Below are 115,270 nucleotides of genomic sequence, written 5' to 3'. Positions count from 1 at the left end.
CTCTTGGCAAAACTATATTAGCCTTTGCCCTGCTCCATTCCATGCTCCAAGGCCAAATTTGCCTGTTACTCCAGGTGTTTCTTGACATCCTACTTTTGCATTCCAGTCCCCTATAATGAAAAGGACATCTTTTTTGGGTGTTAGTTCTAAAAGGTCTTGTAGGTCTTCATAGAACCGTTCAACTTCAGCTTCTTCAGCATTACTGGTTGGGGCATAGACTTGGATTACTCTAATATTGAATGGTTTGCCTTGGAAACGAACAGAAATCATTCTGTCGTTTTTAAGATTGGATCCAAGTACTGCATTTTGGACTCTTCTGTTGACCATGATGGCAACTCCATCTCTTCTAAGGGATTCCTGCCCACAGTAGTAGATATAATGGTCATCTGAGTTAAATTCACCCATTCCAGTCCATTTTAGTTCACTGATTCCTAGAATGTCTATGTTCACTCTTGTCATCTCCTGTTTGACCACTTCCAATTTGCCTTGATTCATGAACCTAACATTCCAGGTTCCCATGCAATATTGTTCTTTACAGCATCGGACCTTGCTTCTATCACCAGTCACATCCACAACTGGGTATTTGTTTTGCTTTGGCTCCATCCCTTCGTTCTTTCTGGAGTTATTTCTCCACTGATCTCCAGTAGTGTACTGGGCACCTACCGACCTGGGGAATTCCTCATTCAGTATCCTATCATTTTGCCTTTTGATACTGTTCATGGGGTTCTCAAGGCAAGTATACTGAAGTGGTTTGCCATTCCCTTCTCCAGTGGACCACATTCTGTCAGACCTCTCCACCATGACCTGTCCATCTTGGGTGGCCCCACACGGCATGGCTTAGTTTCATTGAGTTAGACAGGGCTGTGGTCCATATGATCAGATCAGAAATCAGACTGATTATATTCTTTGCAGCCAAAGATGGAGAAGCTCTATAAAGTTAGCAAAAACAAGACCAGGAGCCGACTGTGGCTCAGATCATGAACTCCTTATTGCCAAATTCAGACTTAAATTGAAGAAAGTAGGGCAAACCACTAGACCATTCAAATATGACCTAAATCAAATCCCTTATGATTATACAGTGGAAGTGAGAAATAGATTTAAGGGACTAGATCTGATTGATAGAGTGCCTGATGAACTCTGAACAGAAGTTCGTGACATTTTACAGGAGACAGGGACCAAGACCATCCCCATGGAAAATAAATGCAAAAAAGCAAAATGGCTATCTGAGGAGGCCTTACAAATAGCTGTGAAAAGAAGAGAAGCGAAAAGCAAACGAGAAAAGGAAAGATATAAGCATCTGAATGCAGAGTTCCAAAGAATAGCAAGGAGAGATAAGAAAGCCTTCCTCAGTGATCAATGCAAAGAAATAGAGGAAAACAACAGAATAGAGATGCGGGAGACGCCCGGCTCCGGCGGCGCAGGCACGGGAGACGCCCGGCTCCGGCGGCGCAGACGCGGGAGACGCCCGGCGCCGGCGCAACCGACCACGTGCAGAATCGTGGCTGAGATGAGCTACCCCGCGCCCAGGGTTAGGGCAGTGGCTGAGAGGAGCTGTACCACGTTCAGGAGGCGGTGGCTGCTTGGGCACCGGAGGGCCGAGAGGAGCTGATCTACATTCAAAGCAGGAGGCGCGGCCTTGAGGAGATACCCCTCGTCCAAGGTAAGGTACAGCGGCTGCACCTTGCTGGAGCAGCTGGGAAGAGATACTCCACGACCAAGTGGAATATAAGAATCCAGTGTTCTGGGGAGGAAGAAACAAGATGGCGGAGGGATAAGATGGCAAGACCACTTTCTCCCCAACAAATTCATCAAAAGAACATTTGAATGCGGAGTAAAGTCCACAAAACAACTTCTGAATACTGGCAGAGGACATCAGGCTCCCAGAAAAGCAGCCCATTGTCTTCTAAAGGAGAGAGAAGAAATCCAGCTCCACCCACCAGAACACCGACACATGCTTCCCTAACCAGGGAACCCGGACAAGTCACCCGTCCAACCCCACACACAGCGAAGAAACTACGTAATAAAGAGAACTCCACAAACTGCAAGAAGAGGGAAAGGCCACCCCAAGCAAAGCAATATAAGCAAGATGAAGAGGCAGAGAAATACCCAGCAAGTAAAGGAACAAGATAATTGCCCACCAACACAAACAAAAGAAGAAGATATAGGGAATTTACCTGATAAAGAATTTCAAATTTTAATGGTGAAAATGATTCAAAATCTTGAAAGCAAAATGGAGTTACAGATAAATAACCTGGAGAAAAGGATTGAGAAGATGGAAGAAAGATTTAATAAGGACTTAGAAGAAATAAAAAAGAGTCAATATACAATGAATAATGCAATAGATGAGATCAGAAACACTCTGGAGGGAACAAACAGTAGAATAACAGAGGCAGAAGACAGGATAAGCGAACTAGAAGATAGAATTGTAGAAATAAATGAAACAGAGAGGAAAAAAGAAAAACGAATTAAAAGAAATGAGGACAATATTAGAGACCTCTGGGACAATGTTAAATGCTCCAACATTCGAATCATAGGAGTCCCAGAAGAAGAAGACAAAAAGAAAGACCATGAGAGAATACTTGAGGAGATAATAGTTGAAAACTTCCCTAAAATGGGGAAAGAAATAATCACCCAAGTCCAAGAAACCCAGAGAGTCCCCAACAGGATAAACCCAAGGTGAAATACTCCAAGACACATATTAATCAAATTAACAAAGATCAAACAAAAAGAACAAATATTAAAAGCAGCAAGGGAAAAGCAGCAAATAACACATAAGGGGATTCCCATAAGGATAACAGCTGATCTTTCAACAGAAACTCTTCAGGCCAGAAGGGAGTGGCAAGACATACTTAAAGTGATGAAAGAAAATACCCTACAGCCCAGATTACTATACCCAGCAAGGATCTCATTCAAATATGAAGGAGAAATCAAAAGCTTTACAGACAAGCAAAAGCTGAGGGAATTCAGCATCACCAAACCAGCTCTCCAACAAATGCTAAAGGATCTTCTATAGACAGGAAACACAGAAAGAGTGTATAAACTTGAACCCAAAGCAATAAAGAAAATGGCTACGGGATCATACTTATCAATAATTACCTTAAACGTAAATGGGTTGAAATTTTCAAAAAGGCTAGGAAACAATTCTCATAGCCATCAATAAATAGTTCAGTGTTGAGTTCATGAATAGTTTTTAAAGTTTGGGACAAACTGTAGTATTTGCTATTTGAAGTACTATTTGTAATTGGCATATTACGATGTAACATTGGTCTTCATTTCCATCTTAAAACGCCTAAAAATGCCTAACAGGTTTTTAGATTTGTGAATTTTAGTTGAAATGTATTTTACGATGTTACTAAACCTGCAGAAATATTTCAGAGAACTTATTCACTGTACATTTAATTTATTTTATTTATAAAAGTTATGAATTGTAGAAAGTTTTACTTGTTGGGTCAAATGCTTGTTGCTTCAAATGCTTGTTGCATTTGAAGTGCTAGTTACAAGAAAATCAAATACCTTCAATGTATAAATGCTATTAAGTTTTTAAAGGACTCTGGAGTATAAGTAAGTTTGTTTAAAGAAATTTAGTCTGTTCAACTTGAAAAAAATAAATAAATAAAATTGGAAAAAAAATAATAAAAAAATAAATAAATAAAATAAAATAAAATTCATCCAAAAATAAAAAATAAAAAAAAAATAAAACAAGCTGCAAATGCTTGGTTATTTCTTACAATAATGAAAACTGGCCTGCATAAATGAATAGATGCATAGTTAAAAGTATAGGGTTGTATGAGAGCACAGAAAAAATATGGATAATATGTAATTCACTGTTAATGACAATTCATTGAGAGCCTGCTGAGGAAGTATGAAAAGGATGCGGAGAATCCAACTGAAACAACGTAAGAAAGACAAACTGATATAAAAACAAAAAAAAATATTCACCTTAATATGCTTACATAAAAGTGTGGGTTAATTTATTAAGAGAAATAAGATTAAACGGTTTAAACATATTATAGTATTGAAAGTGAGATGTGAACTGCAAAAAATAGAATATCAAACTCTATGTGAATCTGATTCTACTGGGGAAAATGTTTAGAATAAAATAACTGCAAATTAAAAAAAAAAAAAAGCAGAATAGGAAAGACAAGAGATCTCTTCAAGAAAATTAGAGATATCAAGGGAACATTTCATGCAAAGATGGGCTCGATAAAGGACAGAAATGGTATGGACCTAACAGAAGCAGAAGATATTAAAAAGAGGTGGCAAGAATACACAGAAGAACTGTACAAAAAAGATCTTCACGACGAAGATAATCACGATGGCTTGATCACTCACCTGGAACCAGACATCTTGGAATGTGAAGTCAAGTGGGCCTTAGAGAGCATCATTACGAACAAAACGAGTGGAGGTGATGGAATTCCAATTGAGCTATTTCAAATCCTGAAAGATGAGGCTGTGAAAGTGCTGCACTGAATATGCCAGCAAATTTGGAAAACTCAGCAATGGCCACAGGACTGGAAAAGGTCAGTCTTCATTCCAATCCCAAAGAAAGGCAATGCCAAAGAATGCTCAAACTACCGCACAATTGCACTCATCTCACACGCTAGTAAAGTCATGCTCAAAATTCTCCAAGCCAGGCTTCAGCAATATGTGAACCGTGAACTCCCAGATGTTCAAGCAGGTTTTAGAAAAGGCAGAGGCACCAGAGATCAAATTGCCAACATCCGCTGGATCATGGAGAAAGCAAGAGAGTTCCAGAAAAACATCTATTTCTGCTTCATTGACTATGCCAAAAAGCCTTTGACTGTGTGGATCACAATAAACTGTGGAACATTCTGAAAGAGATGGGAATCCCAGACCACCTGACCTGCCTCTTGAGAAACCTGTATGCAGGTCAGGAAGCAACAGTTTGAACTGGACATGGAACAACAGACTGGTTCCAAATAGGAAAAAGAGTACGTCAAGGCTGTATATTGTCACCCTGCTTATTTAACTTATATGCAGAGTACATCATGAGGAACGCTGGGCTGGAAGAAGCACAAGCTGGAATCAAGATTGCCGGGAGAAATATCAATAACCTCAGATATGCAGATGACACCACTCTTATGGCAGACAGTGAGGAGGAACTCAAAAGCTTCTTGATGAAAGTGAAAGAGGAGAGTGAAAAGGCTGGCTTGAAGCTCAACATTCAGAAAACAAAGATCATGGCATCTGGTCCCATCACTTCATGGGAAATAGATGGAAAAACAGTGGAAACAGTGTCAGACTTTATTTTTTTGGGCTCCCAAATCACTGCAGATGCTGATTGTAGCCAGGAAATTAAAAGACGCTTACTCCTTGGAAGGAAAGTTATGACCAACCTAGATAGCATATTAAAAAGCAGAGACGTTACTTTGCCAACCAAGGTCCGTCTAGTCAAGGCTATGGTTTTTCCCGTGGTCATGTATGGATAAGAGTTGGACTGTGAAGAAAGCTGAGCACCGAAGAATTGATGCTTTTGAACTATGGTGCTGGAGAAGACTCTTGAGAGTCCCTTGGACTGCAAGGAGATCCAACCAGTCCATTCTGAAGGAGATCAGTCCTGGGTTTTCATTGGAAGGGCTGATGCTAAAGCTGAAACTCCAATACTTTGGCCACCTCATGCGACGAGTTGACTCACTGGAAAAGACTCTGATGTTGGGAGGGGTTGGGGGCAGGAAGAGATGGGGACAACAGAGAATGAGATGGCTGGATGGCATCACCAACTCTGTGGACATGAGTCTGAGTGAACTCCGGGAACTGGTGACAGACAGGGAGGCCTGGCGTGCTGTGATTCATGGGGTCGCAAAGAGTCGGACACGACTGAGCGACTGAACTGAACTGAACTGAAATTAGACATGGCTCCACACCAGAAAAAAAGACATGTACACACATAGGCAAATAACCATGATGCCTGGAAAATGGTGACAAGAAACGCAAACAAGGTGCTTTGCGAGTTTAGGAAAGAAGATTTCCGGATGGGAATTCAGCAAAGACTTCCTGAGGGAGATAGCATTATTTAAGCTGAAACTTGAAGTGAGAGTAAAATTTGGACAAGAAATATTGTTGACTTCGAGAGAGATGGAGTAGTAAAGATAATAAAGGCTTTTCAAGTTGCAATGTCTATGACTGGGTTAAATCACATGAAATTGCTATTTTACTGCTTTACTTACAATAACATTGATTTCAGATGGCTCAACATAATACTTCCCATGTGAGTAGAGACAGGAAAACACAGGTTGTAGAAAGGAAACAAGGCAGCAGTTCAGCATCTGTCAGTAGCTGGTAAACATGCACTTAGTTTCACCTTTTGTCAATGTGTTGATAGAAATATCCTTGGGATGGCATTTTTTTTTTTACTTTCTCCAAAGGACACTGATACTTCGAGCTTTGTCTATTGTCCAAAGACTTGAACTTTAGAATCAGACTGAACTAATGAGTTGCTGGAAAGCAGTGTTGTATCCCCAAGTCTGAAAGATTTGAGTTTAAATCCTGGCTCTACAACTTGTGAGCTACGCTGCCAGTTTCATAACTTTCTGACTCATACTTTTCTCACCTGAAAAATGGTGATAATAATAATATAGTAGTAACAGTATAGTATTATAGTAAAAGTAATAGCATTTCCCATAACATCTTAAAGGAAAATCCAAATGAAATTTTTGCCAACCCAATACTTCCCTTCTAGGACTTCCCAGGTTATCCAGTGGCTGAGACTCCTCAATCCCAATGCTGGCAGCCCAGGTTTGATCCCTGGTCAGGGAACTAGATCCCACATGCCACAACTAAGGCCTGCTGCTGCTGCTGCTGCTGCTAAGTCGCTTCAGTCGTGTCCGACTCTGTGCGACCCCATAGACGGCAGCCCACCAGGCTCCCCCGTCCCTGGGATTCTCCAGGCAAGAACACTGGAGTGGGTTGCCATTTCCTTCTCCAATACATGAAAGTGAAAAGTGAAAGTGAAGTTGCTCAGTCGTGTCCGACTCTTCGAGACCCCATGGACTGCAGCCTACGAGGCTCCTAGTCCATGGGATTCTCCAGGCAAGAGTACTGGAGTGGGGTGCCATCACCTTCTCTGACAATTAAGACCTAGTACAGCCAAATAAATAAATTGAAAAAAAAAAAAGACTTCCCTTCCTCATAAGATCATGGAGTTGAATACACGAGTTGGTGCCTGCATGGCTTAGCATAATAGCTAGCCCTCAGAAAGTGCCCAGCAGCTGTTTGACTGTAACCTATGTCAAGAGGCACCGAGAAGGACACTGTGTCCACAAGTCATAAAGGGAATTCCATCCTCAGTCCTTTGGCTTGCTTCAGTGGAGACGGCGACCTATTTTGGTGCCCACTTTAGTCACAGGAGAAGAGGGAAGGAAGACACGAGGAAACATACAATACTTGGGTTTCTCAGGCCAAAATAACAAGGGCTTGACGCGATACTATAAAGCCATTCAGTCGCTTTCAGCCCTCAAGCAAACCTGCTAAGGAATTTCATGTTCCCAGGTCTCCCCTGGCAGGCACCCCTGGCACAGAGATGGGTTCTTTTGAGCAACAGGGTTTCTGCAAGCTACCAAGTCAACCCCCCGGGAGCAGTTCCCAGGAGAGAGCAGTGATGTCAGAACAGCAGGCTGGCTTGGGCACCAGAGGTGCAGGAAAAACAGATGCTGGGCTTTCCAGGGAAATAATTCTTGGCCACTCAGGGAAATATAAAACCAGAGAGGTGAGGCGGTGAAGGACACATCCTAACCAGAAAGCGCAGGGTCGGGACAGGCCCCTAGGTAGGACTTCTGGCCCAGCAGGGTGTGGGGTGACTTACGCGGGTTGGTTCCCAGCCTTTCACTGCATTCTAAGCCGTCTCCTGCTGGGCATGGGGACAAAGTCCCATCACCACCAGAAGACTGGCTTGTGTATTTTATAATAATCATCAATAAGAATTTCAAAATGAAATTTGAGGTTCTAAAGTAAAGAGTGTTTGTGATGGGGCACTGCTTTGAGAGTAAGAAACTGGAGTGTCAGGGAACAGTCTCTGCCAGCCCACCTGACCCTCCTGCCTGCCCTTCGCCCACATCACTGCTGTCCTCGGTGAACCAGCCTCATCCTGGGGCCAGCAGCCCGGTTTCCTGTTTCTGCAGGTTCCTCAGGCCGGGCTCAGCAGGCATCTTCCTGCTTTTCTGTTGGTCTTTTACCACCCTTTCCCCCAGAACAGAATTGATGGAGCTGGGGGCAGGAGTGGCTTGTGAACACCCTGAGACAAGGGTCATCTTCGGAGACTAGAGACCCCTGTAAAAGCCCTGAGGGCAGCACTTCTCTCTGCAGCCCTAAACAGTTTCCTCGCGGTTTAAAATTTTCATTCAAGTCACTATTTCCAGTCCTGCTGACAAGTCTTTGGGGTCAGAAAGTGGCTCCGGCTGGGAGCAGCAGCTGGGGGAGCAGGCGGCCAGGCCTGGCCTGGGCGTCGACAGCTGGGAGCCTTCCCAGAGGCCAGGCGACCATTTCATGCTGAGAGATTGGTTCCTCCCGCCCCCACTGAGAGGGACCACAGGCCAGCGCCCTCCTGCCACGCAGAAGGAAGCTCCAGGCCTCCGTGCTCAGGAAGGCGGCTTCTCGATCATTCTCTGCACCATCAGCAGCCCCTGCTCGAGCTGCCCTTCACCTCACCCCCTCCAGGGAGCTCCGGAGAATTTCCCCTCTAATTTCAAAGACAGCATCTCCTTCCACTCAGTCCCACCGTGACTCAGCAGCTGCAGAGAGGAGTCTTTTCCCCAGGAAGTGACGCTAGACTTGAATCTTGATAAATGAAGTCAAGCCAGAGTAAGGGGGCAGCATTCGAAGAAAGCCAGGGACAGGAATAGTGGTCCCATTCAGCACTTCCGGTGTGTGAGTTGAGCCTGGAGAGAGACCCGGAGCCAGACCGGAAGCGGCCATCTGAGTAAATGTTTAAAAACAGCTGGGGGAAGAGCTGGACAAATTGCTGATGTGTAATGTCTGTGCCAATTTCTGTGGTGTAAATACTTCCCTCCATGGCAGATTTCAATCTACCAGTGGTGTGACAACCAACTCACAAGAATTCCTGAAATTTTAACAATCAGTTTGCCAGCTGATAAAGGCTAGCTCCAACACCCTAGTTTATCACAAGTTGCTTATAAACGCTACTGTCCCAAACACGCTGGCTGCCACAAAATCCCTACGAAGTCCTCAGGTAGAGGGGCAGCATTAGGTAACTCAGCCTCCCTCACCTTCCTGCTGATGGTTGTTCCTTCTCCCTACCCAATGGACACAGGCATTGAGCACAGTCACTTTTCCTGGCGTTCCACAAAAAAAAAAAAAAATGCTCACGCACATAATATAGCCAATTTGTGGAAATGGAGAAGGTCTACACAGAGATGCTAATTACATCCAAAGAAATATTAAACTGTCCATTCTTAAACTTTTCCTTAGCCAATTCCAACATCCCCGGTTTGGTCTCCTTCTGTAATTCTTTGTCCCTCTGTCTCCAGCCTTGACTGACTCTGTCTGCCCTTAACACCACACCACCCACCTCCCCCATCAAATCCTATCACAGAGAGCAATTTGGTCCTTTTAGGCCACCCCTCACCCAGGCCTGCAATGTTCAGTACATATTCAGTCTATCAGTGGCTATTTCAACTCCGAAGGGCCTCTGGGAGGAACACTGACTACTCTTTACACCCAACTTAATGCCTATTGATTAATCTTATGAAAGTGTAACCATCATCATTCCTCAAACTATCAGAAGTCCTTTGAATATTCACACACTACTAACACCGGTAATAAATTATAAATTCATTGCAAACAATAAGATACCACTGCACATCAATCTGAATGGCCAAAATCCAGCATGATGACAGCCCTGAATGCTTGAAGGGTGTGGACCAACGGGGTCTCTCATTCATTGCTGTGGAAGTGTAAAACGGTTCAGCCACTTCAGAAAACGGTTTGACACTTTCTTACAAAACTAAACATAGTTTTACCACATGATCGAGCAACTGTACTCCTTGGTATTTACCCAAATGAGTTGAAGCTAAACAAAACCTTAACAAAAACCTGCACATGAAAATTTATAGCAGTTTTATTCATAATTGCCAAAACTTGGAAGCAACCAGGATGTCCTTTGTAGGTAAATGGATAAATAAGTTGTGGTGCACTCAGATGATGGAATATTCAGTTCAGTTCAGTTCAGTTCAGTCGCTCAGTCGTGTCCGACTCTGCGACCCCATAAATCACAGCACGCCAGGCCTCCCTGTCCATCACCAACTCCCGGAGTTCACTCAAACTCATGTCCATAGAGTCGGTGATGCCATCCAGCCATCTCATTCTCGGTCGTCCCCTTCTCCTCCCGCCCCTAATTCCTCCCAGCATCAGAGTCTTTTCCAGTGAGTCAACTCATCGCATGAGGTGGCCAAAGTATTGGAGTTTCAGCTTTAGCATCAGTCCTTCCAATGAACACCCAGGGTTGATCTCCTTTAGAATGGACTGGTTGGATCTCCTTGCAGTATAAGGGACTCTCAAGAGTCTTCTCCAACACCACAGTTCAAAAGCATCAATTCTTTGGCAATCAGCTTTCTTCACAGTCCAACTCTCACATCCATACATGACCACGGGAAGAACCGTAGCCTTGACTAGACGGACCTTGGTTGGCAAAGTTATGTCTCTGCTTTTTAATATGCTATCTAGGTTGGTCATAACTTTCCTTCCAAGGAGTAAGCATCTTTTAATTTCATGGCTGCAATCAGCATCCGCAGTGATTTTGGAGCCCCAAAAAATAAAGTCTGACACTGTTTCCACTGTTTCCCCATCTATTTCCCATGAAGTGATGGGGCCAGATGCCATGATCTTTGTTTTCTGAATGTTGAGCTTCAAGCCAGCCTTTTCACTCTCCTCTTTCACTTTCATCAAGAAGCTTTTGAGTTCCTCCTCACTTTCTGCCATAAGGGTGGTGTCATCTGCATATCTGAGGTTACTGATATTTCTCCCAGCAATCTTGATTCCAGCTTGTGCTTATTCCAGCCCAGCGTTCCTCATGATGTACTCTACATATTAGTTAAATAAGCAGGGTGACAATATACAGCCTTGACGTACTCTTTTTCCTATTTGGAACCAGTCTGTTGTTCCATGTACAGTTCTGACTCTTGCTTCCTGACCTGCATACAGGTTTCTCAAGAGGCAGGTCAGGTGGTCTGGGATTCCCATCTCTTTCAGAATGTTCCACAGTTTATTGTGATCCACACAGTCAAAGGCTTTGGCATAGTCAGTGAAGCAGAAATAGATGTTTTTCTGGAACTTTCTTGCTTTCTCCATGATCCAGCGGATGTTGGCAATTTGATCTCTGGTGCCTCTGCCTTTTCTAAAACCTGCTTGAACATCTGGGATATTATTCAGCACTAAAAGAAAAATAATGAGCTATCAAGGTATGAAAAGACACGGTGGTGGTTTACTCTCTAAGTTGTGTCCGACTCTTATGACCCCATGGACAGTAGCCTGCCAGGCTTCTCTGTCCATGGGATTCTCCAGGCAAGAATGCTGGAGTGGGTTGCCATTTCCTTCTCCAGGAGATCTTCCCAACTCAGGAATCAAACCCGGGCCTCCTGCATTGTAGGCAGATTCTTACCAACTGAGCTACAAGGCTTAAATGCATGTTACTAAGTGAGAGAAGCCCAGCTGTAAAGGCTACATACTGTATGATTTCAACTATATGACATTCAGGAAAAGGCAAAATTATAGAGGCAGTGAAAGGGTCAGTGGTTGCCAAGGGCCGGCACGGCGGGGAGAGATGAATAGACAGAGCACAGAGGTATTTTAGGGCATCAAAGCTATTCTGTGTGGTGACACAATGGTGATACATATATTTATACATTCGTCCAAACCCATAGAGCACAATCCACCAAGAGTGAACCCTGATGTAAACAATGGGCTGTGGGTGATGACGCTGTGTCAGTGTGGTTACCGTACCTCTACCTACTGCTCTGGTGGGGGACGTGGACTGTGTGGGAGTCTGCATCTGCTTGGGGTACAGGGGCAAATGGGAATTCTCTGCTTCCTACAGTTTTGCTGTGGACCTGAAACTGTTATGAAATTAAATTCTTTTTTAAAAAAGTTAATTTAGGACTTCCTTGGAGGTCCATTGGTTAGGAATCCGCCTGCCAATGCAGGGGACATAGGTTCTATTCCTCGTCGGGGAGAATTGCACGTCCCTCAGGGCAACCAAGTCCATGCACCACAACTACTGAAGCCCATGTGCCCTAGAACCCACGCCCTGCAACAAGGGGAGCCACCACAATGAGAAGCCCAAGCACTGCCACTGGAGAGCAGCCCCCGCTTGCCTAAACTAGAGAAAGCCCGCACAGCAATGAAGACCCAGGGAAGCCAAAAGTAAAATAAATAAATAAAAATTTCACTAATTTAGCACATTGGATTTTCACAAACATTTAACACTGATTGCAAACTTAAAGTAATACCTCCAAACATTTAATTAAATTCACAAATTTAACATAGCAAATCCTCTTTAAAGCTCTCAATGTATTAAATACGTAAAATATTACAATTTCAAAGCTGTTTAATACCCTTACATCAAAACCTGTTATAAAAGTACTAATATTGTGGATTTCACTTTGTTTCTTCTCCTGAATTCTGCACCTTCCTGGGGTGCCAGTTTTGACACTTTCCTAGGATTTCAGTGATTTTTACCAAGTACTATTTTTAGCTTTCTAAGGACTTTAACAATTTTACCAGACCACAAGAAAAAGAAAAAGCACCACCTCAAACTGCTGGAGTTGCAAAATCTGGGTGGTTGAACAATTCATTCTAAGTCAGGATGTCAGGCTAGGGGTTGCAAAGGAGACGAAATCAGGTCAGGAAACTTCCTTTTCATAACTGTTCTTTGTTTCTTCAATAAGACTTTTTAAGTCCACACCTTTTGGGAAGGTTTCCTGTTTGACGGCATTGAATTTTCCCCCTCAAATGAGATGAATTCTCATCTTGCTTGGCCAGCATTGACCTAACCCGTTTTCCTGTCATCATGATGAATTGACCTGATCTGTTAGCATTGTTACAAATGCACATCTTCTTGCTGGTGCTGTGTTACAATTTATAGAGACCATCTCCAGGGTTCATTCCCTAAGGGAGCAGGCACTGGGGCTGTAGTTTCAGCTCCTCTCTAGGACCCCATGGAACATGGGGTGGCCACCTTTACTCAGCTGTCCTGTATCACCCCAACGCGGAGAAACTGCAGCCTGAACAGTGCCTACTTTTTCTTATACAAGTTGGCTAACTTAGTGTTCCCTGCATTTATTCTTTCCTGCTTTCACAGATAGAAACAAAAACATATCTATCCTTGGTAAACAGATACATAATTAATAGAAGAAAGAAAAGACCTGTTTACATGAAATGCCCCACTTACTAAAGTCAATACAAAGCAACATATGCCATTACAGCCACTGCCCTTTTGTTTTCCAACCACTACTCCATATGCTTAGAGAGTCTTGAGAATTATCTTGAACACATTCTTTCTTTGGCTTGACTTGTTTTAATTAATGCCCTAATGATTGTGCTGTGATTCATGGGGTCGCGGAGAGTCGGACACGACTGAGCGACTGAACTGAACTGAACTGAGTGATCAAAGCTTGGCCACAAAGCCCCTCTGTTTGGCTCCTTTGTCCTTGCAGCACTGCCCTTGACATTCTTGAATGCATTCTTGATTCCTGGCAACAACAAGATGTTCCAGACCCATCCTAATTTTTTTCCAGCCTCGATACCTGGAATCAGCTGCATCCGTGGAATCCTCATTCCTGTGAGTGATATCAGAGATCACAACCTGGGAGCTTGAGGTGCATGTGAGACCTGGGGGGATTGAGGGACGGGGACAAGAGTGCCACCCTCGTGGTAACAAACAGAAAAATATTTATTTTTAAGGTGATGTGTTTATATTACTTTTTCTGACTTAACACAACGCACCTTGTAGCTTCTACCTACTTTTCTTACAGCAGGAGTCATCAGTGACCACTGAGCCTTTTTCTGCAGCTCTCAGCTACTCTCCCCATCCCTTCCTGCAAGAGAAAGGGAGGTGGACAGAGATTTACTTCCCCACTGATAAAACCGATGCCCCTGCCTCCCTCACCCTTAGGAGGATGCTGCCCTGCAATGATTTGGTTTTCAACTATTTTCTCCATTGTGCATTCCAAGGGAGTGGGGTGGGGCACAAGACTGACTTTGTGTTTTGGATGAATTCCCCTTGTTTTGAGAGTGGACAGGATAGAGGTAGGAAGGTCATTGAAGAGTCAGTTGTGGCAGATCAGAAAGAGAGCCTTGAACCAAGGGAGCAGCAGGAGAAGTAGGGAGGAGGACAGGGAGTTGGGGGTTATTTGGTGTCTGGATAACAGAAGAGAATTCAACCCGTGCGTCTGGTTCTAGCCTCTGAGAGGATGGTGGTTCCGGTCACTGAGAGAGAGAGATTGAACACCAGGGGTCTGGGGAGAGTTTGACTTTAACCCGTTGAGTCCGAGATGTTTCCATTAAGATGGAAACCTCCAACAGTCAGTTTCAGCTGGACATGTGGGTCAGAATTTCTAACATGAACCACAAGCAGAGAAAGCCTCCCAAGCTAAAAGCAGGTGGTTTGGGGCTGTCTGTTGCCAAAGAGTGTTCTCCAGGGGCCATCCACAGCTTGGGCTGTTTTCTTGGGAAGACTTGGAGACTTGTCTGTTTTTCTAATTTTCGTTTTGTCTGAGTCCTTGCCAGGAATCCCTGATGTTTTTACTTAACACCAGAGTTCCAAAACCAAAATAAGCAAACAGCCCAAGAGGCTGGGACCCAGTAGAAGGGGCCAGCCACCTCTCCCCATTGCTAACCCTAGAGAAAAGGTAAGGGTGATGGAGACCTGGAACCAAGGCGACAGAGGCTTCTGGAGCAAACCCTGGCCATTCCAGAAGTTGATCTTCCTATGTTTGTCTAGTAGGTTCTGGAGTCTCTGGAGGAACCACAGAAGTGAGGAATAGAGGGGGATTTGCAGAGAAAGACCTTCTCCCATCGTCTGAGCACCCACTGTGGTGGTGCTTGGAGCATATGTGACCTGAGCATCATCTGCCCCCAAGAGTCCGCCTTGGCTGAGACAAGATACTACAGCTTCTTTCCTGACTCTCTGCAGGACTGTGCTCATCTGAGAGTGTTGTTTGAGTTGAGACAGGCATTAGGCAGCCTGTTCTCACTCAGGCTCTGGACACGCAACTTGACTCTCAGCTGTTTGCCTAATCGAGTGTTAGGTTATATTTTCCCCTCTCCTGATTATAAGAAATTGCCATATGTAATCAACACTCTCATCCTCATCACTGTTCTCTACTCTGAGCCAGAGAAAGTCAGACCTGGAGAAGGATCACTCCCCAGGCCAACAGCTAGTACAGGGGCCCCGTCTCCAGCCTCATTTCTCACCTTTCCCCAACACAAACCCAAGAGTGAGTTCTGTCTCCTCACTGGCCCCCCACTCACTCCACACACATTGCCTTCTCATGCCCATCTTCCTGCCTGAGTTTCTACCATCTCCTTGAGCAAGTTAACTTTCCCCTTTCTTTATACCAGCTGGGGTCTCACCCACCCTTTGGAGCTGAACTTGGCCTCCACTGCATCCAGCCTACTGTGATGGGGACCTCATCACTTCTTCAGACCAAAGTAGAGTACAGTCCTTCCTACAGCTTCTTGCACAGTTGGAGGTACAACATCAACTTTAAAAATGACAACCATGGGAATTCCCTGGTAGCCAAGTGGTTAGGATTCAGGCCTTTACTGCCGGGGAACCAGGTTCAATTCCTCATTAGAGAACTAAGATCCCATAAGCCATGCAGTGCAGCCAAAAGAAATAAATAAAATAAAAATAAAATGACTACTACAGTTGGGAGGAGTAAGAAATTTCTCTCAGGTGTTTAGAGGAAAACCCCAAGTACACTTAGCCCTTTGTCTTCTTTTTTTTAAGAAAGCTTTTTAAAAAATATTATTTTTTTAAATGTATTTGTCTGTGCCAGATCTTAGTTGCAGCCTGCAGGATCTTTCGTTGCAGCATGTGGTGTCTAGCTTCCCAACCTTTTTACAAACATAGGCAAGGAAGAGGGCCGAGTTTTCAGAGCCAGAGACACTGCAGAAATCTCGAGATGCCTGTGACCTAGGGAAGATGGCTTCCCTGGTGGCTCACTTGGTAAAGAATTCACCTGCATTGCTGGAGACTAGGGTTTGATCCCCGGGTTGGGAAGATCTCCTAGAGAAGGAAATGGAAACCCACTCCAGTATTATTGCCTGGGAAATCCCATGGACAGAGGAGCCTTGTGGGCTATAGTCTATGGGGCCACAAAGAGTCAGACACGATTTAGTGACAAAACCACCACCACTGTGATCTAATTGCCTATATGATGGTGACTGGGAAGCCAGCTTTGTGAGCTGGGCTGGTGCAGACAAAACTGAGGCAAAAGTTGACCTTCCCCATTCCACCCACCCCTTCATATCCCGCTGCCACACAACAGTGCTGGCCTCTCCGCCCTTCCGAAAGAAATGTATGGACAAAGATGTCCATCATACGATTATTCATAAAAATGAACGTTAATCTTCAACTACTGGGGAACAAATTGAAGACTACAGATGTTAGAATGGATCAGCATGAAGATGAGAGTATGGAAAGATGTCTGTAGGCTACTTCTAAGCAAAATAAGCAGAACACAAAATTGTAAACTCTGTGATTAGAACTAAGTAAAAAAAAATGTGTATTTCTCTAGCTGAAGGTTAAAAGAGCCATAGACGAACGGCGTAAGAGGAGTAGGTAGGATTATGCCTTGGACTGTTGTCTCTTTAAATTCCTTCAATGTTACTCTAGTGTTGTGTTAATAATAAAAATGTCATATAAAGTGCCAGTCCACTGTCCCATTCCAAGCAAGTTCATGACAAGCTGATCATGGCCTGTGTTTACCTTCCCCTAGTTATGAATTTGGATTAGAAAGAAGCCTCTTGGGAAGGAGGGGAGTCTCCTGACTTGAAGACGAGACACTGGGAAGTGAGGTTTTGGATGGGGCAGAGTGCAGCAAGGTCTCTGCTGCCCTAGCACCTGGTATGTCTCCTCACAGGGCTGGAGAATTCTGGGGCTCTGCTGGTCATAGAAACCCCTGCACTTTTCTGGGCTCCTCCCATGGGCAGGGCACCCTGGGGTCAAGAGCCTCTATAGCCGCCATGGAGGCTACAGACAGACCAGGCTCAATCCAGGCTATGGTACAGGCTACAAAGGCAGGAAGAGGGTCCCTGCAGTCCCAGAAGCTGAGGAGGATTTTGACAGATGAAGAAGAGCTCAGATTTGGCTGCACTGAAATAGATGAGGTCCGTGCTGGGAGGCAGGTTCTCCAAGAAAGCTGGCATGGACTCTGCAGACTGAGTTTAAATCCCAGCGCCATCGTTTGCTACTCAGATGATCTGGAGCAAGCTATTAACCTCCCCAAGCCTTAGTTTTCTTATCTGTAAAATGGGCATTAATGATCCATACAGGATTAATTCTCCTGAGTACTGAGAGAGGCCAAAGAACATGAAAGTACAGTGCCTGCTCATGGGAGGCACTCAATAATATTGGTTTCCCATATACACTACCACATGTAAAATAGATAGCCAATGGGAATTTGCTGCATGACTCAGGGAACTCAAACCTGGTGCTCTGTGACAGCCTAGAGGGGTGGGATAGGGTAGGAGGGAGATTCAAAAGGGAGGGGAATATGTATACCTATGACTGATTCATGTTGATGTTTGGCAGAAACTAACACAACATTGTAAAGCAATTATCCTTCAATTAAAAATAAATAATTTTTTAAAAATAATATTGGTCTCCAACTTCTATTATTGTTACAGCTGGAGGGGAACCCAGGGCAGTCTGTCTCCAAACCCATGATGCTCCCACAGAACCACTTGATGGGAAGGACAGAAAGAGTGTGAATCAGGGCAAAAGGCATAGAAATGCCAGGCGGTTTCCAGAAGAGTGCAAGGTGATAGCAGCCCTGATAATCCCTCTGGGTAGGGTTCTTTCTTCTAGATGTTTACCCCACACACTTGTTTGTGTTTTATCACCACCATCTGTGTCAGTCTGAGCATCACAAAATCTGTTTCCACTGAGTTGGGTGCTCTTTCCAAAGCATTTTGCCCTCAGGTCTGACAAAGTTCAGGGAGAGGAGTGGTGGTCCCACACAAGCTCTCTGATCAAAGTCAAGAATGACCTTGCAATGTCTTGACCAGCTGTGCCAACCCAGTGCCTAAACTGTGAAATGAATACCAGAGGAAGTCTTCATGAGTGCCAACTGCCCTGTGTAATAGGAAGGGCGTTGGATTAGGATTCAGGACCCTGTAGCAGCGTTCATAGCCTGATCCCACCCCCACCGTTTATTACATGTCCTCAGGCAAGTACCTTGCCCTTTCCGATTCTGATGAGCTAAATGAGGGCTTTGGGCATCATCAGAGGTTCTCAGTCCCCTGCACATTACTACCACCTGGAGACCTATCAAACCCAACCCAGGCCAGGGACTTCCCTGATGGTCCAGTGGTTAAGACTTCCCACTTCCACCGTGCTTCCCTGGCTCAGACGGTAAAGAATCCTCCTGCCAAAGCAGGAGGCCCAGTTTTGATCCCTGGGTCAGGAAGAGCCTCTGGAGGAGGAAATGGCAACCCACTCCAGTATTCTTGCCTGGAAAATCCCATGGACAGAGGAGCCTGGTGGACTACAGTCCACAGGGTCGCAAAGAGTTGGACACAGCTGAGCAAGTAATATACACACTTCCACCACCGGGGCACAGGTTCGGTCCCTGGTTGGGGGACTAGGAGCCCACAGGCAGCACAGCCCGGCTGAAATAAAATAAATAAAAATTCTTATTCTTCAAAAATTTAAGACATTTAAAACAAAAACAAACCAACACCCAACCAAGTCCTAGGACTCCCAGGCCCCCGGAGAGAGTCTATTTCATTGGTCTGGGGCGGTCTGGGGCATGGAGATGTTTTTTAAAGTTCCCTAGCCTTTTTTTCAAACTTGGCCACACCTGAGAGTCCGCTGGGGCATTATTTGTTTGTTTGTTCTTTATTGACATAGAGTTGATTTACAATATTGAGAAAGTTTCAGGTATGCAGCATAGTGATTCTGTGTTTTAGCTGATTAGATTCCATTATAGATTATTATGATGAGTATAATTAATTCCCTGTGCTATACCTTATATCCTTGTTGCTTATCTATTTTAAATATGGTTTCTTTAAATAGGGTTTCTGCAAACTATTATATAGCTTATATCTGTTAATCCCATCCCTCTGCACTTCCCTCTCCTTTTCGGTAACCACAAGTTTTGTTTCCTATGTCTCTGAGTCTGTTTCTGTTTGGTATATACATATGTTTTATTTTTTAAAATTCCACATACCACTGATATTATCATATAGTATTTGTCTTTCTCTTTTTCTTTGACTAATTTCACTAAACATGATGCTCTCTTGGTCCATCCACATTTCTGGGGCATTCTAAGTACTGACTCTTGGGTCCCACCTCCAGCAATTCTTCTATGGGATGAAGCCAGGCATTGCAGTTTCCGAGGCTCCCCCAAGTGATTTGAATGTGCAGCAAAACACATCTCACCTGGTGACCTCTCCACAGGAGGCTGGCATCACACCGGCTGGTGATACTTTCTGGGCTTTGTCAGATTTTCATTCCTCGTGAGTCCAGGAGGAAACAGAACCAGGAGTGACCAGCGAGACCCAGTCCAGTGGCAGAGCTGAGATCTCTGTGACTGGCAGAGGGGCCCTGGCTGAGAGAAGGTACCGGTTGCCTTCTGCCTGCCTGCCCCAGGCAAGGTGAGTGCTGGCTGGACACAGGTATCATGGGGCCATGTGTCTGTGGCCACCATCCCTCCAGCAGCAATTGCAGAAACCCAGGAGAAGGGCATGAGTACCACATGCAGCTGATGCTGGAGACTTGGGTCTCCGAATGGGTCATGGTTTGAATATCGGGGGATCCCAGGTGAGTCCCCTACTCTTTCCACTCATTCATTTTCTCATGCACGTTTTTGGCCATTTACCAAGCACTCTGCTGGGCCCAGCGAAAACAGGTGAATTGGTGTAAGTGATCGCCAGGCTGGAAAGGCAGGGAAGGAGAAAGTTCAGGCACAGGTGCAGACCAGGCAGAGGCCAGGGACTGTAAGTGGTGAGATAAGGATGGTTCGAGGGAGGAAAAGGCAGGGGCCCAATCAAGCCTCGGGCGCCATGCCAAGGAGCTCAGGCTTTATCCTGGTGAGTCCCACTTTCCAGGCACAGGAGCCTCACACCAAATAGTGTCAGGGTCACAGGACAAACCATGCTATCCTCTCTGCCTCCAGTTGCTCTCACGAGATGCCTGCTTCAAGGAACCTTAATGCTGGGAGTCCCTGAGTCTGTCTCCAGGCCTACCAAGACAGCACTGAGGTGTCTGTCCCACCCCAAGGGTGCCCCTCTCCCAGCCCTTGTGAAAACATCCTCTATCTAGCGCTCCCCAAAGCCCAAGAAGGGTTCCCTGGGCACCTGCGGGTGGCTGCCGAGGCTTCTCCAAGCAGGACCTCGCCACGTGGGCCTCAGCTGCGTGCAGGCTTCTCCTCCCAGGCTGAGAGAGCACTTGGGGAAATCACAGCATCCCTTGTGCCTGTTGACCTTCTTCCTGGGATTCTCCAGAAGTACTCAAAGCCCCACCTCCCCTGCAGACAGCCACCCCAAGCCCTGCCTCTACCCTCCCATCCCTCAGGATGAGCTCTCCCCTGAGGGGGATCCACAGCCTGTGCTAGCAGTGGGCTAGCAGACCCCCCAGCACTCTGAATCCTGGGACCCCCCCACCATGCACTGCTGGCCACTGGGAGCACTCAAGACAGGAAGGCAAGCCAGAGAGTGACTTGTGTTTTCCTTCGTAAAAAAAAAAAAAAAAAAATATATATATATATATATATATATGTATATGTATATATATGGGAAATTGAAGATGCTGTTACAATGTTATAAATTACAAGTTGCAATTTTTTTAAATGAAAAAGAGAAATAGACTTCAGCAAGTGAGATAAGGTATATCAGCACCACAGCATCCACCTTCAGCTGTTAGCCCTTTGCAGCTTGAAAGTGAGTCTGCTGGCCTTTTATCATGAGATTCACAACTAGCCTATGAGACAGGAGTCAAGATTTTCCCCATTTCACAAGTGAGTAAATGGAGGCTCAGAGAGGCTGGGTGATTTGCCCAGGGTTGCACAGCTAGGACAAAGAATGGGAATCTGAACATTTTGGCTCCAGCATACTGGCTATATCAAGCTGCTGACAGCCTTTTTAAAACTATGAAGTGTGACCCAAATGTCAGGCATTAATAATTATTATCACTTCCACCGTGTGGAGCTTGGCTGGAAGCCCCTGCGCAGCCCACACTTCAGCTCTGCCGCGCTGCAAATGCTGCTTCCACTCGCCTGTCCCCAGCTGGCCCTCGATGAAAACGCGCCATCAGGAGTGGGTAGAGCTATCTTGAGATTCTCCTGGCCAAGGCTCCAGGCTCCCAACAAAATGTGAATCCCCGTCTGGTTTTACATAAGTTGCTGTACTGTCTGGCTTTGTACTGTCCTGACTCCGAGTGTGTCCAGAAACACTGAGGTCTCGCAGGGTGCCTCCACTGTTCCAAAGGCAATACTCATGGAGTGTGACATGCAGAATGGATGGGGGCAGCCTGTGTGATGCGGCGGGAGGCTTGGAGGTGACGGACCCTGGAGGATGCTCCTGTAGGCATCTCGATGGCTCAGAGCCATTCCAGCTTCTCAGCACAGAGCCTTAATGCTTCCCCCATGGTTAGCTTTTGCTGGAACCTGAATTCCCTCTTCTAAAGTGTTGGGAGAGATGCATTAATGTAGAAGACAGGGAGAAGCAAGTGGGGGAAGGTTGTGGGGATTGGGGAAGTCAAATACTCCCTCAGAAACATTTCAGTGTATAAAGGCCGAGAAACATATGGATTGAATTTTCCCAAAGAATACACAAAGAATTTAAAAATTAAAGGGCTAGGGTGGAGGTTGGATTTTTTTTTTTTTTTAGATGATTGGCTGTTTTTCCCCCAGAACATATTTTGGGGAATTTTATTGGCAGCCAAACCACTTACAGCATCCTGAGATATTAACCAGACATGGAGTCATCCAAGTGACCTATCACCCAGCTCGGCAGTTTAGCAAGCTGTCTGTCCTCCCTGTTTCTGAGCCCACATTCCTGCTGGCTCCACACCCAGAGGCTGAAGAGATACAAGGAGATGATGACTCCAGGTATTCCCACTGCCAACTGGTACCCTTTGACTGTGGTCTGCAGGGGCCAGGGGTCACCCAATGTGAGCTCCAGAATATTGGCTAATAAAAGTCAGGCGGTGACGGTGAATCTGGTCTGAACCTCTCCATGATTCAGTTTCGTCATCTGACAAATGGGAATAATAAAAGCGCTTATCTCATATTTAATTACTAAGAATTAAATGGACATGTAAAATGCTTAGTTCTGTGCCTCGCAAACTTTGTTTGGCACTCAAAAAAAAACTGTAATAAAAATAATAGCAATTATTATTATTACTATATGATATGTACATATATATTAATACGCAGAGTGGAGTTCTTCAGGACATTATGAAAGCAACCAAAGGATTCATTGACTATTCATTAAATATTTATGGAAGGCCTAATGTATCCGTCAAGGTCAGCTAGGTTATTTTGCAATAACAAACATCCCCATCATCTCAGTGACTCACAACCACAAGGTGTCTTTCTTGCCAGCATTACTGTGTTCCTCAGGTTGCAGGGGCTCTGCTCCACCCAGTCCTAAGGGGTGTGGGCAGACACAGGAGGAAGGGGGCAAGTCGCACATTGACTCTGAAACGTCCCCTTTGGAGGCAGCACGTGTCACCTTTAATTCACAATTCAGGAGCCGAAACAGATCCAGGGGAGTGGGGAGAGTGTGGTTCTACTCTGAGCCAGAAGGAAGAGGCAGCAGAGACAACAAAGGAATCTTATCGACCAGCTGCTCCTCCTGGTGCTTGGGATATATCGGGGAACAAAACCCTGCCCTCAGAGAGAGTCCAGTGAAGGGAGAAAAAGAATAGACAGTAAACTGAGGGCGGCAGTTTGTTTCAGTTTCTTTATTTTTATTTACTGGAGCATAGTTGAGTCACAATGTTGAGTTAATTTCAGGTGTACAGTATAGTACACCCTTACAGATTCAGCTATGCATGCATGCTAAATTGCTTCAGTCATGTCCGACTCTTGCGACCCTATGGACTGTAGCCTGCCAGGCCTCTCTGTCCACGGGATTCTGCAGGCACAAATGCTGGAGTGGGTTGCCATTTCCTTCCCGAGGGGATCTTCCCGACCCAAGGACCAAACTTGGGTCTCCTGTGTCTCCTGCATTGCAGGTGGATTCTTTACCACTGAGTCACCAGGGAAGCCCTATATGTATACATATATTCATTCTTTTTCAGATACTTTTCCAATACAGGTTATTACAGAATATTGAGTAGAGCTTCCTGTGCTATATAGTAGGTCTTTGTTGGCTATTTATTTTCTACATAATGGTGTGTATGTTAATCCAGTTTCCTAATTATTCCTCCCCACTTCCTGCCCCATTTTTCCCCTTTTGTAACCATAAGTTTGTTTTCAAAAACTGTGAGTCTGCTTTTGTTTTGTAAATAAGTTCATTTATATCATTTTAAAATTAAATTCCACATCTGAATAATATCATGATATTTGTTTTTCTCTGTCTGACTTAGCATGATCTCTAGGTTCATTCATGCTGCCACAAATGGCATTATTTCATTATTTTTAATGGCTAAGTAATATAAAAATATCTCAAGCTAGGCTTCAGCAGTATGTGAACTGAGAACTTCCAGCTGTACAAGCTGGGTTTTGAAGAGGCAGAAGAACCAGAGATCAAATTCCCAACATTAGTTGGATCATGGAAAAAGCAAAGGCATTCCAGAAAAACATCTACATCTTCTTCATTGACTACGCATTAAGCACCAACTATGTACCAAGAAGCATGCTAGCTCACGTCAAGAACTTCTGCTGAATCAGCTACAAACCCATCTATATTAGTCAATCTGTTGTTCAGTCATTAAGTCACGTCTGACTCTTTGTGACCCCACGGATTGAAGCACACCAGGCTTCCTGTCCTTAGTCAACCTAGGCTGCCATAACAAAAGGCCATGGTCTGAGTGGCTGAAACAATGGAAATTTTATTTTCTTACAGTTTCTGTAGACTGGAAGTCCAAGATTGGAGTGCCATCAGAGTCAGATTCTGGTGAGGTTCCTCCTTCCGGCTTGCTGATGGCCACCTTCTCACTGTGTCCTCATGCAGTGAAGAGGAAGAGAAAGAGAGTGCTCTGGTGTCTCATCTTTTAAGGGCACTAATCCCATCAAGAGGGCCCCATCCTCATGACCTCACCTAAATCTAATCATCTCCCAAATTAGATAAATCTAATTATCTCTCTTCTGGCACATAGGCTCAGAAGTTGCATCTTGCAAGTTGCAGAGCAAGGGCTTGTTAGTTGTGGCACAGGGCTTCAGTTGCCCTGGAGCATGTGGGATCCTCCCAGACAAGGGATCAAACTGGTACGCCTTGTATTACAAGGTGGACTCTCAACCACTGGACCACCAGGAAAGCCTGGTTTTCTCTGTTGTAATGCCACATGTGGGGTGTGGAAATCATTGATGAGATGGGGCACCCTTGTACTTGTGCCCTAGCCTCTCCAAGGGTACCATAGAGTCAGTGAGCTACCATCACATTGGTGGTTACAACTTCAACCTATGAATTTGGCAGGGGGACACACACATTCAGTCCATAACACCATCTAGCCAGGTCATCATCTGCAAGATCATTTTTAATGAGAGTCCTTATTAAGGTCCATGCTTCAATTCAGAGTGTATTATTTCACAGATCCTCCAGTCTGGTGACCACACTTCTAAAGAACTGAGACCATTTCTTTGCTGAAGGCTTACAAATTGTGTATTTAATAATCTTCTCAAAAGGTTTTGCCAAGTTTCAGGTAGGTTGGCATTGGAATCTACCTCTTGTCCCAGTTTTTAAAAACTGGTTTAAAATCTACCCATCTCCTGGCATCTCTTGCCTTTTCCAAGACTCCTTGAAGAGGACCAATCAGAGTTTGGGGATATACTTTACAGATTCTGTCCACGCTCTGGGTGTATATGAACTAGGTTAAAGATGCCAGGAACTCCCTTCTTTGTGTAACTGGATACTTTCTTAATAATTTCTCCTTTAAATGTCCTGATCCCAAGATTGGTGAAGGTAGCTGCATCCTTATGTGTTCCTTTCTATGGGAGTTTTGTAAAGTGAGGTCAACAATAGAAGTACTTACTTGGCTGTCTAGTCCAGAATTGGTTTGAGAGATTATGATAAATACTTTTAATCACAATTGGAAGAGTTGGGGACAGAATTCCTTGAGGCACAAAAAAGAATCATCAATCAAGGTGCAAGGTAGCAGGACTGAGCAGTGAGAAGGAAGTGATAAGTCCTGGGTGGTTGGCTGCATGGTACCCTTGGAGAGGCTAGGTACAAATACAAGGTGCCCCATTTCATCAATGAATCCACACCCTACATGTAGCATTCAGTTCAGTTTAGTCGCTCAGTCGTGTCCGACTCTCCGCGACCCCACGAATCACAGCACGCCAGCCCTCCCTGTCCATCACCAACTCCCGGAGTTCACTCAAACTCATGTCCACAGAGTTGGTGATGCCATCCAGCCATCTCATTCTCCGTCGTCCCCTTCTCGTCCCGCCCCCAATCCCTCCCAGCATCAGAGTCTTTTCCAGTGAGTCAACTCTTCACATGAGGTGGCCAAAGTATTGCAGTTTCAGCTTTAGCATCAGTCCTTCCAATGAAAACCCAGGGTTGATCTCCTTTAGAATGGACTGGTTGGATCTCCTTGCAGTCCAAGGGACTCTCAAGAGTCTTCTCCAGCACCACAGTTCAAAAGCATCAATTCTTCTGCGATCAGCTTTCTTCACAGTCCAACTCTCACATCCATACATGACCACGGGAAAAACCATAGCCTTGACTAGATGGACCTTTGTTGGCAAAGTAATGTCTCTGCTTTTTAACATACTATCTAGGTTGGTCATAACTTTCCTTCCAAGGAGCAAACGTCCTTTAATTTCATGGCTGCAATCAGCATCTGCAGTGATTTTGGAGCCCCCCAAAATAAAGTCTGACACTGTTTTCACTGTTTTCCATCTATTTCCCATGAAGTGATGGGACCAGATGCCATGATCTTTGTTCATGTAGCATTACAATAGAGAAAACCAGGCTTCCCTGGTGGTCCAGTGGTTGAGAGTCCACCTTGCAGTGCAAGGGGCACAAACTTGATCCCTTGTCCAGGAGGATCCCAGATGTTCCAGGGCAGCAGAACCCCTGTACCACACTAACAAGCCTTCGCTCTACAACCTGCAATGTGCAGCTTCTGAGCCCATGTGCCACAACTACCAAAGCCCATGCATCCTAGAGCCTGTGCTCTGCAACTAGAAAGTAGTCCCACTTGCTGCAACTAGAAAAAAGCAATGAAGACCCAGCACAGCCAGAAATAAAGAAATAACTGTTAAAAGAAACAACAACAGAAAACCTTCAAGGGATCACTCTGAGTTCAGACAAGGAGGATATCAGCCATAACCATAATGGCCTAGAGTTGTGTGACTTTGAACAAGTTCCTACACCTCTCTAGGTCTCAGTTTCTTCATCTGTGAAATGGAGGTGTTAGTATTATTTGTCTCAGGTTTTGTTATGAGGATTAAATGAGTTCCTATGTGCAAATACTTAGAGCAGTGCCTGGTGTCTCCCCCAGACTGCCAGCCATGAGACTGAGCCCCAACCAAGCCCCATATGACTGCAGACCCAGTAGATATCACATGGAGAGAAAGTACCTCTCAGGCAGGCCCAGTGAGCCCACAGAATCATGAGATAATACAATGGGCTTTGGTGGTGGGTTTTTTTTTGTTTGAGGAGTGGAGGTTAGTATATTAACTTTTTTTCAGTTCAGTTCAGTCGCTCAGTCGTGTCCGACTCTCTGCAACCCCATGAATCACAGCACGCCAGGCCTCCCTGTCCATCACCACCTCCCGGAGTTCACTCAAACTCATGTCCATAGAGTCGGTGATGCCATCCAGTCAAAATATATACTGGGCTGCCCTGGCAGCTGGGTGGTAGAGAATCTGCCTACAAGTGCAGGAGATGAAGGTTCCATTCCTGGATCTGGAAGATCCCCTGGAGAAAGAATGGCAACCCCACTCCAGTATTCTTGCCTGGAGAATCCCATGGACAGAGGAACCTGGTGGGCCACAATCAATGGGGTCACAAAAGAGTCAGACATGACTTAGCGACTAAGCAACAACAAAACATACATTCACAACAGCAAAAATATACATTACATACAATTTATCATAACCTTTTTAAGTGTACGGGTCAGTGGCGTTAACTGCATTCACCTGCTACCATCACCACCATCCAGCCACAGAATTCTTCTCATCTTCCTAAACTAAAACTCTGTCCTCATTAAACAGCAACTCTCTGTTGCCCCAGCCCTTGGCACCCACCATTTGACTTTGTGTCTATGAATTCTACTACTCTAAGTACCTCATTCAAGTAGAATCATAGAGTATTTGTCCCTTCATGACTAGATTATTTCACCAAGCATAATGTCTTTAAGTATCATCCATGGTATAGCATGCGTCAGAATTTCCTTCCCTTTTAAAGCTAAATAATATTCTCTTGTATGTATGCATATACCACATTTCATTTATCCATTCATCCATTGATGGACACTTGGATTGTTTCCACCTGTAGGATATTGCTTTAGAATAATACTGCCAGGAACATGTGTGTACAAATATCTTTTCAAGTTTTCAGAGTTGCAGAGTAGAAACCCAGAAGCAGGATTGCTGAATCATATAGTATACTAATTCTATTTTTAACTTTTTGAGAAACTGCCATACTGTTTACCATAGCAGCAGTGCCATTTTACATTTCCACCAACTGTGTACAAGTGTTTCAATTTCTCCATGTCCTCACCAACATATACTGTTTTCTGGTTTTCAGGTTTTTGTTAATTTTGATAGTAGGCATCTCAGTGGCTGTGAGGTGTTGGGTTGGTTTGTTACGCAGCAATAGATAATCAAGACATTGCATTTGCAGTCCTGGTGATTCCCTAGCTGTCTAGTTACCGTGAGCTCTAACGTGGCACACTGAGCTCCCCACACAGTCTGCCATCTATTCTTTCCAATTTTTCTTGCTGCCTGAGAAGTCTAGAGTAGGTGGTCCCTGAAGAGACCATTGGAGAAGCATATTGAGAATTTCCCCCAACACTTTTTTCTGAAGAATTAGACACCCTGCCTCCCTGGACTTACTGTAACATTTGGGCATCGGCTTGCATAGGAAATTCTGAACTTCAAGGTAGAACTGGGTTTAAGGCCATGGCTGCTGCTGCTGCTGCTGCGTCACTTCAGTCGTGTCCGACTCTGTGTGACCCCATAGACGGAAGCCCACCAGGCTCCCCCTTCCCTGGGATTCTCCAGGCAAGAACACTGGAGTGGGTTGCCATTTCCTTCTCCAAGGCCATGGCTAGCCACCCTCTTTTACCACTGTAAACACAGATCTCATACCCCTGAAGTCTTGTATATTTCTTCACGTGTTCACATATAAATCTAACTTTTCACTGACTCCCACATTCACATGTTCAGATACAAGGTCAGACCCTTATGACACAAATACAGTGAAGTTCAGCCAAGGTCAATCTGTCTAACTGCCCTGGAGCCCTCAGCAGACCTGCAGGCTGGAAGAGATGCCAGCCCGGTGGAAATAGAAGGGAAGGTCCTGGGTGCTGGGATCTCTTGAACAGCTTTCATAAAGCTCTATGTTCAGGCCTCTTCCCTGCTGATTAAACCAGAATCTCTGAATGTGGGACCCAGGAATCCGTATTGACTGGTGACTCCTACATATACCAGCCAAGTTTGAAAACCAAAAACATCTTCATCCATCATCAAACATGGACCTTGAGCAGAGATTTTTTTTAAACTGGGGCAAAATTCACATGACATAAAATTAACCATTTTAAAGTGTACAGTACAGTGGCATTTACTACATTCACCATGTTGTGCAACTACCACATCTATCCAGCTCATTTTCATCACCTCAAAAGGAAAGCCTGTACACATCAAGCTAGCATTCCCTGCACATGTTTACCAGGTGATTTTGAAGATCAGTCAAAGTGCCCAGTCTTCAGAGTGGAATGAATCACTCCCTCATCTGATTTCCCATGAAACCTTGTGCACACATTCTGCTATTTGTCTTATTTATCGGGGCTTCTACGTGGGTTCGTCTTTTCACATTCACACTGGAAATTCCCTTACAGAAGAGTCAGATCTGCACCAGAAATAGTAATAATAACAGAGGCACCACTAAAAATATTTGCCAGCCATCACAGACTTAGAGAACGAACTTATGGTTGCCAGTGGGGAAGGATTGGGGGTGGGGAGAAGAGTTAGAAAGTTTGGGATTGACATGTACATACTGATATATTTAAAATAGATAATCAACAAGATCCTACTGTATAACAAAGGGGAAAAATTATTTACCAACCAAAAAAAAAAATCTATTTCTGTGGAAACTAATCTGGATATTTTCATATAAATGGAACCATTTGATGTGACCTTTTGTTTTCAATTTTTTTCACTTGGCATATGTTTATCATGTTGTAAAATGTATTAGAACTTCATTCCTTCTTATCAGTTCAGTTCAGTTCAGTCGCTCAGTCCTGTCCGACTCTCCACGACCCCATGAATCACAGCACGCCAGGCCTCCCTGTCCATCACCAACTCCCGGAGTTCACTCAAACTCATGTCCACAGAGTAGGTGATGCCATCCAGCCATCTCATTCTCCGTCGTCCCCTTCTCCTCCTGCCCCCAACCTTTCCCAGCATCAGAGTCTTTTCCAGTGAGTCAACTCGTCGCATGAGGTGGCCAAAGTATTGGAGTTTTAGCTTTAGCATCAGTCCCTCCAATGAACACCCAGGATTGATCTCCTGTAGAATGGACTGGTTGGATCTCCTTGCAGTATAAGGGACTCTCAAGAGTCTTCTCCAACACCACAGTTCAAAAGCATCGATTCTTCGGCAATCAGCTTTCTTCACAGTCCAACTCTCACATCCATACATGACCACGGGAAAAACCATTGCCTTGACTAGACGGACCTTGGTTGGCAAAGTAATGTCTCTGCTTTTCAATATATCATCAAGGTTGGTCATAACTTTCCTTCCAAGGAACAAGCGTCTTTTAATTTCATGGCTGCAATCAGCATCTGCAGTGATTTTGGAGCCCAAAAAAATAAAGTCTGACACTGTTTCCACTGTTTTTCCATCTATTTCCCATGAAGTGATGGGACCAGATGCCATGATCTTTGTTTTCTGAATGTTGAGCTTCAAGCCAACCTTTTCACTCTCCTCTTTATTCCTTCTTATAGCTGAATAATATTCCTTTGGGTAGATAGATGACATTTTGTTTATTCACTCATCAGTGGAAGGATATTTGGGTTGTTTCTACCTTTTAGCTACTAGGAATAATGTGTCTATGAACATTCATGCACAAGTTTTTGAGTATCTGTTTTTTATTACTTGGGGGTCTATATCTAAGAGTGGAATTCCTGGATCATATGGTAATTCTGTTTAACTTTTTGATGATCCGCTAAACCATCTTCCACAGCAGCTGCGCTATTTTATATTCCCACTAACAACCTATGAGGTTTCCAATTTCTTCACATCCTCGTCAACACTTGTTATTTTTCATTTTTCTTTTTTTTATTATTATTATAGCAACTCTAGTAGGTGTGGAGTGGTATCTCACTGTGGCTTTAATTTTCATTTCCCTAATGACTAATGATATTGAGCCTCTTTTCACGTGTTTGTTGACCATTTGTATATCTTTGGAGAAAGGTTTATTCAAGACCCAAATATTTCATATTCCCCAGTCCTCACAACTGAAAGAAAAGGATTATGCATGCTTTTAATAGATAAAGAAAAAGAGACTAAGAGAGGTTGCTGCCGCTGCTGCTGCTAAGTCACTTCAGTCGTGTTCGACTCTGTGTGACCCCATAGATGGAAGCCTACCACGGTCCCCCGTCCCTGGGATTCTCCAAGCAAGAACACTGGAGTGGGTTGCCATTTCCTTCTCCAATGTGTGAAAGTGAAGTCGCTCAGTCATGTCCGACCCTTAGCGACCCCACGGACTGCAGCCTACCAGGCTCCTCCATCCATGGGATTTCCCAGGCAAGAGTACTGGAGTAGCTTGCCATTGTGGTTGCCCCAAATCCAACTGGTGATGGAAAGGGAGGTCTACCTGACCCTGGAATCCACACCACACACATGCCCCAAACATCCGAGTGTGCAGATGCTAGTGCCAAGTGAGAAGCTGCAGGGTGTGGAGGAGGGGTGAGCACGCAGCACTGGAGCCCCCACGGAGGTCCTCAGGTGGGAAGTGGGGAGAGGGTTCCACATAGCTTTGCAGTGGCAGAGAAAGACATAGTGTAAGGGGCAGGGCACACTGAAGGGGACCCCTGTGGCCAGGTCTGTGTCTGCAGCAAAGAAAGACACAGCTGATGCGTACCACTGTGAGCTACTTGAGTTTCATGCTCCCGGCTCCCTTGGGTCCCAGCAATTCTTCAAGCTTGGCCCTACTCTGCTCCAGTTCCGGATTCTGGGGTGGACTCAGACAGACCCAGCCAATTCCAGGGTCACACAATTGGAAGCAGTAAGTCAGAGCCCTGCACAAGCCACCATTGCAGCTGCAGGAAGCCTAGAGGTGTGAGCCGACATTTCTGTTAAACTTCCAGCTTCATCAGAAACCAGTGCCAGAAAATGGCTTTGCAGCCGTGTATGTGTGTGTGTGTGTGTACACCGACTCCAACATGGACCCTTTAAGAATCCAACCTCTAAGAGGTGCAAATTGAAATTGGGATAAGGGTCCATGAGGTGCGAGGAGTTCTGACAATCTGAGGCTGAGGAGAAATAAGGACCAGAACTGCCCTCAGGCCCTGGCAGGCAGCCTTCAACTCTGGAAATGATGCTGAAATATTTAAGCCTCTCTCTCTTGGGGCTTCCTGTTTCCTATTTGGCCTCTGGTTTCCAAGCAACACATGAATACCCTGCCCCAACTCCTAAAAAGTTCAGGTCTCCAAGTGTCCCTCTTAACGCTGAAGTGCACATCTGTAATGAGTTTCCGATCTGCGGGGTCTCCCATCCATTCTGCTCTCTCCGGAGGACAATAGCAAGCAAAGATGCCTTGTGGTTTGAGTGTGTGTGTGTGTGTTTCCCCCTTTGTAAGTTCCTTCAGTTTAATAAATCCTGCAAAGTCAGTTTGGCTGGATCTGGTGTGGGGGTGAGGCAGGAGATTTAGGGTTTGATTTAGTAAAGAATCGAGTCTTGGCAGGAGCCCAGCAGTACAGGGAGAAGGTGAGGGAATAGTAAGCAGAGTCGACCAGCCACTGCGCTGTTGGCTGGAAGGAGAAAGGAGCTGCTTTTGCTTTGGGTGACTCTGATGGGCTTCAGGGGACGTGAAGCCCTTTTTCAGACGCATGGAGAACCCGGTTTCTGAGTCCAGAGCGGCTGACGGGGTTGCAGTATAAAAGTAAGGGTGGTAGAAATTTGGGGAATTGCCTTAGTTTTTGTGTTGAGCACGAGAATACAAGATACATAGTTTTCAAAGCTGAACAGCACCTCGGGGCTTATCACAAAAAACGAGCAAGAGTCCTGAGCCACTTCTATCCCCTTCTAAGCCCCTAACCCCAGGGACAGCCACCTTTATTTCCTATAGCTATTTTTAAAAGACCCTCCATATTGAAAAGGTTATCTCTTAATTTATTTTTCATTTTAGACATCCTTTATTGACTTCTACCAGAAAAGGTAAGGATTTATCTCTCTACACACCCGCTCCACACACGTACACACACTTCTACTCTGTCACCTTACAGTAAGTTTTGGTTTTTTGGTTTATTTGTTTTTTTAATGTTTACAACGTTGTGATAGTTTCTGCCATACAACCACACGAATCAGCCATAATTACACAGTAAGTTTTATGGCAATATTTGAAAATCAATATTCAATGTTTGTATTATTCCTAGGTAAATACTGTTCCCAGCTGAGGCTCCTGGCCCCAGGTTATACTTTCCCATATATACGGCTTCCTCACATCTGCCCCACCCCTACATTAACAAGTGCCTTTTTTGTTTGCTTTCTTCTCTACTTACCTATCATTAATTTTTCTCCAAAATGCATTGTGAGAAGACCTCGGACAATGGGCCACTTTTGTGTTTTCTCTGAGACACCAGCCTTGACTCTGACCTGGGCCTGAAGGAACACGAGGGGCTGTCATCCAGGGCTTGGCTTCAACCTTACCCTGGAGGTCCCTGTCACCCCCCTCCCAAGATTCTTGTACACCCAATGTTTCCTTTCTTGGTTTCCTCCTTCATTTTGCTGGAACTCCTGCTCCAGTAGCTTCCTGAGACCAGGGTGCCTGGGAGGTACATCGTCTTAAAGCCTACAGGTTTGAAATGCCTTTAGTCTGTCCTTCCGAGATCAAGAGTTTGGCTGGAAATAGAAGCTGTGACCGGAAGGCATTTCTCCCATTATTTTGAATATATCACTTTCTTGTCTGCTGGTTCTCAGTGCTGCTGGTGAGAAACCTCATCCCTTTCTCACTGTTGATCTTTGCTGTGAGTTTATTCCTCGACTTCACAAGCTGATAGGATCATCTCTTTATTCTGAATGTTCTGATGATTCAGAATTAAGTACCTCGGGTTAGCTCTATTTTCATTCTTCTTGCTGGTGCCCTGGGAACCTTTCAAGCTGGTGATTTGTGGCCTCAGATGCTGAAAATGTTTCTTGTATTAGTTTATTGATAACATCCTCCTCAATCTCCCCTGGTCTCTCCCACTGAAACTTCTCTAGTATATGATGTTTAACCACCCTGTTTCCCATCTCTGTCTTTTTGTTCTACTTTCTGAGAGATGTCCATGAATTTACATTCTATCCCTTCTACCGAGTTTATTTTGACTATCTTATTTCCAGAAACTATTTCTTAGTCTCTGGGTGTACATGTTGTCCCCTCTTCTGTGGACCCTGATCTTTCTGAGGATCATCATAATCATTTAAGTTTTCTTCTGCGCCTTATACTATCTTTGTTTCCTTCCTTTCCTGAATTTCTGTCTGTTTTTGTTTGCTTGTTTTGTCTCCATCTTTAAACATTGGGGGTTGTCTGGTATGGATAAAAATACACAAGCGAAAAAAGCAAAACATAAATAAGCCACCCTTTAGAAGCAAAATATAATAAAAAATATATATATTTTTTAATATATTTCCTCCCCTCTTAAGGAAAAAAATTAGGTTTTCTTTCAATAAAATGCTTTGCTAGGTAAACTCACTAGTGTAAAATTTTAAATCCAAATCAGATTGCATTTTTCTGTACACTCTATTTTCTGTTCTTAGAAAGTCCTGACACTCAAGGAACAAAAAATAAGAAACCTTGTGTTAAAACTTTGTTTTCTATTTAAGAAACACATAGAAAACCCCTCTTATTCTTGAATTAGTTATCAGATTTGTGAAACCTTATTTTGATAATTACGTTATCATAAATTTATGACCACCTGAATACTATTAGTGGCTCAAAATTCATGTCAGCCTTTTTTTCATAAAAAGCATGGTTTTCAAAACTCAGTGTAAATTCCTAACAGATAAGGATAATTCTACTTGCTCTCTTACTTCTGCAATAAAGCAATAGTTATTTTAAATATACACAGGCATGCCTCACTTTATGGCACTTTGTAGATACTGAGGTTTTCACAAATTGAAGATTTGTGGCAACTCTACATTTTTCAGTGATAAAGTATTTTTTAATTAAGGTGTGTACATTTTTTTAGACATTATGCTATTGCACACCGGATAAACTACAATGTAGTATAACCATAACTATTACATGCACCAGGAAACCAAAAAATTGGTTTTTTGTACCAGGTGACTTGCTTTATTGTAATATTTGCTTTATTGTGGTGGTCTGGAAATTCCCTATCTCTGAGGTATGCCTGGATAGTGTTTTCCAAGCATTTTTCCTAAAATGTGAACTTAAGGCAAAGTTTGTGTTTGTCGGTTCCCTAATGATTTTCTCCCACTCTGGTGACCCTGGGCTGCCTGGGGGTGATTGAGTGGGTCTTCTCTGAGTATTGGGACAGGGTATAGGGCCTGCAGGAGCTCTCCACAGAGTGACCAGGTTGACATCTGCTTATTTTGTTGGGAGGACCCAAATTTCAGTAGCTGTAGGTCTTTTCTCTCAGGCTCATCAGTTTTTCCAGAGAAGAACCCTCCAGTTGCTGGCCTGGAAGTACCTTCAGTTGCTGGACTGCTCAAATCAGCGTGGAAAAAGGGCCCTGGTGCCTCAGAGAATAGTGTGGGGCCTTGCAGTCAATTGTCTTGACTTCGGTGGGTGCCTTTCTCCCAGTCTGCTGGGCCTTGTCATGTGGAAAGTAGTGTGCTGGTCTTTTTCTGTCATGAATAAACTTCTCATCACCCATGGGGGTGAGGACAGGAGAGGTGGGTTCCGACTCTGTGTGCTCTGCTGCAGTTAGTCTCCTTTTTAAAGTTGTTGACATCTCTTATCTTTGTCTTTGGGAGTTTACACATTTTTTTCTTTCTTTCTTTCTTTTTTTTGGTGGCCACACCATGGGCATGCCGGATCTTAGTTCACTGACCAGGGATTAGACCCACGCCCTCTGCAGTGGAAGCTCTGAGTCTTAACCACTGGACCACCAGGGAAGCCCCAGTATTCCTTGATGAAAGTTCTTAAATAGAGATTGAGGAGGGAAGAGAGATATACATATGTTTTCAATCCATCTTGTTTAACCCAAAGTTCTCATTTTTCTTTGGGGATGACCAGAGATTGTGCCTATCAGACTCCAGCTCCCTCATGAGTGCCTTCTCAACTACTCACTTATTCCCTTATCTATTCATTTATTTAACCACTATTTTTTCAGTGCCCCCGCTTCGGAGCCTAGTGAAACACTCATGTAAACAGACAGTTAGAAGCCACTGTGACAAGGCTCATACTTCACAGATATAGGACTCAAATCTGGGTTTTTGAATCAGACCCAGAGCTCTTGCCATATGAGAATCCAAGTTAAAGAGTCATATATACAGTGGGCTCTCCGTACTCACATGTTCCCCATTTGCAGATTCAACCAATCGCGGATAAAAAGTTATGCTTTTTTTTAATTTCCAGAAAGTTCCAAAAAGTGAAACTTGAATTTGCAGTGTCCTGGCAACTCTCTGCATAGCATTTACATTGTATTAACAACTAATATACCTAGCATTTACACTGTATTAGGTATGATAACTAATCCAGAGATGATTTTAAGTACATAGGAGGGGCTTCCCTGGTGGTCTAGTGGTTAAGAATCCGTCTGCTAATGCAGGGTACATGGGTTCGATCTCTGGTCTGGGAAGATCTCATACGCCACAAAGCAACCAGCCCTGTGTGCCACAGCTACTGAGCCTGCACACCCTAGAGACTGCGTGCTCCATGACAAGAGAAGCCACTGCAGTGAGAAGCCCATGCACCACAGCTAGAGAGCAGCCCCTGCTCACCACAGCAAGAGAAAGCCCATGCACAGCAGCAAAGATCCACAGGGCCTAAATAAATATATAAGTAAATCTTTAAATAAAGTACATAGGATGTGCATAGTTTATATGCAAACATTACACCACTTTATATGAGGGACTTGATCAAGGGATTTGGGGATCCTGGGGGTCATGGAACCAATCCCCGGTAGATACTGAGGAGTGGAGGTGATTGTACTGCCTTCCAAAGCCCTGAGCTGGGCACACAAAAGAAGCTTTCTTCCCTCTGGAGAAGGTGAGCACTCCGCTCTGCAGGGCGGGAGGCAGTGGGGAGCTTGGGGGTCATGAGTAAGGAAACAGTGTTTGTAGGTTCATCTGTCGTGGGTGCTCTACCAGTGCCAGGTCATTAGACAACCCCCTAGACCCCTTCCAATTCTCAATTCCTTACTTCAGGGCAACCCAACGACCCAAACTTGAATCATGTGCCCTGAGCTGAGATTTCCGCTTGGAATGACGTCTACCGGGAGACACTAGCTGACCCTAGCAACTCCCCCAGCAGTGTCCTAGCCCATAAAACTTGATTCTCTCAGTCCCCTGACTTGAAACTGGATTCTCACTGAGGCTGGAATACTGTTTCCAAATTCTTTATAGGTATTTAACTTCAGCATTCAGGAAGAAGAAATTGAATTCCTGGGAATTCTTGGAAATTTGCCAAATCATGTTATTCTCGAAATACTTTCAACATTCTTCATGCTGTTGTTCAGTCACTCAGTCGTGTCTGACTCTTTGCGATCCCATGGACCGCAGCATGCCAGGCTTCCCTGTCCTTCGTTTTCTATGCTCTTTACTTATTACCATGCATACCTAAAATTTTTTGTTTGATATATAAGAAGTGTTAAGTTCAATGGTATTCACGAAGAATCACTGCCTATATAGTGAATATTCAAATACAGGAAAATGAGCACATGTTCTGGGCTGTGCTGAATTTGGATAATGTAACATTCAGATCTAGCAAAGTGAACAATGCTACAAAAAACTGTGTTAAAATTGCCAATTTAGTGGACTTATTTTTGCTTTCAAAACTTGTTATTTCTTGGAATACTATTCATAGGATTTGAAAAAGGTGTACAAACTATATATACCTATTTATTTATTTTGTTTGCAATAATAACTCAAGCGCTAGACAGAGCCACAAACACACACTCATACCATAACAGTTTTAAGCAAGACAAACTATATTGTGACCACATCTCTCCTATAGGTTCCCATCCCTGTTTCCCAAAACATCCACCTTTACCATCAACTCAGCGTTATCAGCAATTTCTACTTCTGATTTCGCTAGATGTCAGTGGAATCCTTCACACCAGTCACGTCTCTGTGTTGGTTATTAAGCTTCAGTTCTCATAGGAGAAATGTGATACTTTTTCCTGTTTTCCGGATTGATTTTTCTCAGGATTCAGGATTTGGAAAAGCATACTAATTTCCCAAGAAACGCCTAGAAGAAATGTCTGCATAGAAACAGTAGGCTGCAGTTGGTTTTTGCCTGATTTCTAAAGGAAGCACCTTGTTAAACATAATAATGTCAGATGAGAAATGCAAGGGAAAGGAAGGTGTCAGGTTTGGCCCCGGTTACCCGGTCGCTGCCTGTTAGGGGCAGTCCCCTGGGTGCATGGCCACTCAGGCACAAGCAGCCTCTGTTATTCCCTCAAGGGCTTCTTGGGAGCAGTCAGATCCCGACTCCATTCTACTCTTCAGATTCAGCATTCATGGGTCAACAACTATGTACTGAGAAGCATACTAGGTACAGTGGACATGTAGATTAGTAAAACACCACTTCTGTCCTCAGGAGATCTGGTCTCCTCTAAGGACATCTCACAGTAGGGTCTGCTGGGGCCAAGGGGGGCCGTGGCAGTGACCCCAACCTCTATCTTGTCCTGTCCTCTGCACGCTTCACCTCTCACTCCGGGGAGATCCCAGATATGTTTTCCCCTGGACACAGCTGAAGTTGCAGCATCAATACCTGTCTGTGCTTTTGTCTCTCTGGGGCACCCAAGTGGAAAGAAGGTAAAGGTAAGTTGAAAGGATCTGTTTTATTCCCTGTGTCTATTGTCTCTACTTGTCAAATCAGTGGAAAGTTTAGAAGGGCCATATGTTTACTGGAAGGAAGAGCAAGGCCCCAGAGAGGCTGGGGACCCAGGTGTGCTCTGGCTTCCATCTGGGAGGGGAAGAAATTCCTCCACCAGAAGCAACACAAGTTGGGTGGTAGAGAGTGAAGAAAGCAAGCCAGTTATTCCTGGAAGAAGGAGGAAGCAGGGAGAAAATGAGAGGTTCCAGGCAAGGGTGGATTTAGCATGAAGCCAATAAAGCACAAGCTTCAGGACACCTCACTGGCAAGAACACGGGAGAGCCTTTAGCAATTGCTTAAAATGTATAAAACTTGAAAAAAGGAGGTATATTAACCATTATCAATTAAGATTATCATCTTAGATCATTGATGTGTATACACTGGGGAAAGTTTCCCTCTTTAATTAAAACATCCATCACCTAAAAAAATAAAAACTATAGTCTTTTCCCACTTTGACATCTCTTGATAACACTTGGTTTCATGGTGGATGGTGGGCTATGGGCTGGCTTTGGAATGCTATGGGCATTTTTAGTATCCAAGGGAAAATGGAGCCAAGAGTGCATTGTATATACGTGATGTGCAGTGACTTCCTAATAGTTAAATAATTTTTAGCACCCTTTCCTAGTGTAGGAATGGCTTGTAGGCATGTTCCTACTGTCTACGCATGACAAATGACCAAAGGCCGTATTACAATATGAATATGACCTCAGTACCTAGTACCGGAAATAGGTGGGAAGTGTGAGAGAAACTAGGTTCAAAATGTACAGAAATCAGAAGCTAGTTTGTGGAAAAATCCCTCCAGTCATCATAATCTATAAGACAGAGTTTGATTGTTAGTAATGCAGTTCGATCCCTGGGTTGGGAAGATCCCCTGGAGGAGGAAATGGCAACACACCCCAGTATCCTTGCCTGGGAAATCCCATGGACAGAGGAGCCTGGTGGGCTGCAGTCCATGGGATCACAAAGAGTCAGACACAACAGGGCAACTGAGCACACACACACAATATCCAGTCAAAGTTTTCTTCTGTCAGGAGATTCTCTCTTGTCAAGAATATACTCAATAATGTAGCATATCACAACTTTAAGCACACCACATGTTTTTCATCTTTGTTGGGACTGACAAAATAGAATGTATGAATTCCTGAGTTTGTAAGCATAAACCGGTAGCAATATTACATAAACTGCTGATGAACTGTAGTAAAGACTGAATTATCTTTCTGTTCTCTCTATAGAAAATGATATTACAAATTGCCGGCAAATGAAGTGCTTGTCAAAGAGTAAGCAGCCAAAACACCTGGAAAAATACTCTAGAGGTGTGGTGGGTGATTAACAAAAAGGTTATTTTTCTGGATTTTGTGATACTTGTGCCATTTATTGGCTTTTTAAAATTTATAATTTGATGTCATCTGTTTTCTCATCCCAAGTAAATATTTATTTCTCATTCTAAGGAAAATATCTCATTCTAAGTAAATATTTATAAAATTGGGTTTACAAATATGATTTTGTGTTTGTAATTTTATATTATTTTTCTTAGAATGAGCCCCGAACGGTAAAAGCTTCAGACCCACAAAGTCTAGATCTGGGCCTGAGTGTGGGTTTGAGGGTCAGTCTTGGCCTTCAGGGTTCCCTGGGATCTTTAGCTCACTCCTCCCCCAAGATCTCCATCACAACCTTCATCTCCTAGGCCAAGAGAAGTGAAAAAAAGTGGAAGTCAGTCAGTCATGTCTGATTCTTTGTGCCCCCATGGACTATTGAGTCCATGGAATTCTTCAGGCCAGAATACTGGAGTGGGTAGCCTTTCCCTTCTCCAGTGGATCTTCCCAATCCAGGGATCAAACCCAGGTCTCCGACACTGCAAGCAGATTCTTTACCAGCTGAGCCACAGGGGAAGCCCAAGAATACTGGAGTGGGTAGCCTATCACTTCTCCAGTGGATCTTCTCAACCCAGGAATCAAACCGGGGTCCCCTGCATTGCAGGTGGATTCTTTACTAACAATTTGAGGCCGAGGAACCCCTTATCCTCCGGGAGCAGAAAGGTCTGCCAGCCAGTGAGACCTGTCTTTGCCATATTAGGACGGCCTCCGGGGACTTTCCTTCAGAAAGCCCCTCTGGCAGGTTGGTTGGCCGTCGTGTAAGCACATGCCATCCCCCTGGGGTAGAGTGAGCCCCACCCCCAGGCCTCATGGCCTGGCCAGAGGCCCCTACCACCAGCACGACCTGAGACCAGGAGTCCTGCAGTTGAGACAGGGCCAGCAGAAGTGGGCTGGCTGCCGCTGACCAGAACCCCCATGTTCCTAAGGGAGATGACACTCCATCTTCCTAAACTTGCATACTTCAGGCTTTTCCCATTTTCTGGTATGTTTTCCTGCCCACCCCATGATGCCCGAGTGAGTGCCCACTGTTTTTAAATTAGTCAGAGATCATGGAGCCAGCCTGCCCTGGGCATCTGGGCGGAGCCCTGTGGCTCCTGCCAGTGTAACACCCGGACCATCGGGTACCCCCCCCCCCACCCGGCTACACTGCTCCAAGGCGTAGGGGAGTTTTCTGTTTTTCACAATTAGCCAGAACTCGCTGCAGAAAGATGCAACAGATTGCTGCAGGGTCCAGGGCGGTCCCCACCCAGCTGTGCCGATCCAGGCGTGAAAGGACACTGACCCCGTGTGGCCACGTGTGGACGCGCAGCACCAGGAGGGAAAGGAAAGGCAGCGAGGCACGTGTGAGGTCTTTCAGTCCTTTGACCTCAGGCAAATGACCCTTCCAGGCCCTCCCACATCAGCTGAGCTTGGCCCCTACTCCTGGCACAGGACCCCCGCTCAGCCAGCTGTTCATCCCTGATGATACGTCCCCATCCCACACTCAACTCTGTGTGAATATTGGGCTGTAGCTTCACAGGCCATTTGAGCTCAGTGTGGGCCAGAGAGGTGCCATAGAGGGGTGGGCATGGGCCACTCAAAAGGGGTTTGACAGATGGAGGGGAAGAGAGTTCTGTACCCCACCCTCAGGTCCCCAAAGCCCAGACCACAATGACCAAAGCATAGTGGCTTACTTAGGAATCTGCAGACGCCCGCACACCTGCACTCCAGGTGAGGGAACTGGCCTGAGCCCAGGCAGGCAGGTGGGGATCAGGCATAGAGGGCTGGCCACGGGGCTGCCTCTCAGCAAAGGTTCCAGGATAGGTGGGGCACTGAACTGACTTCTCTAGAAGTTGAGTCTCCAGCCCCAGTTCTGTGCTCTTTCCCTGACCATAGGGCTCTCTGAAAGCGAAAAGGCCTGAGTGCCACCATCTGGGCTAAGGGAGGAGTGGGTGTAGAGCTAGACAGTTGTAGCATTCTGATGCTATTTGAATTCTGAACATATCAAAATCAGGCTCTGCTTCTAAATATTCACTCTTCGTTTGATGCTGTGATCAAAGTCCTGTGAAAAGAAAGTGCCATGCTTGGGAGAGATGAGGAAAGAGGCTCAGAAAAGTCAAATAACTGTGTCTCGAGTCAAGACCACTCCGTAAGAAGCCAAGCAGGGGGTTGAACAATATAATGAAAACACAACATAGGCGGAGCTGTTGGGCTCCAGAATCCACGCCCAGCTGCTGCCCCTTGTAGCTTCTAAGGAACAAAAGCCTGACTGGTTTTCGGAGCTCCCTCTTCCCCAACCTCAATCCACCCTCCCCTTGCAGTAGAGTTACCAACTCAGTCAAATCTGATCACCTTGCTCCCAGCTCAACACTGTCAGCAGTTCTTTGGTGTCAGGGTGAAAGCTCCAGCCTTTGCCTTAACTTCAGAGGCCTTCCTGACCTCTTGCTCCAACCACAGAGTTCCCCTCTAATTTCCAGCTGCACTGAGCCTTAGGCAGTCCCCTAACCCACTACCTCTCAGACCTGATGTGCAGATGAATCCCCTGGGGACTTTGATAAAATGCAGATTCTGGTTCCCCAGACTTGGGGTGGGGCTCTGGATTCTAAACTTCTAACAAACTTCCAGGTGATGCCAATTCTGCTGGTCCACAGACCACAGGTGAGTGTCAAAGTGGTAAACTTGTCATATTCCCCTGGACTTTGACCCCTGCACAAACTATTCCTTTGGTCTGAAACATTTTCCCCTTCCTGTCTTCTTCCTCCTGCCCTATCACTTTTGCTGTTGTTTGTTCTTGTTCTGTCGTTAAGAGACCCCCATGGACTGCAGCGGGCCAGGCTTCTCTGTCCTCAACTGTCTCCTGGAGTTTGCTCAAATTCATGTCCGTTGAGTGTGTTTTCTAACCATGGGATCCTTTGCCGCGCACTTCTCTTTTTGCCTTCGGTCTTTCCCAGCATCAGGGTCTTTCCAGTGAAATGGCTCTTCGCACCAGGTGGCCAAAGTATTGGAGCTTCAGCTTCAGCATTCAGTCCTTCCAATGAATATTCAGGGTTGCTTTCCTTTAGGATTGACTGGTTTGATTTCCTGCTAATCCTACTCCTCCATACATCAGGTTAGATGCCACTGTCTCTAGGAAGCTTTCCTGCCCACTTTGAGACTAGTTAGGGCATGCCTCGGAGAAGGCAGTGGCAAGCCACTCCAATACTCTTGCCTGGAGAATCCCAGGGACGGGGGAGCCTGGTGGGCTGCCATCTATGGGGTCGCAAAGAGTCGGACACGACTGAAGTGACTTAGCAGCAGCAGCAGCAGGGTATGCCTCATCTGTTAGAGCTGCAAACAGATGACTGAAATGGGATCTGGGGTTGGTTTTTAAAAATACTCAAGAAAAAAAGTGGGATCAGGAGATAGATGAAATAAGGATGACAGAATATTGATCTCTGTTGAAGCTCGGTGATGGATACTTGAGGGTTCATTGTGCTCTCAACATTTGCACATGTTTGGAAGTTTCCCCCCAAAAAAAAACTGATTAAAAAAAACCAAAGTCTAGGTTAGGAGCCTCTCCCATGTGCTTCCTTAATTTGTGCCCCTGCCTGTCCCCAACCCCACTCTAGCATTGAACCCACTGCACTGTGAGTTGCAAATTTTTTAAGGGCCAAGATTATAAAAGTTAGTTATTGCACAGTTACTTTCCTTTAGTGAACTACAGGATCTATCAGGCAGATTACCTAACTAATGCTGATTAGGCCTCCTTGACTGGTTTATGATTCCATTTCCAGGAAAACCAAAACCATAATAATGTCTCAGTTTGGTGACATAGGCTTAGAATAAGGAACGCCATTTTGGGCCTGTTGTCTTGTTTTTAACAGAAGCTTGTGTTTGTTGGCCAAATGAAAGAGGCAGAAGGGTTTCTTTGGCATAGGGAGGGGTATTGTTTCTGTTTGTGAAGGGGAACCTAAAGAGAAGGAAGAGTGACTGGGACAGAGATGGAATGATGAGGTCTCTGGGTCCCATCCCAGAGAAACTAAAAAGAGTAAGTTAGGGCTAGAGGTTAAAGAGTAGTCTTTGGAGAACCCTAGGCATCAACGCAAGCCAATAAATCATTCTACACTCCATTTCCTACACCCATCTGCTTGAACCCAGATTTTACTCTCAGATTGCATGGTAGCCAGGAGCACTGGGGGTGGGGAGAGAGAGCATCATCTCAGTTTTCTGTCTTGAAGAATGAGGTGACTGGTGATGCCTTTCAAAGGCATGAGAAATATGGTGGGAAGAGCAAGACTGAAGGAAACGCAGTGAGTTCACAGGTGGAGACTCTTCACTAGGGGATCCCCTTTAATGTGTGAGAGAGAGGCTTGTGCAAACCAAAAGAAGGGGCCACCTGGTTCCCCCAACTGGAAACAAGCTTCCAGGACTCATTTCCCCATGAGGCAGAGTCAGAGGCTGGAGTTACAGACAGAATCACAAAAGACATGTGGAGCCAAGGGTCAGGAGAGCACTTAGGGGAACTGCCACGCATCTCGGCAAGTTCAGACCTTTGAGGTTAACTATAGGAAAGGCAATGGGGTTCTTTTTATTTTATTTCGGTATTATTTATTTTTGGCTGCACTGTGTGTCTTCCGTGCTGCAGGTGGGCTTTCTCTAGTTGCAGCAAGTGGGGGCTACTCTCCAGCTGTAGCGTGCAGGCTTTTCATTGCAGTGGATTCTCTTGTGGCAGAGCATGGGCTCTAGGGTGGGCAGGCTTCAATAGTTGTTGCGCAAGGGCTTAATTGCTCCCCAGGATGTGGAATCTTCCCAGACCAGGGATTGAACCCTTGTGCCCTGCGTTGGCAGGTGGGATTCTTAGCCACTGGACCACTAGAAAAGACCCACGATGGAGTCCTTTGACAGTGGCAGAACTTGGGCATGTATAGACTCATGTGCAGAGGTTGGCTGACTTCCACTAAATCATACAGTCTGGGGACAGACCCAACATCTTGTTCATTTCTATACCACTAGCCCTAGAACAATGTCTAATTCAAGGTAGGTGCTGAACCAATGTTTAAAAAAATCAATGAACTAAATGAATGTTCTTGGAACGGTGTTGACTTTGCTCTGCCCCCAGGCTGAAACGATTAATCTAGCTCACTCACACTCCATTTTGTTATTCTTATCTCAGCCACTGTGTTTACACAGCATTTTATAACTCCCCTGTCCTCCCAACTTCAGGGAAATTGAAGCTTCGATAATGAGGGAAATTTTCACTTAATTGCTTTCTGTGGGTAGTCAACCTCAGCTAATATCTGGTGGCCTCTACGACATCCTCATGCTGAAGGGATTTTCTATTTTCCTCCAGCCTGCTGGATCCAGACCTTAGAGAAACAAACCTCCCTGTCTTTCCATTAAGAGGAAGTTTAGTCTCATCTAGACTCTGTCTGCTTAGGGCCTGATTTTAGATGAGCAGAGCAGACTTTAGCAAAATAAGCAGAGCAGAGAGAGAGTTCTGATGTTTGGGTTAGGGTATTTTCTTTTTTTTTTTTTTAAGGAAATAAGTCTTTATATAGGTATATAAATTTTATTTACTTATTTATTGACTCCGCTGGGTCTTCGTTGCTATGTGGGCTTTGCTCCAGTTGCAGCGGGCACGTGTTACTCTCTAATTGCAGTGTGCAGGCTTCACTGTGGTGGCATCTCTTATGGCTGAGCATAGGCTCTAGACTCACAGACTTCAGCAGTACAGCACCCAGGCTCTTGAGCACAGGTTCAGTAGTTGTGGTGTGTGGGCATAGCTGGGCTTCCCAGGTGGCTTAGTGGTAAAGACTTTGTCTGCCAACCCAGAGATGAGGGTTCGATTCCTGGGTCGGGAAGATCCCCTGGAGAAGGAAATGGCAACCCACTCCAGTATTCTTGCCTGGGAAATCCTTTGGACAGAGGAGCCTGGCGGGTTACAGTCTGTGGGGTCTCAAAGAGGCAGACACGACTTAGCAACTAAACGACTACACAGTAGTTACCTTCAAGAAAGACAAACAAGGCAGCTATTGGGAGAGGGTAGGTAGGGCTCTTGGGATGCTAGAAATATTCTATTTCTTGACCTAGGTGGCTGAATTAGATGGGTGTTCACTTCATGATGATTTATCTGTTAGCTTATGATTTTTAAATTTTAATATAAACTTCAATTAAAAAAATCATTTTACTGATTAGATTATACCCAAAAGAAGAGTGATACAGATATAACTTACACAGTCAGATCTGGCCACTCAACCCAGGGGTGTGGGCAGTGAAGCCCTCCTTCTGTCCTGTATGCCCCCTAGGACACACTGCCAGGGGACCCAGGTGACACCTCCCTCGGGGTGTCTCCCTGTGGTAGAGGAGCACTGCCCAGCACCCTGTGTCACTCTACCTCCCAGGAAGGTCCTCACTCCATCAAGGCCCAGCTGGTTGTGCAGAGCAGTCAACACTGTGATCCAGCAGGGAAGGCCAACCCTTCCCCAGACCTCCCAGTATTTACCAAAGGGGCTTGTGAGAAAGACCAGGCATGGGATAGGGGCTTTCAAGATCTTTTGAGGTCAGTGGGCCAACTACACAGAACCGCCCCAGGCTGTGCAAGAGCTCAGAGGAGACAGCTCACCTCTTCCCTCTTCCAACTTACAGCACAAGAAGCATCTTTTGTCCCAGGGCCGATGTCAGTTCTCTCTCTGATTTGATCACTCACTAAGTCTAGATACTATCCACAACCTCCATTCTCTTGCAAAAAAAGAGCAACAAGATAACTCAGTCCTAAAAATGGACAAGGGACTTATCTGGTGGTCCACTGTTGAAGACTTCAAGCTTCCAATGCAAGGGGCACTGGTTTGATCCCTGGTCAGGGAGCCAAGATCCCACATGCCTCAAGACGTGGCCCAAAAAATATCTTTTAAAAAAAGGTCAAAACATTTAAACAGGCTTCTTACATAAGAGAATATACAAATGGCCAAGAAACATATAAAATGATGCTCAATATCATTAGTCATTGGAGAAATGAGAATTAAAACCACAATGAGATAAGACTGTACTTACATCAGAATTGTTACAATGAAAAGACCTGATAATACTATGTCAGGGAACAGGGCGAGTGTCTATCTACCTTGCTGCTGGGACTGTAAACTGGCATCCCTCTTGGAAAACTGTTCAGCACTTTCTACTAATGCTAAATGAACCCAGTAATTCTCTCCTGGGTGTGTACCCAACAGAAATGAGGGCTTGTCGCCACCCCAAACATACAGAAACACACAAGAATCTTCAGAGCAGCTTTGTCCCTAACAGCCACGGAACTGGATCCAACCCAAATATTTGTCACGGGAGAGTGAATGTTGGGATTTTCCTGGCAGACCACTGGTTGGGACGCCACGCTTCTACTGCAGGGGGCACAGGTTGGATCTCTAGTGGAGGAACTGGGATTCCCAAATGCCAAAAGGAAGAGCCAAAAAAAAATTATTTTTAAAATGAGGAGAGTGAATATTGAGGCATTTACCACAACACTACTCAGCAAATGCAAAAAAGACCAAAATGCTGCTGGATGGACTTCACATGACACTGAGCAAAAAGAAGACAGATACAAGATTACATACTGTATGACTCCATATAAATGCAGCTCTAAAACAAGCAACACTAATCTACGGTGCTAGAACTCAGGATAGCAATTCCACTGCTGGATTGTGGGGTATTTACTGGGACCACCCAAGTCTTGGTACAGGTGGTAGTTACATGGGAATATATACAAACAAAAGTCCATCTAGTGTTATACATTCTTCTATTCAGATGACATATAAGCTCTACTTCAATAAAAATTTAAAAGAAAGATGAAACAAAGAAAGGAAGGGAAAAATACAAGAAAGAGCAACACTCTCTCATAGGCAAAATGGTATGGTCACCCTGGAAAATGGGCAGTTTCTTAAAAAGTTAAACTTTCACCTCCCTGGGAGCCAACAATCCACTTTTGGGTATTTATCCTAGAGAAATGAAAATGTATTTCACACAAAAACCTGTATATAAATGTTTATACCAGCATTATTGATAACAGCCTCAAACTGGAAATAAACCAATGCCTTTCAACAGCCAGTGGATAAACTGTCACACATATGCATGGAAAACTACTGGGCAATGAAAATGAAAAGATTATGACGTTTGTATCAGCATAGATGGATCTCAGACACATTGTGCTAAGTAAAAACTCAATCTCAAGAAGGTACATACTGTATGATTCTATGACAGTCTGGACAAGACAAAAATATAAGAACAGAGAACAAAGCAGCAGTAGCTAGAATTTAGAGATGGTCTGAATACAAAAGAGGCAGCACAAGAGAAATCTTTGGGATGTGGGAATTGTTCGATATCCTATCTGAGATCACAAGAATCTATAGGTGTGTAAAAATGCATACATTATATACTCAAAAAGTGACTTTTACTCTATGCAAATTAAAAATAATTTAGTAAAAACAAGAAACCATACAGTGTCGATCATTTCACATGCTAGCAAGTTTATGCTCAAAATCCTTCAAGCAAGGCTTCAGCAGTGCATGAACCAAGAACTTTCAGACGTACAAGCTAATTTGCAAGAGGCACAGGAACCAGAGAACAAACTGTCAACATTCATTGGATTATGGAGAAAGCAAGGAAATTCCAGAAAAACATCTACTTCTGCCTCACTGACTATGCCAAAGTCTTGATTGTGTGGATCACAAAAAACTAGAAAATTCTTAAAGAGATGGGAGTACAAGACCACCTTACCTGTCTCCTGAGAAACCTTTATTTGGGCCAAGAAGTAACAGTTAGAACTAGACATGGAACAGCAGACTGGTTCCAAATTGAGAAAGGAGTATGACAAGGCTATATATCATCACCCTGCTTATTTAACTTACATACAGAGTTCAGTTCAGTTCAGTCGCTCAGTCGTGTCCGACTCTTTGCGACCCCGTGAATCGCAGCACTCCAGGCCTCCCTGCCCATCACCAACTCCCGGAGTTTACCCAAACTCATGTCCATCAAGTCGGTGATGCCATCCAGCCATCTCATCCTCTGTCGTCCCCTTCTCCTCCTGTCCCCAATCCCTCCCAGCATCAGGGTCTTTTCCAGTGAGTCAACTCTTCGCATGAGGTGGCCAAAGTATTGGAGTTTCAGCTACAGCATCAGTCCTTCCAGTGAACACCCAGGACTGATCTCCTTTAGGATGGACTGGTTGGACCTCCTTGCAGTCCAAGGGACTCTCAAGAGTCTTCTCCAACACCACGGTTCAAAAGCATCAATTCTTCGGCAATCAGGCTTCTTCACAGTCCAACTCTCACATCCATACATGACCACGGGAAAATCCAGCCTGGCATTTCATATAATGTACATACAGAGTACATACAGAGTACATTATATGAAATGCCAGGCTGGATGAATCACACTTTGGAATCAAGATTTCCAGGAGAAATATCAAAAACCTCAGATATGCAGATTATACCACTCAATGAGGGAGACCCGGGTTCGATCCCTGGGTCGGGAAGATCCCCTGGAGAAGGAAACGGTAACCCACTCCAGTATTCTTGCCTGGAGAATCCCATGGACGGAGAAGCCTGGTAGGCTACAGTCCACGGGGTCGCAAAGAGTCGGACACGACTGAGCGACAGAACGGAACGGAACGGAATGCAGAAAGTAAAGAGGAACTAAAGAGGCTTTTGATGAGGGTGAAAAAGAAGAGTGAAAAAGCTAGCTTAAAACTCAATATTAAAAATCTAACAGCATGGCATGGTTCCATCACTTCATGGCAAATAGAAGGGGGAAAAGTGGAAGCAGCAACAGATTTTATCTTCCTGGGCTCCAAAATAACTGTGGATGTGACTATAGCCGTGAAATTAAAAGATGCTTGCTGCTAGGAAGGAAAGCGTTGACAAATCTAGACAGCACATTAAAAAGCAGAGACATCACTTTGCCGACAAAGGTCCATCCAGTCAAAGCTGTGGTTTTTCCAGTTATCATGTATGAATGTGAGAGTTGGACCAAAGAGATGGCTGAGCACGTGAGAACTGATGCTTCTGAATTGTGATGCTGGAGAACCCTTGGACTGCAAGATCATATCAGTGAATTCTAAAGGAAATCAACCCTGAATATTCATTGGAAGGATTGATGCTGAAGCTGAAGCTCCAGTACTTTGGCCACCTAATGCGAAGAGCTGACTCATTGAAAAAAAGACCCTGATGCTGGGAAAGATTGAAGACAAAAAGAAAAGGGGTCCACAGAGGATGAAATGGTTAGATAGGATCATGGACTCAATGGACATGAATCTGAGCAAACTCCAGGAGATAGTGGAGGACGGAGGAGCCTGGTATGCTGCAGTCCATGACATTGCAAAGAGGGACATGACTTGCAACTGAACAACAATAAAAGCAAAAGACAACAAGGGAGTTCCCTGGTGGCCTAGTGGTTAATATTCTATACGTCCATTGCTTTGGCTCGGGTTCAGTCCCTTGTCAGGGAACTGAGATCCTGCAAGCCATGTGGAGTGGCCAAAATATAAATAAGTAAATAACATTTTTTTAATAATAAAAAAAGGATAAAGTTATATCTAAAAAAAAAAAAAAAAACGGGGGGCTTCCCTGGTGGCTCAGTGGTAAAGAATCAGCCTGCTATTAAGGAGACAGGGGTGTGATCCCTGATTGAGGAGAATCCCACATGCCACAGAGCAACGAAGTCTGTGAGCCACAACTACTAAGCCTGTGTTCTAGAGCCTGGGAGCTGCAACTACTGAAGCCCTCGAGCCCATACTCCACAAGAGAGGCCACCACAACGAGAAGCTCACACACTGCAATTAGACAGTAGCTGCCACTCACTGCAACTAGAGAAACCCATGTGCAGCGATAAAGACCTGACATAGCCATAAGTAAATAAATAAATTATAAAAAATAAAACAAAGATCCAAAATAAAACTCTACCCTCTCTTCACCGATCCTGGCCTTCGCTCCTCTGAGCCCAAGCTGTAGGGGCAGATGGCAGAGACCTCAAGGACTAGGAGAGGGCCTGGCTCAGAGCAGAAATTCATGAGCTTAATGTCCTATCCAGCCGCTCACATGGCTTTGGCATCATCACCGTCCTGTGAAATGCCATCAGCTCACTGTCCATCTCTGTGTGTTTGCTTTTTAATCCTCAGAACTCACCACTCAGAGACAGCTGAGCAGCCCACATGACTCCCCAAGGAAGAATTTGTTCCCTGAGGTCATAGCCAATGCAGAGTCCCTTTGGGGGCACAGAGCGAAACTTATCACCCAATAGACCCATCTTACCCATAACTCGGGACTCCTCCCAGCTGGTGGGTCCGGGGTGCGGAGAGACCTGCAGGTCAGGTGGCCTTGGTTACAGAGAGTGCCTTCAGACCCACTGACCCGGACCCTTGTGAGGATGAACTGGCCTCCAGGCCACCACCTCTGCTTTGACCTCAGACTGCTCCAATTCTCCCTTAAACCTTAAAACCTCCGTTGGTTCCCCTCCGTGGGGTGGGCACATGAGAACCTGCCTGGCTAGACCCCTGCCACTTTTTCCACTCCCACCTCCTTCCCAGACACATCCCCTATAAGCCCAGAAGATCTGGCCACCTTCTCTCCTGCTCCTTTCCATCCCTGCTCACCTTGGTCCCCCTCCCTGGAATGTCCTTCCTACTCCTCTATTTAGTAAAGACCTACTCCAGTGCCACTTCCCCTGGGCACCATGACTTCTGTCCACCTCACCAGGCACACTCATCCATTCAACAAGTATTTCCTGAACACCTACTTGCTGGAAATCAGAACGGTGAGTAGGACGGTTGAGGACACTGCCCCGGGGGAGCTCCCACTGGCCTGGGCGAGCCAATGACAGCCGAGCCCACGTGCACTGTAATTTCAGTCTCAAAGGTGCAGGGCCGGTCCCAGTGGCCTCGCTGAGGATGTGCCACATAGGTGGCAACGTGAAAGAAACCCTCCCTCTGCGTTTCTGAGCACTTTGCCTTCTTTATGGAGTCTCCTATCTGCTGCCTGACTTAGAGATTAGAATATTGTGTGAAACACACTTCCGCTAAAAAATTGTGCATTGTTTCTCTGAAATTCCAGTGTAGCTGGTTGTCCTGTGTTGAATCAGACAAGCCTACTCCTAGGGTCTCCCTGCCCTGTGAGATCGGGGAACGGGAACCCTCGTACCTTCAGGCCCCAGCACTGTGGCTGGCTTGTATTAATAGCAGACACTCAATAAACAGTGAAAGAACCAGCAGCAGCACTCATGACCCTCAAAGGCCTGTTTTACTTGCATAGAGAGTCTCCTGGACACGATAACCTCCTCCGTGGTGGGGGCGATGCTGGGTACTGTCCCCTATGCCTGGTGCAGGGCCTGGCTAGACGCAGCCCAAGGGACCTGGGGGCCTTTAGCTGCCCTCCTCCCGTCTCCACCCATGGCTCCTTCCCTCTCCTTGCATAATAACAAAGTAAGAAAAACATTTTAAAACGTGGTGAAATATGTAGTGTGGAAAACCGACATTTTCTCAATCTTATGTTCATGAGTAAAAGCACCTTTGTAACACATATATGTGGCATCAAGAAAAGAGGTACTGATGAACCTATTTGCAGGGGAGGAATAAAGATGCAGATGTAGAGAATGAACATGTGGACACAGGGAGGAGGCAAGGAGAGCACTTATATATACACACTGCTGTGTGTGAAATAGCTAGCTAGTGGGAAGCTGCTGTGTAACAGGGACCCCGGCCCGGTGCTCTGTGATGACCTAGAGAGGTGGGAATGGGGAGTGGGAGGGGGCCCAAGAGGGAGTGGATATATGTATACAAATAGCTGGTTCATCTTGTTGTACAGCAGAAACTCACACAACAATGTAAAGCAATTACACACCAATAAGTAAGGAGAAGCATGTTTGGAAAACTTTGCCATATATATGGGGCTTCCCATATGTATTGATGTACAGTGTAGAATCTAAGAAGAAACTGTTCAGTTCAGTTCCCTTACTACCCGCCTCCAACCAGACAGGCTCCCTTAGCCTCTCTTCTATTGAAACTGTGGAGCTGGCCCATATAGCTGGCGGGTAGGAGTTTGTTATACGAGCAAGGGGCGTGAAAAGGCATTCTTGTGATTCTGGCTGTACATGTCTGTCTCCCCAACGGACTGGCACTCTATATTGTTCCCAGGGCCCTGCACGTGGATGAAGCTCAGGAAACGCCGGTTGGAAGGAAGCCTGACTGTAGACAGCAACGATCGGACCTGAAAGTAAAGCCCTTCCCTACCTCAGCCAGCTTCCGAAGCGAAGTGCAAAGACAAGAGCAGAGCAGGCTGCTTCAGAAGCAGACTCCATGTCGCCCCCTGGAGGTCAGCGATGCCATCAAGGCTCAGCCTACACCACTGAACGGTTCACAAGCAGCAGCCCGGGGAAGACTGTGGTCTGACTGCCCAGCAAGTTCTATGAATAAGCCCAGTCTTCACTCACAGTTCATGAAAGGAACACTGTCCCAGAGCAGCCTCAGCCCCTGTGGGTTTCAGCTCAGAAGGAGAATGTTGTTGCTTGAGCTTCTTTCGAGTTTTAAAAAGGACAAGGAAAGGCACTGTGTACAGTGTTTTACTTCGGGCCTTTTTTTTTTCATTACTCCAAACTGTTGGATGTTGAAAACCTTGCATTTACTTGTGAATTGCCTGTCTGTGTTTATGTAGGGAGGAGGGTAAAGACTTGAAGAGTCAAAATTACTTTTATTTTCCTTGTAAGTTTCTCCACAACTTAGCTTTTCATCGAGCATCCCATATTTTTTCTGTGTAATTATGTCATTATTTGGTGCATTTTATAACCAGAGATGCTAAAAATTGTTCTATCCCACCCTTCCGTGCTGAAGTCAGATGAGCCACAGTGGCGGCACAGAATCCAGACCCACCCAGCAGTTAGATGGGACCTCACTTATTCAAGGAAAATAGTCCTGGATGAGCACATCAATTTATCCAGGAGAATAAGCACAGAAACACTGTAGGTAATAGGATCAAATATTAACTCAAAAACAAATTTAATTAGGACCACATTGTTTACCTGTATGTAAGGGAAGCCAATAGCAGATGTTTCATATATCAAAGGGAAATTAGGAGTTAAATGGGAGAAGGAAAAACTGAAGACAAGATGGAAATAAAGAACAGCTTGTCATGTTCTTGCCCTTTTCTTGGTCAAGCTGTTGATTAGCAGGCAGCTAGCTAAGAGGGTCACTTCGTGGCAAATAGATGGGGAAAAAATGGAAACAGTGACAGACTTTATTTTCTTGGGCTCCAAGAAATCACTGCAGATGGTGACTGCAGCCATAAATTAAAAGATGCTTGCTCCTTAGAAGAAAAGCTATGACCAACCTAGACAACATATTAAAAAGCAGAGACATTACTTGGCCAACAAAGGTCCATCTAGTCAAAGCTATGACTTTTCCAGTAGGCATGTATGGATGTGAGAATTGGACCATAAAGAAAGTTGAGCGCCAAAGAACTGATGCTTTTGAACTGTGGTGTTGGAGAAGACTCTTGACCCTTGGACAGCAAGATCAAACCAGTCAATCCTAAAGGAAATCAGTCCCCTGAATATTCATTGAAAGGACTGATGCTGAAGCTGAAGCTTCAATACTTTGGCCACCTAATGAGAAGAACTGACTCACTGGAAAAGACCCTGATGCTGGGAAAGAATGAAGGCACAAGGAGAAGGGGATGACAGAGGATAAAATGGTTGGATGGCATCACCAACTCAATGGACATGAGTTTGAGCAAGCTCCGGGAGTTGGTGGTAGACAGGGAAGCCTGGTGTGCTGCAGTCCATGGGGTTGCAAAGACATGACTGAGCAACTGGATTGAACTGAGCTAAGAGGGTGGCTCAGCAGTAAAAAATCCGCCTGCAAAGCAGGAGATGCGGTTTCAGTCCCTGAGTTAGGAAAATCCCCTAGAGAAGGAAATAAAAATAGCAACTCACTCCAGTATTCTTGCCTGGGAAATCCCATGGACAGAAGAGCCTGGCGGGATAGAGTCCATGAGGTCACAAAAGAGTCAGACACAACCTAGCGACTAAACAATAAGAACAAGCTAAGAGGGTGGTCCAGATGTTCTGCCCTTGGCAGTGGGATGGGTGATCAAAGAAGACAATTCCAGTCGTTTATGAGTTCTCCAGAGCCCTTGGTAATATAATGGTGCTGTGAACATGACAACCTGTCTCTGGGTTAGGACTGCCGGGGTACTGGGCAGGTCTGTACCACAACCCTTGTACAAATTTCTCAGGAGCAAACAAATGCAAACAACCTAAATGTCCGTCTCAGGGAAACCTGATAAATAAATTATAGCACACCATCAGCAGAGGATACAAAAGATATTTTTTAATGTTTTAGTAATTTAAGAAAATTTAATCAAGGAATATATAATAGTGTGAAAAGTTGTTCATGATATACTGTTAAGTTAAAAATAAGAGGTGGATTTCAAAGGAGTATATACAGGGGATTCTGGGTAAAGATGGCAGAATAAACACACATTGATTGGAGAAGGAAATGGCAACCCACTTCAGTGTTCTTGACTGCAGAATCCCAGGGACAGTGGGGCCTGGTGGGCTGCTGTCTATGGGGTCGCAGAGTCAGACACGACTGAAGCGACTTAGCAGCAGCAGCAGCATGCTCTTTTGGCTCCTCTCCAAACCCTGCTAAAACAACAATAAAAGGCTTTTTTTTCCTAAACGAAGTAAGCTCTTTACTAGAAACTTAGCAATAACATTAATAAGTACAAAATCTCTAGAAAGAATAACACATAAATGAAAATTGGCTTTAAAGTAAGACTAACCTGGCTCAGTAACTGGGACCCCAAAGGGTTATTTTAAAAGGCATACACTTGCAAAGACAGGGAAGAAAAAAGAAACTGACAAAATTTGGAAGAACGTGGATGAGTGAGCCCCCCCTTGGGAGTCCAGGGAGATTCCCAAGCTGATGTGGAAGGAGACCAAGTAAAAAGTCTGTGTAGGAGTGAATCAGAAGGCTCCAAGGAAAGACTGCTTAAAGATGGTGAAATTGTCGAAATAACGAATATGTTTGTGCTTACAGAGAGGAGATATAGGCAACTAGCAGAGGTTTTTGGACTGAAATAATAATAAAGACAACTAAGCAAAAAATAAAAAGTCATTAACCTTAAAAATTGGGGAGGGGGTAATCAGAAAAGCACAATATCCATCAGAGTCCAGTCAGGAAATAGAAACACACAGTAATTTGAAAGGCTAATTAACTATAGAAGTGGGTTGGACTAAAGGAAAGACCAGCTAGTAGAAAGTGAAGAGAACTCTGTAAAATGCAAAAATAGCAGACAGGAGGCAGCCACTACCCTCTCCGGCTGAGATAAAGAACCAAGGAAACAGGGACTTGCTTGAACGCCACCCCGACTCCCACCACTCCCCTGCCAGGGTGCTAGAAGAAAGACATTTATGGAAAAGGGTTTCACTGGAGACTCCAGAAGGGGTACTTGGGGAAGCCCCTGGTGCACTGCAGGAGCCTGGCCATCTGCCAGGGGCACATTAGAACAGAGAAGGAAAGCCCCCTCCTCCTTGCAGTGTCTCTCTGGCGCCCTCTACTGACAGGGCTTAACATGGTGCCGCCGCCCATTAAAGGAAAAATATTTAAAAGGTGAAATATGATTATCAGAGCAGGCAGTGAAGGGTAGGTTGGAGCTGAGGAGCCATAAATTGATTACTGGCTTAAAGGTCTTTTTTAAGATTATTGTAAAAACAAAAATGAGATAATATCTGGGATGCCCTTAGTACGGGGCTTGGCGGACAAATGAGCTCTCAGTAAGGGCAGTTATTCTATTGGGTGATTAGTTGGCTGTTAGCAAAGAATCCTTTCCTTGTATTGTTGAATAGCTAAGTGGATTATCAAAAAAAAAAAAAAACAATTACAGTTGTTTTTAGACTATCCAAGAGACCTCAGGAGGTTTATGTGGCAATATATGAGGATACACTGGAGTAGGGAGATACTCAGATGAGAGAATCCATTAGCAGAGTATCGCAATAGTCTAGGAAAGAAAGAAGGAGGGTCTGGGTGGGTGGTGTCACTCCCTAAAGAAACAATAAGGCCCTGCTCCAACTGGCCTCAGCCAGGGCAGACGGTGACCCACCAGGTCAGAAAGTGGTTGGCCTTTAAGGAAAGATGCCTTTCAGAGCAAAGCACAGGATCTCTACCCTTGTAGAGTGCCTTAGTTGGAAAGTTCTTGGCTGCATATAACAGAGCGTCTGACTAGTCACTGCTTAGACACTCTTAGTTGGAAGCAGACAGTTCAGGTCAGGTCAATTCAGTGGCTCAGAAAGGTTCCAGGTGGCAAAAATGTCCGGCTATTGCCATTCATGCACTGCTGGTGTGCGTTTAAATTGACACCACCCGTTTGGAAAACCGGCACTGAGTCTGACATAAGCATACCTGCTATCCCAGTGGGTCCACTCCTGGGTAACCCAAGCGTCCTTCTTGACAGAAGAATGCTGATGGCAGCGTTACTTATAACAGTCAAAAGCTGGAAACCATGTCTACCAAGAGTAAAAATGGATAAATAAACTTTAACATATTCTCCCAATGGAATTCTATTCAGCAGTGAGAGGGAATGATCTATAACCACACACAACATGGATGAATCTCACAAACTATTAAATTAAATACACCAGACACGGAAAAATACACGCATTCAAAAAAGGACTTATCTGGGGAAAGAAATGGTGACCCACTCCAATATTCTTGCCTGAGAAATCCCATGGACAGAGGTACCTGGCAGGATACAGTCCATGGGGTCGCAAAAAGTCTGACACAACTGAGCGACTAAGCATGTTCCAGTGTCATATCCTGGAATGGAATACAACCAGGGCTTTGGGTTTCCAAGAGACAAAGTCATATTAGCTTAAGGGAAGAACTTATCCCAGAGAAAGTATATAGCATACCAGTTCATAGAATTTAAGAAGGTAGAGGTTGCTAATTCTGATGCCCTGAAACATTTCAGACTTCATGGCTGGTTCTGTGAGTGGCTTAATTGCTTTAATATTTTGACTGCATCTGGTGGATTTCTGATGAGTTAGAAATCCAAACCACACCATTTTATATAAACATTAAATCCAGAGCAGCCAAAAAAGGACGTATCAGTCAGGATCCAAACAGGTTCCATCTACACAAGGCACAAAAGTAGGTAAACTTGTCTATGATGTTAGCAATCAGGATAGTGTCTAACTTTGTGGGAGGTAGAGATTAGAAGATGCTGGTTAAACAGATATGTTCAGTGTGTGAAATTTCATGGAGCTATTTGCCTATAATCTTCTACATATATGATATCTTTAGGACTTTAAAAATAGGGGAGAAAAGCATCTGGCACTTTCTCTGCTTCCTTTCTGCCTTCTTCAGATGGTTGGCCCTGTTTTTAGGCTTCTACCCTCATGGTTATAAAGTTGCTGCCAGGTTGCATACTAACTTCTTCAGAGAGACACATCCCAAGGTAGGAAGTTAGGCATTTCTCCTTGTCATTCTCCTTTTAGTAAGGAGGATGATCTCTAGGAACCCTCCAGGTAATTTCTCTTCGGGTCCCATCAGTTGGGATTGGTCATATGTCCCTGTTCTAGCAGTATGGGAAGCTGGGAAAAAACTTTGGGCTTGTCCAGCCCCTACCAGAGACTGAAAGCAGAGCGAAGCATGAAAGAATGACTATAGAATGGGAAGCCAGTAGTGTCCACCCCGTATAGTAAGAGTCACACATGTAGGTGAAAGACATAACTAGCCAGATCCAGCGAGCTATAGCTCCTTTCTGATAGGGAGGACCAGGCAAAGTGAGAAGATGGTCCTAGTTAATCAGACAGCTCCATCCATTGGGTACCAGGAGGGAGAACGGTGTTGAAATCCAATCTCTAGTTCCGATTCAACTCTAACCAGTTGTGTTACTGTGGGCAACTTACCGCAACTCCAGACCTGTTTCTACATCAGTAACATGAGGAGACTGGACTAAATCCAAAGTCAGTACATCCTTGCGCGAAACTTCATTACTTCGAGGTCCCTGGAAGGACATTGAACTGCTCTATTGCTGACATTAGATAATGTTGCCCAACTGTTATTATGAAAGGTTTTCCCTTTTGAGGTTGGTTTGCTTCCTTCTGTAAGCACTTTTTTGAAGCAACACTCTCAAAGCGGTTCTCCATCCTTCTGACATCCTCTTTCCTCCCTTCTTCTTCCTCTTCTTCCCTCTGCTTCCCTCTCTCTCTCCCTCTCCTCCCCTCCCACCTGTCTGACCTAACCAGGGAGTAATCCATCTGCACTACCCTCCCAACACAGAATGAGTACCAAGCAGATACTAAGAAGGGCCACCCACAATCAAATTTTTTATATACTTTCCTAGAGCTTCCCTCGTGGCTCATACAGTAAAGAATCTGCATGCAGTGCAGAAGACCTGGGTTTGACTCCAGGGTTAGGAAGGTCCCCTGGAGAAGGAAATGGCAACCCACTCCAGTATTCATGCCTGGAGAATCCCATGGACAGAGGAACCTGGCTGACTACAATCCATGGGGTTGCAAAGAGCTGGACATGACTGAGTGACTAACACGCAAGGAAATGCACTACTCCTAGAGCTAAACGAATGGAACTGCCTGAGAATAACTTAATAATAACTGACTTTCCTAAACATGTATACAAACACAACTAATGACAATGTGAGTTTAGTTCAACCTATGCATCCTTATTCAGTGATCTTGTGAAAGTTCTATAGTCTCAGTTCACATATTCATTGCTCCATTCACTTTATTTTCAGTCAACATGTATTTATTGAGCAACTACTGTGTACCAGACACTCTAACACAGCTTCTAGGTATACAAATAGAGTAAGACATAGCCCATACCCTCAAGGAGCTTTCAGTCAGTGTGAGAAATAGATGATTTCAATATAAGAAGAAGAAAGTAATGATTATAAAAATGTACTGATCGACACACAATGCATAAAGATTTAGCTTATATAACAAAAGAGAACAGAGGAAAGGAGAAGCTATATAGATGCAAAGCTTCATGTACTATATCAAAGTTGGCATTAATTTGAATTACACTGTTATAAATTAAGATAGTAATTGTAATCACCAGGGAAATCACAAAGAAAATGACTCAAAAATATATAGGAAAAGAAACAAGGGAATTAAAAAATGGTATGCTTGAAAAATACTGATTCAACACAAAAGAAGGCATTAATGGATGCGTAAAGGAAGAAAAAAAGTCACAAGACATAAAGATAACAAATATCAAAATAGCAAGCAAATCCTACCTTGTTTGTACCTTACATTAATTGGATTAAATATTCCAGTTAAAAGGCAAATACTGACAGAATGGATTAAAAAAAAAGAGAAAGGATGGTAAAAGATATTCCATGAAAAGAGTAATCAAAAAGAGTTTGGGTAGCTACACTAATATCAGACAAAACAGACGTAAAAAAAAAATGTTGCTAGAGACAAGGAAGGACATTTTAGAAAGAAAAAGGGTCAAGTCATCCAGAAAATATAACTATTAAAACCACATATGCACCTAATAATGGTGCTGCAAAATACATGAAGCAAAACCTGACAGAATTGAAAGAAAAACTGGCAATTCAACCATAGTGACTTTAATACATGTGTGCACGTGTGCTCAGTTGCATTAGTTGTGTTCGATTCCTAGAGACCACAGGGACCATAGTCTGTCAGGCTACTCTGTCCATGGGCTTCTCCAGGCAAGAATACAGGGTGGATTGCCATGCCCTCCTCTAGGGGATCTTCCCGACCCAGAGATCAAAGCTGCATCTCCTGCATCGTAGGTGGATCCTTTATTGCTGAGCCACTGGGGAAGCCACAACTTTACTACATACCTATTTTCAATAATGGATAAAACAACTGTGCAGAATATCAACAAGAAAATAGAAAACTTGAACAATACTAAAAACCAACTAGAAGCAGAGACCTACAGAACACACCACCCAACAAAAAGCAGAACATGCATTCTCTTCAAGTGTAATAGAAGCATTCCAGGACTGCTCATGTGTTAGGCTATAATACAGGCCTCAGAGATTTAAAAAAACTAAAGTCACACAAAGTATGTTTTATAACCACGATGGAATGAAATTAGAAATCAATAGCAAAAGGAAATTTGGGAAATTCACAAACGTGGAAATTAAACAACGCACTTCTGAAAAACCAGTGGATCAAAGAAGTAATCACAAGGGGAATAAGAAAATGAAAACAAAATGCAAGATACCAAAATTTACAGGATGTATCCAAAGTTCAGAGGGAAATGTACAGTAAATCCCTATATTTTAAACAGAAGAAAGATCTTCAGTCACTGTAATATAGAGGGGTGTGAAGAAGCCTAGGGGAGCTGAGTGATGGAGTACTTAGCTTTTCCTTAAGGATGACATTTTATGGATGAGTAAGGCTAGAGAAGGCAATGGCACCCCATTCCAGTACTCTTGCCTGGAAAATCCCATGGATGGAGGAGCCTGGTAGACTGCAGTCCATGGGGTCTCGAAGGGTCGGACACGACTGAGCAACTTCACTTTCACTTTTCACTTTCACGTATTGGAGAAGGAAATGGCAACCCACTCCAGTGTTCCTGCCTGGAGAATCCCAGGCACAGGGGAGCCTGGTGGGCTACCATCTATGGGGTCGCACAGAGTCGGACACAACTGAAGCGACTTAGCAGCAAGTCTGGAGGAAGGTAGGAAGGGAATTCCAGACGGAGAACAATTTGAACAAAAGCACATAGGCATGAACTAGCAGGGGGTATGCAGGAGAGCTTACACAATTCCGCATTTCTAGAACATAAAATGTGTGGCCAAGAAGGCTGATGAGTCTGTGCAAGAAGGCTGTGACTCCCAGGCCTGAGGTTCTGTACGCTCTGCTGAGAACCTTGGGCTTTTGTCTTCAGGTCACTGAAAGTTTATAAGCAGGTAGGTTTATAATGTGGTTCAGATTTCCTTTTGCTTTAAAATATTTATTTGGCTGCGTAGGTCTCGGATGTAGCACATGGGATTTTTGCTCTTAGTTGCAACACATGGGATCTAGTTCCCTGACCAGGGATCGAACCCAGGACCCCCAGCACTGGAAGCGTGGAGTCTTAGCCACTGGACCACCAGGGAAGTCCCCAGATCTCTTTTTGGAAAGATCTTTCCAGATGGAGTTTTCTATATGGATATTCTGGAACAGATAGCAAGGGGTTAAGGTGGAAAGATTAGAGACAGAGAGGCTGGAAAAGGGGTCACGGCCATAATGCAGCGGGGAGAAAATGGAGCCGGAACAGGAGCTGCAGGGGTGAGGCTGGAGGGAAGGAGCTGGCTTTGAGGAGTCTTCAGGAAACCAGGGTTGGCAAAACTTAGTACTGACTGGAGGTGGGGGAGGATAATGCTTCTAGGAGAGTGGATACTTCAGGCTAGGGTGAGTGGTCGCCACAGTGAACAAAGACCAGAATGCCAAAGGAGAAGCAGGTCAGAGAGTGTCTGAAACTGTTTTTCCTACCCCTCTTTTCTTGTGCATGGCCATAGAAGAAATGCTATCCTGGTAGTACCGCATCTGCCAGCAATTTGCTAACCACCCTGAGAATGCTTGCACAGTCCTCTCAAGGGTCCCCTGTACTCCCTCCCCCAAGGGGTCCCCTGTGCCAACATGTCTTGCCTCTCCATTTCTCCTACAGGGTCCCGTGGGGCACGCCAGGCACAGCAGTGAGCTGTTGGCTGCTTTCTCCCTGGGATCCTAGGCCCGCTGCATCGAGTATCTTGTCCTCCCCTGTCCTGGGCCACCTCCCTCTTCCATGAACATCTACCTTCTAGGACAGGGTCACAAAAACTGCAGGCCTGAGCACCGGACTTCCCCCATCCATGTGTTTTATTTGGCCTGCCCGGTATTGAAAATATACATTTTTGGACTTCCCTGGTGGTACAATGGACTAAGAATCCACCTGCCAATGCAGGTGACACAAGTTCAATCCCTGGTCCGGGAAGGTTCCACATGCCATGGAGCATTGAGTCTACACTCTAGAGCCCACGAGCTGCAGCTAACGAACCTGTGGGACCTAGAGCCTGTGCTCTGCAATAAGAGATGTCAACGCAATGAGAAGCCATTGCACCGCAACGAAGAGTGGCCCCTGCTCGCTGCAACTAGAGAAAGCCCAGGCATAGCAACTGAGATCCAGTGCAACCAAAAACAAATAAATTTTTTAAATTACAAAAAAGTAAAAAATACATATTCTTAAATATAAATGACTTTCAAGGAGGGACAAAGTCTTTCTCTCACGTTCCCTGGAAACCTCTGGTTGTCTCATCCTCAGACTGCTGCTGCTGCTAAGTCACTTCAGTCGTGTCCGACTCTGTGCGACCCCAGACATCAGCCCACCAGGCTCCTCCGTCCCTGGGATTCTCCAGGCAAGAATACTGGAGTGGGCTGCCATTTCCTTCTCCAATGCATGAAAGTGAAAAGAGAAAGTGAAGTCGCTCAGTCGTGTCCGACCCTCAGCGACCCCATGGACCGCAGCCTACCAGGCTCCTCCGTCCATGGGATTTTCCAGGCAAGAGTACTGGAGTGGGGTGCCATTGCCTTCTCTATCCTCAGACTACTTTGCTCATTTCCCTTCATGCCTGGCAGCCCCAGGCTTCTGAAAGACTTCGCTTCATTGGAAGAGGATATGCAGGGGGTCTGGTCCATCGGGAGCAGCATCTTGACAGAACAGGGTCATTGGCTTCCCTGCCACACCTTTCTTACCTTCAGGTTGGGGGTCTGGAGAAAAGACTGGTTTTCTGTGAATGCCTTTGGAAGGACAGTCCTACCTCCCTATCGAAAACAAAAATCTGTCACGTATATATATATATATTAGACTAAATTGTATGAAATTGCTGATATTGAGCTGGTTTTGCCGCCCTGAAGATGGCAATTTCACACAGTTCAGTTGATTCACAGGATCCTGGCTTAGTTACTAGTAGAACAGTGCTTCTCATACTGGGTTGCAAATTAAAGTAAGCCAGGAGCTTTTTAAAACTACCCTTGCTAGGACCTCCTCCTAAGATAATTAAATTCAAATCTTTGAGGATGGGGGCAGGCACAGGGATATTTTCAAAATTCATGTGGCCAGATTAAGGACTACAGCTTTAGGACATCCCTGAGTCAGTCCTGAGACAGGCTCAAAGAGTCTCAGCTTAACTCCTTAGCACATTACCTGTGGGTGATGGGAGCTGAGTTTGAGGAGCTCAGAGCTTCCACGTGGCTGCAATTACCTCATGAAGTAATTAATGCAATTACTTCATGCATTAAATTGAGTTAATAAAAATGAAAGAGCTTCCATCACAGCCACAAAAGAGAGGAAGGGGTGTTAAATATTCCTGTGCATGTGGCAGCATCCTAAGCACACTACAAAACGCCTGACTTGTGGGAATTAGCCATTTGGAATCTGCAATGTTATCTCTGCCAAAACCACTGGAGTGCCCACTGGCATTAGAGAAAGGCCCAAAGAACTGGAAAACATTCAAAAACATGGCCCTGGCCATGCACTCAAGAGCACACACCACAACAAATTATGCATTTTGGCCTGGATAACTCAGTGATTTTAGCCATGCTGTTCTCTTGTCACTGCTGCTGCTGCTGCTAAGTCGCTTCAGTCGTGTCCAACTCTGTGCGACCCCATAGATGGCAGCCCACTAGGCTCCCCCGTCCCTGGGATTCTCCAGGCAAGAACACTGGAGTGGGTTGCCATTTCCTTCTCCAATGCATGAAAGTGAAAAGTGAAAGTGAAGTCGTTCAGTCACGTCCGACTCTTAGCAACCCCATGGACTGCAGCCTACCAGGCTCCTCCGTCCACCGGACCCTCCAGGCAAGAGCACTGGAGTGGGGTGCCACTGCCTTCTCCTAAGTCGTATCTATTTCGAGGCCCTGTGGACTGTAGCCCACTAGGCTCCTCTGTCCGTGGGATTTCCCAGGCAAGAATACTGGGGTGGGTTTCCATTTGCTTCTCCAGAGGATCTTCCCGACCCAGGGATCAAACTCGCACCTCTTGCATCGGTAGATTCTTTACCACTGAGCCACCAGGGAAGCCTGGTTTCAGCCATACACGGTGGTTAAGTGAAATACTCTTTGTGAGCTATAACCCCTTTGAATTCTCAATAATTCTAGGAATTTCACTTTGTCCATAATGTTTCTTTCCTTTTTGCTTTTAATGAGCAGATTAAAATACCAAAATGAAGTATATTTTTAGTTTAAATAAATATTTGTATTTAGATAAATATATCTTTAGAATAAAAGAGAAAATAGCACATATTAGTTTCAAAGTGATGAAAATATTCTGTAATTAGATTATATAATGGTTGCTCAACTCTGTAACTGTAACAAAAACCATTTCATGCTTTGTACAGGAGAGTTTTATGGTATGTAACCTACAGCTCAATAAAGCTGCTCTATAATAAAAACTGTAATACTAGTGTGGAAAGAAAATAACCAAAAACAGTTAATATGCATTCTGAATTTCTAGACAATGAAGGTGTGTGTGTGTGTGTGTGTGTGAGATACTGTCCCTGGGACTTGAGTGGATCTGGGCACTGACACAGGTGCCACAGGACGGGTTAAATGAGCAGTCCTGATGCTGTAAGCAAAGGGTGGGCTAGGAATAGTACTGCAAAGCTGGTGGCAAAATGAGACTCAGTAGTTTGTACCTCTCTTGTGGTATGGTTGCACTGATGTCTTTGCCCACTTGGGAAAGAAATGCAGAAGCAGCGTCCACAGAGAGCCCTATGCAGGGAACAAACCTACCCTGGAGGCAGCAAGGCAGAATATGCGTGCTCCTTCACTCACTCACCCTTCCACCACCTCCTCCCAGGCTGCCAGCACTTTGGACCAGCGTGAGCTCTCTCCGACTGCTCCCTTCAAATTTCTTGGTACAGAATTGACTTAATAAGTTTCAGTAGGATCCATCACGGTGGGTGTATGCTTTGAAAAGAAGGAGTGTGTGTGCTGTGTTCATGTGTACAGGAGCCTTGAGACAGTATTCCCCTTATACCCTGGGATTGCTGGATGGTTATTGGAGTCCTCAGTTCAGTTCAGTCGCTCAGTCGTGTCCGACTCTCCGCGACCCCATGAATCACAGCACGCCAAGCCTCCCTGTCCATCACCAACTCCCGGAGTTCACTCAAGCTCATGTCCACAGAGTCGGCGATGCCATCCAGCCATCTCATTCTCTGTCATCCCCTTCTCCTCCCGCCCCCAACCTTTCCTAGCATCAGAGTCTTTTCCAGTGAGTCAACTCGTCGCATGAGGTGGCCAAAGTATTGGAGTTTCAACTTTAGCATCAGTCCTTCCAATGAAAACCCAGGATTGATCTCCTTTAGAATGGACTGGTTGGATCTCCTTGCAGTCCAAGGGACTCTCAAGAGTCTTCTCCAGCACCACAGTTCAAAAGCATCAATTCTTCGGCGATCAGCTTTCTTCACAGTCCAACTCTCACATCCATACATGACCACGGGAAAAACCATAGCCTTGACTAGACGGACCTTTAGGGCTTGACAAATTGTCAGTGACTTGAAAATTCTAAAAGACTTGAAGGGAAACGCTTACAATGATGAAGGAGCCAAGAAAGAAACCTCCAGTGCTCCCAGTCCACCACGTCTGCAGAACTTGTTCTCCTAAAACTCTTTCAAATGTTGAGGAGCTACCATGCGTCATGTACTATGGGAGATACAGATGTGAATAAAACAGTCTTCAGCTTCAAAGGTTTACCTGTCAGGGGAAGAGGTCAGATATATCCCCCAAAGACATCAATAATACAAACCATACCACAGGAGAGGTACAAAGGACTGAGACTCAGAAGCCCAGGAAAGCATGCACAGTTAGAAAAATCATGAAAGTCTTCCTGAGTAAGCAGCATCTGAGAAATAAGTAACATTTTCAGGGATGAACATGGGGGTGGGGCATGCATCCTGCAGGAAGTGCACTACCCTAGGCTGGAGGGGTACAGCCCCACCCCTGCTCTGATTTCAATCCAATCTTACTTCAACACATCAGTGCAGAAACGCTACCCTGTGTGAGGCTGAGCCACAGATGGAAATAAAGATGAAATAAAGACAGTCAGTGTCTTAAAAGCCTTGCAGTTCAAGGACAGGGAAGAGAGAGGCAAAGGGGGTGATTAGACAAAGATACCTAGAACCACAAGATACCACGTGAGTTGTGAAAGAAGCATCATAGAAGCCTTGGCAAAGCGTTCAGACCTAACTAACGGGGGCTCCGCCTGCCCTTCCATTCTGTTTCTTTGTACTGGACTGTATTCTCAAGGATGAGGACCTGGACTTCTTGGTCCTTGCACGGCCTGGGTCTAGTTCAGTGTCTGGCACTTGGTAGACATTTGTTGAAGGAGGGAGGAAGGAAGAAAAGGAGGCGGGGAAAGGATGTAGGAGGAAAGGAAGGGAAGAAGGAACAAACAATTCTCCCAATGGTGAATCATCTCCTAAGGATGTCTGTCTTTAAATTCACATAGCACTGCCTAACTTTGGTTCTTATTGTCCCTTTCTTCTCCCACTTGTATTTTGCTCACCTCAATCCTCCTTCCCTGACAATACCAGCCCACACTATCTTCCTGGGCCTTGATTATTGCAGTGATCACAGAGCCTGTGCTGCATAATTTAAGTACTCCGCATGCCTTGCAGCTGCTTCCTGTGTTCTAGTTGTGTAAACTCTTTGAAGGCAGAGTCCCCTTCTTGAATGACTGCATCCCTCACAGTACTAGAACATATTGACTGTTGATTGGCTGGGCAATAAGGCCCATTACAGGAGGAGGGGAGAAACACAAACTGGGGTGCTAGTGCTATACATACATGCACAAAGAGCCTGGATAACAGGGCCTCGTAGAGAGAAAACTGGGGGACAGAAGAGTTTTTACCTTTAACACAGAGGCCCCAAACCCAGGACAGAAGAGGAGAAAGTGTGTGTGTCCTACAGCACAGCAGGGTTTGATAGACGTGAAACTAAGCCCTGGAGTGGGTTACCTGGAGAAGTCACAAACCCTTCTCTCTGAATGTCCCTAAAGACACTAGGGAACTAAGACTGCTGGATGCACCGAGCTTCTCCCGAGTACCAGTTGGACAGTCCATCCTTGCTGTCTTTATCAGCATTACAGGTAAGAAAGAGTCCTTTGAGGACAAAGTTTCTTAGAGGAAATGTTGATTTGCCCTTTGCTTTATGATCTCCTGAACTGAACTGATATAATGAACAAGGTTCAGGAGGATTAGCTAACTGCAGGCAGACCAATGTTCCTGTGTAGAGAAATCAGGTAGACTCTCATTACCACCCAGCTCATTCCTATGGTCAGAAAACAACCTCCAAACATTTTCAAATACATACAGTACAAGGCTGGTACAACTCCTCCAGCATTTGACCACGTACTCCTTCTTGCACTGATTTCATGCTTTCTGCAAAGGGGCTTTCTCTGTAACTAGATTGTCTGTGACAGGTATAAAGACCAATTTTTCCTCTAAGATCTCCCAGTACTAAGTGCTTAATAAATATACATATGAATAATAACATTACACAATAATCTGCAAGTCCTCTCCCCACACATTTCTTTATGAAGTTCTCACAACAGCCCTGTGAGGTAGGTCCCATGATTAACTCCTATTTTCCAGATAAAGAAATTGATATTCTGAAAGATCAAGTGGCATGATCAATATCACACAGCCAGTAAGGAGTTCTTTCCCTTGCTTAAATGAACTCTAAAGCCGGAAGAAGAAAAGTTATGACCAACCTAGACAGCATATTAAAAAGCAGAGATGTTACTTTGCCAACAAAAGTCCATCTAGTCAAAGCTATGGTTTTTCCAATAGTCATGTATGGATGTGAGAGTTGGACTATAAAGAAAGCTGAGCACTGAAGAATTGATGCTTTTGAACTGTGGTGTTGGAGAAGACTCTTGAGAGTCCCTTGGACTGCAAGGAGATCCAACCAGTCCATCTTAGAGGAAATCAGTCCTGAATTTTCATTAGAAGGACTGATGCTGAAGCTGAAACTCCCATACTTCAACCACCTGATGCGAAGAGCTGACTCATTTGAAAAGACCCTGATGCTGGGAAAGACTGAAGGCAGGAGAAGGGGACGACAGAGGATGAAGTGGTTGGATGGCATCACCGACTCGATGGACATGAGTTTGATTTGGTGATGGACAGGGTTTGGTGATGGACAGGATTTGGTGATGGACAGGGAAGCCTGGTGTGCTACAGTCCGTGGGGTAGCAAAGAGTCGGACACGCCTGAGCAACTGAACTGAACCGAAAACCGGAAGAGTCAGCCCCGTCTCGCCCATCACACACATTTTCACATGGATCAATATGCACTACAGTATCTCAGGGATGGGAACACTGAAGTCCAAGCTTAGTATATGATGAATAAAGAATAGATACATTATACAGTGGATGCACTGTATGGAGTCAGTGGAAAGGAGACAATTTAAGAAAAGGAAGAATCTTTAGTTCAGACTATTTACAAGGAGGGAGTTCCTTGACAGTCCAGTGGTTAAGACTTGGTGCTTTCAATCTCACAAGCTAAGCAGCAAGGTCAAAACATAACAAAATTATATACAGGGAGTGTCAGGCATTGGAAAACCAGGCACAACTGCCCTGCCCTCATGGGCCTTACAGTCCTTTGTAAAAGACAGACGTTCAGAAACTATTACAGCAAACTAGTCACACTTTTTGTTAAATGCTGCAAAATGTTAGCGGGGAGCTCTGATCTGATCCAAAGGAAGAACTCTTATGATGGGAAGATTGGCCTCTTTTGAGCAAGAGGTTACTTTTGCACAGGCAGAAGTAGTGAAGTGGAGGCAAATTGGGTAAAAGGAGGAGGGAAACTGTTTCTCACAAATAGAATTTAGGGGCCGCGGCTTTCAGTCCCGCTGCCTGGCTGCCTATCTGCTTTACGAAAACCAGGAAAGAGAAAGCGAAGGCTAGTGAGAGGTCAATTTATGTAAGCGGGGTGGGGCGGCAGCGAGAAGCAGGAAAGGCGTGAGTCGGCGTCAAGAGTTAATCTGGGCCGGCCCGGGAAGCAAAGGGTTACGCAGGGCGGTCCGGAGGGGGGCCAGTAGGCCCGCCCACCGGGGCGGGGCCTCGCGGAAGAAGCCCTTGGATTGGCCGCAGGGAAGGCGTTAGGCTAGGACGGTACCAACAGTCGCGAGCCGCGGAGGCGGGGGGTGGGTGTGGGGCCGCCGGCTCAGCGCCGGGAGAGGTGGCCGGGGAATGGCCGGGCCGGGGGTGGGCGGGAGCCGCAGCAGCGGCGGCCGGGGGCGGTGAGCGCGGCGTGGGGCTGCCCCTCCCCGGAGGCGGCGGGGGCGGCCGGGGCCGCGCCGCACCGCACCGCGCGGGCGGCCATGGAGCGAGCCTAGGGCCCTGCAGGTGAGCGGCGCGGGCGCGGGCGGGGGCGCGCGACCCCCGCCCCTGGCGAGGCGCGGCGAGGCGGGAAAGTGCGGGCCGGCCCGCGGGCGGGGCGCGGTGCGTGGCGCGCGCCGGGCCGGGGCCGTCTGAGGGCGGGGCGCCTCCCTGAGGGGCTGGGCACCGGTGCCCTGAGCCGTCCCCGAGCGGTGGCTGCCTCAGGGACCGGCCCGGGCCGGGCGCCCGCCTCGCTGGCCCTGAGCGGGCTCCCGCCGGTCGTAAAAGCGACTGAAGGGACGCGGCCGAGACCGCCGCCGCCTCGGCCCGCCCGAGGCGCGGGCCTTACCTGGGGGCGCCTCGGGCAGCCGGCGGTCTGTCGAGTTGACACACCCTTGCGCCCGGACGCCGGCCCCAGAGCCGACTGGCCCCGGTGCCGCCCTCGTGTCCCGCCGAGCGCCCGTTGCGGCGGCCCGGGGTGGGGAGATCGCGTGCCCGCGGGCCCACCTCGTGGCCGTGAGGCGCGAGTGACCTCCAGGCCCGAGGCGGCAGGCAGGGTAACCGTGCCTAGGGATCCGCGGTCCCCTCGGGGTCGTGCACTGCGCGCTCGCAGTAGGGCACAACTTAAGGAAATGATACGGTTGTGCAAAGTGGGCTGCGCTTGAGATTTCATTTCCGGGTGCTGTGGCCCCCCTCAATTAAAAGAGAACCGAAACGTTGCCGTTGATCAGCGTGAGCAGTTGTCAAGTCGCGTCCTTGATTATGGGAATCTGATGAGAGTTTCATTCTAAGCAGTCTTCTGTTACCTGCAGGTCTCCCGGATAGGACGAGAAACGGTAGAGAATGTTGGAGGGAAAGTCGAGGGGACAAGACATGATCGGTCATTAAGAGTTTATTAGCCCTTGAAATGGCCATATCGTCGGTTGGAGGAGTGAGGATTTATAATTCTGGGAAATGAGAAATGCTTGATACAGCGACTTGAGTCTAGGGCCAAGAATCAGTATCATCCCCACCCAGCCAAGGTTTGATTTCTCACCTTGAAAAGGAATAGGAATGTGGGATCTTTTAGCTTTCAAATGGCAGGACTTTATGTAAAACTGTAACTATGATTACTGTTTACTAACAATTGCTATCCTCCTTGTGTTGTAAATTAATGCGTAAATTTCATTGCGGTTATTTTAAATTGGGCTGGAGACCTCAGTGTAGTACAGTCCTTGAATTTATGCAGCACTCTTGAGCCAAGCCTTAAAGCACTTCTGCATATATTGTTATTTATCATCAAAAAGTATCCTTGAGAATCTGAGATACAGATGTTCAAGATGCTAAATTATTTGCCTAGCCTTAGAGCCAGTCTGAGGTCGATTTATGTTAAATTAATAACTTGAAGTTTGTGAAGATGATGGTCTTTGGCCCCTAGAACCATTCAGTGCAGTCAGTCAACTGGAGGGCCTTCCACCTTTTAAAGTGCTTGTCAAAAGAGAATTAAGAGGCACAAGCAAGCAATTCAGCGTCTCTGCCTCACATTAAAGTGCAATGATAGAAATGAATGGCGGTAAAAGATTATCAGGAAATCTTGGAGCTCACCGCTTTTCTTCAGTTTGACTGGTAAAAATGTGACATTGGTTTGTCCTATTTCTCTGGAACTAGTTAGGAAAGTAGTCATAATTTAGTTAAAGAGTGAAAATTGGAAAACATGCCTAGGGTACTTTGAAATAGGGAACAAACAGATCACTCTTTCTATCATGTATTCCTTTATGTCATAGAGTTACTTTATGCTGAGTTGATAATTTCTTGACTTTTAGTCCATTCTCTTGATTTCTATTTGTAGACTCCAGTTCTTTCACACAGCGTTAAATCTTCTGCTTTTTATCTTTTCTGAATTTTGGATTTCTAAATGAAATTTTCTGTTTCTTCTACTCACAGGGCAGTCTTCAGCTTCCTTCACTTTGTATGACCATCATTTTAATGGCATAAACCCTGAAGCCAGATGCTTCAACTCTTGAATTGATAACTTTTAAAAATAGTCACAGTGGTTGTCTCTTGGCGATTGCTACAATCTCTTTATAGAATTAAGAGGCTGCTCTTTGTATTCTCTGGCCACAGTTGGAAACAGTAAAAAGGAGACTGTCTTTTGAAGCTGATGTCAGGCCATTCTGGGACTAAGTGCCAGGTAGTTTGGGGCTGAGAAGCACAGTTACAATGTGTTTAGTTGCTAAGTCATGTCTTACTCTTCTGCAACTCCTTGGACTGTAGCTTGCCAGGCTCCTCTGTCCATGGGATTTTCCACGCAAAAGTACTGGAGTGAGTTGCTGTTCCTTCTCCAGGGAATCTTCCCGACCCAGGGATTGAACCTTTGTCTCCTGCTTTGGTGGGTGGATTCTTTACCAGTGAGCCACCTGGGTGTAAGCACAGTTATAATGAGGAACTACAATTTCAGTTCAGTTCAGTCACTCAGTCGTGTCTGACTCTGCGACCCCATGAATCACAGCACACCAGGCCTCCCTGTCCATCACCAACTCCCGGAGTTCACTCAAACTCATGTCCATCAAGTCGGTGATGCCATCCAGCCATCTCATTCTCTGTCGTCCCCGTCTCCTCCTGCCCCCAATCCTTCCCAGCATCAGAGTCTTTTCCAGTGAGTCAGCTCATCGCATGAGGTGGCCAAAGTATTGGAGTTTCAGCTTTAGCATCAGTCCCTCCAGTGAACACCCAGGATTGATCTCCTTTAGAATGGACTGGTTGGATCTCCTTGCAGTCCAAGGGACTCTCAAGAATCTTCTCCAGCACCACAGTTCAAAAGCATACAGTTTAGTGTTGTGATAATGATTGATGTGCTTTGTTTTTTGTCTGTAGTAGGTGTGGAGTAAATATTTGGTGGTTGAATGAATGGCTGGAAAACAGTATGAGGGAGGAGGACACATCCTTGTGCAGATATTAAATTGTTTATTCCTCTTTACAAGGAAAAAAAAAAAGTCAAGGAAATTGTTTCAGATTCATGTTGAAAATAGTTCAGTTGAGATGGGTATCTGTAAAGGGTGTTACTTGCTGGAGCTGCCCTGAGATCTGATTGTGTGATTGGGGGTGGTCTCGCCATCAGCAGCCTGGATGCAGCTTCATAGACTTGCTCCTGCAGCCTGCTCTGACTCAGCTCACTAGCGGTTGGTCTGGTAGACACTATTTTTGCACTAGTAGAAGAACTCGAGCTCTTGGTGTTGACCATGCCAGTATCACTGACCCTGACTGTCCATCTTCTGGTCCTTCGTACTGCGGATGGGAGAGGGGATTTATCCTTCCCTGAAGTGCGTGTCATCCCACACCTGTAAATCTCTCCCTCTTTTCCTTCCTTGAACTGCGTCTGTAACCCTCAAGGACTGAGGAATTCATTGGCACAGACCTCGGGTACTAAACAGAAGACCTTACTTTGCAACTGAAACCAGCTTTTGACCAACTTGTAACGTCAACATGACTCCCAGAGCCATCTAGGAGAGAATGTAATACAAAGCTCTCACTTGTGATTTTGTTCATATCCAGAATCAGGAGAGGGAAGGCCCAGCTCTGGACATGATCAGTCAGAGGGGTGTATCTGTCATACTAGTACGAGATATGAAATGAGGGCTGATGCAGAAGAGAGACACTGAGCTTTAGCGTGTGTGTTTGGAGTCTGCTTTCTGGCAAGGTAACTACTCTGTGGAGGGGATGGTGTTAATTTGGGTACATTTTGAAAGGAATATGAAATTATGCATGTGGAACAGAACCAAGTACAGGGTGAGGCAGTGAAGTTTATCATTTCATCATCCTTTGCTCTTAAATGCTGACTCTCTGCTTTATGTATCAATACCAGTGTGGGAATATGATACTACCAGCGTGGAAATAAGATATTGTGTGCAAAAATCCTTTTTTGGCTATACTTTTTGTGCAGAAGTTTTTACAATGTATTTTATGTTTCATTTGCTTTTTAAACAATGTAGTTTAACTTTTGTTGATTTGAGATTATGGTTACAGACAGTAATCCTGCAGGGCTTGGAGGTGATTGACATATGTAGGTTATTTGCCCCTTCCGCTTTTTGAATTCTTGAATTTGCTTTCAGTAGTCAGTCTGTCTCTTCTTTCAGAGGTGATAAGGTGATAAAGCTATGCTTTTGCTACTGTTAGTGTCCCTGCTGCCCTTTTTAAAATTTTTTGCAGCTTCTAATCTTCTGTGGAGGAGCAACCCAGATAACTCTGCTTCCTGAAATTGAATGTAAAACAGCTAAATAAGCTTAGTGAGGGTCTGCCTGGCTTTTCTTTATTAGTAGATGAACTTTGTGACCATTATTTTGGCTGCCCAAATACCTTTTGTTCTCTTGTTTCTTATCGTTGGTTTAGATAGTGAATTTGTACTCTATATAGGTGCGTGTATGTCCCTGTAGTTCTTTCTATATAAAAAAGAAAGTGATATGGAAATATCAGTGTTGGTTCTCATTTCAGAAAGTATTGCCAATAACACTTGAAAGCTTGGTTCCAGCCCTGTCATGTATCATTCTTGGACAATGTCTTGGACCATCTCCAATCTGCCTCTTAGCATTTCCAAATCATCTTTACTCCCAGTCCCAACCAACACCAGGCACCAGCTTGGCAATATCAATGGCCGTGAAAGGTGGAAGCAAGGTATATAGAAGGCAGCAGTTTAAAATTGAATGTATAAAATTGGTATTAATATTTGATATTTCAACATATTTACTGTATGTATATTTGAATTCATTACAGGACTTAGTTTCCCTATATTGGTTAAAAAAAGAGGTCACCTTTAAACCAAAGAGCTGAAGAAATGCTTAAAACCATAAAGGTCTCTGCCTTACTCTTCACTCCTTTTATTCAGTAAGTGTTTATCTCATGTGTCCTGAACTGTACTAGCTTACTTCTGACTACAAAGAAAGTAAAATATCCCCTGTCCTTGAGGAACTCACAGTAGGGTAGAGGAGACAGGCTGCCAAAAAATATATGTGTATGTATGTGTGCACGTGTATTTATATTCGTTTATAGCAGGGGATCATGCCGGGAGCCACTCAGCCATAATTCAGCACAGACCTGCTTGGGGTTCCTATTTCTAAAGTGATCTGTAGCCTGTCAGCTTGACTGACCCTAGAACATAAAGTTAAAAGTGTGAGGTGTTACTGTTGAATTAAGTTTACATACTTTTTCATACATTTAACTTTTTACTGTTGAATGAAGTTTACATACCTTTTCAAGAACAAAAAGATAGAAAACATGAAATTTGAAGTAAATTTTTTTATTATTGAAATTCCGTATTTTTACAGTATATAGTAATCACATTCTGTGTAGCCTTAAATGATTGTTCGATTTGATAATTGAGCAATGAAATACCTAGAACTTAGGAAAGTTCATTATACCTGTCTCATTTGAAACAATGCAAATTCTTAGGCATTTCCAGAGTTTCTAGATCAATGAACACTGCTTGTGTTGGTTTTTTTAGAACAAATCTCACTAGTGGTATGAGCTGAAAATTTTTTCTTTTCACTTTTCAAGAAAAATCATTAGAGGATTCCCCTGAATCAAGATTTAAATGGGACAGGTTGCAGGAATTGAATTTTTTTCAATGAGGGAGGAAACACTCTGTTGCCTGTTTCATTTTTACTCTCACACCCAGGAAGAAAGGCTACCTTATACTTCGTTAATGTCTGGTGATCATTTTAGTTCTTGCCTTCACAGGGAACTGTTAGAGGTTTTCACATACCACAAGTTTATATATGTGAATAAATGTTTAAGTGGAAGTGAAAACACTTGAACCGACTTGGACTGTGTAGAAGTTCAATTTTCTATACCCATAACTTAAGTTACTCCAGGGCTTATCTTAAAAGCTTTATTGTTCAGTCTCTCAGTCATGTCCGACTTTTTGTAACTCCATGGACTGCAGCACGCCAGGCTTCCCTGTCTATCACCAACTCCCAGAACTTGCTCAAACTCCTGTCCATTGAGTTGGTGATGCTATCTAACCATCTCAACCTCTTCCACCCTCGTCTATTGCCTTCAGTCTTTCCCAGCCTCAGGGTCTTTTCCAGTGAGTCAGTTCTTCGCATCAGGTGGTCAAAGTATTGGAGCTTCAGCATCAGTCCTTCCAATGAATGTTTAGGGGTGATTTTCTTTAGGATTGACTGGTTTGTTCTTGCTGTCCAAGGGACTCTCAAGAGTCTTTTCCAGCACCACAGTTCCAAAGGATCAATTCTTCACTGCCCAGCCTTCTTTATGGTCCAACTCTCACAGCCATACATGACTAGAAAAACCATAGCTTTGACTGTACAGACCTTTGTCAGCAAAGTGATATGTACTGTCTAGGTTTGTTGTAGCTTTCCTTCCAAGGAGCAGGTGTCTTTTAATTTCATGGCTGCTCTAGGACATGCAAAGCTGTCACCTTTAAAACACAGATTTAATCTTCCAAACTGAAGAACATTGTGAAGGGCATTCTATTCAGCCATTTTCATGAAATAGAAAAAGTTCATGCTTCCCACCTGTTTCACTTACGTTGAATGTGGTAGAATTGAACTTTGCAGACGAGAAAAACATTGGCCTAAGGTTGGCCAGATTAATGACATAACCTCCTAGTCTTCTGTTTCACCTGGCATCCACTCTGACGATACCTACTTGCTTACAGTCTTATCTACTCCTCAAATTTAGGGAAGTCTTTGGTTCAGTAATATAAGGTTACTAGAACTCTTGGTAATGTAACATATGCATTCAGCCCTGACTGTGTAAACCCAGAAGACAGCATAAACAATGAGGGTTTTTTCCTTTGCCATTCTTTCTTCTCAGGAAGTCATCTTTGGGTTTTTGATGTGGTAATAATGACCAACAAGCAACTACTACAGGTTGTCCAAGCACTAGTTTTAGCACAATACACCTGGTAGTACCATTCATTTTTAACAGTTCTGTGAGTCAGGTAATAGTGTTTGTATTTCAGTTTTCATATGAGGAAATGGAGGCTCAGGGAGGTTAGCAGAAAGAAGGTGAATTAAGAACCTATTTGAGTGAAAAGGAAAACTATATGTAGATACTGATTAGTGATATTATTTGTTGCTAGGTTTAGTTTCAATTGAAGACTCCCAATTGAAGATGAAAAAGAATAATATTATACTGCTGTAGGCAGTGGTGGCAGAGAAGGCAATGGCAACCCACTCCAGTACTTTTGCCTGGAAAACCCCATGGACAGAGGAGCCTGGTAGGCTGCAGTCCATGAGGTCGCTAAGAGTCGGGCATGACTGAGCGACTTCACTTTCTCTTTTCACTCTCATACATTGGAGAAGGAAATGGCAACCCACTCCAGTATTCTTGCCTGGAGAATCCCAGGGGCAGAGGAGCCTAGTGGGCTGCTGTCTATGGGGTCCCACAGAGTTGGACACGACTGAAGCGACTTAGCAGCAGCAGCAGCAGCACAGCAGCAGCAGCAGGTGGTGGTGTCAGCACAGGAGTGGGCTGGTTTTCTGAGGATATAGAGATTTATTTATGTAGTGAACACTTGGTACCACTTAGTATTGGAGGTTTTGACTTCTTAAGCTAGAGGCTCACAATGCTAAGCAGAAAGATTTCTGAATGCCCTTTATTTTACTTATAAGAATTGTCACTAACCATCAGGATAGACTGCATTTATTTCTAGGAGGCAGCTAATAATAATGTAGTGAAGTGCTCTAAGGTCACTACCAATTGAAAAAAACAAAAAGGCAGTATATCAGACTTGCCCCAAGGTGAAAATATGCATTTTTATTTTATTTTGGTACTAAAGGGTTATAATTTTTGCTATTATTTATGCTTTGACTGAAGTTTAAAGGTTAGAATTTATAACCTGGGTGTGTATAGTTCTGTGAGTGTGTGGGGTTAGCCTTAATTGCTCTAAAGTTATAAATGGACTTTAGTAAATGATCCATTTGAGATGCTATTTTTTCTTTTGTTACCTTTAAAAGACTTCATTTATTAATCCAATTTTTATTTGTACTTAAATGGTTAATTAATATATCCCAGATAGTTGATATGGACAGAATAGACATGAAAATGTTAGGTTTACAAATTACCCCCAAATATTGTGGCTTAAGACTAAATGATTTATTTCTCATACTTAGGCAGATGAACTGGGCCCAACTGATTGGTTCTTTTGCACACATGATGTTGGCTGGAGTCACATGGGTGGCTGTATTTAGCTGAGACCTCAGCTGGAGCTGGAATGCCCTAAATGGCTTCACTTATGTATCTCGCTCTCAGCTGGGGTGGCCAGAATAATTAAGAGCTGACCAGGCCTCTCATCACACAGTAGTCTAGCCTGAGCCGCTTTACATGGTAGCTTGGTCCCAAATGGAAGCTGCCAGGTCTCTTAAGACACCTAGCACTCGGCCACTTCCACAGCGTTCTGTGATCAAAACAAGTTACAAAGCCAGTTCATATTCTAGGGAAGGAAAAATAGATTCCACTTCTTGATGGGAAGAATTGTTGGTTTCTGTCTTTGTAGACAGTCACCCGAAAACTCATAATTAAATTCAGGTCTTACCTCTATGCTTACCAAAACTTCAGAGGTTTGTTGAAACCAGCAATGACCAAAGAAGAAGTTCGTGAAATTGTCCTTGTGATTTCCACTCAGGATGAAGGGCAAGGAGATTGTGTGAGTAAAACTGATAATATGCTAGTTATATAATAAATCCTACGCCCTTCACCATCTTCTTTGTTAATCTCCCTCTGTGTGAAATTTTCATATTGAATGTTTTCCTTCTGGTACCTAACACTCAAAAAATGTCTTGCATTCCCTTCATGTGGTAAGAACTTGATTTGACCATTGAATTGAAAACAAAAAACAAGTATTACTGAAGCCTTTGTTTTTAGTTGCTTTGAACAGAAGTTGGGATTTCTTCTCTGTGACTTCAGGTGAAATATTGTGAGGTCTCTTGATCAGAGGGAGATTCAAGGTGGCACAGCTACTAATGAGGTTTGGAACCTTGATGGTGGCTTGTGGGAGCACCTGGTAAGGTAGTAAGTGTTGGGGCCAGGTCTTTTCACGTTCCTCAGCAGTCACAGACATTGAATTTTATCACACAGTGGCTTACAGATCTTTGCACCAGTGCGTATATCTGTATATGTTCCTCCAGACATCAGTCAGATTCTTGAACAGAGGAATCTAGTCTTTATACTATGACTTCACTTTTTTCTGTAAAACTTCTCTTTCCTCTCCCAAAATAATTTACAATGTAGTCATAAGTTTATCCTTATAAAACACTTACCGTATGTGTAGGAGTTGTGTGTGTGCCTGTGTGTAAGAGAAAGAGAAAAGAATGACATATCAGCTTCGATGTCAAGCCTCATTTCGCTGATAGAGCCAAGAGTGAAACCAGGGTTCAATGTGAAGATTTCTTCTAAACGTCTCTCTTCCACAACTCCAATCTGGGAATTTATGCCACCTTTTAGTGTGAGTACCACCATTAGCCCTGCCTTTTTTATATTGAACATTTTTTGTATTATATTATTACCTTGAGTCTATTTGTTCTTTGAGGTAGGCTCTGTTCCGCATAACAGAAACATTTTAATAAATGACGATAATATAACTGGACAGCGTTACACTGTTGGAGGCATTTATATGAGGCAGTGCAGGCATAAAATAGAGCAGGCAGGCTCCTGAGAATGCAAGAGAAGTTTTCATGAATAATTTGGAATATACCCAGTCATCTTGCTTTCCTTAGTATCTGAAATGGGGGATCCTCTTAGAAACCCAGTATGCAGAGTGTATAGTATGCTGCCGTTTTAAAGAAGAAAATACTGCATGGAAGCTCTATTGTGGGTACCCTCCCCTCTCAAGGATACAGGAGAGGAAGGGATCACTGTAAAGAGTAAAGATGAAAAAGAATAATAATAATAATTCCTCTTTCATTGGAGGAAGGACTCATTCTATATTGTGTATCTAATACATTTTCCTGGAAAGGAGTCTTGCAGACTTACAGGCTTTTGTAGAAATTACACTAAAAACTCTATATTGTCAATTTCTTGAATATATTTGTGCTTGCCCTGTAGTCTGAAGGAATAGCAGCTTTCCTACTAAAGGAAAACCTCTTTCTGAGCTGTCAATATTTACTCAGAAAAAGACTATCCTCTGAAACTACCAACTAAATTGAATAGTGTCAGTAGAAAAGTATATTGCCTAAAAATGGGTAGCTGATTAAAGATAGCCAAGTTAAGGTGCCAGGTGATAGACACTCATTTGATACCGAATACAGTACCAAAGGAAATGAACAGCAGAGTCTCGAGATACTTGCAAAGCCTCATTTGCAGTAGTTTATTCGGTTTAAGGGAAAAAAGGCATCTGCCCTTACTATGCTACGTACTGTTCAGTTCAGTTCAGTCGCTCAGTCGTGTCCGACTCTCCGTGACCCCATGAATCACAGCACGCCAGGCCTCCCTGTCTGTCACCAGTTCCCGGAGTTCACTCAGACTCATGTCCATCGAGTCGGTGATGCCATCCAGCCATCTCACTCTCGGTCGTCCCCTTCTTCTCCCGCCTCCAACCTTTCCCAGCATCAGAGTCTTTTCCAGTGAGTCAACTCGTCGCATGAGGTGGCCAAAGTATTGCAGTTTCAGCTTTACCATCAGTCCCTCCAATGAACACCCAGGATCGATCTCCCTTAGAATGGACTGGTTGGATCTCCTTGCGGTACAAGGGACTCTCAAGAGTCTTCTCCAACACCACAGTTCAAAAGCATCAATTCTTCGGCGATCAGCTTTCTTCACAGTCCAACTCTCACATCCATACATGTAGGGAGTGCAAAAGTAGCTCAGATGAGTAAGGAGTCAGAATTCTGAGAGGGGAATTAAGAACAATCTACAAGAAGACACTGGATATGGCAGAATGTAGTTAAGTACTGGCCCAAAGACGAGAGAGTTTACTATAGTAAGGAGGGACCAGAAATGGCTTTGAAGATGGCCCTTGAAAGCTAGATTAGGCTTTAAACAGGAGAAGATGGGAAGAAAAGATAAGAGCAAGAGGAATTTTGAGAGCACTCCAGTGAGCAATGACACATGGGGACCGTGTTCATATTCTGTTTTGGCGGAAGCTGACAAGTGAGGAGTGAGAGTGGCGCCTAGCAACATAGATTGGCTGACGCCATCATTGCTTTGCTAAGGGATTTATGGAACCCACAGATGGAGTGTGATTAGGAAAATGACTTTGCTGCAATATCTGTTCCGGATTGGAAGACCTTCAGGGGTTCAGTGAAAGGCGCTCTCACTAAATGCAGACAGTGGCTGTGGACATGCTGGGCAGCTGTTGAGAGCAGGGCCAGGTTGCAGGCTCGCTTGTTCTGCCAGGATGTGGTGACTAATCACAAACGCGAAAATCTGTTCAGCCCCTTCTTCAAACCTACCCTCACAACTAATCTGCAGAGGTAAATAGTGAAGTGAGGCAACACTTGAACCCTTCAGTCACTTAATAGGAATTTCTTAGTTGAGTTGATGAAATATTTGCAGCCCTGAACTGATGAGTGCGTTCTTCTGTGGCCCATCAAAAGGTAATGAGATTTAAAAGCACACAGGCTCAGTTTGTTTTGTCTGAATTTTGGAGCTACTCAAATTTCTCATTGCATTGGTGATTTAAAAAACAAAACAAAACCCCTCACTGTCCCCAACCTTTGTGCTAAATGTTTAGATATGATATGTTTATATAGCACAAGGGAGGAATTTCTTCATTCTAAATGAAATGAGCAGCATCATTAGAATCTTGGGTTAACCAGACTTTAGTCCTGACGAGGGTTTTGTAGGACATGAAAGGCTGTTCAGCTGACCCTTTATGCCGGAATAGCACCTCAGCTGGAGGGGCTGAGGAAAAGATTGCCGACACAGTGAGATTTCCACCTTACATTTTACCACTGCAGCCAGAGATCTGTACTGTTGAACAAATAGCTGAAGAATTTGTGTGGTTTGGGTCATGTTCAGTTCAGTTCAGTTCAGTCGCTCAGTCGTGTCCGACTCTCCGCGACCCCATGAATCACAGCACGCCAGGCCTCCCTGTCCATCACCAACTCCCGGAGTACACTCAAACTCATGTCCGCAGAGTTGGTGATGCCATCCAGCCATCTCATTCTCCGTCGTCCCCTTCTCCTCCCGCCCCCAACCTTTCCCAGCATCAGAGTCTTTTCCAGTGAGTCAACTCGTCTCATGAGGTGGCCAAAGTATTGGAGTTTCAGCTTTAGCATCAGTCCCTCCAATGAACATCCAGGATTGATCTCCTTTAGAATGGACTGGTTGGATCTCCTTGCAGTATAAGGGACTCTCAAGAGTCTTCTCCAACACCACAGTTCAAAAGCATCGATTCTTCGGCGATCAGCTTTCTTCACAGTCCAACTCTCACATCCATACATGACCACGGGAAAAACCATTGCCTTGACTAGACGGACCTTGGTCGGCAAAGTAATGTCTCTGCTTTTTAATATACTATCAAGGTTGGTCATAACTTTCCTTCCAAGGAGCAAGCGTCTTTTAATTTCATGGCTGCAATCAGCATCTGCAGTGATTTTGTTAGGCCTAGCAAAAATCTCTGAAACCTGTTCTACTAGCATCGCTGTTACCAGTAATCATAGGCAACTATTTTACTGAGTTTTACAACAAATTTGATACCATCACAATTACATTTTGGATACACTTGAATTGCCTGTGTTTCAGCTAATAGTGTTATGTACTCCCTGGGAGATGATGATGCAACGGAACAGGTGGCTGGAGATAATTAGAATTTGAATTTGACTCTCACTTTGCCATCTTCCTGAAAATGAAATGGGAGTGGTTAATCACCAAGAATAAACTGCATGTCAGCAAGCTCTCAGCAAGGCGCTGCCCTTACACACTGCTCTAGTAGACTGTTTTGGGATGTGTTTCCAGCTGTTAATAGGGGAGCAGTCTCTGGTTTGGCTGGGAGTGGCTCAGCCTGAATCATTTGCTCCATCTTTTGTATTGGTTTTATTTCTTCAATTAATAGTTTGAGTTGTTAAATGAATTGGAGAGTGAAGCAACACCCTGTTATCTTCTTGTCATCTTTGGCTTAGCCCAGCACAGTGCTGCCTGTAGGCATATAGCAGAGCAAGCTTGTGCATGTTTTTAAAGGGCCCTCTGGAGTGGAAAGCAGCCTGTCAGCATGCAAATGAGATTGAATTTTATGTTCTTGACACCTTGGCAAAAAATCTTGTATTTGGAATCTTTCAGCTTGAGAACTGACCAGTGTGGTGGGCCCCACACAGGAAGCACTTCTTTAGGTCTGTAGCATAAGTATCTTTGTTACGTGCCTGACCAGTCCAGATTTAGTCATGTTGCTGTAGTACCAGGTTTCATTAATTTTCATTAATGTTCTTCTAATAGCCAGATGGTATAGGGATATATTTTTCCTTTGCTTAATTTATCCAGATTTGATTATCCATATATTACAGGGTTTTTAATTTTGAAAAATAATTAGTAGAAGACTGATAAGTAGAGATACATGTTTTGGTGTTGTATTTCAGTATGTGAGCAGCAGATACGACATGTTTAGGCTTGCTGGGTATTTGAATTCAGAGAGGGAGTTATTACTGTCCTCTGTACCCTCTTTGGTGGAGAAGGAAATGGCAACCCACTCCAGTATTCTTGCCTGGAGAATCCCAGAGACAGAGGAGCCTGGTGGGCTGCTGTCTATGGGGTCACACAGAGTCGGACACGACTGAAGCAACTTAGCAGCAGCAGTAACAGTACTCTCTTTGGCATTTTTTAAGAGTTCTTGTCTTATAATATGTTGTAATACTTGTATTTGGAGACAGTAACTGGAAAGTTACTAAATACTGGTGGTTTGGGATAATCAAAAGTCATTTATGGGTTTTGAAAGGTAAAATGAAAGTTAAGGAGTTATGCATATCTTAGCGTTTAACTTTTTTGTGGTTTTCCTCATTGTTTTGGTTTCTGAGAATTGTTGGCCATCCAAATGGCTCCGGAATGGCTCTGCACCCTATTAAAACAGGAGTATTTGCTTTTAAATTTTCAGTGTATCTAGTTCTTAACTGTTACATCCTTCCTTGGACCAGTTCATTCTAAATTATTGGGTCTTCTCAGACATAGGATTAGTCCAGCTAAAATGGTGAGCAATCTATTTGAGGCTTGCAAAAGATTCAGGGGTGGAAGGACAAAATTTCTGAATGAATTGTGCTTTATACTTGGGCTTGCAGGAATTGTGGGAGGCACCTCAGTGAAGAGATGGACCAGTGTGTATAATCATGGAGTCTCCTTGCTGACCATCACCACCTGCTCTCCTTGATAAGTGAGAGTGGTCGGGGAGAAGGAAAAGAGGTCAACATGAAGCTAAAGCAGCGAGTCGTGCTGTTAGCAATTCTCCTTGTCATCTTTATCTTCACCAAAGTTTTCCTGATTGACAACTTAGATACATCAGCTGCCAACCGGGAGGACCAGAGGGCCTTTCACCGAATGATGGCGGGCTTGCGGGTGGAGCTGGTGCCCAAGCTGGACCACACCTTGCAGTCTCCCTGGGAGATTGCAGCCCAGTGGGTGGTTCCCCGGGAAGTGTACCCTGAAGAGACACCAGAGCTGGGAGCAATCTTGCATGCCATGGCCACCAAGAAAATCATTAAAGCTGATGTGGGTTATAAAGGGACACAACTGAAAGCCTTACTGATACTTGAAGGAGGACAGAAAGTTGTCTTCAAACCTAAGCGGTAAGTCTTCATCTTGGAAGTTATCTGTGCTGTTTGGTTCTAACCTGGAATTTGTTTGAGTGCTCCTCTCCCTCTCCTACTGTTTTCTTCAGTAAAATGGGAGGGAGAGACTCAAAGGTCTCTGAAGTCTTTTCTAGCTCTTAATGTTCCATGATTCTTTGAGTAAGGGAAACTTGGAGGAACGTGTTTTGGTACCATATTAGATTGAACACTTTACAGTGAGAGCTCTCCTTGATTTCTAAATTTATCAAGTACTATGTGCCAGATGTTAGAGATACAAAATGAATTGGTTAGGAAATAAAACAACTTGTCACCATAAGTGTACAGTTAAAGACCAGATAACCACATGTCAGAAATGCTGTGGAGTAGGAGTTACCCAGAGTTGGAGTGAGTTTTGGATGGGTAACTTAAGTCCTTTTTAGTGCTAAAGCTATGATTCTTTCACTTGAGCTTTGGTTTTGTTTTAATTAATAGACTTTATTTTAGTAATTTTAGGTTTGCAGAAAAATTGAGGGGGAGTATAGAGCATTCCTATGTATTCCCTTCCTCCTCTTCCGCAGTCTCTTCTATAATTAACGTCTTCCATCAAGTTAGTACCTTTGTTCCAGATGATGAGCCAATATTAATTTATTAACTAAAGTCCATAGTTTATGTTAAAGTTCGCTTTTTGTGCTGTATATTCTGTGAGTTCTAATAAACTTATAATGACAAGTGTTCACCGTTACACCATCATAAAGGACAGCTTCCCTGACCTCAGAGTCCCCTGTGTTCTATCTATTCATTCTTCCCGTCCTCCCCCTGAATCCCTGGCAACCATATCTGTAGTGTCTCCGTGGTTTTGCCTTTTCCAGAATGTCATATAGCTGGAGTGGTACCTTTCGTAACCTTTACAGATTTGCTTCTCTTCATGTTTTTTAAGGTTCCTCTGTGTCTTTTTGTGGCTTGACGGCTCTTTTTTTTTTTTCCCTGAATAATATTCCATTGTGTAGATGTACCACAGTTTGTTTATTCATTCACCTACTGAAAGCTATCTTGGTTGCTTCCAAGTTTTGGCAGTTGTGAATAAAGCTTCTGTAAACATTCATGTGCAGGTTTTTGTGTAGATGTAAGTTTTTAGCTCATTTGGGTAAATCCCAAGGCGCATAGTTGCTGGACTATATGGTGAGAGTATGTTTAATTTTGTAATAAACTACCAATCTGTCTTCCAAAGTGGCTGTTTCATTTTACATTCCCATCAGCTATGAGTGAGAGTTCTCATTATTCCACATCCTCACTAACATTTGGTGTTGTCTGTGTTTTGGATTTTGGTCATTCTAATGTGTGTGTAGTAATACCTCGTTTCTTTTGCCTGTTTTAAGCAGAGAACTAAGCCATTTTAGTTGCCTCAGCCCAAATTTGAACTGGAGAAAGAGCTAGTTCATATACTATTAGTGATCTCTTTGGACTTCTCTGAGGATCTACAGAGAGAATTTGTGTGGCAATTCTATAGAATAATTACTTGTTAAGTTTTCTGTGTGTATATGAATTTGAAATAGGTTAACATGATGGTAATCTATATTCTTTTGACAGGAATTAGTTACCAGTGTATTTTCTCAAACTTTGTAAGGTCAGAAATTATCTGTGGACTAAACATTGTTTTCGTTCCTCAGTGGAGCTTTGGAGAGGATTATAACGCATAACTTGGGGTCTCTTGCTGGAGTGGGAGAACAAACATGGGGTGACGATGTGCAGAAACGTACTGTGACCGGAGTAGTTGGCTCAGCTCTCCTCATGACCCAGATTATCAGTAGACAGTAGGCAGCCGGGGAGCTAGTATACTGGGATTCCAGAAATGGGTGGGATCTGCATTTGCCCAGAACTGGGAGGTATGGTGTGTGGAAGATGTGGAAATTAGGTAATGTGGGAAAAGCATGGTTATGTGGACCTTGAATCTAATTTCTGTTGCATGCACACTGTTTGCCAGGTGTTACACTAAGTACTTTTGTATGTTAATGCTTTTAACCTTCATCACAACCATGGACAGTTACGGTGCTTATTTCCAGAACCAGAAACTGAGACGTGGAAAAAGTAGCTTGACAGGGTCACCCTGCAATAACTAATGGAGCTGGCATTTGGATCTGTCAGAGTGTGAGCAGCTGGTGTTCTGCCACACACATGCGAGCCTCTCACATTTGTTTGTCTTCCTGTAAGAGAGAGGACATGGATCTTCCATTTTCAAAAATTTGCTAGTTTCCTTTTGAAATGTGACCTCTTGATTTGTAGCCTGAGCGATCAGCAGCATAAGCAGACTGATGGAAAGAAAGCAAACTAGAAACAAGAATTAATAAGTTCGTGTAAAAAGACATGAATTGCAGGCAGTTTGTGTTTAAATAAAAGGATACCCTCTTCACACCCACTGTTTATACACTGGGGAATTAAAGGTGAGATGGGGCAGCAGGAAGTGTTAGAAGGCAGATATTACTGATAGTGTGCAACGTTAGTGTTAGTTCGGGTGCTTTGCAGATAGGTGTGCAGTGTTCAGACAAGATATAATATAAATGGAGGGTGGAAGAGGCCAAACTGGTGACAAGGGGAAGTGGCAGCAGATAAATGCATAAGCTAACATTAGTCATTGATGCTTCATCTCGTATCTCTTACTATCACTGTAGCCTTCCCATTACTTTCCCCTTCCGGGCCATCCTGAAAACTACTTTCATTCTTCTCCCGAATACCCATATCATCACTGTGCTCCCCAGGTTTAAAACATCCAGGGATTCCCATTACTCACCAGACAAAACCCAGCCTCCACAGCCTAATGGCCAGGCCTTTTACAGCCTGGTCCTCCTCTCTACACCCAGCTCTTTATTCTTGTCAAGGCAGCCCCTTCATCCCCTATCATCTCCCAAATAGCCCTTGTCTATTCCTGGGTCCAGGGATGTTCCTCCCCCTCCCCCTGCAAGCTGTCGAGGCCCCTACAGTGGGTGGTAGCACCCTAGTCACTGCACACACTGAACCAGGCTGATTATACCTGGCACTCTCGCAGGCTGGGGAAAGTGGGTGCACATTTAAGCACTTGTAGAAATTGACTCCAGTCCGAAAACACCCAGCAAATTGCTATTCTGACCCCAGGGGCCTCTGAGACTATTTAGTCCTAGTGTAAGTGCGAATTAATATCCTTGGTCACATTCTGATGTCCTTCACCAGGAGGATAGGAGTGATTTATCGGCAGTTACTGTATGAATTTCGTTGTTCTGTCAGTGACTTAAGATGTATTGCTCTGTTGAGAGGAGGCTCTAAGTCCTTCCTGCTGAGTTGAGACATGCACCTTTCTTTAACAGCCACTTGTGGTTCAGTATTTCTGGAGCCTGGCTGTCCGTGTCCTCCTGTCAGAGATGGAAGATTTGTATAGTGCATGAAATATACAGGAATACAGTCATGCCTTTATTTGGACATTTTGCCTTACCTTATTAGAAAAGTAATTTAGTTTTTTAATTTAGCTGTATCTTTTCTGGAAGCACATTGATTTTCGTAGGCAAAAACTGCAGTTATGATGGGAAAAGAACAAGCTGGCAAGGGCCCAGAGCTTGGGAAGTGAAGGATCATAGGAAGTGCTGAAAGGGACTTTGGTGATCAACAAGTCTAACTACTCATTTTACTTCTGGAGAAAGTGAGATCCAGGGTTCTGACGTGCATGTTTCACAAAAACCGAAACATGAACTAAGGATTCAGACCTTTGGACTCCAGTGCAGTTCTTTCATTTTGATTCCTCTTCCTTTCCCATTTCCTTCCCTTCCTGATTCTCCAGCTCACTCCCAAAGTTTCTGAATTTTTCTAGGGTTTTACATTTCACTCTGTGCAGTCTTTCCATGTTCTGGAAAGTTCTCTAACGTTTCACTGAAAGGAGTGGACTGTGTATCACCACAATCTTCTGTGGCTCCGCCGGAGTCCTGAGAAATAAAGTATTCCAGGCCTGTCACCTGCAGCTGTAGTGGGGAGAGAAATGCTTGACTAGTGTCAGCTTTCACTGCAGTCCTATTTAAAAACTGAGACTTTTAATTTGGAGGTAGCAGGTGTAATCCTAGGCAGCCTAAATGATGCTTTGACACCAGAAACAAAAAAATACATATGAGTATATTGACCAGGCTAAGAAGAAACTAGTGTCCAACCAGGTGTTGAGGCATGTCTGTCTCCTAACATAAATGTTTCATCGCTTTGACTTGAAAATGTGTTTTATGAACATGGTTTCACTTTATATTCTGTGGTCATTTATGTTGAAGGTCAGTGCCTTGCATAGTACTGTTTCCCACTTCCCCATGGCCTTTTCATCAATGGAGATCAAGTGACCTTAGTGGAGTGGCTCCTTTTCACATCATTCTCAACTTATTTCTGTCTTGTAAAGCCTATTAGGTCTCCTTTTGATTCAGGAAATGCAGGTGAACAGTAGAAGTCATAGATGAATTGTGTTCAGTTCTTCCCATTAACAAGTTTAAGTCGTATCTCTTTATATAATTAGTAGAAAGAAATATGCCAGTTTTCATTTTCCTTCATTTATGTCGTGCATGTGATGTAAAATCATCAGAATGGAGTTTGAGATGAAACACATTTTCATTGTTGTTGTTTAGTCGCTAAATTGTGGCTGACTCTTTGCAACCCCATGGACTGCAGTGCACCAGGCTCCCCTGTTCTTCACTCCTGGAATTTACTCAAATTCATGTCCATTGAGTCGGTGATGGTATCCAACCATCTTATTCTCTATCGCCCTGCTTCTCCTCCTGCCCTTAATCTTTCCCAGCATCAGGGTCTTTTCCAATGAGTCAGCTCTTTGCAAAGACATCTTCCGTTCCGTTCCGTCGCTCAGTCGTGTCCGACTCTATGTGATCCCGTGGACTGTAGCCTACCAGGCTTCTCCGTCCATGGGATTCTCCAGGCAAGAATACTGGAGTGGGTTACCGTTTCCTTCTCCAGGGGATCTTCCCGACCCGGGGATCGAACCCGGGTCTCCTGCATTGGAGGCAGACGCTTTAACCTCTGAGCCACCTTTGGTCCAGCCCCTAATATTATTGATAAGAAATCTAAGACCCAGAGAAAAGAAGGGTTTTACTCAAGGTTACCCAGGCAGGTAATGACAGAGCTTTACCTAACTCTCACTGTAGTCCAGTATTCCTTCCACTGCATCATCATAAACTTAGAACAGTTATTCAGATAGCTTTTTAAAATTTTTCCTTTTCCTACTTACTTAACAAAACCTGAAGCATATCAGGACCATTGTTTTCCCCAAGAAATTTAAACTTCTCTAATAAGCCTTATCATAGCCATTTTGGTAAGCAAACCTTTTAATTACATATTTGTCTTCATTATTTCAGTTTAGTCTAGTAGACAATTCAGTAGACATTTATTAAGCACCAACTATGGACTTAGCACTGGGCTGAAGATACAAAGAGTTCAGAAAAGTACCTTATAGTTTTACTTAAGCTACGTTGAAAGTCTTTAGGAGGGGTAGAAATAACATCTGTGTTTTACTCATAGAATGATTGCAGAGGTAGATGTATAATTCTAGTTTTCTTCTCCACTTCATCTTCACATCGTCTACTAGTGATCCATGCTAACCCATGACTGTTCTCAGGGTTGACAGAGAAGGTTACTAGAGCGAAATCAGGCTTGCAGAGTTTCTATTCTGCCTCTTATACTGTCACCTCTGGTACTGATGTAATTCATGTCTGCATCTGTGCTTCCCGTTCACTCTGCAGGTATAACCGGGACTATGTGGTAGAAGGGGAACCATATGCTGGTTATGATAGACACAATGCAGAGGTAGCAGCCTTTCATTTGGACAGGTATGTGTAATCACAGTGGGTTACATTCGTTTTATTGCCTTTTAAAAATACCTTGGAGAGGATTTGTGGACTCCTTTCAGAGGAGTGTAATTTTTAAAAAAAGTGTAATAACTTTAACTCATTAACTTACTTTAGATAACTGATTGCTTTTACTAAATTTGTATGAGTGCCTCATTATTTGGGTAAATAAAATGGCAAGAAGAAAACCAAAGTTTGACTTCAAATCCCTAAATTGAACTGGTCATTAATTGGGCCTGCCAGTCCTGGTTTTTGTTTTGATTTTGTTTTTAAGTAATACTCATATGCTGGAAACATAACATGACATATATGTAAATATTATTTTCCTTCATACAAAATATACACAACTTCAATAACCAGGATAAATGTGAATTCTAAATGTGTAAGTTAATGATGAAAACTAATACTTTTTAAGCCAGTTATTAGTCAGGATTCTTGTAACTGAATTGTCTAGTGTCCCAGTTGCTCCTTTTGATCAACTCTTTAATCAGGGCATGTTGATAGACTTTAAAAGAAATTATTCACTATATTTTTTTAATGAATCTATAAGGAAACTAGAAGAAAATAAAGATTAAGTTTTGTCTTTTTTCAGGATTAGGAAGGATTTTCTAGGTATAAAAGCAGTAATTTAAAAATCACAAAGAGGACTTTCCTCATGGTCCAGTGGTTGACTCTGCTTCCATTGCAGGAGGGCATGGGTTTGATCCCTGTTCAGGGAACTAGGATCCCGCATACTGCAGCCAATAAATAAATTAAAAAAAAACTCAGATTCAACTAAAAAAAAAATTAACTCATATGTCAAAAAATGTAAAAATTTAAAAGCAAACTAACTTGGGAGGAAAATACCTGAATCTAATATATAATCTAAGCATTAATAGCCTTAATATATAAGTTTATAAAATCTTATACATACTCTAAAACACTAGTAGAAAATGGTCTAAGAACACAGTTGGCTGAATAGAAATTATTGATTGCTAATAAATACGACAGAGGAAGTTCATCTTCACCAGTAATAAAAAAAAAAAATCCAGATAATTCCCTGGTTGTCCATCAGTTAGGACGCCACTCTTTTGGAAGGCTCAGGTTCAGTCCCTGGTTGGGAAACTAAGATTCCACAAGCCACACAGTGCAACCAAAAAAAAAAAATCCAGTGAAATAATGGGATACTGTTTTCTCCTACTGAAAGTGACAAATATTAGAAAAAAGATAGTACTTTATTGGCAGGAATAGATTGGCATCTATATGCTGCTTATGTCATTGTTAATTGGTTCTGTCTTTAAGAAATCTAGCACCATGTATCCAGAATCTTCATGTTCATACCCTTTGAATTAATAGCTACCTTTTTATGCAAACATCTAAGACATTTCTCAGAAGATATTTCTAAAAAGTACCCCAGAGAATCAGAAATTCAAAGATACATATAGCAAGATCTTAGCTAGTAGCGTTTTCAGTACTGAAAATCTGAAAACACCCTAAACATCTAATGACAGGGAAAATTAAATGAATGTTCATTCATAATACCATGAATTTTCACTGCCCCTATTAAGACCTAGTGGGAAAGAGTTGCATAAATCGTACTCATCACTTAATTGCACATTAGAATCAGTCTTTGCAAGACCTTATTTGTTTCCTTATTTTCTTCATCCCTAATCCCTTTCCTGTTTCTCTGTTGATGGACACCAGCAGTGCCTGAAGATCTTTTTCCTATAACCATACCAATATTTCATATTATCCAATATAGTAATTTTTGTTAATCTGATATATGTAAGGTGGTATCTCATTGTTCCTTTATAGTTCCCCAATTATTGGCAGAGATACCTCCTCATCTTTTCACAGCACAGCACCTATTTGTTAACTTGGAGTGAAGTAGTCTTTGTACCGAAATTATTACTTAGGATATTAATTAAATAACTAATGTTTCAATTTATGACCTGTGCTTTGGGGTCTTGTATTTAAAAGCCTTTCCCTCCCTCAAAGTCTGAATGCTATTCTCTGACCAGCCCCGTATCCCTTTTGTTAACTGCCCCAGCCAGGCTCAAGTGCCACTGAATATGGCTTCCCAGCACTAAATGGATGCTCCTTTGGTCTGACAGTGGTCAGTGGGGAGAAAAGATACTTTCTTTCCCACCCCGTGCTCCTTAAACTTTTCTGCTCTGAGTTGCTATTTCTCCATTACATTAGGATTTAACCCCCTCCTCTGGCCTCAGAAGGTTTTCTCACTTTTTATGTTATTTCGATCGATCTTTTGATCTCCTTGCTTTTGTGGCATTTTTAAGAATGAGTTTAGGATAGAGAGTCAGTCAGCAGCCCTGATCAATGGATTATTTATTGCACAGTCATTTGTAATTGTAGAAACCTTTAGGCAACTTTTTAAGAGAGTCAGAAAAGGCTCATGATGCAATGATGAATGAAAAGCAGGAGGCAAAATTACATATAGTATAATTTCAATTATGTATATACACACAAGAGTGAGTATATGTCTATATATACATGTCTGAAAAATATGGTCGAATGCCAGTTTGTCACTAGTTATTTCTGGATTGTGGAATTATGGATGATTTTAATTTTCTTCCATAAATTTTCTGTGTATTCTGAATTCTGCCCCTCCAACATTTCTTCAGGGAGTGTGTATATTTTTTAGCAAGAAAATTTCCTTTTTTAAAAAAATGATGGTGCTCAACCATAAGGCTGCACTTTGAGACCATTAGAAGTATCTTAAAATGTATCTGTATTTAAGTTGTCCTATGAGTTTATCCTTTTAGGTTAATTTGTATAGTTTTCTATCAGTATTCTGTTTTATGCAAAGATTTGAAACCGTGTGTGGGTTTAGGCCCAATCTTTTTTTTAATGCTTTGTTAAGTTTATTTTAAAATCTTATTATGAAAAATTTCTAACAAATGTAGAGAGAACATTATAATGAACCCATAGACCCACTCCCTAGGTTTAACAGTTGCTCACATTTTGCCAGATTTATCTTCAATAAATTACATCTTGATATTAAATTCATAAATATACGTACCTCTGAAAAATATTTGCCAGCAATCAACAATACCTTTTGGAGGAGGGCATGGCAACCCGCTCTAGTATTCTTGCCTGGAGAATCCCCATGGATAGAGGAGCCTGACGGGCTACAGTCCATGGGGTCGCAAAGAGTCGGACATGACTGAGCAACTAACACACACAACAGTACCTTTACACACCTAATAACATGATTAACTGTGATTTTTAAGATTTCTGTTTAGGGAATTCCCTAGTCAGGGAACTTAGATCCTGTAAGCTGCTCAACTTGGCCAAAAAAAAAACCCTTCTGTTTAAATACATCACCATAGATACACAACAAGCAACAAAGATTTACTGTATAGCACAGGGAACTATAGTCAGTATCTTGTAATAACCTATAATGGAAAATAATATGAAAAATAATGTATGTGTTTTCTGGTTTAGTTGCTAAGTAGTGTCTGATTCTTGCAACCCCGTGGACTGCCAGGCCCCTCTGTCCATGGGATTTCCCAGGCAAGAATTCTAGAGTGCGTTGCCATTTCCATCTCCAAATATATGCATATATGTATAACTAAATCACCTTGCTGTGCATCTAAAACTTTGTATGTCAAATATACTTCAATAAAATATATATATTAAACATTTTTTTAATAAATAAAAATAAAATATATCCCCAAAGATTTTTCTCTTCTGTTCAACCTTCCAAACCAGGATTCTAGGTTTCCGCCGAGCTCCCTTGGTGGTTGGCAGATTTGTTAATCTGCGGACAGAGATCAAGCCTGTTGCCACGGAGCAGCTCTTGAGCACCTTCCTAACCGTAGGTAAGAAGGTTATAGAGGATGTTTAGATAAGGCAATAGTTAATAAATTAAATGGGGCATCATAGAGCAAGCTTGTTCATGACTTTTAGGAATTGAAGAACTCAAGGGAATGCAAAAGCAAATCAGGCAACTTGTTCTCAGGTTACTGGGGGAAATAGATCTAAAGGTAGATGGCAGGAAATTGAAAGTTTTCCCTAATGTGCACTTTGTGTATGAAGTTGGAAGTGAGATCATTTATGCTAGTGCGGTTAGGGAATAATTTTATTTTCTTCTGCTTGATCTTAAATCTCAAACTCAAATTTTGGCCTAAATCAATTATTGTCTGTGTATCATTGCCTTGATGGTTTCTTTCATGCCCCTGTACTTTCCTGGAAACTGTGTCCTGTTTCCTGAAAATTGAGCAGACCTTAGGGCAGCTCTGTAAGAGGGTCAGAAATTCCCTTGTAGGGTTGTACTTGGGCCTGGAAGATCACCACTGCCTCCTCCTACTCTGTGAAGGTCAGCCTGTAACTCATTGTGTGTGGAACTGACTGCCACCCTTCTGGCCTCTGTTCTCCACTGTCATGCTCTGAGTTGAGGGGTCTGCGTAGAACTCTCACTCCTGTTCTCCTTGCAGACACAGTGAGGATAGGAGGAAGTCAAAGGTGCTGTGGTCTCCTGTCTGAGCCTCCTCACAGTGACATTTTCAATAACACAGTGCTCTGCATTGATATGACTGTTGAAATAGACATTGCAAGATGAACTTCACCTTGCTTTGCTAGAGTGAATGTATTTACATTTATAATGAGATGAAACTGAATATTAAAAGCACTTGTGACAGATTCATCATTCAGAATTTACACTTACAGGCTACGGCTCTGCTGTTCTTACAAATAACCAGAAGCATACAGTGTCACTGATTTGTTTCATATATTTTCTAATCATTTCTGCTTGTCCAATTTTATGCTCACGCTAACATGCATTCCTTATGGATGAGAGGAGGTCAAGAATAGGCACGTTATCTAGAGACTAATGGAGGTTAACTCTCATATACTGATTGTGCAAGGTGTGGGGAGAAGGGAGAGGCCCGAAAAAGGAGTGTAGAGGAGGTTATTTACACTTTGACTGAGTACTGAAGAATCTGTATATGCTACCCAGGCAGTGGAGAGGGATGGGCATTGGGCAAAATAGCAAAAGTAAATAGACAAGGGCACACAGACCTAAAGTACACAGAACTGCTGGATACACCCTGAAGCACAGGGCAGTGTCTTAGTGTGGCTGCTGTAATAAGATATCATGGACTGTGTGGCTTAAAGAATAGGGATTTATTGTTTTCACAGTTCTGGATGTTGGAAGTCCAAGACCAGGGTGCCCATAAGGTTGGGGTCTGGTGAGAGCCCTCTTTGTGATTCACAGGCAGCAATCTTCTTTTTGTATCCTTACATGAAAGAGATAGAATGAAAGAGAAATAAGCTCTCTCATGTCTCTTCTTATTGAATATTAAAGGCACTAATCCCATCATGAGGCCCTCTCCCAAAAATTCCAGCTCCCAGTACCACCATACTGGGGCTTCACTGTGTGATTTCTAGGATGGACATTAGCTTTCACTCCATAGCAGGCGATTCGAGGGATTCGCTGGAGACAGGTTTTTAAATAATAATGACCTTAGCACAGTGTAACTAAATTTGGGGTAGCCTTTGCAGCTTGACAAAGCACTTTCACACAGTTACCTTATTTAATCCTCTTGACAAAGAGTGCAATAAATAGGAGAGATTTATCCACATTTCATTCATGAAAAAGAAGTTTAAAAAAATTAAAAGACTTTCTCCAAGTCACACATCTACTAATTGTTAGCCAGGATTCAGACCCAGATTTTAAGACTCTAAAATATTTGATCTGCTTATATTTTTATATTCATTCATTTATTCATTGAACAAAATTTGGTTTCACTTTTGTGTGGCAGACTCCAAACCAGGTGTTGAATATACAAAAATGAACAACACCTTCCTGCGTTCAAGGAGCTTTGTCTAAAGGAGGAGGAGCCAGACATTTACAGAGAGCCTGTGGGACTGTGGAAGGGAAGAGGAGAGGGTCTAGAAGTTAGGGCCAGGATGATAGCTTTAACCAAGTGAATGAGAGAACAGCAGTCCTGCAGGAAGATACAGTGGAAAAGAACACTGCAGGTTTGGAAAAGAACTCGTATTAAAAAGGTTTTTGTGCAAGTGATTCCTTTGGCAGCCTGAAGAAGCTTTTCTATCCTTTCTTAAATATATAAAATACATAGATTTATACGTAAAACCAACAATATTAAAGTATATATTTTTGACTTAAAATTCCAAAAGCAATTTTGTGATAGAGTAACATGTGCTTTGTTATTTTACACATTAAATAACAAGATTTAGAGTGACCTAGTAACTACCATGATTTCAGACCATAAATATAATTGATAGTTTGCAGTATCTGCAGCAATGCTAATATGATATGAAAATCTGTGATTACTTCTGGTGAAAAAAAATCACAGCTAATGCTAATACTATGGTTTGCTCCCTACCATCATAATTGAAGGAAATGCTAAGTTTTAGAAGTTAATGAAAAAAAAATGTAATTTTGTTTCCATCCAGTTCACAGGCTCTCTGAGTTAACCTTGTTGCAGGTGGAAGGCAGAGCAGACAACAGTGACAAGAAATGAAAGAGGAACATTGAAAGCTCAGGAAACTGCATAGTTTAGCTGAAGTAAAGCCTTTCTCCTTAGGTACTGGGAGGCCACTGAAAGAGTCTGAATATGGAAAGATGAGATTTGAGTTTTAGAAAACTACTTGTAGCCACACTGTGGTGGATGAGTTGGGAAGAGGCAAGATGAGATGAGAGCCTTTGGGGGCTGTTATAGTAGATTCACATGAACTGAGTCAGAACTAAAACAAGGACCAGGTGTGGAATGATTTAGGAGATACTCAAGAATTAGTAATTGGAGAAGGAAATGGCAACCCACTCCAGTGTTCTTGCCTGGAGAATCCCAGGGACGGGGGAGCCTGGTGGGCTTCCGTCTATGGGGTCACACAGAGTCGGACACGACTGAAGTGACTTAGCAGCAGCAGCAGCAGCAGCAAGAATTAGTATCTGGGCTTCCCTGGTAGCTCAGCTGGTAAGGAATCCCCCTGCAATGCAGGAGAGACTGTGTCAATTCCTGGGTCGGGAAGATACCCTCGAAAAGGGATAGGCTACCAACTCCAGTATACTTAGGCTTCCCTGGTGGCTCAACTGGTAAAGAATCCGCCTGCAATGCGGGAGACCTGGGTTCTATCCCTGGGTTGGGAAAATCCCCTGAGAAGGGAACGGCTACCCACTCCAATATTCTTGCCTAAAGAATTCCATGGACAGAGGAGCCTGGCAGGCTACAGTCCATGGGCTCGCAAAGAGTTGGACACGACTGAGCAACTTTCACTTCACTTTAAGAATTAGAATGGAAAGAATTTGGTAAGCGTTTGAGCTAAGTGCGACAAGTGAGAGAAGAAAAAATTCTAAGAATGACTAAAATTTTTGGGTTGGATGACTAGATAATGAAGCTGTTACAGAAAGGAACAGACTTAGGGAGGTAGAGCAAAGGAAGATAATGAATGTAATTTAGGGGATTTTGTTTCCTTGTATAAAATAATAAGAAATAGATACACTGGCTTCTGTCCCAAGTTCCTGATATATGGCTCCTGAAACCCTTATTAATTCCTACCTAAGGACACTAGGAGCATACCTTATTCTATTGAGATGATTCTGGGTGGGTCCTCGATGCCTCCTGGATGGAAGCTGTGAACGATCAGGCCATAATTCGAAGCTTGGCGTTTTCAGGACTGTACCCTTGCACTTCTCCAGAGAGGGGGGCGAAGGGCTGGTAATAACTGATCATGGCTGGAGTTAGTAATTGATCATATCTAGGTAAGGAAGTCTCAATAAAAATCCAGTAGTACAGGGTTTGGGGTATTTTACTGGTTGGTGAACCAGAAGTTTCCATGTGCCCTTATGCCAGGCCCCAAACAAGGACAGAAGCTTCTTTGTTCAGGACTTCCCCCTGTATATCTCTTCGTCTGGCTGCTGATTGCTCTGCATTGTAATAAGCCAGTAATCTAGGGAGTAAACTGGTTTCTTGAGACCTAGGAGCTGTCCTAGCAAAAACTTTTTTAATTGAGGCATAATTAACATACAACATTGTGTTAGTTTCAGATGTACAGCATAATTATTCAGTATTTGTATATATTGTGAAATGATTGCCACAAGTCTAGTTAAAAAACGTCACCATATATAGGTACAGAATTTTTTGTGAGGAGAATTTTCTTGTGAGGAGAACTTTTGAGATCTGCTCACTTAGCAACTTTCAAATATGCAATACAGTATTATTTATATAATCACCATGCTGTATATTACATCCTGATGACTTATTTATTTTATAACTGGAAGTTTGTACCTTTTGATGTCCTTCACTCACTTCTCCCACCCCCCACCCCCAGCCTCTGGCAGCCATCCATCTGTTCTCACTATCCATGAGCTTGTTTTTTTTTTGTTTGTTTTATTTTGTTTTAGATTGTGTAAGTGAGATCATACAGGATTTATTTTTCTCTGACTTATTTCACTTGGTATAATGCCCTCAAGGGCCATCATTGTTGTTGCAAATAGCAAGATTTTATTCTTTTTTATGGCTTAATAATATTCCACACAGACAGACAGACAGACACACACACACACACCACGTTTCTCTTGTTTATCTGTTCATGTTGATGAGTACTCAGGCTGTTTCCATATCTTGGTGGTGGTGGTGGATTAGTTGCTAAGTCATGTCTGACTCTTGTGAACCCATGAACTGTGTAGCCCACCCGGTTCCTCTGTCCATGGGATTCTCCAGGCAAGAATACTGGAGTGGGTTGCCATTTCCTTCTCCAGGGTTTCCATATCTTCAGTTCAGTTCAGTCGCTCAGTCGTGTTCGATTCTTTGTGACCCCATGAATCGCAGCCAGGCCTCCCTGTCCATCACCAACTCCCGGAATTCACTCAAACTCATGTCCATCGAGTCGGTGATGCCATCCAGCCATCTCATCCTCTGTCGTCCCCTTCTCCTCCTGCCCTCAATCCCTCCCAGCATCAGGGTCTTTTCCAATGAGTCAACTCTTCGCATTAGGTGGCCAAAGTATTGGAGCTTCAGCTTCAGCATCAGTCCTTCCAGTGAACACCCAGGACTGATCTCCTTCAGAATGGACTGGTTGGATCTTCTTGCAGTCCAAGGGACTCTCAAGAGTCTTCTCCAGCACCACAGTTCAAAAGCATCAATTATTCGGCCCTCAGCTTTCTTCACAGTCCAACTCTCACATCCATACATGACCACTGGAAAAACCGTAGCCTTGACTAGACGGACCTTTGTTGACAAAGCAATGTCTCTGCTTTTTAATATGCTATCTAGGTTGGTCATAACTTTCCTTCCAAGGAGTAAGCGTCTTTTAATTTCATGGCTGCAATCAGCATCTGCAGTGATTTTGGAGCCCACAAAAGTCTGACACTGTTTCCACTGTTTCCCCATCTATTTCCCATGAAGTGATGGGACCGGATGCCATGATCTTTGTTTTCTGAATGTTGAGCTTTAAGCCAACCTTTTCACTCTCCTCTTTCACTTTCATCAAGAGGCTTTTGAGTTCCTCTTCACTTTCTGCCATAAGGGTAGTGTCATCTGCATATCTGAGGTTATTGATATTTCTCCTGGCAATCTTGATCCCAGCTTGTGCTTCTTCCAGCCCAGTGTTTCTCATGATGTACTCTGCATAGAAGTTAAATAAGCAGGGTGACAATATACAGCCTTGATGTACTCCTTTTCCTACTTGGAACCAGTCTGTTGTTCCATGTCCAGTTCTTCCTGACCTGTTTATAGGTTTCTCAGGAGGCAGGTCAGGAGGTCTGGTATTCCCATCTCTTTCAGAATTTTCCACAGTTTATTGTGATCCACACAGTCAAAGGCTTTGGCATAGTCAATGAAGCAGAAATAGATGTTTTTCTGGAACTCTCTTGCTTTTTCCGTATCTTAGGTATTGTAAATAATGCTGCCGATAGTTCTTTGAATGAGTGTTGTTGTTCTCTTCCGATGCTAAGTACCTAGAAGCAGAATTGCCGGGTCATATGGTAGTTCTGTTAATTGGTAAGTTTTGGGGGAACCTCCATGCTCTTTTCCATAGTAGTTGTACCAGTTTACATCCCCACCAGTGATGCACAAAGGTTGTCCCTGCAGCCTTACCAACACTGGGTATTTCTGGTCTCTTTAGTGATAGCCATTCTAACAGGTATGAGTTGTTATCTCATTGTGGTTTTTGTTTTCACTTCCCTCGTGATTAGTAATGTTGAGCGTCTTTTCATGTCTCTGTTGGCCACTTGTTTGTCTCCTTTGGAAAAAATGTCTATTCAGAGCTTCTGCTCCTTTTTTCGTTGGATTATTTTTGCTATTGAGTTATAACCCCTAGTCAGATACATGATTTGCAAATATTTTCTCCCATTCAGTAGGTTGCCTGTTTGTTTTGTTGATGGTTTCCTTTGCTGTGCAGAAGCTTTTTGGTTTGATGTAGTCCACCTGTTTATTTTTACTTTCATTGCTTTTGCTTTTGGTGTGAAATCAAAAAAAAAATTGCCAAGACCAGTGTCAAGGAGCTTACTGCTTATGTTTTCTTCTAGGAATTTTCTGGTTTCAGGTCTTAAGTTCAAGTCTTTAATCCATTTGGAGTTAATTTTTGTGTATGTTATAAAATAGTTGTCCAGTTTCATTCTTTTGCATTTGGCTTTCCAGTTTTCCCAACACCATTTATTGAAGAGACTGTCTTCTTCCCATTATATATTCTTCACCCTAGCAAATTAAACCCTAACGGGCTAATAGGAACCCCTGATTTATAGCCAGTTGGTAAGAAGCACAGGTGACAACCTAGACATGTGATTGTCATCTGAAGTGGAAGGCTTATGGGACTGAGCCCTTAACCTGTGGAGTCTGATGCTACCTCTGAGTAGATAATGTTAAAATTAATTTGTGGGACACCTCACCAGTGTCCAGGAATTGCTTGGTGGTGGGGGAAAACCCACACTCACTGAAATTGGGTGCAGAATCTTACCTTGACAGAAACATCCAGCAGTAAATGTTAACTAATCATTTAGAAGCTAAAGTCTGCAGCTTAGGAAAGAAGTGTGGCTGGAAGTACAGATTTTACCATCATAAGTGGTTGTTCATCCCAGGAGAGCATGGAGATTAAGGTCATCAGAAAACTAGTTTTTTTAAATTGGTTTATCCAGGAATAATGAAAGATTGAGAACCTCAGGTTCATGGCCATAAAACCAGAATATGGAAATCTGAAAGATATTGTTTATAATAAATAGCTGGCATTGACTGGTCTCTGACTGTGTCAGGCACTGTGCTGAGCACTACTGGAGATTATCTCATTCACTTCAACCCAGTGGTGGGTTGAAGAACTGTTATCTCCATTTTATGGAGAAAGGTCAGAGAAGTCAAATTACATGCATAATGTCTTGCAGTCTAATGACTGTTTATATTTTGAACCTGCAAACCTGACCTTAGATCACACTCTTAGCCTGTACACCTGACTCCATTCAGTTATAAAGGGTCTTACTTACCAAGCTCAGGAGTTTGGATTTTATCACATAGATAGCAAGTTTCCTACACCAAGCAATGTTTTGTTTTATTTTGTATGTTTTTTTATCAATAATATATTCCCACAACTCACAATTTTTTAAAAATACCAAAGGAGTACAATGAGAAAACTTTCATCTAACCATTCCTTCTCCCTACTCCCAGTGGCAATCTCTATTAGTAATTTGTTTTTATGTCCTTTTTATATGAAATACAAATATATATTTTTATCTAACTCTGCCATTTTATACAGCATGTGTCACACTGTACATGCTCCTGCATCTTATTCTTTTATGTAATACATCTTGGAAATCTTTCTATTATCTCATATAAAGAGCCTTTTCATTCTTTTTTGTTGTACCAGTTACAGTGTGCTCCATTGCATGGATGTACCATAGTTCATTTAACCAGTCCCTTGTTGGACCTAGAAGTTACAATATTTCGTTTTTACAACCAGTGTTGCCCAGAATTACCTTGTACATATTTCATGCATGATCAGCTATATCCGGAAGCGGAAGTGCTGGGTCAAAGGCACATGTATTTTTATATAGATATTTAACCAGTTTACCTTCTCAGCAGTGACACGTGAAAATGCCTCTCCCCTAGCTTCACCAACAACTTATTACCAAACTGCAGGTTTTGTTTGTTTCACATGTAGCATCTTTTTCTTTGTTTAAGAGCCATTTGTATTTCCTTTATCTTTGCATATCCTCAGTCATTTTTAACTCTGTCATTGGTCCTCCTGACTTACAGGAGTTGATACTTAGGAAGGATAATAGCTCTTTGTGATATGAGATGTGAACATTTTCCCCAATTCTTTAATTTCTTTTGACTTTGCTTAGTTTTTTCTTTTTTCTTTTGATTTATAGAATTTTTTAAATTTATTTTTTAATTGAAGGATAATTGCTTTACAGATGCTTTATAGAAAATTTTTGTTTTTAGTGTATCAATCCATCTTTTCTGATAGATTTTCTGATTTTGAATCATAGTTATGCCTTGCTCACTCCAACATTATGGAAAAATTCTTTTTTTTTTTGTACTTCTGTAGTTTTATTTTGCACATTAAGGTTTTGATATTGTTGGAGCTATAATGAAGTATGACTCCACTGTTGTTATTTTTTCCCCTAGATGGCTATCAGTTGCCCCAGTAGCATTTATTAAAGAGTTTCTTGTTTTTCCCCTGTAATACATTTCCTTCAGCTTATTTAGCTTTAGTTTCTAGACTTTCTGTTCTGTTCCATCGGACATTATATCTGTTCATCAGCTGGCCTATGTTTTAATTATGAGGCATAATACTATGTTTTGATATCTGATAAATCTAGTCCCTTCTCTTTGCAGTTATTTTAACAGTTTTCTGATAGTTCTTATTTTTATTTTTTCTTGTGACCTTTAAAATTGTCTTATCTAGTTACCCCCTAAAAGACCCATTGGTATTTTTGATGGATCAAATTAAACTTTTAAGTTTATATGTTTATAATTATAAACATTATAAGGATGGTGTATCTTTCAATTAGTGTTCAAATCTCGTTTTATCTGGAAAAGTTTGGGAAGTAGTAGAGAGTGATAGAGTCAACTTTAGGGGAGGGGTGTGTACAGTGGATTAGTTTCTATCTAGTGTGTACTAGGCAGAGGATGGAAATACTAGTAAGTTTGTCTCTTCAAGGACCCCTGTACATGTTTATGTTTTAACAGCGTAAACAGTTGTTAAAACAGTATGTGAAGTTTTATAGGTATAGGAAATTAGCTCATTTGATGGTTATATTTCATAGAGGTGGAGGGCAAACAAAACATTACCTACCTTAAGTTTTTATTTTGAAATAATTTTATGTTTACATAAAAGTTGCAGAAAATGATCTGGAGTCCGCCCCCAGATTCCTCAATTGTTAATACTTCTGAATCAGTTGAGAACAGGTTGCAGGCATGAATATCCATTACTGCATCATATGCTCCCTTAAAACTTGAGTGAGTGTATCACAACTTCCAGGGCAATCTTGTACACAACATCATTCAACCATCAAAATCAAGAGATTAACACTGATCCAATATTACTAATCACATAGACCCTATTCAGATTTTGCCATGTGTCTGTGTAATGGCCTGTGTACATCCAGGATTTAATCTAGGATATTATATTCAGTTGCATTCACTTATCATGTCTTTTTAGCCTCCATCAGGCTGAAACAGTTTCTCACTCTTGTTTTTCAAGACCTTGACGTTTTTGAAGAGTGCAGGCTGGTTACTTTCTGGAACATCTCTGATGTTCATGTTTCATTATGATTTAAAGACTTTAGTGAAAATGCCAACAAAGTGCTGTTGTTCACTTCTCAGTGCATAGTATCAGGAGGCACATGATGTTGGTCCATTGCTTGTGATGTTAACTCATCACTTGCTTAAGGTGGTGAGTGTCTACAAGGTTTCTCCAGTGTTTTATACTTACTAATAAGTAATTACTGAGTACTTTGTAGGGAGAATCTCAAAACTGTATAACATTATATTCTCACCAGACTTTTGCCCGGCAGTTTTAGCCTACATTGATCATTCTTGCCCACATCAGTCACTACTGTGATGGTTGTCAAGTGGTGATTTGCTCATTCTTCTAGACTTACTGGTTCCCGTTGTGTTGACGAGTAGACCTCCCCTCACCCTGCCCCACTTTTACTTATTTATTTATAAAACTGTGAGCATGCAGGCTCTTAATATACTCAGTAACAATGTTACTGTTATTATTTTGATACTCAAACTGTCACAGATTTGGCAAGGGGGAATCCCTACAAACTGTCTCGTGTCATTTGGAATGTTCCCATCATTCTCTGAGTGCTTCCTTATGGCTGACATAGCAATATGACCCAGACTCATCTTGTACTTTCTCTGCTCTTGCCCTTGGGTCATCTGTTTCTCCAGGGAACCCTGGTTACTTTTAATATAGCACTAAAACAATATTTAGAAACTAATATGTGAGTGCTGGGTGCATTCATTACTACCTGAGTGTCACTGTTTCTAGATTTTCTAGAGGGGCAGAGGTAGAAAACCTATGTGATATATATACGTGTGTGTATATATATGCATAGATGTACACACACAAACATTTGTATTTTGTCTTCTTCTATATCTCTGTGTATTAAACCATCTATTCAAACTAGTATCCCCAGTTGCAATTCAACAGCAAAGGATTTACTCTGGCCTTCTCCCTTTGTATGTGTTAAACTCCCTTATCTATCTAGTAGAAAACTGGTTCCCATTATCCTCAGTCTGTTTACTCATTTGCTGAAGACCCCACTCCCCATCCAGTATGTAAACAAAGTCCTGGGCCATTGTGCCCTCCCTCCCTCCCCTGGGCATTCTGGCCAAAATTCAGTCCTGTCAAAGGAGAAGAGGACATTAATTAAAGTGAGTTCAAAAAGATACTTGTGACAGTAGTTGACTTCTGGGAGGGGATTGGGTAGACAGGGCAGAGAGGGAAAAGGAGAGTTACCTTTTCATATATATCCTTTTGAATTCTTTTTACACCATGTGCTTTTTATTTCCTATACAGAAAACAAAGATTTTAAAATGAATTCAGGATCTTTGTTTTCACATAGAGCTGCTCTCTTCTGCATTGTTTGGGGAGAATTTGGAGTCATCCTTTTTCTCTAAAAGTATTTGGTTCCATTCTCTCCTTTAGGAAATAATACTTGTTTCTATGGGAAGTGTTATTACTGCCGAGAAACAGAGCCAGCCTGTGCTGATGGAGACACGATGGAGGGGTCTGTCACGCTTTGGCTTCCAGATGTATGGCCTCTACAGAAACACCGACACCCATGGGGCAGGACTTACCGAGAGGGCAAATTGGCCAGGTAAATGCTCCTGTGAGCCATTACTTTATTTTCTCCCGTACCTAGTCAGGTGCTGACCCTGTGTAGGAGCCAGGGGTTCTGTCCACAAATAAAAAGGACTATGGAGGCTTCCCTGGTGGCTCAGAGGTTAAAGCGTCTGCCTCCAATGCGGGAGACCCGGGTTCAATCCCTGGGTCGGGAAGATCCCCTGGAGAAGGAAATGGTAACCCACTCCAGTATTCTTGCCTGGAGAATCCCATGGACGGAGAAGCCTGGTAGGCTACAGTCCACGGGGTCGCATCGAGTCGGACATGACTGAGCGACGGAACGGAACGGAACGGAATGGAGGGTTTGGGGGAAACCTGCTAGTCTGGGACTTTCTCTTCTCTGTATCTTCAACAATGCTACATGCGGTGCTGACACTCAATAAACAGCCCCCTTGCTGCTCACCTCCAGGTGGGAGTATGATGAGAGCTACTGCGATGCTGTGAAGAAAACGTCTCCTTATGACTCTGGCCCACGCCTCTTGGACATCATTGATACAGCTGTGTTTGATTACCTGATTGGCAATGCTGACCGCCATCACTATGAGAGTTTCCAAGACGATGAAGGCGCTAGTATGCTCATCCTTCTCGATAATGCCAAAAGGTAGGACCAGCAGGACTCTCCCTCTCCGTTAGGGGTCTTGTATATACAAGAAGGATGCTGTCTAGGATGTCCTGGGAAACAGACTCGACAGAGGGTGTCCTTCCTGTTTCCACTCAGGGTCTTTGCGATGGGCACCCATCCTTCCAGCTTGTTCAGAGCTTATACTCCTTTCACCCTCAGGGATCTAAGACTTTAATAAAAATGGAAAAGTCATTTTTTCCAAGGAGTCAAAGATTTTCTTCACAGAAAATTGGAAACCAAAATCTTGTATTTATTGCTACTTATGTCATTCTTTCTTGACTAGAATGTTTAGAATCTTGAGAAATAACATAGTTAACAGAACATGAAATTTAGTTACTGTTAAATATATAATATCCAAAGGTTCATGCAGTTTAAAAAATTAATTTACTTGATAGGGTGTTTTTGCTATTTTTATAGCAGTCTAGGCCCAGATTTTTTCTATTATGAGTAGGAGAGCAGTTGCTTAGTGATTATAAAGACAAGTCACTATCTTGAATAAGATAATTTTATTAATTTTGAATAAATGAAATGTCCTTATTTAGATCTGAGCTATTTGAAGAGCACATTGTATTTTCAGTTTGCACTCTATATTCCCCATGGTACCCAGTTAAGTGCCCACTTTTAGTTACACTTAATAAATGTTTGCTAAATAGAATACTTCCTTGGAGCAAGAATTTTCCAGACTCTAGATCACTAACTGTTAACATCGGTTGCTGAAAATAAGCTGAGCCGTTTATCCTCAGCAGAGAATGCTTGGGCAGCATTTGCTAAGCAGGCCACCACCTCATACTGAGCACCAGGCCCCCCTCATGTTCCATGGAAGGTGGTGACAGTTACAGAGAGTGCGAGGCCAGCAGGAAGTGGCCAGTGCCATGTGATTCATTTTCATTTATACTATATTTTCAGTTCCTGAATATCTTTATCCTTACTTGTAAAAGTGATCATGTGTGCTGTGGAAATACACATGGAAATAATGGCTTTTGCCATTTTTTATTCGAGGGCCTGCACTGTGCTGAGGGCTACGAGACCCTCTAGCTATTAAGGTGAGCTTCTAGGAAAAAGAGTGGAAGGTTGACAGTTATTCCAGAATCAATTCTTTTCTAACTCTGAATTACTGCTTAAAGCATTTTTATATCTGCTTCCAATCACCATTTTCTCAGCCTCTGTGAGCAGTTTTTTCCAGTTTAAATCTGACCATATTCTTTGTTGTAGGGAATAGGATAATCTATTTCTTACTGGTAATTTTGGAGTAGAACAAGTATAACTTCTTTTTACAGGAAATGACTTTCTACTTGTTTGTGAGAACCTAATATGAATAGCCTTTATTTCTCTGTGCACCCATAAAACTTTCTCCAGTTTGGGGGTCTTCAGAGTCTCCCTCTGCCTGTGGACTTCACACTTTGTCACAGTGGCCATGCTTCAGCACCTTGCCATGTCCCAGCAGGAGAAAGGACCCTTGTAAAGGAGTGTATCTGTTGTTTGACGCTGCAGTGCAGGCTGTTAGGAATCCTGTGTCTAATTAGTCATACCCTGTTTATTTCTAATTTAAGTGATTTGAGCTGTGGGAGCATGAAATTATCCAGTATCACATTCGGGTTTCTTATAGACTTTGTTCTTACACTTTGATACTAAGAAGGGAACTGGTGCTTTCATCCAAATTACTAAGTTTTCATTTAATTTTCAGCTTTGGGAACCCCTCGCTGGATGAGAGAAGCATTCTTGCCCCTCTGTATCAGTGTTGCATGTAAGTTACTTGATCAAATGCATTTGCCTGCAGTGCTTTTCGTACTTTTCTAACCCAGAACCCCCTAGAGATCCTGGTATGTAGAGGATCAGGGAAGGATTTCTACACCTAGGCTTAGACAGCACTTTAAGTTTTATATGAATAGAAAGTATCAGTTTCTTTAATAATGTCTGTCAGTTTAATACCAGAATATAGCCCCTCTCCCCTACAGAGTCTAGTGCAGTCCATGCCCCTGGTTGCTCCACTTTGTGTGCCGTCCTCTCACCGCCACAGCCCGCCTGTGCTTTGCTTATCTCAGTCAGAAGCTGTGTAAACCAAAAATAGCTATCTCCCTATCTCCCTAGGTATTTAGTAATTGATTTTTTGAAAGTCTGTGTTAGAGAACAAAGAAATTAAAAAGTAAATCAAGAAAATGAGGTAAAGACTGGGCTCTAAGGAGCTCCTTTTCAGATCATCATTGCCAGTATGACTTTAAAGCATGAACACTAAGAATCAGCTTGGATCCACATTGCTTGGATACTACTGGTCAACTCCGAGAGAGACACTGATCGCATAAGACTGCCCCTTCTGGCAGCTGGTCTATTTTACTTTTCTTTTTTCTCTTTTTCTTAAATAACAACAGGATTCTGCAGAAAGTGTTACCTAGCCTACCCTATATTATCTTCATTAATACTGGGAAGCAGTGATGCATCCAGTCAAAACCTGCATCTGTGAAGGAAGATGTCTCTGTTTTAATCAGTACTATCAGTCTGGTCCAGTCAGAAGATAGAAAAGGCATGGTGGGTTCAATGGGAAGGTTTAATATAAAGGAGGATTAAACTCTTTGATACACAAGTAGGGCCTAAGGAGAGTAACCAGTTTGGAAGAGACCCCCCCTGCACCAAAGCTGGGTTTGGTCCTCAGTAGAGAAGCTGTAGTTCAGCCCACCTGATAGCAGAGAAGTGCACTACTTTGCAGATGCTGGGCGTGCAGGAAGCAACCCTCCAGAGTGCAGGCAAGGTACAGGCAATCCGCAGGTCGTGGCCTGTATAGAGAGAGCCATGATTCAGTAGAAACCCTCCAGGCTACAGGCAAAGCTTATTTGTGGGCCTGCAGAGGGAATAAGGGTACCAGCATGGGTGGGTGGTCTTGGGGCTCTGGTTTCCATGTCAAGAGGGCCTTAGAAAAGTTACCACCAAGCCAAGCCGAAGCTGCAGTGTCATGGAGGACCTGCCTGCTCTGGGAATGTGGCCAGGGAAGAGCTTCATTTGATGACCTTCCCCGAACACTCCTGCCCTGTAGAGCAGCCAGAAGCATCTCCCTCCAGCATCCTCTACTGAGAAAGCCTAAGAGAAGAGATGATTAGAGGACCTCTGTCCGTGAGAGCAGAGCATACACGAGTGAATTTGGAGCTGAGAGGAAGTCAAGTGATACTTTTATGATGCAGGAGAAATTCTGATGCTCTAGGCACTCATATTTTTCAGAATTGGAAAAACACACTGCCTCTGTGCTTGTCCATCCCTTCCATGCTTTAGCCAAAGATCCTTACTTTCTTACTGTTCAGATGGTTGCAGAACAGGTTGCCGGCCTCATGCAGAGTCAGACCTTAATGTGTACCTAGTGGTTCCCTCATTACCTACAGGGAGGTTCGTACTTTTCTTCTAAAATAAACAAAAGATCCTCTTTAGGCAAAAAATAATTAAGAAAAATAGATAACCTTAAAATAAATTTTTTCTGTTTGTAAGATTAATGCTAGAATTTTTAATTCAGAAACATAAGAAGGAAATTTAAATTACTTGCTAAAATGTAAGGATACCTTCTGTTAACACTCTAGTGACTTCATTCTAACCATGTATATATGTTTGTGTGTGTGCTTATACATACATTTTCTTTCCCCACAGATTTGGAGTAAAAGTCTTTCCCTCCAACTTTCCCCCCGATTCAATATTATATGGGCATTTCCTCATGCCACTGAATTTTCATAACTGCTTTAAATGGCTGCATGGTTTTTCATTGAATGGATGAACCATAGTTTATTTAACTATTTCTCAGTTGTTGGACATTCAGATTCATATTTTTCCTGTTAAAAAGAGCACTGCAGTGAACATGTGTAAATATTGTGTGTAGCTCTTATTAGTTACTAAGAAGGAAATATCAAAATGTGGTAATGTCACTCATAATGTAGAGCTGCTTCTAAAACAGAAATGGCTTTTCTAGTTGAGATATTTTACATAATTATTTCTTTGCATTTGTCTGCCAAGCAGGCTTCAGTCTCCATTTGACAGTGAGAGGCTTTATGTAACCTGTTCTAAAACTTATTTCTCCCAGCATTCGTGTTTCCACCTGGAACAGACTGAACTCCTTGAAGAATGGTGTGCTGAAGTCTGCCTTAAAATCCGCCATGGCCCACGACCCCATCTCCCCAGTGCTCTCTGAGCCTCACCTGGACGCTGTGGACCAGCGGCTGCTGAGTGTCCTGGCCACTGTCAAGCAGTGCACTGACCAGTTTGGGATGGACACTGTGTTGGTGGAAGACAGGATGCCTCTCTCGCACTTGTAATTCTCCACAAAATAAGTGAAACTGCTTTTTACAAAGATAGAGAAACAGCACAATCAATTCCAGATGGTATGAGATGGATTGGAAATGGCCAGCAGCGCGTTCTGGTAATAGGGGATAGGGTGGCCTTGGATTTCTTTGGTGTTTGCTATAGTAGAAGCTAAAGCGAAGACTTACAAGCTTCAGACCACGGAACCGTACCTGCTGAATCACCTTCAGACTTCCTTGGCGTTTGCCCACTCTTGGCGGTGGGCGGCACAGTTGGTCAGTCTTAATTTCTCATGCCAAAGGATGAAGAGCGGTGTGACGTTCAACTAGGTTAATGCTGGGTTTGGTTCTGGAGTATGTATTTGAAGTTCATCCTTATAGTCCTTTCTCCACACTTGTGGATCTTCCAGAAACACTTCACAATCTCTCGAGTCCCTTTTTTCCAGGATTAGTCAAATTGGGGGTTTTACTGCTTCCTGGGGAGTGGCAACAAGGAACCCGGCATTCTGTTGAGCCAAAGTAGTATGCTCTGTTGGAGGGACTATGCTTTTAAGGTAGAATTAGAGGGAAGGACAAAAGCAGGAAGGATGTTTGGGCTTTTAAGTGAGAAGGTGGTAGCGCTTTTGATGATTCTTAAAGGAGGGAAGAAAAGAGAGAGACCTACCTGCTTGGTAGAACCAGAATCAAGGAGGTGATAGAATTAGTGAAAAACAGGTTCCCCTGTATTTAAGTGCTTAACATATAAAAGCAAGCATGACTTGTACCTAAGTAAGATTTGCATTCTCATGGTTATGTCCAAATTAATCCAAAAAAATTGTCTGTAGAACCTACTGTTACAGCCCAAGCACAATTCTGTTATGGAGGCTTACTTTCTTTTTTCCCCAAACAGGCAGATCCTTTGCAGATTAACAAAACAAACTGAAAATAACACCTTGAGTAAGAGTTAGGTTGCCTGTGATCTCTGCCATCCTGATTTCCAAAATGAACTTTCACTTCTGTCTTCAAGGTTTTTAGTTGTTAAAACTGTTGTTCCTGAGAGACTGGCGATCCTTATTTGTGCCTTTCTTAGGGGAAAAGCCAGCTCACTCCTGTAGCTAATAGTTCACATACTGCTGGTGGCTCGACCTGTCTAGTGATTTGGGCAGAAGGCTAGAAACAAAGATTTTAAGCCTTCTGAGCCTTAAAATTAAGGTGGTTACCGGGAAGAGCCTTAAGATTTTGATTTATGTCATACCCTGTTTTCATCATTTAATCTTGTTCTGAACCCATGAGGTACTATTGTTCTTCTGTCTTCTGTTAGCACTTTCAAATATCAGGTTGCTAAAACAGGCTTAGTTGTGTGTTCTGGCCAAGTGATTTTGACGTGTAACCAGTTGCATTAAAATATAGGGCGAGGAGAGCTGGCCTGGTGAGTCCACTTGTGCGTCCTCAGAGCTGGAAGCTTCTCTCCTGCATTTTGTCTGGGGACTCTTCTGGTTTTGACTTCTGTGAAGCAAAGACTAATTTTTAAACAGTGTGGTTGAACAAATTTACTGCCAGCCACTGGAGACCAATTTTAGGTAACCACCCTTTCAAAAACGGTTTAGAATTTATGCTCCAGTTTTCTCAAATTGAAAGTCAACTGAGTACCCAGTAACTACTTTAAAGTAACATGAAATTAGGATACTTTTGTGCTTAGTTTGTACATTTGGAGATGTACACAGAATGGGCTGAGTTATTTTTTAAAAGGTTTTGGATTTATGAAGACATCAGCACAAAACACTGAGCTCGTGCTAACAGGAGGAGGCACTGACTCCAGTTTTAAAGTCATGTACTGTGTGCAGCCAGGGAAGTACACATTTGAGCTTGAGAATACCTTGGATGGTGCTCACCTCAAAGCATCAGGGAGCCAATAAGAAGGTAGTCAGTGCTGCTTTGCTTGATAAATGTTAGTTGAACTAATTCTTTCAAACACGTGATGTTGTTCTTTGGTATGCCCCAGTGGAATTAAGAACTGTTCTCAAACTCGGGAACTTTATTCATAATGCTGAAGGCAGAAGATTCTGTTGAGGAAAAATACAGGAGGGAAGGCTGCTTTGAAAACGTCTCATTCTTTTTTCCAAACACTGCTTCATTCTCCTTCCCTATTTTAATATGATCTTAAAAGGTGTTCAGATATATAGTGGTTAAAGTTAGAATTTTGCTAAGAGAGTGGTGTGAACTGATGCTTAGAATATTAATTTATGTTCTAAGTCAATTTTAGATTAAGCTGAGAAAGCGTGTTTAGATAAATCTCGGAGAAAACCAACCATAAGCTCTTAGTCCTAAAATTCATAAACACTATATTCTGATTCAAAAAAGAGGTAGATATTGTTTTTTAAAGTTTTGTAACACTGTCCTTTTGATGGTTTATCTTTTAAAATTGAAGGTTGTTATAATCAGACAGGTCATTGGAAGGGTTTTTGGTTAGTCTTAAGTTGGATATGCCAGCTAACATCTAAAGATAAAAATGGATACATTTCAATATTCTAAAACGAAGAAAATCAGAACTGAGTAGCATTTCTGCACTCCTTCTACTTTTTAAATATATTTATTCCAGAGTTTTGGGGAATATGGGTATAGAGGCTTCATTCTAAAATTGTTCTTTAATATGAAGGTGTATTATTAGTTTGGGGTAAATAATTTTTTGTGCAAAACAAATTAATAGACAGGATCTGACTTGCTCAGAGTATTGCTTAATAATATATTAATTAGGCATTTCTCTCTATTTGCTCTCAGGATTTATATGTCAAATGAAATGTAATAAGGAAATGGGAGAATTCAGGTACATCCATTATGTACTGTTTGGGGCAAGATAAATCTTCTATATGGCAAAATTTCAGCGTCACCTGAAAGCCACATGTTCTTCCAAAGAAATCCATCTTTTCTTAAAAAAAAAAACAGGCTTTCGGCCTTCCCCTCCTATCCACCATGTTCCTTCACCCTCTCTTCTCCACGGCTTCCATATTCTCATTTGACCAGTCCATGACCACACCTCAAATGATGGTAAACAGCATCTGTCGTTTTGTGAGCTTGGGCTTCAGGAAACATGAGTCAAGGTATATGTATGTATATAGTCATATATGTATTCTAACAAGAAAAAAATATTTATTTTCACACAGGGAAACACTGACTTATGTTGCTGAAGAACCTGAAGCTAATAAAAGGTTCTCAGTCTCTGAACGTGAACCTAAGTGACATAAAGACCAGCTATTCAGGAAACAATACCATGCTAGCCAGGGCCGGTGCCCGAGGCAGACAAACCAGCCTCATAAGACTGCTGCTGTACAGCAGGGAAGGGCCAGTTTTCCTCCCTTCCACTCCTCAAGTCTGGGTTGAAAAGGTGGGGCTGGATACTGTACTGCCACAGGTTTTTAAGGAACTAAGGTATTGCTCAAAAATACAGAATGTTTAGGGGGGGAGTCTGGGAATAATTTACCGGGAAATAATTTATTTGCTTAAGAGAGAGGTGTAAAAACCACGACCCTCGGTTCTGATCTGCCAAGGATTTCCTCTCAGAGCTTTTGCACAAATAGAGGTTGTGCTTGGTAAGACATCAAACAAGACAGATATGCACCTAAATTTCTAATGTGTTCTATGGGTTTCAATTCTGAAAAAAAAAAGACAATGAATAAAGATTTTAATAAGTACCAACGTATCATCTTTTCCTCTTATTATCCCCCCACCCCGCCTGCTGGTTCAGGGTATTGTTTTCAATTCAAGTTTCCATTTTTGTTAGGGGACAGAAGATTACATCTTCTGCATCTGCATAAACTTCCACAGGGGTTGTTTCACAGAAACAACGACAGATAAGACCTTTACACTTCTCATTACACTTTGCTGCTTCTCTTTACACTTCTCAGTTGCCTATTAGGTTGTGACAGAACCAAGATTTTCAGTAGGATAACTCTTAGGTGCTTTTTATTTAATACTTAACTCCATTCTTGCAGCTTCTTCAAAGAATTGTGAATCCCAAAGAATTTGTCAGCACATTACCATAGAGGCCTGGAAGAC

The 115,270-nt window shown here is 43.4% G+C and overlaps 2 protein-coding genes across 3 annotated transcripts; one reads left to right on the top strand and one right to left on the bottom strand.

The window, feature by feature from the left end:
• Nucleotides 1–24,134: 24,134 nt before the first annotated feature.
• On the bottom strand, nt 24,135–73,723 carry LOC148775108 (uncharacterized). Its single transcript, XM_088844922.1, has 4 exons — nt 73,546–73,723; nt 70,853–71,196; nt 63,879–63,947; nt 24,135–24,369 (listed from the first exon to the last, which is right to left on the bottom strand). The coding sequence occupies exons 1-4, from the start codon at nt 73,721–73,723 to the stop codon at nt 24,265–24,267; spliced, it is 696 nt and encodes a 231-aa protein (XP_088701048.1). The 3' UTR covers nt 24,135–24,264.
• Nucleotides 70,376–114,906, top strand: FAM20B (FAM20B glycosaminoglycan xylosylkinase). 2 transcript variants are annotated; one of them, XM_055419186.2, is made up of 8 exons: nt 70,376–70,530; nt 84,702–85,205; nt 90,932–91,018; nt 94,748–94,857; nt 106,151–106,322; nt 106,758–106,949; nt 108,655–108,714; nt 111,022–114,906. In XM_055419186.2, the coding sequence occupies exons 2-8, from the start codon at nt 84,829–84,831 to the stop codon at nt 111,251–111,253; spliced, it is 1,230 nt and encodes a 409-aa protein (XP_055275161.1). In that variant the 5' UTR covers nt 70,376–70,530; nt 84,702–84,828; the 3' UTR covers nt 111,254–114,906. The 2 variants fall into 2 exon arrangements, with proteins under 2 accessions (XP_055275161.1, XP_055275160.1); XM_055419185.2 differs by lacking the exon at nt 70,376–70,530 and adding an exon at nt 75,339–75,360.
• The last annotated feature ends 364 nt before the right edge of the window (nt 114,907–115,270 follow it).

The sequence above is a fragment of the Moschus berezovskii genome, chromosome 17, assembly GCF_049115385.1.
Source record: "Moschus berezovskii isolate FMDL1 chromosome 17, NW_MosBer_1.0, whole genome shotgun sequence".
Lineage (NCBI taxonomy): Eukaryota > Metazoa > Chordata > Mammalia > Artiodactyla > Moschidae > Moschus > Moschus berezovskii.
This window is presented reverse-complemented; position numbering and strand designations above follow the sequence as displayed.

Bases quoted from the DNA above. Each gene is read 5' to 3' on its own strand.
- LOC148775108 (XM_088844922.1), bottom strand. From the start codon at position 73,723: ATGGTCAACACCAAGAGCTCGAGTTCTTCTACTAGTGCAAAAATAGTG. The intron at 71,197-73,545 runs GTAACACCCTTT...CTTTTAATTGAG, and splicing joins TCTCAGGGCAGCTCCAGCAA to GGGGGCCACAGCACCCGGAA. The intron at 24,370-63,878 runs GTAAGAAAGGTG...TCACTGCATGAG, and splicing joins TCCAGACCCCCAACCTGAAG to GACACAGTGAGAAGGTGGCC.
- FAM20B (XM_055419186.2), top strand. From the start codon at position 84,829: ATGAAGCTAAAGCAGCGAGTCGTGCTGTTAGCAATTCTCCTTGTCATC. The intron at 85,206-90,931 runs GTAAGTCTTCAT...TTCACTCTGCAG, and splicing joins GTTGTCTTCAAACCTAAGCG to GTATAACCGGGACTATGTGG. The intron at 106,950-108,654 runs GTAGGACCAGCA...TTTAATTTTCAG, and splicing joins CTTCTCGATAATGCCAAAAG to CTTTGGGAACCCCTCGCTGG.